This window comes from Rhinatrema bivittatum, chromosome 12 (assembly GCF_901001135.1).
Source record: "Rhinatrema bivittatum chromosome 12, aRhiBiv1.1, whole genome shotgun sequence".
NCBI lineage: Eukaryota > Metazoa > Chordata > Amphibia > Gymnophiona > Rhinatrematidae > Rhinatrema > Rhinatrema bivittatum.
The window spans coordinates 72,089,595-72,231,753 of record NC_042626.1 but is presented as its reverse complement, the minus strand read 5'-3'; the positions used below and the strand labels follow the sequence as shown (position 1 = coordinate 72,231,753).

At 51.2% G+C, this 142,159-nt stretch overlaps 2 protein-coding genes across 4 annotated transcripts in view; one reads left to right on the top strand and one right to left on the bottom strand.

Annotated features, from left to right (window-relative positions):
- The first annotated feature begins 28,018 nt into the window (after window positions 1–28,018).
- Window positions 28,019–105,348, top strand: RARA (retinoic acid receptor alpha). 3 transcript variants are annotated; one of them, XM_029572409.1, is made up of 9 exons: window positions 28,019–28,143; window positions 49,764–50,320; window positions 78,461–78,609; window positions 80,066–80,207; window positions 81,617–81,777; window positions 81,867–82,043; window positions 84,006–84,210; window positions 100,270–100,428; window positions 102,984–105,348. In XM_029572409.1, the coding sequence occupies exons 2-9, from the start codon at window positions 50,137–50,139 to the stop codon at window positions 103,169–103,171; spliced, it is 1,365 nt and encodes a 454-aa protein (XP_029428269.1). In that variant the 5' UTR covers window positions 28,019–28,143; window positions 49,764–50,136; the 3' UTR covers window positions 103,172–105,348. The 3 variants fall into 3 exon arrangements, with proteins under 3 accessions (XP_029428269.1, XP_029428270.1, XP_029428271.1); XM_029572411.1 differs by lacking the exons at window positions 28,019–28,143; window positions 49,764–50,320 and adding exons at window positions 61,886–62,024; window positions 65,907–66,140; XM_029572410.1 differs by lacking the exons at window positions 28,019–28,143; window positions 49,764–50,320 and adding an exon at window positions 61,510–62,024.
- Window positions 105,349–141,597: 36,249 nt separating this feature from the next.
- Window positions 141,598–142,159, bottom strand: part of GJD3 (gap junction protein delta 3) — a 5,017-nt gene continuing 4,455 nt past the window's right edge. Inside the window, exon 2 of the mRNA XM_029574043.1 lies at window positions 141,598–142,159. This exon is cut by the window's right edge and continues 2,887 nt beyond it. The gene's annotated coding sequence lies outside the window, so the exon portion shown is untranslated.

The window sequence follows — 142,159 nt, the reverse complement described above, 5'->3', positions numbered from 1 at the left end:
TCCAAGACACAGGAAGGTTACCCCAGGCCATGGCTTGATCCCTGCACGTTGCAGTGGCTGTGAGATCAGGAGGCAATCCGAGCACGAGGGGGCATATTGTCCGTCTATGGGTAGGGTCATTGACCTTGAACAGAGCCGAGGGGTGACTCGGGTATAGAGATCCCTGTGTGAGGCACGGGTCAGGTATTCAGGACTGTGTGTGTGTGTGTGTGAGATTTATGGGTAGGTGACTTCTGACAACGTTTGTCTAGCGGCACAGCGCTGGCTATTTGACTGTGGACAGTATAAGCCCTGCCATCATGGGCTCATTGCCACCTGTAATACCTGCACAGATTATTGTGTCCAGCAGCCGTTCTGCACAGCCACTTCCTCCAGACGCCTCCAGGGGCCAATTAGCTGCTAAATGAAATATTTGGAATTGATTTTCCTGCTGCTGCTGTTGCCTTCTCCTGGTTCTGCTTCATTACTATCTTGCATCCTCATTAATATGCATCATTTTCCCACCCTGCCCTTTGCTTCTTGATTAAGGTTTAGTTTAAAGGGGCAGCTTTTCAGACTTTCTCTCTAGGTGCTCCCCCTCAGCCCCACTCCTGCGTCTCCTTCCCTTGACTTCTCCGCTCTTTTCACAGAATTGTGGGGGTCGCACCTTTATTTGCAGGAGGCCCTCCTTCCCAGTAGCTGATGGGGCTTGTGTTTGCTCCGTAGCTCACGCTGTGGCTTATTCTTTTAATGTATAGTATTGGGAAGTGTCAGGAATGGGTTCTGACTGGACATCTTGGCGAGCTGAGGTGCAGGGGAGGCTGGCGGCCACCTGCTGACCTGTCACTTGTTGCTGCCTGACTGGCTGACTCTGTCCCTCTCTCCCTGTTTGCTGTAGACACAGCTCGAGGGCAGAACTGGAATTTTAAAAACCCTGCAAAGGCTCGGCCACCCAGGAGTGCTGTGTGTCTGGTGTACAGGGCGCCTTCAAGCCTGCTCGTCGTTGTTAAAATAAAGGTGTGGGATTTATAGTCCTCTTCCTGGGGAAGTCAGCGTGGTCCTGGCTTTCTGAGGCCAAACAGCTGATCCAGCTGTTTCTCTTTCTTTCTTTCTTTCTTTCTTTTTTGTCTCAGGGATCTTGGCCAACTTGGCTACTTAGCTGAACACCCTTAATAAAGTCTGCAGTCGCCAGCCCGGTCACTGAGGCAGCCGGCAGCACCTGGGAGCACAGGCACTCGGAAGCTTTTCCCGCCCCCCTCCCCCAGCTGTGGGGAGTGCTGCGCTCTTATGTTTCCATCCAGAATGAAATCAGAATGGCGTCCGAAACGCAGGAAGCAGTGGGATTTGCTCTCGCTTTTCCAGCTGCAGTTTTCTGGGCGTTCTCTAAGGAAGCTTTGGGGGGGAGGCTGGTTTGTGGGATGAGGCTATGGGAAGCAGCTCTGACACTGGTGGCTTCAGGTAAGTCACTCATCTCCTGTTGCCTCAGGTGGTTCTGGCAATACCAGGATTGGGAGAGTGCGCTCTGCCTTCCTCCACCTTTTCTAGGGCTGCCACCTCACTCAGGTCAACCCAAAAAAGGCTAAGGCCCAGGGCATGGAGGGGGGTGGAGCTTCTGCTCTTGTCAGGGGAAAATTGGTGCCAGCTCGGTGGCTGCTTGAGCACCCCCAATATTAAATAAACTTTCTTTGTGTCCTGGGCTGAGCTTAGCACCCCCAGTCATTTTGAAGAGTCAGCTCCTCTGCAGCTACCTCTCTGTCGTGTATTTGGTGGAGCAGGCCCACCTGGCACTGCCCCTTAGGTACCAGTGGGAGGGTCAGCACAGTTGGCAGCTGGCGGGAGGGTTCAGCCTGTATTATTAAATCCATCATCCTCACTTCCAACTGGAAACAAAAATGCACCAAAAGAAATAGTGAGGGGGGGGAGGGCTAAGACCGCAGACAGGAAGCGTCTCGGGTTTCCAGTGTCTGCGGGACAGCAGCGGGCGATGGCAGACTTATTAGGGGCGATATTTAAAAGGTGGAGGGTGGTACCGGGGGGGGGCAGTCTTAGTGCGCAGCTGGATGCTGTCTTATACCATTGGCACATCTGTGCGTGGTGGTGGGGGGTGGGGGAGATCCAGCTGCTGTGGGAACGCTGCCTAAAAGAGCCCATAAAATCTGAAACCCCCTCCCCTCCCCTTCCTCTTTCTCCCTCTCCCCCCTCTGCAACCTCAAGTCCAGAGCAGAGTTTAAAAGGAAGAAAAAATAAATGCATGAACAGGGCAAGCGTTCCCGAGTTAACCTTCTGTGTGCTGGGCTAGAGCTGAAGTCTCAGGCCTGGGATAAGTCCCCAGGGGCAGGCGAGGACAGGGATGCCATGGGACTCGTCCTGGCCCTGCCACGCGGAGAGGATGTGGGGCAGGGAGGCCCAGCTGCTGGCACTCTGTCTCCCATCTTGTGCCCCACAAGGGCGCCAGCTCTCCCAGCCCACCTCAGGGACTCTTATTCTAAGCTAAAGGCTGAGCTCCAGAACAGGGGCAGGGTTGGAGCAGAAGCTCGGTGCTTTCCCAGGTGTGGGGTGGGGAAGTTTGTGAAGTTTTCCTCTGCTGCGGAAACTGCTCCAGGTTTCTCAGTGCGAAGATCCCCAAACTTTCTAGGACAAAACTGGAAAACTACCTGCACTGTGGCCCGCGTGCCTGTGGGTAGCAGCTCTGTCAGGGCCAGATCTGCGGCTTTGCCTGACTCAAATCCAGCTCTGCTGTTCTGGCTCCCAGGCCCAAATGCAACCCAGGACTTCTCCTGCCAAGTGCAGAGAGTGCCAACCTAGGAGTTGGCAATAACCGAGAGCAGAGCTGCCACCCAAGTGACAACATTAGGCTGACAAACACTGCAGGCTCCGTCCCTCCTGTCAGGGCTGGGCAAATCTCCCCTCCCCCTGCCTCCCCCTGACGCTGAATCTGTTTTCCCCTGTTTGTACTGGGAAGTATTTTCTTTTCTTTTCTTTTTTCCGTGCCACGGTTCACATGTTCCACCTCCACACTCCTTACAAAAAAGCACAAGAATATGTGCTGCTGAACTGCCAAATAAAACTCTTCAGGGGAAACATTTTGCTGGGTTTATCACTTTGCCTGAGTTGTTGCCCTCTGTTGGTCTTATTCCTTGTTCTCCTTGTCTGGTTTTTTGTTGGCAGCATAGCTTTGCTTTCATTGCTTTCTCGTGCCTCTCTTCTGGTGTTACTGGCGAGCGCTGAGGGCTGCGTTGCTCTTCCCTTCTGTTCATTCATTTTCTTGGCCTGCTTTTTCCTCTGCCTGTCTCTTGGGAAGCGGAGGGTTGTTGGCAAAGAGAGGTCTCCCCCAGCTCTGCCTTGCGTGCCTGCTTTGCTTTTCAGGGGGAGAGGTTCTTTCTATGGACCAGTAGCGGGTTTTTTTTTTAATGCCTGCTGCCCTCTGGGCCAAGATCGGGGATGGCCCCAGCCCAAGTAAGGTGCATGGAGAAGGGATTGCATTACACTGCACGAATGCCTCAGTGGACCCGACCGAACCTTATTCCCTAAAGCAAAATAGTTGTGTCCATATTGTTCGCCGCCGGCTTTAATTGCATGGGCTCTGGCCAGAAGACTTCTGATTCTCACGTCCCGAGCTGGTGCAGGCTCTGACAGAAAGGGCATGCAGGGTCCAGCGGGCCACCCTCTGGGGGGGGGGGGGAGGTGTTAGGGTCCAGGGCTCCACGTCTGTCTGCTGGCTGCCGCACCTTTTCATGGACCAATGTAAGAATTCATCAAGAAGATGCAGAGAAACTTTCCAGAGCACTCGCTGGTTCTTTCTATGGAAGTACTGGGCGCCTCCGGGCAGGTGTGAGATGCGTCTGAGCAGGGCCGGGGCAAGGGGATTAGGCACCCTAAGCACCTTCTGCCTTGCGCCACCCCCCCCCCCCCAGTCTCGGGCCCGGCACCTACCTCGTTCTCAGTTTTCTGGGCCACGAGCAGGTTGGGCACGGCTTGTGGCCTCACGTGGCTTGCGCCCCCTAATGGTCGGCACCCTAGGCCCAGGCTTAGTTTGCCTAGTGCTTCCGCCGGCCCTGCGTGTCTGGATGCTCAGGACTGGAATAGCAGGGGGTGCCATGGCACTGTGTGTGGGGGGGGTCTCTACTGGAACAGTAGGAGGTGCTGCAGGGCAGGAGTGAGGTGCATTGGCAGAGCTGTGTGTGAGGGTCTCAGTGCTGGAATAGCAGGGAGTGTAGCAGGGCAGGAGTGAGGTGCATTGGCAGGGCTGTGTGTGAGGGTCTCAGTGCTGGAATAGCAGGGAGTGTAGCAGGGCAGGAGTGAGGTGCATTGGCAGGGCTGTGTGTGAGGGTCTCAGTGCTGGAATAGCAGAGGATGCTGCAGGGCAGGACTGAGGTGCATTGGCAGGGCTGTGTGTGAGGGTCTCAGTGCTGGAATAGCAGGGAGTGTAGCAGGGCAGGAGTGAGGTGCATTGGCAGGGCTGTGTGTGAGGGTCTCAGTGCTGGAATAGCAGAGGATGCTGCAGGGCAGGACTGAGGTGCATTGGCAGGGCTGTGTGTGAGGGTCTCAGTGCTGGAATAGCAGGGAGTGTAGCAGGGCAGGAGTGAGGTGCATTGGCAGGGCTGTGTGTGAGGGTCTCAGTGCTGGAATAGCAGAGGATGCTGCAGGGCAGGACTGAGGTGCATTGGCAGAGCTGTGTGTGAGGGTCTCAGTGCTGGAATAGCAGAGAGTGTAGCAGGGCAGGAGTGAGGTGCATTGGCAGAGCTGTGTGTGAGGGTCTCAGTGCTGGAATAGCAGAGAGTGCAGCAGGGCAGGAGTGAGGTGCATTGGAAGAGCTGTATGTGAGGGTCTCAGTACTGGAACAGTAGGAGGTGCTGCAGGGCAGGAGTGAGGTGCATTGGCAGAGCTGTGTGTGAGGGTCTCACTGCTGGAATAGCAGGGGTGCAGCAGGGCAGGAGTGAGGTGCATTGGCAGAGCTGTGTGTGTGTGGATCTCAGTACTGTGAGTGAGGTGCATTGGGACAGCTGTTGGGGAGGTAGTAAGCTCTCGGCTGAATGTCTGTCCCTGCACTGTGTGCTCTTTTGGCTATGTGAATAGAAGAGGTAAGCAGAGCGCAGCTCTAGTGGAGGGGGGGGGGGGGGGCTGTGGTGACATTGGGGATAAGCCTCGGGGGACAGAGATGAATGACTGTCTATTGCTTGGGTTATTGCTATTACATTAGAGCGCCGTGGAGACAGGAGACGGATTCGTCACATTATTTCAGGGCTCGTGTTCCGCAGTGGTATTACTTACAGGCGGCAGCAAAGAACACCTAATAAAACTTTATCTCTGGAAGAAAAAAATCTCCTCGCTGTCACATGCAGTATTTCATAGACCGTGACAAGTCTCTGATGCACTGTGGAGGGATAGGGGGGAATCTTTTGCTTTTAGATTCATTTGGGTGTATTGATGAAATTAAAATGAATGCTTAGAAAGGCTTCTCACTCACCGTAACCCTAAGACCCACCAACCCACACACGTGCACATTTGTTTCGGGATATAACTAATTCAGGCCCCTGTGTTACTGGAGCTCGTGTGCTCTGGAATTGGGGCGCCCTCTTACAAGGACCCCCTATTTTTTATTACAACAATAGGCAAGGCATCAGGAGGTTCACTCTGTGGAAACCTCAGGCCTTTGTCAGAATGTGGAAAGTGCCTTCTTTTTTTTTTTTTTTAATTGATCCTTTGTGGTGGACTCCTGGGAAAAGACCTGATCTCCGTGGAATGGGTTAAGGAGGAGCTTAGTCTGCTCTGCCCCTTCCCTCTGGCTTTGGTTTGGGTTAGGCTCTTCCTGGGCCTATGGTTAGACTCCTCCCCCTGCTCCCCTGATGTGACTGGGGCTGGACGGTTTGCATTGGTGTAGATGCAAAGCAGACGAGCCCTCTCCTTCCTTCGCTAATTTCCAAAGACAAGCTTTCTGGGGAGTTTCCCTGTAAAAGGAGCTCAGTGTAAAGCCTGCCCTTTAAATGTGCCCACGTACTTGGGGGAGGGTAAATTCGCATTGGTACACGTGAAGGAGGAATGCACGTGTAGGGTTTTACTCCTGCCACCTCAGCTTACTTCCAGGAGCGCCTCTTTCTGATCCGGCCAAGCGGGCACACACTATGCAGTCTTGCATGGACTTTAGTTTATATTTGAGGAGGGTGATTTTCAGCCAGTGCCAATTGACCTAGGTCAAGTGGGTTTGAAAATTGTCCTTGTGTGTGTTACTGCTTCTGTACACAGTTCTCATGTGTATGCGTGTGCCCGGGACATCGTGTGGGAGGAGGACGTGTGAGGTGCTTAGACAGAGATGAGAGCTGGTGATTCTTTTGGAGAAAGAAAGGCAGGAGACAGAGAGCATGTGAAAATTCAAAACCCAGAGCCTGCTTGCATGCAACAAGATGACGATCGACCGTGCAGGGCCAGAGGTGGCACCAGGAAAGAATCTGAGGCCACACAGCCAAAGACCTGCAAGTTTACTGACTGGCATGCCAAAAACACAGAAGGCTTAGCTGGTTTTTTTCCCCTGCTTCTGGTGGTCACGAGCCAGGAGGAGACTGAAGACAAGCTTCGGAGCAATGTGTAATTTCAGCACGGCAACGTGCGTTACCTGAATGCTAAATGCGAGCTCCCTGCCATTTGCGCTGATGTGTTCTGCAGGTCCTTCCTCCGTCTCATGTTCACATCTTGTCATTTACATGGCAAGGACAAATCTATCCCAGCTGGAGCCCCAAGCACACCGAGCATCTGGTCCCCACACCCGGCTGGGACCTCAGCCAGGACACTGTGGCACTGCACAGCCCCATGTCCTTAGCAGCCCACCCAGGAGAAAGGGGTTCAGTGTGATGACTGCACAGGAAGTGGTGGGGGCTAAGGTTCCCCAGTGTGATTCCAGCTTGATTGGACCTAGGGCTTGGATGAGCTGGAGGCGTGAGGCTTTCCTTACAGCCCCCCTGGGGACCCTTCCCCCTTTTTTATGTCTCCTTCCAATTCCGTTTAGGCCACTCACAGCAGCAGCAGTCTTGCCTGGGCTGGCAGGGGGGCCCCTAAATCCGGCCACTAGGTGTCGCCTTTGCACAATGAGTGCTACCCCCGCAGTATCCTCGGCCCTGGCTGATCGGGAGTGCAGGGCAGCGCACAGTACTGTCACAGAGTCACTGGGCCACCCCCAGTCTCCAGCTGAAGCAGGAACCACAAGTCCAGAGATGCAGTGGGGTAAAATCAGGAGCAGCTGAGCCTGTCATTGAGGACCTGAAGGCCTCTGGTATATCAGGCGTTTGGCTGGGATTAGGAGAAAGGCAGTTGCTGTACTTTATTAATCTGCATTGGGGTTAGACTACGCCATGGGCCCTCATAGTACTTTTGCCTCATGGCTGTGACTGAAGAAGTTTATGCACTGGTGTCCAGGTCTCAGCACTAGCGCAAGCTTCGTAGTAAACAGTGCAGGCTGCTGTGAGTGGAACAGGCTGGGCCAGTGCACACGCTATGGAGGTCCTTGCCACAGATCGGGAGGTGAAGTGTTACAGCGGGGCCTGTGGAGACCACATCTGTGAGTAATCTGAGACATTCCTGGAGGCTTACGCCATGGCTTTGTGATGGATTCAACCTGACGAATCCCTTCCACTGACAGCTCTGAGGAAAGGAGGGGGAGGGAAAAGAAAAACACATAAAGCGAAGCACATGCACTGCTGTTAGGAGCTTCTGCGCATGATGCTGGCTAAAGAGCGATGGATAGCGTTCACGTGCAGTAATGGTTGTGGTGGTTAGCGATGGTGGTATAGAGCTAGCAGAATGATGGCTAGCAATGGTGGGGGATAGCTGAGTGATCAGTGGTTAATAGTTGCATGATGGTTAGCAGTGTTGGAGTTAAAGTTGTAATACCTGGCAGTGTTGGTGTTATGATGATGGTGATGGCTGGTTAGCTGTGGTGGAGTTGATGGTGATGGTTGGTTAGCTGTGGCAGAGTTGATTGTGATGGTTGGTTAGCTGTGGTGGAATTGGTGGTGATGGTTGGTTAGCTGTGGCAGAGTTGATGGTGATGGTTGGTTAGTGGTGGCAGTTTTGATGATGGTTGGTTAGCTGTGGCAGAGTTGATGGTGATGGTTGGTTGTTGGTAACAGTTGGTTAGTTGTGGCAGAGTTGATAGTGATGGTTGGTTAGCTGTGGTGGAATTGGTGGTGATGGTTGGTTAGCTGTGGCAGAGTTGATGGTGATGGTTGGTTGTTGGTAACAGTTGGTTAGTTGTGGCAGAGTTGATAGTGATGGTTGGTTAGCTGTGGTGGAATTGGTGGTGATGGTTGGTTAGCTGTGGCAGAGTTGATGGTGATGGTTGGTTGTTGGTAACAGTTGGTTAGCTGTGGCAGAGTTGATTGTGATGGTTGGTTAGCTGTGGTGGAATTGGTGGTGATGGTTGGTTAGCTGTGGCAGAGTTGATGGTGATGGTTGGTTGTTGGTAACAGTTGGTTAGTTGTGGCAGAGTTGATAGTGATGGTTGGTTAGCCGTGGGGGACGTGAGGGTGATGCTTGGTTGATGATGATGGTTGGTTAGCAGTGGTGGTGTCAGGGTTGACACTTCCATTAGGAAAACTAGGCAGTTCTCTAGAGCACCAAAGTTTTGGGGGCAGCAAAATCCCACCAGCACAAGGCCCAGATGGGTGCTGTGTTCCAGCCACTACCACAGGTAGAAGGGAGCGTTGTGCTGGAGTTGCCACCAATAGATAAATTGGGGAAGGAGGCTGCATGACCAAATGTTCGCCTAGGGTGCCAAATACTCTTGCAACAGCCCTGGGCGGAGTTAAGGGTGATGGTTGGTTAGCTCTGTCGGTTTGTGAGTTCTGATATCCAGGATTTGTTTTCCAGCCATAGACATTGCTTTATATGTTGTAATTCATACCATAATATCGTCCCCGAAGCCTGTCCATTCAGAGACACAGTCATTATAAATTGTCTGTAGACATTTATAGGAAGAAAAGCACACAGGAGGGGAGCCCAAATTCAGGACAAGTAACCAGTGCACCACCATTTCATCACTGGGGATTAGCATATAGCATGCACAGCTAATCCCCCTTTATCAGGAGAGGGGGGGGGGATATAGCCCTTTAGTCCATATCTTAATCCCTGTCATATGACTGGCCACCACTTGTCATGCCCAGTAACCACCTTCTTTCCCACTTCCATCCCTCTTTCAGACTCTTCCCAAATTATACACCAGCGAAGTCTTCTTAAACAGGTTTATTCTGCTCTTAGAGGACTTTATCCCACCCTTCTGAGCAGAACAGGAGCAAACGTGATTCCATAGAGCCTGACGGCCTGTCCAGCTCTGCTTCTCCTCCTTTCCCTCGCAGATCCTCAGTGCTCGGCCCACGATAAGGTCCTGGTTTCCACCACAGCGTGATTATTCAACTCGCTCTGCTAAAATGGGATTGTTAGTGTTCCTATCTAATCGTGCGGGTGCAATTGCTGGTTTAGTAAATTTGGGAGTTGGATGCATTGCAGGCAGATCCTTCCTGGGGCTGCCCCCCCCCCACAGCAGGGAGAAGCTCTGGGAATGCAATAAAAGCCCTCCCCTGGATGCTATTAGCTACTAAACACTTATAGGGCAATTAAACCCCCTCGTTTAAGAAAGTGAGAGCAAAGTGGAAATTTAGCCAAAAAAGAAAGAGAACTAATTACTGTTCCTTGACCCTCCTTCCCAATAATTGTGAATTATCTTCCACGTTCTAAAAAAACAGCACTGGCAGCCACTTTTAGAGAGAGAGGAACTCTTTTCCTGGCCTTTGCAGACTCTCGTGGGCTTCCAGGGCAAGCAAAAGAACATCTTGGGGCCCTGCTTATGCAAAACCGTCTGGGGAGTTAAAGGCGGGGCCTTGGCTGTCCTCCTCCTCCTGCAGGCCCGGGCCCTTCCCCCAGTAGCTCTTTTCCGAATCCGCTCATGGCTGGCCTGCTCCACCTTTTCTTTTTGCTGGGGTGGTGGCCTGTTGGGGGAGAGGTCGTGCAGCAGTCCCATCCCTCGCACAGGGGGGAGTGGGCCTCAGCGGGGCCCCTGAGGGTTCCCGTGCTGGCTCTCCGTCCAACCTTCCTGACCCTCGCTGCGCAGGCGGCAGTGACCCGCTGTTGTACGTCCAGAAACGTCAGCGCTGTTGCGCTAAGCCCTGGCACACGCGACACCCGTGTTGCGTGTGCCGACGGTTCCCGTGCTGGCTCTCCATCCATCCTTCCTGACCCTCACTGCTCAGGCGGCAGTGACCCGCTGTTGGACGTCCAGAAACATCGGCGCTATTGCGCTAAGCCCTGGCACACGCGACACCCATGTTGCGTGTGCCGACGGTTCCCGTGCTGGCTCTCCATCCATCCTTCCTGACCCTCGCTGCGCAGGCGGCAGTGACCCGCTGTTGGACGTCCAGAAACGTCGGCGCTGTTGCGCTAAGCCCTGGCACACGCGACACCCGTGTTGCGTGTGCCGACGGTTCCCGTGCTGGCTCTCCATCCATCCTTCCTGACCCTTGCTGCGCAGGCGGCAGTGACCCGCTGTTGGATGTCCAGAAACGTCGGCGCTGTTGCGCTAAGCCCTGGCACACGCGACACCCGTGTTGCGTGTGCCGACGGTTCCCGTGCTGGCTCTCCATCCATCCTTCCTGACCCTCGCTGCGCAGGCGGCAGTGACCCGCTGTTGGACGTCCAGAAACGTCGGCGCTGTTGCGCTAAGCCCTGGCACACGCGACACCCGTGTTGCGTGTGCCGACGGTTCCCGTGCTGGCTCTCCATCCATCCTTCCTGACCCTCGCTGCGCAGGCGGCAGTGACCCGCTGTTGGACGTCCAGAAACGTCGGCGCTGTTGCGCTAAGCCCTGGCACACGCGACAACCGTGTTGCGTGTGCCGACGGTTCCCGTGCTGGCTCTCCATCCATCCTTCCTGACCCTTGCTGCGCAGGCGGCAGTGACCCGCTGTTGGATGTCCAGAAACGTCGGCGCTGTTGCGCTAAGCCCTGGCACACGTGACACCCGTGTTGCGTGTGCCGACGGTTCCCGTGCTGGCTCTCCATCCATCCTTCCTGACCCTCGCTGCGCAGGCGGCAGTGACCCGCTGTTGGACGTCCAGAAACGTCGGCGCTGTTGCGCTAAGCCCTGGCACACGGGACACCCGTGTTGCGTGTGCCGACGGTTCCTGTGCTGGCTCTCCATCCATCTTTCCTGACCCTCGCTGCGCAGGCGGCAGTGACCCGCTGTTGGACGTCCAGAAACGTCGGCGCTGTTGCGCTAAGCCCTGGCACACGCGACACCCGTGTTGCGTGTGCCGACGGTTCCTGTGCTGGCTCTCCATCCATCCTTCCTGACCCTCGCTGCGCAGGCGGCAGTGACCCACTGTTGGACGTCCAGAAACGTCGGCGCTGTTGCGTGTGCCGACGGTTCCTGTGCTGGCTCTCCATCCATCCTTCCTGACCCTCGCTGCGCAGGCGGCAGTGACCCGCTGTTGGACGTCCAGAAACGTCGGCGCTGTTGCGCTAAGCCCTGGCACACGCGACACCCGTGTTGCGTGTGCCGACGGTTCCTGTGCTGGCTCTCCATCCATCCTTCCTGACCCTCGCTGCGCAGGCGGCAGTGACCCGCTGTTGGACGTCCAGAAACGTCGGCGCTGTTGCGCTAAGCCCTGGCACACGTGACACCCGTGTTGCGTGTGCCGACGGTTCCCGTGCTGGCTCTCCATCCATCCTTCCTGACCCTCGCTGCGCAGGCGGCAGTGACCCGCTGTTGGACTTCCAGAAACATTGGCGCCGTTGCGCTAAGCCCTGGCACACACGACACCCGTGTTGCGTGTGCCGACGGTTCCCGTGCTGGCTCTCCATCCATCCTTCCTGACCCTTGCTGCGCAGGCGGCAGTGACCCGCTGTTGGACGTCCAGAAACGTTGGCGCCGTTGCGCTAAGCCCTGGCACACACGACACCCCTCTCTTTCTGGGCCCATCCCAGTGTCCCAGGGGCCACCAAGCCTTTGCTGCTCTTTGCTCTGTGTCCCAGAGGAGCAGTGACGGATTTAGGATTTTGGCGCCCCTAGGCCCTGTTGGTGCTCTCGCTCCCTCCCTGCTCCCCAAGGTTGGACAACAGGGGGCAGAAGGTCTAAGGCACAGTCCCCCCTGGTTTCCTGTGGCAGCTCAGGGGTGGATCCTGAGACAAAAATGTAAAAATTCTGAAGCAAATTGGCAAACATTTCTACATTTTATATTACATCATGAAACTAAAGTAGTTTTACACTGTATTTATTAGTATAATTTATATTATTTTTATTGGAAGGCAGCAAATCTTCAGCCAGCCTGCGGGCCCCCCAGATTTCTGCGGCCCCAGGCCAGGCCTAGTGTTCCTGCTGAGACATCCAGGCCTGCAGAAGAGCAGGAATATTGTTCCTATCGCATTTAGGGCCTGTGCCCCCGCCATATTCAAGTAGTGATGCATCCTGTATCCCTCAAAAATATCTTCTTATCTATTCCTTAGTTCTTTTTATTCTCTCCAGCTGATCTTATTCCTAAATCCACTACAATTTATTGTATTTAAAGCCCCACTGGACCTGCTCCTCTTTCCTTGATTGGGGGTTTTCTCTCCACAGATATTTATTTTGTGATGTTGGCCGGGTCCACTTGGGAGTCTGAGATGCACAGAACCATGGCCTACGGCCTGTGTCAAGCCAAAGTGTCCAGAGAGGAGCTGAAACTCAGGACTGAGTGGATTAGGGTCGACCTAAGCAGATGAGATCCTGAGCTCTAAGCCCCACTGAGCCTCTTGATCCCTTGAGGGACTCGGGGCGAGTCACTTTCCAGGGCTTTGCCTCAGGTTACTGGCCTAAAGCACTGAATGTAATCCACTTCGAGGTGGCTGAAAGGCGGAATATAGCAGGAAAGAGCTGTTGGCATCGGGCCAGGCTGTGAGACCTCAGGCTGGAGCCAGAGATGAAGTCCCCAGAGATGTACTAGGTGAACTTCGGAGACCACGCAGGGTCATGACACCAGTGCTGGCAAAGGATTCTCACGAAGTGCATTTGTGTCATGCTTACGAGAAACAAATGTTGACAAATGCAGCTCCGAAGCAACAAGCCTGGAGAAGTCAAGTGCTGGGCAAGGGTGGTCACTTCTCCGGCTCATGCCAGCCTCAGAAAGGAAGCCAAGCCAGAAGAGCTTCTATTAATTTCTCCCTAAAAAGGCTGACCTCCTGCTGTGAGCCCGCAGGCAGTGAAGTACAGCTTACTTGCTGGCAGGAGCCCAAATCAAACAACCCAAATGGAGGAGGTGATGTGAACAGAGAAGCTGCTCAGACAAGCAGGGGTTGCTGGGAAGGGCTCTGACCTTGCACAACCCCTCCTGTTGGGACACACCGAGTTGTGTTTTCAGATCTGGCTCTGGCAGGGGCCTGGGGAGTCATCGCAGACGCAACAAGGCCTCTGGCTTACGGGATGTGAGCGTCTCTGTTACCGCAAGTCCCACTCGTTTCCCCTTCTAGTGACAGGAGGGAGGAGGGTTTGTGGCCAGTCCGTGTCCTGGATGGCTGGGGAGAGGAGGTGGCATCCCCAGGTGCTGCTGTACACACTCTGATGGGTGCAGCTCCTGCCCTGATCCTTGAATGCATTTCTATGGACCGGCTGGAGGCTGCACGCCGGCTCCGGGTAAAGAACCTGTCCTGTGCCCAAATACCTGCTGGCATCTGCGCAGAGATGGAGCACCCCAGCCAAGTGGCATCCCAGCGTGGCGTTCACGTGCTGAGAGCACGCGACAGTAACTGAGGCAGTCTCTGTGCTAATCACCCCCAATCCCCCACCCATGAAGACAACACGACATCCACCTGCAGAGATAGCGGTGGCATTGCTCACTTAAATGCCAGAACTAGCCCAGTGTGGCTGTTGGAAGCCAAGCGGATGCCCGCAGTGATTGATTGGGGGGTGGTACAGTAAGTCCTGTGCTCCCTTAGTTTGAACCCTCAAGGTCCCCACACCCATCACAGCCCTCATGCTAAAATACTCATCACAGCTCCCCCTCCTGCACTCCCCTCACACAGTGAAGATCAGAGGGGGGGGGGGGGGGGCCTAACCAGCTCTGGGGGTTTGCAGCATTATTTGTTTATGCATTCAATTTTTATTTTATTTTTGTACTCACTGGGTCAGCATAAGCGATGCTTCCAGCGAGGAATAACACAATAAAACCAGCATCGCAAATGATACACAAACTCAGTGACAAAACAGAAACAAATTATTAACTTAAAACCGTATTAAACTACAAATGGGACCATCCCTTTGTGACCGCATAGACGCCTGCTCCATAATCCCGCGCCTCTGAGCAAAGCCTCCAGAGCAGCTTCTTGGATGCTATTCCCGTCATTTCCCCCACACAGAATCATCAGGTTCAGGGACCAGAAAGCCGGGTTTTAAGATTTTGACAAAAGGGCTAAATAGAATATTTTCAGTGCTCCCCAAGAGGGTCACAGGTTGATGAGGGTCACACAACTGTCCGCCCTCTTGCGTGGTGAGACAGGTGTGCTGTCTTTAAAAACAGGGCAGCTGGCGACTTGGCATACAGGAGGATATTCAACTGCTCAGGTAGACAGGAGCGAAGCCTCGCAAGCAATTTTAAAAGCGATAAGGGGGCCCACCAGCAACCAAAGTTGGGTTGTGCAAGACAGGGGCGCCAGTAAGAATATGAGGTGGCTGCATTTGGGACCTGTTCCAGATGCATCTCAGGAAGCCCCATCAACAAGCTGCAAAAGTAATCTAGTCTGGTGAGAGCGAGGGCCTGCATTGCCTTCTGTACCTGGGCCCTATCCAGAAAGGAATTAGCTTGTCCTGCCCTCGTAACTACGGTAAATAAAACTAGGCTTACGCGGAGCAGGAATATGAGGAATCCTAGAAAGGCTGTTATCTAGTGCTGCCTTCTAAAGTCTGTAGGACCCAATCCCTGGAATTGCCCTGTCCCCTCCCCATTTTGAGTTCAGTGCTCTTGTAATCTGAGGTCTCCAACTACACTGCTAAAAGCTGTAACATTTGACCCAAAGGAGACTCTTTTTGGATTGTCAGGAGCAGTAATAGTGTGTAAGGGAACGTGACTGTTCATACATCTTAAGTAAACTGAACTCAGTTTAACAGTCTGTTAGCATATGAGTCCTGGGAAGATAATGGATTGTTTTTATGACTGATTTATTTTTGTTTTAGATTTAATGTAGTATTTGAATTTACATGTATATCTGTGTTTTATGTTATGAACGTACATTTGTAAACTGCCAAGAAATGCTGCCTGGCGATCTAGAACTGTTTTAAATAAATAAATATGTCTGCCATCCTGTTCTAAGTGTGTGGCCCTGAAGCGGCACTAATCGCAGACATTTGGAGGCTGGACTGGCATGAGAGTTGAGGCACATGCTCACAGGGTAGAGGGGAGAGAGAAGAACAGAAGTGGAACGGAGAGGCTTTGGGAGCTGGAGTTGGGGCTGACCCGGAAGAAGTGGCTGGCTGGAGGTACCAGATCATGGACCATGTCAGCAATGCCAGCGCTAGGGCAAATGCTGCCCCCCCGGCTATATTTTCTATACACTTTCTCATAAACCTGTGCTTTTCCGCTCTGTCTCCCTCTTCCTGACCCTGGCACGCTTGGCTGCAGTTGTTTCTGGGCTACAAGGCAGCAATAGAAAAAAGGTGCCAGCAAAACATTTTTAGGAGCTGGGGAGCTTTTGCCTTTTAACTTTTTTTTGTTTGTTTTAAGTTGTTATTTTGTGTTTGTTCTTGTTATTTTGAGATTTTTTCAGAATTTACTCTTTTTTTTTCCATTTGTCCACATTTTAATGTTTTTTTCTTTTTTCCCATTCTTTCCTCTCTCCATGTACTAACCCCCACCTCTCTGTTTCTTGCACTCCCTTCCCCTTTCCCCACTTCTCCCCCAGGCATTATCTCCCTCCTCCCCCATCTCCCCTGCCCAATAGTATCCCCGACATCTTTATCCCCCCTCCCCCAAGTCCGGTTGACCGCAGCCAAGAATTCCTCGAAGCTTCCACCCCCTTCCATACCGGAGCTAGCTCCAGCACCAGGGGGTCTGACTGGAGATGTGCGAGCAGGTCCCAGGGCTGATTTTCTGCCAGGTTACTCACCTGGAATCTTTTAAACTTGCTTCCTTCTCCCTATTAGAAATAAGTGGAAGGTGGGGGCCACCACTGGACCTGACCCAGTACCTGGGTTTTTTTGGTTTGTTTTTTTTAATGAGCCTGGGCTGCCGCCTCCTTTCAGCTTCAGGCTGCCTGCTGCATGGACAGGTGAGGAAGGCTTTTGCAGGAGCAGAATTGGAAATGGCATCTGGATCGTGGGAGGCATTGCCCAGAAATAACAGCTCTCCAATTCTTCACTGGTGGTTGGTGCTGGAAATGTAACAGGTGCATCAGCCTGAAAGCTGGATGGGCTGGGCTCCGATTGGACTGCAGGGATGTGCTTCATGCAGTGGATGCCCCATGCAGTTGCCCTGCCTGCCCCCTATAACATTGACAGGTGCCCAGCTCGCCCTATCCAAAGGTTGGCACTGTGTATCAGCCAGACTTGCTTGAGTCAAGATAAAGCATAGGAGGTAGTGACTGCAGCAAGTGAAGCACAGACAGGCAGAGAGGAGGCGGCAGGACATAGAGTGCAGCCCTCTTCAGCAACCTATGTAAGAGAAATCATTTATTAGTGACGCAGGCCACAGGCAAAATAATTCTGTGGGCACTGAGTTCTTCATAAGAACATAAGAAATTGCCATGCTGGGTCAGACCAAGGGTCCATCAAGCCCAGCATCCTGTTTCCAACAGAGGCCAAACCAGGCCACAATAACCTGGCAATTACCCAAACACTAAGAAGATCCCATGCTACTGATGCAATTAATAGCAGTGGCTATTCCCCAAGTAAACTTGATTAATAGCCATTAATGGACTTCTCCAAGAACTTATCCAAACCTTTTTTGAACCCAGCTACACTAACTGCACTAACCACATCCTCTGGCAACAAATTCCAGAGCTTTACTGTGCGTTGAGTGAAAAAGAATTTTCTTCAATTATTCTTAAATGTGCTACTTACTAACTTCATAGAATGCCCCCTAGTCCTTCTATTATCCGAAAGTGTAAATAACCGAGTCACATCCACTCGTTCAAGACTTCTCATGATCTTAAAGACCTCTATCATATCCCCCCTCAGCCGTCTCTTCTCCAAGCTGAACAGCCCTAACCTCTTCAGCCTTTCCTCATAGGGGAGCTGTTCCATCCCCTTTATCATTTTGGTCACCCTTCTCTGTACCTTCTCCATCGCAACTATATCTTTTTTGAGATGCGGTGACCAGAATTGTACACAGTATTCAAGGTGCGGTCTCACCATGGAGCAATACAGAGGCATTATGACATTTTCCGTTTTATTAACTATTCCCTTCCTAATAATTCCTAACATTCTGTTTGCTTTTTTGACTGCTGCAGCACACTGAGCCGACGATTTTAAAGTATTATCCACTATGATGCCTAGATCTTTTTCCTGGGTGGTAGCTCCTAATATGGAACCTAACATCGTGTAACTACAGCAAGGGTTATTTTTCACTGACTGTACTGTGATCAAGTAGACATGATCACAGTACAGTCAGTGCATACTTCCCTCAGTAATCGCTGTTGTGTCTGTGGACCCTTGGGCTGAGGCAGGATTGGTTCTTCCTTCAGGGAGGAGCCTTGCATGTTCTCACCATCAGCAGACGGACCCAGGCGAGGCAAAGACTGGTCAGGACCTTCACTGCAGGTGGGGAAGATCCAAAGCCAGCTAGGGTTGCAGGCAGGTGGCAAACAGGCGTATCTGAAGTCCAGGCAGGGGTCAGAACCAGGTATCCATGCGAAGAAGAGGGATGGATCGGCTGAGGCAGGCAGGCAAGGGCTGGAATGAGCGAAAGGATGGAACAGGCTGGAACGAAGACGAAAGACAAGATGGACAAATGCTGCGAAGCAACATGCACTACTCTGGAGTAGCTGGACCTGTTTCTGAGGCTGTCCTTATATAGGGCAGCAGGAGTGATGTCATCACTAGGGGCCGCGGGCACTTTCCCACCACAGTCTTTTTAAATGCTGGCAAGAGGAGCGCGCACGCCTAGGGGAGCTGCGTCGTTTTACTGGCAGCAGTGTCCTGCTGCATGGAAAGCTGGCAGCGGTCACTGAGCCGGGAGGTGGCATGCTGTGTTGGCTGCGTTTCACCTCATCGGGATGAGGTGCGGCTGGCCCGAGCCTGGAGGTGATAGCGGCGGTTTGTGGGGTTAGCCCGTGGACCACCAAACACAAAGGTAACCCCTCTCTTGGGCCCCCTCCCTGACGCCTTGGGTTTCTTGGGGTATCACCGATGGAAGTCCTTGAGAAGTTTGGGATCCAAAATGTTTGATGATGGCTCCCATTAGTTTTATTCCTGGCTGTAGTTCTTTTCTTTTTTTTGCCCCTCCGGTGGGAATCTAGGACCTCTTGAACTTCATAAATTGTATCTCCAACAGCAACAACCTCCTGTGGTTCAGGCGGCACTGCAGAGGGCCAAGAGTGCACTTCTGGCTTGATTAGGGAAACCTGAAACACCTTATGAATGCTTGACATAGATGGCAATTTCAGCCGGTACGTGACAGCGCCCAGTTGCCGAAGCACAGAGAATGGCCCAATAAAGCATGGTGCCAGGTGCATAGAGGGGAGTCATAGGCGTAAGTGCCAGGTACTCAGCCAAACCTTCTCTCCTGCTTTGAACTGGGGAGCTGGCCTTCTTCAGGCATCTGCTGCCATCTTGGCTTGAGCAGCAGCTTTCTCAATCAACTGATTAGTCTGTTTCCATAGTTCATGCAATTCCTGGGCAGAAGGAACTGTCATGGGCAGTCTCGGAGGAGGCAGAGACCAGCTGGAAGGGGGAGACTATAGATAAATTAATATTTGTTTCTACTAAATTTGGTATGGTACCTTTGTGGCTGTGGATAAGCACTTAACATCAGGAACTGTTGGCTGCATTGACATGATTGTTATGGGAGAACTCAGCCCAAGGTAAGAGAGTGGCCTGGTTATCCTTGCTGACGTAAGAGCAGAGGAAAGTCTGGGTACGATCGGTGCGCTCCGCTTGACTGTTATCTTGCGGGTGGTAGACCGTAGTGTATCAAGCTTGATACCAAACTTTCTGCAGAGAGAGCGCCGGTACCTCTCGATGAATTGAACTCCTCTATCCAATATTATATGTTTTGGTAAGCCATGTAGGTGAAAGATGTGGAGGGTAAAGGGATGCGCTAATTCCGGAGCGGAAGGAAGACCCAGTAATGGGAAGAGAGTGCCATCTTGGAGAATTGATCAATCACCACCCAAATCATGATGGCACCATTAGAGATAGAGGTCCATGATAAAGTCCAAGGACTGGTTCCCTGGTGCCTGGCAACAGCTGTAACAGTCCCCAGGGTTGGCCATGAAGTGCTGTTTGCTCTGTGCCACCAGTACTGCCGCTGAAGCCATTTGAGAATTTCAGCCTGCTCAGGGTGTCCTTCAACATGGGAGTCATGGGCCCATTTCAACACTTTCCCATGCAATCTGGAAGTTAAGACCGTCTTTCCTGGGGGGATGGATACCGTAGTGGCTAGGAGTATCTTAGTGGGATTGATGATGTACCTGGAAGGTTCTAGAAAATTCTTGGTCTGGAAGGAGTGAGCGAGAGAGGGCATCTGCCTGTTGGTTATTGAGTGCTGTGCGATATAATTCAAAATAAAAATGAGCAAAGAATAAAAACCAATGGACCTGTCTTGCATTAAGCTGTTGAGTTTGATGTAGATGTTCGAAGTTTTCGTGGTCCGTGTATATTGTGACACGATGTTGAGCCCCTTCGAGTAGATGGCGCCATTCCTCGAGAGCTAGTTTGATGGCCAGGAGCTCTTGATCTCCAATGCTGTAGTTGCGTTTGGCCAGAGAGAACTTCTTAGAAATGAAGGAACATGGATGAAGTACCTCTTTTGAAGTGTGTGTTGGCTGAGGACATCCCCTACCCCAAGGTAGAGGCATCTAAGAGGTAGGCAAGGCTTGTCAGCAAAGGTGTTTTTTTAACTTCTGGAAAGTTTCAATAGCCTCAGGAGGTCAATCTTTGGTCTTGAGGCCCTTGTGGGTAAGGGCAGCTGCTACAGAGGAGTAATTTCGAATTAACTGGCTTTAATAATTAGCAAACCCCAGGAATCTTTGTAAGGCTTGAGCCCCTATTGCATGTGCCGGCCAAGGCAGGCCCACGGCCAGGCCCTCTTATCCCCATTTGCCTGATCCAGCTCCTGGTTCTGCTGTTCTTGTGGCTGGTGGCCACTGCCTCCAACCCCGGGCTGCTCCCCATGCTCCCAGCTCTGCAGCAGATGTCTCAGCTCCGCGGTAGTCCTCCCCACATGGTCCGCGGGGAGACGCCGCCGTCTCGCACCGAGCCCCTCCCTAGGCAAGCGCGCACATCTGTTCTCCTTTTAAAGGGGCCGAGGCGGGAATCCAACCTGCGGCCCCAGATGATGACATTACTGGGTCCCGATACTTAAGGCCGGGCCCAGCCAGTGCTTCCTTGCCTTGGCAACAGGTCTCCACGTTAGTCGTGTGCTTCATTGCTTGTTTCTGCGATTCCTCCGTGTTCCTGGTTCCTGACTCATCTGTGTTCCTGTTCCTGATTCTGGTACCCGTTCCTGCTCCTGTGTTCCATGTCTACCTTGCTTGTTGCTACTGACTGACTTCCTGGCTTGACCACTGCTTCGTCTGACTACGCTTCTACTTGTCTCCTGGCTTTGACCTCTGCTTTGCCTGACTACGATTCTGCCTGTCTCCTGGTTTGACCTTTGTCTTGCCTGACTTCTAAAGCTGACTTCTGGTTTTGACCCATGCTTGCCTTGCCACTCTTCCTTGCTTGCCACCTGCCCTGACTCCAGCCTGCTCTACGATGCTCCTCTTGTTTTCACTCTGGACTTGGCCTTTCAGGCTGCGGCCTTTTCTTACTCGGGCGCCCTCTGTCTGCCTCCTGTTCTCATTGGCACCCAGGTCTCCGGGACGCCGCCTCATCCAGATCAAACCACCTATTCCTACTACCACTGCTGGCCACTGGCTGACCTCCTTGTCGTCCCTGAGAAGACCTCAGACGAAGGTCTTCTCAGGGACGACACCTGAGCTCCGGTACCCAAGGGCTCAACCTGCGGGGAACGAGGGCTGGTATTGGCGAAGCTCCAGCCGGCCTCCGTCAGTCAGCCAGCTCCTCCTGGCGATGGTGGGGACCTATAGGGCTTACCCTGCAGGTAGCATCAACCCCACCTTGGCCCAAGAGTCCACCTCCGGCGCAACAGCCCCACTGAGTGAGGTCAATCCATGATGGTTTTTACCTTGGCAGGATCCAACTGAAAATTGTCTCATGAGACTATGTACCCGAGGAAGAGGTGCATGGTTCAAAGAGGCATTTTTCCAGTTTGGCACAGAGATTATTATCTCGCAAGCATTGCAGGATGATAAAAACATCTCTTCGGTGGGAACTCAGGGTTTGAGAAAAGATCAATATGTCATCCAAGTATACAACCATGCAGTTGTACAGCAGATCATGAAAGATCTCATTGACTGTTTTCTGGAAAACCGCCGGGGCATTGCAAAGCCTGAAGGGCATGACCAAAACTCGTAATGTCCATTGTGAATGTTAAATGCAGTTTTCCATTTGTCACCAGCCTTAATGCGGAAAAGGTTGTACGCACCCCTAAGATCCAATATTGTGAAAATCTTGGTGTCCTGGAGACGATCTAAGAGCTCTGCTATTAGTGGTAGTGGATAACTGTCCTTCTTAGTAATGGCATTCAGGCCATGGTAGACTATGCACAGCCTGAGAGATCTGTCTTTCTTCATGACGAAGAAGAATCCAGCCCCAGCCAGGGAAGAGGAAGGGTGGATAAATCCACATTCCAGATTCTCTTGAATATAGGCCAACATAGCCTGGGTTTCTGGGAGAGACAGAGGGTAAACCCAGCCCCGCGAAGGCATGGCTCCTGGGATAAGCAGTCATGCGTGCGATGAGGAGGCAAGAGTTCAGCACTCTTTGTTTGAGAAGGCATCCTTGTAATCCGCATACTGAGGGGAAGCCCATGAAGTAAAGAAGCCACAGTCACTGGATGAAGAGGTTCTACCTGCACCAATCAGGAACCTGTACACCCGTGGCACCAGCGAGTGAGTTGTAAGGTAAACCAGTAGAAGTGTGGTAGATGTTATTGGAGCCACGAGAGACCTAGTATGATGGGATGGATAGCTCTGGAGATCACGTGAAAACTGATCTTCTCTATGTGCAAGAGGCTGGTACGTAAGGCTATGGGCACCGTGGTGTGGGTAACCTGATCTGGAAGGAGGTCTTTGTAGACAGAGGAGATCACCAGAGGAGAAGTCATCTGGACCGTGGGAATTTGGAGTTGATTGACTACATTTTGCAAAATGAAGCTTGCTCTGGAGCTGGAATCTACAAAGGCCTGGGTGGAAAAACATCTGGGGCCCAGTTCCAGTGTGAATGGCAGGAGGATTTGGGGAGCCAGAATGGTAAAGCCTAGGGTCATCTCCCCAAAAGACCTTAGGTGTTTAGATTTCCTGACCTCTGTGGTCATTGGGCCAAGAGGTTGCCTCTGGTTGCTCAATAGAGACAGAAGACCTGCTGTCTGCGACGGAGCCTGTCTTCTGGGGACAGCAGCAGTGTTCCAACTACATCGTCTCTTTTGGAGGAGGGAGGTCAAAGGTCTGACAGTCTGGGGCAAGAGTGGATGTTGAAATCGGGGTGCCAACATTACATTCCTGCGTGCTGGATGGGCTTCTCAAACCCTTTGTTGCAAATGTTCAATTTTGTTGGTTAGGGAAATGAGTGCTTTTAGCGAGGTGGAAAGATCCCGGCAACGAGCTTGCTCTTGATTTTCCCAGAGAGGTCTTCTAAGAAAATGGCGACTAAGCTGTTCTCTCACCAATTTAGCTCAGAGGCTAATATCCAAAATTCCATCATATATTTGGCTATGGTTCAGGCCAGGTCAGAGGCCATCACCACTGCATGACCAGGCTCCTCAAAGACAGTGCAAAACTGCTCCATAAACTGTTGCAGTTCAAGCAAGAGAGTCCCCCTCACTCCCAGAGAGGAAAAACCCAGGCCAGTGCTGTTCCATCAAGCAAGGAGAGGATGTATGTAGTCTTTGCTTGATCGTCGGAGAATAGTGGAGCGTGTAACTGAAAGTGCATTCTGCACTGCTTGAGGAATCCCTGACATCACTTGGGTTCCCCAGCATACTGAGGTGGAGGTGGCAGCTGAGGAACTGACCGCCTGGATGCTGAGGGGCGTAGTGGTACTGGTGCTGCAGGAGTGGTCGGGGTGTCGAAGCGAGTGGTAAGCCGGTCCATCGCTTCAGCCAGGAGCTCCAAGGCACCTTGTTGGTTTTGTAGCCTTGCAGGCTATACTAGGGATGGCCTGCAATGAAGTCAAGTCTGCCATGGCCTCAGCAAACTGTTGTGTCTGTAGACCTTTGAGCCAAGGTGAGATTGGCTGTACCTGCAGGGAGGAGCCTTGCAGGTTCTCACCATCGGCAAGTGGACCCAGGTGAGGTCCAGTCAGGACCTTCACCTATACCAGCCCATGTTCCCCCTGGGTTCAGCCTTTGGATGCTGGGGCCAGCATGATGTAGGTGGGGTCTCTACTGATGAGAGAAGGGAAGATCTGAAGCCAGTTAGTGTAAGATGCAGGCAGGGGTTGGAATAGGGTATCCATCCGAAGGAGAGGAAGAGGGATGAGGTAGGCAGGCAAGGGCTGGAACAAGCGGGCAACAGAGGATGGAACAGGTTGGATGAAGACTGGAATGCTGAGAAGCAATTCACACTACTGTGGAGTAATGGACCTTCAGTGAGGCTGTCCTTATATAGGGCAGCAGGAGTGATGTCATCACTAGGGGCCACGGGCACTTTCCTGCCATGGTCCCTTTAAATGTCAGCAAGAGGCACGCGCGTGCCTAGGGAGTTGTATCATGGTACCGGCATGCTGCGTTGGCGGCGTTTCACTGCGCTGTGACATGGTGAAGCTGGCCTGGGCCTGGAGGTAAGAGCAGCAGTTCGCAGAGTTAGCCCGCAGACCGCCAAACGCAACAATTCATATACTACAGTCAGTGCACACACCCTGTAGCGAATATAACCCTCTGGCTGCCTCCCCCGCCCTTTCCGAATTTGTGGCTGGAGGAGGAGGAGGGCCCCTGCAGAATTGTGAGTGCTCAGAGGGCACAGGCAGTGTACACCTCCCACAATCATTACATACAGCACACTCAACCTTCCTCTTCCCCCACCCACTGCCTATTCCCCCTGTCTCCTTTCCCTCCCTGCTCTTCCCCTTTCAGGTCCCGGGCACTCTGGTTGCACCTTGGGCCCTATGTGTAGAGGGAATGTGAGATGTCAGAGTCCAGGGCCTGTATTATCATGGTTCCTTCCTTGCTTGGCATTTGAACCTGGGCCTTGTTCCCGAGTGACAGCAGAATTTTCCCTTTGCTTCTCTCTATACCTGTGTCCCAGGACCTGCGAGCTCCAGTGTTTTCCTGAGGGAAGGTGTGAGGTGGACGCAGTGGTGGACGCCTATTCAGGCCCCCTTCACCTTCTAAAGGCAGAGATTGAGAAGCCTGGAGTAAGTTAGTTCTCTGTTCTGAGAACTGGTAAATCTGTTTTCCTGGTTGGAAGGAAATATGGAGGAGCCAGGCTGCAGGGATTTTCTGGACAACTGCTCATCTTAGGCTGGCAGGGAGCCCTGAAACTTGAGCCCAGCAAGTCACTTGACTTGGCTTTTCTTCCCCTGGTTCCAGCACAAAGGCATTTCCACCTTGCTGTCTTTTTATTTTTTTGTTTATTTTGTAGAGTGCTTTGGGATATTCATTGAGCCCTCTGCAAGGGAGTCCTCGATCTCAAAAGCCCTGCCCTTCAAATCTCAGAGAAAGTGTGCATGGGAGCAAACACTTTCTCCTTAATATGCAAGTGATTTATTAAAAAGGTTCATATCTGATGATGTAGCCATATTTGATCTATGCTTTGAACATAAGAAGTTGCCATACTGGATCAGACCAAGGGTCCATCAAGCCCAGCATCCTGTTTCCAACAGTGGCCAATCCAGGTTCCAAGTACTTAGTGAGTACCCAAACAGTAAACAGATCCCATGCTCCTAATGCCAGTAATAGCAGTGCCTATTCCCTAAGTCAACATGATTAATAGCAGTTAATGGACTTCTCCTCCAGGAACTTATCCAAACCATTTTTTATCCCAGTTATGCTAACTGCCTTAACAACATCCTCCGGCAACAAATTCAAGAACTTAATTGTGCATTGGGTGAAAAAGAATTTTCTAAGATTTGTTTTAAATGTGCTACTTGTTACTTCGTGGAGTACTCCCTAGTTCTTGTATTATCTGAAAAAGTACTCCCTAGTTCTTGTATTATCTGATTCACATTTACCCATGCTAGTCCTCTCATAATTTTGTAGACCTCTTTCATATTCCCCTCGTCCGTCTCTTCTCCAAGCTGAACAGCCCTAACCTCTTAAGCCTTTCCTGATAGGGGAGCCATTCCATCCCCTATATCTTTTTGGTTGCCCTTCTCTGTACCTTCTCCATCGCAACTATATCTTTTTTGAGATGCGGCGACCAGAATTGTACACAGTATTCAAGGTGCGGTCTCACCATGGAGTGATACAGAGGCATTATGACATTTTCCGTTTTATTAACCATTCCCTTCCTAATAATTCCCAACATTCTGTATGCTTTTTTGACCTCTGCAGCACACTGAGCTGACGATTTCAATGTGTTATCCACTATGATGCCTAGATCTTTTTCCTGGGTGATAGCTCCTAATATGGAACCTAACATTTTGTAACTATAGCATGGGTTATTTTTCCCTTTATGTTGTGTGATTTTGTTCTTTACAATAGTTTATATGATTTTCCTGGCACTGAAGTCTGACTAACTGGTCTGTAGTTTCCTAGATCATCCCTGGAGCCCTTTTTAAATATTGGGGTTACATTAGCCACCCTCCAATCTTCAGGTACATGGACTATTTTAATGATAGGTTACAGATTTTTACGAATAGATCTGAAATTTCATTTTTTAGTTCTTTCAGAATCCTGGGGTGTATACCATCTGGTCTGGGTGATTTGCTACTTTTCTATTTGTCCAATGAGGCCTATTACATCATTCAGGTTCACCGTTAATTTGGTTCAGTCTACCTGCATCATCATCTGTGAAAACCGTCTCTGGAACTCCCCAACATCTTCATTTGTAAACAAAGCAAAGAATTAATTTAGGATTTATCATCTTGTGCAAACAGGATCAACACTTTTTAAGGGAAAAAAATGTGTACTGAAATTCAGAGAGGCTTAGTGCCAGCAGAGATCTCCCGATCGGGCCGATACAGTAAAAATCGCGGGAGAGCGGGCGATATAGTAATTTAATTTATTTAAATTAGGGCCGGCGGTAAAAAGAGGCGCTAGGGACACACTAGTGTCCCTAGCGCCTCTTTTTGGACAGGAGTGGCGGCTGTCAGTGGATTTGACAGCTGACGCTCAATTTTGCTGGAGTCGGTTCTCAAACCCGCTGACATCCACGGGTTCGGAAACCGGACGCTGGCAAAATTGAGCGTCTGGTTTTCAACTTGCGAGCCGCGGGCCCATTTTAAACTTTTTATTTTTTTTTATTTTTACTTTTTTTAACTTTTGGGGCCTCTGACTTAATATCGCCATGATATTAAGTCGGAGGGTGCACAGAAAAGCAGCTTTTACTGCTTTTCTGTGCACTTTCCCGGAGCCGGCAAAAATTAACGCCTACCTTTGGGTAGGCGCTAATTTCTTAAAATAAAATGTGTGGCTTGGCTGCACATTTTACTTATTGAATCACGGGGGAATAGCTAATAGCGCCCGCAACATGCATTTGCATGTTGCGGGCGCTATTAGGTTCGGGGGGGGGGGGGGGTGGTGGACACGTGTTTTCGACGCACTATTACCCCTTACTGAATAAGGGATAAAGCTAGCGTGTCGAAAACGCACGTCCAATCGCGGGGTAACAGTGCACTCCACCGGAGCGCACTGTACTGTATCAGCCTATATGTGATTGGTGGTGTTCATATGCTTGCTTTTTACCATATGTAGTGTAGTGCAGTGTTAAACCAAGAAAACCCCAAATCCAATGTGTTCATCTCTGCCCTGCCACAGCTGAGCAGTCTAGCTCTAGAAATACTGGGTTAGATTTGTTCTCATTTGGGGGTTTCTTTTTATCCATAGTGTTATACAGACACAGCCTACAGCTGACACAGTTGTCTAATCCATGGGCAACTGTGTATGCGGTGCTGGGAGAACAGCCATGTCTGTCCCTAATAGACAGGGTTCAGATAAAACAGTTCCACATTACATAAGAATAGCCAGGCTCAATCAGACCAAAGGACCATGGAGCCCCGCATCCTGTGACAGTGACCAGACCAGCTCGCAAGGGCCTGCACGATCCATTCCTTGTTACCCACTCCCAGGGCTAGGCTATGGCTTTCCCAAGTCTACCTGCCTAATAATGTGTTATGGACTTTTGCTCCAGGAACCTGTCCAAACCTCGTTTATACCCTACTACGCTGGTCTCTTTCACCACATCCTCTGGTTACAGATTCCGCAGCTTGATTGTGCGCCCAGTGAAAAAGCACTTTCTCCACGTTGTCTTATAGCCGTGCCCCCTTTTTTTTCCGGTAGTCTCAGGACTTATTTGAAAGGCGCACTGCTGCCAAAGAGGGCAGTGCAGGTCAGAGGAAGCCTAAGAAGGGACTTCCTGATGGGGGGGGGGTTAGCGGGCGCAATGTCAGCCGAAGCCGGGAGGGACACGGATTTAGGGGTAGAAGGACTGGAGGAGGGTAGTGGTGGGGGGGCGGATAAGGGGAAAATGTCTCACCCCCGCCCGCAGCCGTGGGTGGACAGAGAGCCAGCGCGAGGCTGAAACCTCTCTGCGGTCTCTAGCGCTGCTGCAGGTGCCCCTCTCTGGCCGCCGGCGGCGGAAGGGTTAAGGGAGCGCCCCGCCCCCCCCGGGCTGCGATTGGCGGGAGGGGCGGGGCTTGGCGCAGGCTGAGCTGCGGGGAAAGTTTCTGAGCACATGAGCGCGTGTGATCGGAGCTGGAGGCGCCGGGCCGGAGCTGCGGGTGAGTGGGGGGCGCCGGCCGGGGTGGGGGGGCGGCGTTTGGGGACTTGCTCGCCGCCTGCGGCCTCTGACGGGGATCCGGAAGCCCTGATAAGAGAGGCGTTGCCTGGGACCTGGAGGTCCCCTTCCAGCCCTGTGTGCACTGGGGAGGGAGCAGATCGCGGCCTCAGATAAGAGAGTCTTGTGAACTTCTTTCACGCCCTCCTTGCTTCCAGCACAAGGGAGCCCTTGTATCTCGTCTAACCCCTAAAACAAAACTGTTTTAGGGCTGCGGCAACAAATGTAGTAAGGATGGCAGAAAAGGAGCAAATCGTTCATCCAGTCTGCTGCCCAGCAAGCTTCTTATGGTAGTAACTGCTGCTCCCTACAGTTACCCTCAAAGCCTAATGTTAAGGGTAGTAATATTTACAATCAAAACCAAGGAACTGTCAAACCCATAAGAAAATGAATGCCGGGTGAGCAGCCTTCCTGATAATTCAGATAATGCTGCTTCATGTGCTTTGCTTCTGGACCTTGCTGTAGAAGCAGCCATGGGCTTTTGCCCTTAAGAAGGTTGAGTTGTAATATTAATTTCTACCTTTTTTTTTTTTTTACTATTGGAAGGCAGCTGAGGACTGTAAGGCCCATCCAGTCTGTTCAGATACACAGATCTTGGCAGAGCTGTTTGGTTTTTCCCTCTGTTTGTGCTCCAGTCTGCGGCGCTCTCCAGGTGGTCTTGGTGGTAAATGTCATTTGAAGGATGCTTTCACATGCACCCTGTGTGCGACCCTCCACCAGACCCCACTGGGCGCCTACAGTGGCCCCAGATGGACAATCTATCCACACACCTGGTGCTTGTCATGTAGGGGATTCCTACTCGGTATCACACACCTAACACAGTCTTCAGCTGTCCCCCAGCTCAGGCCGTGGTTGGCAAGAGCATATCCCCTGATGCTGAGAGACCCCACCTGGCATGCTCTCCGGGTTGCAGGGCTGAAACCTTGTAGCTTTGACTTGTTTCTCAGTGGCTCACCTTTCACAGGAAAGGGCAGTGATGAGGAACAGGACCTGGGGTTAAGTGGAAAGGGAGGATTTATTTATCGGAGCCCGCAGGGCAGTGCCACTGAGCTAGTGCCCTAGGCAATGACAGGTTAAGAGAATGATGGCTTAAAGTGTGACTGTTTATGGACCCTATTTATTCTATGGATTTCCCTTGCTCTTTCAGCATAGTTAGTGTTTCTGGAATTTTAAATTGTAATAATTATCTGGAAGAGAAATGTTGCACGCGTGTGTGTGTTTGGAATACAGGCAAAGAAATGTTTAGGGTAAGAACATAATTGCCCTGCTGGGTCAGTCCAAGCCCAGAATCCTATTTCCAACAGTGGTTAGTTCATCTGCCCTCCCCCGTGGGCCAGAATATCCCAGCAGGGCAGAACGCAAGGGCTGGCTGTCTCTTGGAAGGCTTTTTAATCCGGACGCTTGTAATATATTTTTCATTTCTTAGTAGCTATGCCATCTGGGGCTCTCTTTGATTATTTTATTGGTCATGTGGCTCCTAGGTCCTGAGGCCTGACAGGCTTTTATATTGACCAGAGAAAGCTGTCTCTGTCTGGAAGCTTGCACCTGACAGCTGGGCAGCTTTGGCTCTGAGCGCTAGACATCAACCCTGGGTAGCCTCTCCCCCATTTAAGGCCCTGATGCATTAAAGGGGTTTTCCCCATGCCGTGTCTTTGGGAGGGGGGTGGTGGGGCGGGGGCACAATGGTGACTAACGGAGAACACAGGTGAGAGAATAATACAGCAATCACTCTTCCCCCACCACGCAGGCGATGGCAGTATGAGCTTCTCCGGATCACATCCGCACTGCCCCTGCACAGGCTTTCTTGATTGCACTGTGGAGTCTGAGGTCCTCCTTTGATGCAGGGGAATGTGCCCTGATCCCACCAGGGACAGAAAGCGTCACACGGGGATGAGGGTAATGCATCCAGCCTGATGAGTCACTCCTTGAAGGGGGTAGCCGGGCTCAGTCTCAGTGTCCTTCCTTGGAGGAACTAAGTCATCTTTTGCACCCTGGAGAGGAGGGTACGGCTTCATCAGCCCTCTCTGTGTTTGCTGATGGCTGGTTCTGGGCCAGCACTCTGCTCTTCCACGTGTGGGAATGACCTGTTTACACGCTGCCAGTCATCCGCTGATCAATGTTTTTACTTATATCCGGGATAACTCTGTGCACTCGGCTTCCCGGACAATGCAGGAAAGTGCTTTCTTACCACGGATGAGTTTGTAAGGGGAGATTGTGGCTGGGTGTACGGGCACTTCTCATGTCCGCATGGGTTCCTGGTTACGATCTCTTTCCTTATGCACGCTGAGTGGAAACAAGGCAAGGCTCAGAAGACGTTCTTGGCTGAGCTTGTGTTGTGGAGGGCGGTTCCAGGACCAGGTGCTTTGTCCTTAATATAAAGGTATGCTGCTCAGAGATGCCATGTTTTATCTCAGAAGGGAATGAAGGGGCTTGGTGGAGGTCAGGAAGTGATTTGGTGGAAGTAGTGGGATTGGAACCTGGATCTGTAAGTTTTCACCACCAGACTGCCCTAAAGGTATGCAGTCATCAAACTCTAATCTAATGGTGAGATGGGTTGAAGTGAGTCCCAGACCTCTAGGTACACACACCCTCTTTCTCCTGGGAACATACCTGTCAGGGGCCTCTTTCACCTCAGCTGACTGTACCGTGCACCTTGTACTCCAGCAGCAGAAAGCAGGCCCTGGCCGCTGCCGCCAGCCAGCTTCCAATGAGGAGTGAGAGCCAGGAAAGCCAGGTGACATCATATGATTTGCTTATAACTGGGTCATGGAGACACAGGCAGCGAGTAACCTGCTCCAGGGTACCACATTGTCACTGGTGGAGGGGAGTTCTGTGCTCCCTGGATAACAGACGAGTGGCCTTGGGCCTCGAGCTATTTATTCCTCCTCATGCTTTGCTCTCACATTCCCGGCTTCTCATCTCCCCACAGTCCAAGGAAACTCTTCCCTTTCCTTGAAAGAGTTTCCTGCGAGTGGCTGGAGAAGGCCCTTGATGAGGACCTGCCATTCTCCCCCTGGGCTCTGAGCAGTCCCCACCTCCTGCGGTCGGGTGAGAAACGGTGCTTCAGTCCCGGGGTTTGCGTGCTTTCTCATTGCCCCTTTCTTGCTCTTCTGTTCTCTCACTGCATCCCTTTCTGTCTTTTCCCTTGTGCCTGTGTTTTGCTGGGCTCCCTCTCTCTCCCACTCTCTCTCTCTCCCTGTGCATATGTAAATACAAGAGCCTTCTTGTTCCTGCTCCTACTTCCTGTGCCTTTATTACACTAACTCCACCATTAGTACTGATGGATGGATCTGTCCTTCGCATGTTAACCACTCTGCCACTGGAAATGTGATTACCCCACTGCCCCCTGCCTAGCACAAGAGGAGATGCTGCTAATGTTCCTCTTTAAATGGAAATGAGCAACATCTCCCCACCACTGCATGCTTAACCCCTTCCTGTATGTGTGTGTGGAGTGAGAGCATGGGCTTAACCCCTTCCTGTATGTGTGTGTGGAGTGAGAGCAGGAGCTTAACCCCTTCCTGCGTGTGTGCGGAGTGAGAGCAGGAGCTTAACCCCTTCCTGCGTGTGTGCGGAGTGAGAGCAGGAGCTTATCCCCTTCCTGCATGTGTGCGGAGTGAGAGCAGGAGCTTATCCCCTTCCTGCGTGTGTGCGGAGTGAGAGCATGGGCTTAACACCTTCCTGCGTGTGTGCGGAGTGAGAGCTGGAGCTTAACACCTTCCTGCGTGTGTGCGGAGTGAGAGCTGGAGCTTAACACCTTCCTGCATGTACTCAGAGCGGGAGCTTAACACCTTCCTGCGTGTGTGCGGAGTGAGAGCTGGAGCTTAACACCTTCCTGCATGTACTCAGAGCGGGAGCTTAACACCTTCCTGCGTGTGTGCGGAGTGAGAGCAGGAGCTTAACACCTTCCTGCGTGTGTGCGGAGTGAGAGCAGGAGCTTATCCCCTTCCTGCGTGTGTGCGGAGTGAGAGCAGGAACTTAAACCCTTCCTGTATGTGTGTGTGGAGTGAGAGCATGGGCTTAACACCTTCCTGCGTGGCGGAGTGAGAGCTGGAGCTTAACACCTTCCTGCGTGTGTGCGGAGTGAGAGCAGGAGCTTAACACCTTCCTGCGTGTGTGTGGAGTGAGAGCAGGAGCTTAACACCTTCCTGCGTGTGTGTGGAGTGAGAGCAGGAGCTTATCCCCTTCCTGCGTGTGTGCGGAGTGAGAGCAGGAGCTTAACACCTTCCTGTGTGTGTGCGGAGTGAGAGTGGGAGCATAATCCCTTCCTGCATGTACTCAGTGAGAGCCGGAACTTAACACCTTCCTGTGTGTGTGCGGAGTGAGAGCAGGAGCTTAACACCTTCCTGCGTGTGTGTGGAGTGAGAGCAGGAGCTTATCCCCTTCCTGCGTGTGTGCGGAGTGAGAGCAGGAGCTTAACACCTTCCTGCGTGTGTGCGGAGTGAGAGCAGGAGCTTATCCCCTTCCTGCGTGTGTGCGGAGTGAGAGCAGGAGCTTAACACCTTCCTGCGTGTGTGCAGATTGAGTGGGAGTTTAACCCCTTCCTGCATGTGTGTGGAGTGAGAGCTTAACCCCTGCCAGCACCAGGTAGATCCTGATAGGAAAGCCCTTTTCATGCTGCTCATTCCCAGAAGTAAGAGGTGGAAGCTCCTAATTCTGTCTGGGGCCTGACCTCCAGAAACTTGTCCTAGTCTTTTTTAAACCTCAGCTACACTACGAGGCTTGACCACGTTCTCTGGCAACAAATTTCACAGTTTAATTGTGGTTTGACTGAAAAAAATACTTTTCTTAAATTTGTTTTAAATCTGCTACCAGTTTTGTGGAGTGTCCCCTTATCTTGGTACTTTTCACCCAAGCTTTCTCTGAGAGCTAAAACCTAATGAAGCGATAGACGATATATATACCACTGTACATATGTTTCCGAGTTGGTACCCAGTTACAGTTAATCGAGTTTTATGAATGTCTCCCTAAAGTTTTCTTGTCCACCTGTTTCAATGTATCCACCCCTGAGGCGACAGTTCAGTTCCATGTAAACCGGTGCGATATGTATTCTATACAGGAACATCGGTAAATAAAAATTAAAAATAAATAAATAAATACTTCTGGGGAGAGTGGGTATACAGATTTTGATTCTCAAGTATCATAAGTCTTTCCATACCATTCTGGTTGCCTCTCTCTGGACCACTTCCATCCTCTCTCTGTCCTTTTTGAGATGAGGTCTCCAGCACTGACCAGAGTGCTCCAGGTGAGGCCTCACCACAGACCTGTACAGGGGCATCATCGCCTCCTGTTTCCTGCTGGTTATGCATTGCCCTAGGCAGCCATGCATCTCTCTGGCCTTAGCCACTGCCTTCTCACATTGCTTCACAGCCTTCAGATCCTCAGACACTATCACCCCGAGATCTCTCTCCCGGGTGCGTGCACATCAGTCTCTCACACCTCGACACATACAGCTCCTTAGGGTTACCACATCCCAAACGCATGACTCTGCACCTCTTGGCATTGAATCCCAGCTGCTAAATCTTCAGCCACTCTTCAAGTTTTCTTACATCGCTTCTCATTCTCTCTAATCCTTCAGGTGTCCCCATTCTGTTGCAGATCTTAGCATCACCCACAAAAAGACAAACTTTACCTTCTAATCCCTCTACAATATTGCTCAGAAAGGTATTGAACAGGAGCAGAAGTGATCCTGAGGCACTCTTTCTCTCCTCTGTCATCTATCGGTCAACCAGTTTCTAATGCCATTTACCATTTTGGGAGGCACCCTCAGGTGGCTCAGTTTCTTCACGAACCTCCTGTGCTGGACCCTCTCAAAAAACCTTGCTGAAATCCAAAATAACCACACCTGGTGCATGCCTTTCATACAATTCTCTAGACACCCAATGGAAAAAATGCATGAAATTTGTTTGACAAGATCTTCCTTTAGTGAATCCATGCTGCCTTGGGTCCTCCAAGCCACTGGATTGTAGATAATTCAATTTCCTTTCCTTCAGCAGAGTCTCCATTCATTTCCCCACCCCTGAGGTGAGGCTAACTGGCCTGTAGTTTCCAGCCTCCTCTCTGCTCCCACTCTTGTGAAACAGGACCACAGCTGCCTTTCTTAGCTGCGTGTTTTTACCTTTTTTTTTTTCTCAATGGTTTGAGTTTATTCTGATTATGATTGTGTGTGATTTCATGTTTGTTTTTTACTATGTATTTATTGGTGTTATATAATTCTGAGTGTTTTAGTTTTGTTAGTTGCCTAGGTCCTCGGTATAGGCGACTCAGAAATACATTGTAAACATGAATTACTCCCATCTGCAGGGATGCATTGAATAGTTCCTTCAGGGGACCCCGCCAGCACCCCTCCCGAGCTCCCTTAGTATTCTGGGATGTGTCTCATCCAGCCCCGTGGCCTTAACAACTTTTAGCTTGGCTAGTTCCAGCCAAATGTCTTGCAGCCCGCAGCGGCCCTGCACCCATGCATTGTAATGGCCCTTTTTCGTGGGCTTCTCTTTCACTAACAATGACTTTTTGCGTGCGAACATTGTTCACAGAGTGAGGCTGGGGGGAGGGGGGGGGGGCTAAACTGGGACCCCAGCGGTGGGCCAGTGGTTCATTGGCGGGGAGCGGGGGTCATCAAACTGTGGGAATCTGCACTCAGAAGCACATTCTTTGACTTCCGATGCTGCGAAGTATTTCAACCCCAATGCAAAGCCTCAGGTTGGATGGGTTCGCCCTGTGTACAAGGGAATTAAGAGCCAACAAAATCCAGCGGCTTTCAACCTGTACATTTGTGAAGATCTGGAATTGGCTCCCTGTGTGGGTGCTCCCCAGGTGCCCCCTGTGTGGAGCCGCGGGCCCGAGGGTCTCAGAGCGGGACCGGTGCAGGGGTATCGGGCGCTGTAGGTGAACCCCGCAGCCTCCTGCTCTCTCCTCCTTCCTCTGGCCATTTATAACCTTTATTTACCTGAAGAGGGACTTGCAGCCTGTATGATTTCCCCTGTCTCCCTGCAGTCTTCCAGCTCCACCTCTCTCTGACCCTTTTCTCCCACTCGTGGCCTTGCCATCCTGCTCTCTCTCCTCCTCTTGAGGTCCTTTTGTACTTTTTCAATGCTGCTCTGTTTGCCTTAAGGTTTTCATGGAGAACCTCATCGCTTTACCTTTATTTGCTTTCCTTACAAAAAGATTTGTCGCTGTTTAGCACAGCTCCTCGTCCCGTAACCTGTTCTTCCTCTTCCCTCCTCCTCCAGCTGCTTCCCCGTTTTTAGCAGAGTCGGCATTTTAGAAAATCCAGGACTTTTGAGTTTCCTTGCGACCTCTCTCTCTGCCTCCTCGGCCGTGAGTTCAGATCAGACCACCACGCCTTCTCCGGGGTATAGAAGTGCCCCTGTGGGGCCGTGGCTGGCCCTCTTCAGCAGCTTATAGCCCCGTAAGGCCGTATCCCAGCCATGAGACTCATTGAGTCGGGTTTCCATGTTAGCCCCCACCACTGGGGCTTGCACCCCTGGAACTTCATTGCCCAGGCTATGGGCATTTGTCCTCTCTGCTTTCCAGCTCTTTCTCTTTGCCACTGATGTGACATCCAAACCCATTGGTTTCCATCTGTCCTCTAGTTGAAACGCCTTTCTCACGGAGGATCCTGCCACGGACTGATAAGTCATCTTTCTATGGGAAACCTTTGTCTTTACCGCAGGTTTTGTGCCACACCTTGAAGTCATCTGTATGGGACGGCCTTTTCCATGAAGGGGTAATAGCTCAGAAAAGGCTGTGGTCCAGATTCTGGAAATCTCGCTGTACCTGCCGGAGCATTGTCTGGTGCTGCAGCCTGTGATGCCGTGCGGGCTGTGTGCAGGGCTGGCTGGATGACGGGCGGGCGGGCGGCATTAAGTTTTATATCTGCAATGGGAGGCGACTTGACTTGCCCCAGGTCGCAAGGGGCAGCAGTGGGATTTGAACCCTGGCTTCCCTGGTTCTCTACATGAGGCTCGTGTACGCAGTTAGTGCCTGCGACCTTGTCCCATATTATAATTATTCTACCATCTACTGATGCAGCCCTGGGGTACATCCTGAGCCTCCCTATCTCCCCTTCCTCCCACTACAGTGTGGCCCTTTTAAACTCGTAAGGACAAAACTTGTAGGCCTCTAGCATGAAAACTAGATCCAGCTAGGTAGCAGTGCCAGGAAGTAAAAGGGAGAGAGGGTCAGAGGCAGGTGTGGGGAGACAGGCCAGCAGCCGCCATGATCTAGATTTGTTTCTAATGCATCAGCACAAGCACAAGTCCATGCCCCAAAGGGCTTACTGCCTCAGTGGGGTACCCGAGGCACTGAGTTACAGGAATGTGTCTGCTCACTGGAGGCCGCCGGTGATAGCAGAGCCCCAGGCAGGCGCGGCTCCCAGCTTCTTTCTCCTGCATCTCTTTTTTTCGGGTCTCCTGCCAGAGGCCCCAGAGGGCAGGCACTCTCTGCTCTTCTGCTTTTGTGGTGAAGCGAGGGACAGGATGTGCTGAGAGTGGTAGGGGGTGGGGCCCTCTCCCTCCCCCTCTGCCCACACTTCCTCACCAGCAGCAGCAGCAGCAGCTTCCTCTTGTCCTCATGTGACTTTACCTTAGTTCTGTGCTGCACCCATGGCAGGGAATGCCTCTTATGATGTAAGAGAGCCGTCCCTCGTGTTAAGTAAGACAGGATGGCGTGTGAAGACCATAGGGGCCTGTCCAATCTGCCCAGCGGCCTCTCCCTCAGGGAGCGCCTGTGCCTGCCCCACGCTTTCTTCAGTCCCTGTAGGAAGCCCACCACCTCTGTTGCTAGGCTGATCCATGAGCCTGCCACTCTTTAAAGAAATCTTTTCAGGTTACTTCTACCTCCTTTCTCCTCCTCCCAGAGCCTCCCGTGTATTTAAATGTCTCTCCTATCTCCTTGGCCCTCCCTTCCTCCAGGCTATCCATGCTTACATCTTTAACTCTGTCCTCATATGCTTTATGATGTAGACTGTTGACTGTTTTAGCAGCCTCCCTCTGGACTGACTCCATCCAGTTTATATCCCTTTGAAGTTGCGGTCTCCAGATTTGTGCATCGAACTCCAAATGAGATCTCGCCAGAGACTTAACCCAGAGGCAATGTCGCCTCCTTGATCCTGCTGGCTATTCCTCTCCCTATGCACCCAAGCAGCCTTCTGAGATTTATCTTCGCCTTCTCTGCCTATTTGGCCTCCTTGAGGTCATCAGATCCTGCTTTTTGTGCTTAGAATAATGTCCCCCCCCCCCCCCCCCCCAAACTGTACCGCACTCTTGGGTTTTTGCAGCAGCCCAAGTGCCGAGCCTTCGGGTTTTAGCTTCCAGACTCGATGCCGTTCCTCAAGCTCCATGAAAGTTTGTCATGGTTTCCACTCTGTTGCAGATTTTCCTATCATGCATAAAAAGGGAAACCTTTCCTGCTAGCCCTTCCACCATATCCTTATGAATATTTGAAAGCAAACTGGTCTGAGGACTGATCCCTGCGGGGCACACCAGAGGTAACCGTCTGGCCCTGGCATGATCCCTGCGGGACACACCAGAGGTAACCTTCTGGCCCTGGCATGATCCCTGCGGGACACACCAGAGGTAACCTTCTGGCCCTGGCATGATCCCTGCGGGACACACCAGAGGTAACCTTCTGGCCCTGGCATGATCCCTGCGGGACACACCAGAGGTAACCTTCTGGCCCTGGCATGATCCCTGCGGGGCACACCAGAGGTAACCTTCTGGCCCTGGCATGAATGACGTTCATCGCTGTTCTCTAGGGCCCCTTCCTAGGGTGCTCTGTTTATGTCACCTGTGTGGAACCGGGTCAAAGGCCTTGCTGAAATCCGAGTACACTACGTCTAGCGCTCTTCCTTCATCCAACTCTCGGGTCACCCAATCAAAGAATGAATCAGGTTTGTCTGAGAAGATTTACCTCTGGTAAAGCCATGCTGCCTCGGATTTTGCAATCCTCTGTTTTAGTCACGATTCCATGAGTTTGCTCACCACAGAGGTCAGACTAACTGACCTGGAGTTCCCAGCCTCCTCCTTACTTCCATTTTTATGAAGAGGAAGCACATCCGTTCTTTTCCAGTCCTCCTGAACTCCTCCAGACTCTATAGAAGCATTGAAAAGGTCACCAGCAGAGCTGCCAGGGCATCTCTAAGTTCCCTTAGTAGCCCTGGATGTATCCCGTCCAGACCATCAACTTATCTACCTTGTTTACTTAGCTCCTATGCACACACTGGTCTGAAAATCGATTGAGGTTTGCCTTGCTTCCAATCCTATTTGTGTCCATTTTCAGAGCTCCTGCTCCTGGCCCTTCCTCAGCAGACACTGAACAGGAATATTTGTTAAGCAATTCCACTTTTTCCTTGTAGTCTTTGATATATTCCTCAAGTCTGGCATTGCCACATTTTGCCCTTCCTACCATCACTAAGATATGTAAAAAAAAGGTCTTGTCCTCTCCATTTTACTCTATTTGCTATTTTTTCTTCTGTTTGACTTTTTGCATTCCTGACTGCTTTCCCAGCTTCTCTTAGCTTTTCCAGATATTGTCATTTGTCTCCCTCTTTCAGTGATCTCTTGTAGCTTATGAACGCTAACCTTTTTTTTCCTTAGCTTTTTCAGCTGCTACTTTAGAAAATCAGAGCGGTCTCTCTTTGTACTATTTGTCTTATTTATTTTTCTAATACAAAGGTTTGTTGCCCTTTCAATACTTCCTTTCAGTTTTGTCCACTGCTTTCCTACTTCCTTTAGATTCAGAGGCGTACCTAGAGTATTTGGCACCTGGGGCAGATACTTCTTTCGCACCCCTCGCAATATATTATTTAAAAATGTCCTAAACGTTGATAAAATATTTCAAAACAGCAGCCAATCAAATAACACCCAATAAAACTAATAAGGATTTTAAAAATCTCCCGCTGTCCATATCTGTCATCCTAAGATTGTTGTAGACTAGGGGATACGTGTGCACACGCACACACATGCACAGGCACACGTGCGCACACCCCCTCATACACACACATGCACGTGCACACACACATCCCCTCATACACGCGCATACACACACATACACACACACACACACGCACACACACCCTCATGCACACACACATACAGGGGCGGATTAGCCTATCAGGGGATCGGGCATCCCCGGTGGGCCGGTTGCGCTAGTCACGTGGTCTGCCGAGCGCGGCCGTGACAGAGCCGTGCTCGGCAGACCACATGGTATCTCCTGGGCCGGCCTGGGCGGCGAATCCCTGGGCCGGTCTTCATCGCTGCACACACACATATGCACACACACCCTCATGCACACACACCCTCATGCACACACACATATGCACACATGCCCACACTCCCATAGCAGCAGATTTGTAAACAAATTGCAAGATGAAGCCCCATTAGGAAAAGCAAGAGAAAAAGTAGGACCATCAGATGTGCAGGCCTGGAAAACGGGAACACCTTGTTTTTATGCTTCTGCTCTTATCCCATTTGTCTTTTGGCGGATATGTGTTTTGAAACAACCGGGCTGGCTGAATACAACGATTCACTTCCCGCTAAGCTTCAGCTTGCACATCTTTACCATGGGGTAATAAAGCAGCCCTTCCAATTCCAACACTCATTCTGCTTCTCTTCAATAACCCCAGAACAGCTCTGTACAAGGGAAAAGGGATACTCATTCCCACACCAAACTCCGCAAAATTAGAGAGCCGCTCCTAACTGTACGAGAATTCCAGTCTGCCAGAATTAGGCCTTCTTACATTACATATAGAACCAAAAGGACCTTTGTTCGAAAAAGAGATTGCTTAGGATGTTAAAAAACAAAAATAATTGAAATGAATCACAAATTATCAAGAAATCTGAGAAAACTGCCAGGTACTTATGGCCTGGATTGGCCACTGTTGGAAACAGGATGCTGGGCTTGATGGACCCTTGGTCTGACCCAGTATGACATGTTCTTACTCGTACACCCTCGTACACCCCCCCACACCCCCCTCCATACCCTGGCACTTACTCTCTCCCTTCTTCAGCCGGCGGCAGCACCACAGGACATACCTGGGAATTTACACACTTATTTTATTTATTTGTTTGTTTGTTGATTTTTATATCCTGACATTCGTCGGAACATCCTGCCGGTTTACACTGTAACAAAATAACAAGAGAGAGAAATACAATAAACAGGGAAGGGGGGAGCAGTAATGGAGGAGGAGAGAGGACAGCAGTAGGAAGGATGGAGAAGGAGAGATTTTATAGGAACATTCGAATTATAAGTTAACAATAGACACTATATGTACAGGTGGGCTGGTAGGTACCAGACCATTGATGGCAGTGAAAGGGATAGAAGGGGGGGAGGGAGGGGGAGGGAAGGATAAGCTAAGGGTGGAGGAGGGGAGCTAATAACACAGTATTTAGGAGACTTTGCTGGGGGGGGGGGAAGAGAAGGGGAGAGAAAGGAGAGGCAGATAGGAGGAGGGGATGGTGAGAGGGCTGAGGGGTTAGAGTGCAAGCTAGGTTTGGTCAGCGTCTGGATATGCTAATGTAAAGAGCCAGGTTTTGAGCCCTTTTTTAAATTTAGGCAGGTTAGGTTCTAGCCAGAGGGCCGTGGGCAGGGTGCTCCATAGGGAAGGGCCGGCAATAGAGAAAGCCCTTTCTCTGGTTGAGGTGTGGTGAGCAGTTTTTAGGGAAGGGGGTGTATAGGGTACCAGCAAGGTTGGATCTGGAGGGGCGGGTTGATGATTGGAAAAGAGGTGCATTCTCGAGCCAAGTGTGATTTTGATTGTACAATAAATTGTGGTGAGTGTTTTGTATTTTATGCGTGAGTTTATGGGTAACCAGTGGAGGTCTTTTAGGATAGGGGTAATGTGATCTGATTTTCGTGCGTTTGTTAGGATTCTGGCCATGGCATTCTGTAATAGTTGGAGGGGTTTGATAATGGAGAGAGGGAGGCCCAGCAATAAAGAATTGCAATAGTCCAGTTTAGTTAAGATAGTTGCCTGTAGGACTGTGCGGAGGTCTTGGGTATATAGCAGGGGTTTAAGTTTCTTTAGGATGTGCAATTTGAAGAAGCCTGTTTTTATGGTGTTGTGGATGTGAGATTTGAAATTTAGATGTTGGTCAAGATAGATGCCGAGATCTCTCACATTGCAGGTGAATGTATCGGGTGGAGGGTTGGTGTTGCTTAAGGCAGGGAGCAAGCGAGCTGGGGGATTGGTGGTTGTGAGGAGCTCCGTTTTAGTTACATTTAAAGCAAGATGTAGGTTTGAGAGGAGAGTGTTGATTGAAGTAAGGCAGGAATCCCAAAATTGTAATGTTTTGGGGAGGGATTCTTGAAGCGGGATGAGGATTTGAACGTCGTCAGCGGACATGAAGAACTTTAGGCCAAGATCAGAGAGGAGATAGCAGAGGGGGAGGAGATAGATATTGAAGAGCGTGGAAGAGAGGGAGGAGCCCTGCGGGACGCCCTGAGAGAGGGGAATGTGGGAAGATTCGCAGTTGGCTATTTTTACGGTGTAATTTCTATTGTTGAGATAGGACGAGAACCATTGCGGGTGAGGAGTATGGTGTGATTGACGGTGTCAAAGGCAGCAGATATGTCAAATAGGGCCAGTATGTATGATTGACCGTGGTCCAATCCCTTGAGTATAGTGTCAGAAAGGGTAAGAAGGAGGCTTTCAGTGTTACGGGCTTTACGAAAACCAAATTGAGCCGGGTGAAGGGTGTTGTGCTCTTCAAGGAATTCGGTGAGCTGGATATTGCTCCTTCGTTCACACACATACATGCTCATTCTCACTCACTTCTCTCCCTCTCTCTCTCTCACACACACACACACACACACACACACACACACACACACACACACACACACACATACATGCTCATTCTCACTCACTTCTCTCCCCCTCTCTCTCTCTCTCACACACACACATGCACACTCACTTCTCTCCCTCTCTCTCTCTCTCACGCACACTTCTCTCCCTCTCTCTCTCTCTCTCACGCACACACACATACATGCTCATTCTCACTCACTTCTCTCCCTCTCTCTCTCTCACACACACACACATGCACACTCACTTCTCTCACACACACACACACATACATGATCACGCACACTCACTTCTCCCCTTTTCACAGCCTGATACACTCTCATTCATGCTTACCCCTGCTCTCGTCCTAGGCAAAGCCTCTATCATGAGAATACCCCATAGTATCGTGGGGACAAAGAAAAGGAAAATCCTGTAGTTGGAAGTGTGAATAGTTGTTTTAAAGAGTAAATAAATAATAACAAAAATAAATTGTACCTATTGGTTTGGAAGATGCCCCTTGCAGGAGGTGATCAGGCTGGAAACTGGTGCTGGCCCCTGAGTGGCATGACCCTGGGGTTTGGGAGCTGGTGAAAGGCACACCTGCGTGGGGGTGGCAGTCCATAAAAGAAAGAAGAGGATCCCACCCCACCGGCGGGGATCAGCTCTGCCCGTCTCGAATCCCGCAGGGCTGGCACAGGAGGAGGAGCAGCAGCTGAGCGGGCTCCCCCTTGCTTCTGGTCGGACCACGCATGGGTCTCTTCCTGCCTTCACTGCCGGCGGCACTCGAGGCCTGCCTTCTTCCTGTGCAGCCAGAGTTTTCGGATGTTGACCGGGAGACCCTGCAATTCATTCAGAATTCCGGCGCCTCCGGGCCAGATCCGGAGAGTTCTAGATCCGCCGCGGGGCCTCCTCTGCTGCTGCTGGCTCCCGGTGCGCCGGCGGCAGTGCTGGGCCTGTTCTCTGCTGCTGCGCCGGCCTCTGCCACTGCAGGTCCTTACGTTTGCTGGTGGGGTTTCCCCGCCACGTCACTGCTCCGCGCTGCCGCAGGACCTTCCTGGCAGTGGCACCCCCTCCCCCCCCCACTTTAGATTATACCATCCAGTTAATGACTCCTTGAGGTAACCGCCCCCCCCCCCCTAATCTTGACAAGGTTTTCCTGGTGTTTTGAATGCACCATCTCTGCCTGTGCCTTAATACCGAACCGCACGATCCCCGGTGAGTCCCCCACTATGATCTCCGGCCGTGAGCCCGCAGACTTCCCCGAGTGACAGCACCGCTTACATTTCCGCTGCAGGGAATCTGTGGCGTCGGATGCTCTTACGAGGAAGGGGAATGTCCCTGTTACCATTCTTGCTGTCTGCCTCTGCCCCTCCCTCCAGTGACCTGCATGCATCCCTGCTCTCGGGTCTGCTTTCTTGCTGCTGTAATCATGCCCTCGTGCTCTACCAGCAGCTGCTCCAGGGACTTGCAGGGCAAACGGCAGAGCTATTTGCTGCCATGTTGCTATATTTTGGGGGGACTTGTATAAAAATGTTTTCTGCTCCTGGGATCTTGCAGCTTTGAGCTGGGAATAGTTTGCTGTCCTGAATGGGGAGGGGTCCTGGTGCAAGGACATTAAGCGAACAGTCTGCCTTGTGCTTCCCCCCCCCCCCTCCTCGGTCTAGGCCCCGGCTCTGACCTCATTCACTCAGGCAGGCCCTCTCTCTTACACACACTTAGATTCCTTGTCTCATTCACACACGCACCCTTACACAGGCTCCCTCCCTCTCTCATTTATACTATTACACACAGACACACACACACACACACACTGTGCTTCTCTGGGTGGTGAGCAGGATGGACTCCGCATGTGTCCTCCGCGGGCGCCCTAAGTGTCTGCTTAGTTTGCATATTGGGATGCCCCGGCCCTGCCTGGCAGAGGAGGGGGATTATTGTGGAACAGGCGTAAGATGTGTGCTGAGTGCTCCACGGTGCTGTGCAACAATACAAGGAGGGGGATTATTGTGAACAGGCGTAAGAGGTGTGCTGTGTGCTCCACGGTGCTGTGCAACAATACGAGGAGGGGGATTATTGTGAACAGGCGTAAGATGTGTGCTGTGTGCTCCACGGTGCTGTGCAACAATACGAGGAGGGGGATTATTGTGAACAGGCGTAAGATGTGTGCTGTGTGCTCCACGGTGCTGTGCAACAATACAAGGAGGGGGATTATTGTGAACAGGCGTAAGAGGTGTGCTGTGTGCTCCACGGTGCTGTGCAACAATACGAGGAGGGGGATTATTGTGAACAGGCGTAAGAGGTGTGCTGTGTGCTCCACGGTGCTGTGCAACAATACGAGGAGGGGGATTATTGTGAACAGGCGTAAGAGGTGTGCTGTGTGTTCCACGGTGCTGTGCAACAATACGAGGAGGGGGATTATTGTGAACAGGCGTAAGATGTGTGCTGTGTGCTCCACGGTGCTGTGCAACAATACGAGGAGGGGGATTATTGTGGAACAAGCGTAAGATGTGTGCTGTGTGCTCCAAGGTGCTGTGCAACAATACGAGGAGGGGGATTATTGTGGAACAAGCGTAAGATGTGTGCTGTGTGCTCCACGGTGCTGTGCAACAATACGAGGAGGGGGATTATTGTGGAACAAGCGTAAGATGTGTGCTGTGTGCTCCACGGTGCTGTGCAACAATACGAGGAGGGGGATTATTGTGAACAGGCGTAAGAGGTGTGCTGTGTGCTCCACGGTGCTGTGCAACAATACGAGGAGGGGGATTATTGTGGAACAAGCGTAAGATGTGTGCTGTGTGCTCCACGGTGCTGTGCAACAATACGAGGAGGGGGATTATTGTGAACAGGCGAAAGATGTGTGCTGTGTGCTCCACGGTGCTGTGGAACAATACGAGGAGGGGGATTATTGTGAACAGGCGTAAGATGTGTGTTGTGTGCTTCACGGTGCTGTGCAACAATACGAGGAGGGGGATTATTGTACACAGGATGAGGCTCACTGGTTCTGTGCACTCTCTGGCACTGATCTATAATAAGGACAAGCCGTGGTTAGGGGCCTGTTTTGAGGAATGTTGATGACATTTGCAGATGACAGAATTGTTCTGAGTCGTTCAAACGGCAGCGGAGTGTGGGGAGCTGCACAAAAACCTTGTGAGACTGGGAGACGAAGCTTGTAAGGCAGATGCAGTTTTAGTGCAGAAAAGTGCAAAGTGATGCACGTAGGGAAAAATAATCCCAACTACAGGTGCACGATGCTGGGTTCTGTACTGGAGTCACCTCCCAGGAAAAGGACCTCGGCGTCCTTGTGAATAATACATTTAGGATCTTCAGTTCAGGGGTCAAATAGAATGTTGGGAATAATTTGGGAAGGAATAGAGAGCAGAACTGAGAATCTCCCAATGCCTTTGGATAGATCCACGGTGCGACTGCACCTTGAGTAATGGGGGCAGTTCTGTCACCAAATCTCAAAGACAGAGAAATGAGACAGAGAAGGGGGTGGAAGGTTCCCTAATGGAGAAAGAGTAAACAGATTAGGGCTCTTTAGCTTGGAAGAAAGATGATTGCGAGGGGATAGGATTGAGATTTATAAAATCAGGAGTGGGGTGGAACGGGTAAATAGGAAGTGGTTAGTTAAGCTTTCAAACAACACAAAGACTAGGGGACACCCATGAAACTAGCAACCGGCAGATTTAAAGTGTAGGAAGTATTTTTTCACTCGGCGCAGAATCAGAGGGTCAAAAGAGGGCTGGACAAGTTCCTGAAGGAAAAATCCACAAACAAGACTTGGGAAAGCCAACGCTTATCCCTGGGAGGGAGATACAAGAAGCAGATCAGCTTTGGGGATCTGCTGGATACTTGTGACCCAGCAAGGCAGCTCTTGTGTATGGTGACTTGGATGGAGGCGAGGAAGTTCAGAGAGGAGCTGAGGGGGCTTTCCCCCCATGTGGGGCACTGAGGGCATGGATTTGTAGTGCTGCATTCTAGCGCAGGAGGCAGGGACTGCTCTCCAGCACCTTGCTGTCATCTCAGGCTGGTTGCAGGGCGTGTATGCTGAAACCCCTTCTTCACCCTGTGAAGGACAGGCTGGCAACTCTTTGGTCAGACCATGGGGGTAGTGCTGAGCCCCTGCTTCTAACATCTGAGCTATTTTAACTTGTAAAGTGCTTGGAGGGTCTTGGAGATGAACACCAGACTATTATTAACCGCCCTGCCTCGGCTGCGTTTTCTGTAGCTTGTGTTCGGGGGGTGGGGGGTGCAGGTATGGTCCAGGGAGCTGGGCATGGCAGGGAGGGTACGGGCTGACGCTTGGATGGGGCCTGGGATGGATGTTGCAGGGGCTGGCCCTGCTGGAAGAGGAGCGGGAGTGCTGATCTGCCGTCCCCGGGGATGCTGCTAACCTCGGACTCAGCCCCCCAGAAGGCCAGAGAAGGCCCCCGCATGGATCGGTTCTGATGCCGCCACTGCCACCCATGGCAGCAGGAGGGTAGAGCTGCCTCATGTGGTGTCTTCGGCTCGCTCTGTGATGATCTTGTGAGGGCTTTTTTTTTTTTTTTTTAGTAAAAATTTCCAGGAAGTTTTCATTGCTTTCCAAGAGCGTCTGCCGGGCCTGATGGAAAGGCTGGGAGCAGCCCTGCCCTTGGAAATCATTGAAATCAGGAATAAAGCGGCGCCCGGTCCCAAACTCACTGGGATATTGGCGTTCCTTGCCAAAGACATGGGCAGAGTTTCTCTTCCTGTGTGAAGGAGCCATGGTTACTTCTCTCTGCATTCCCAGTGCACCTCAGTCCTACCCTGTAACACTGCTGTTCAGTGCTGAGACCCTCCCAGTGCTGCCTCGGTACCTGCAGCACCTCCTGCTGTTCCAGTGCTGACCCCCCTCCCCCCAGCTCTTATCAGTGCACCTCAGTCCTACCCTGTAACACTGCTGTTCCAGTGCTGACCCCCCTCCCCCCAGCTCTTATCAGTGCACCTCAGTCCTACCCTGTAACACTGCTGTTCAGTGCTGAGACCCTCCCAGTGCTGCCTCGGTACCTGCAGCACCTCCTGCTGTTCCAGTACTGACCCCCCCCCCCCCCAGCTCTTATCAGTGCACCTCAGTCCTACCCTGTAACACTGCTGTTCCAGTGCTGACCCCCCTCCCCCCAGCTCTTATCAGTGCACCTCAGTCCTACCCTGTAACACTGCTGTTCCAGTGCTGACCCCCCTCCCCCCAGCTCTTATCAGTGCACCTCGGTGCTGTCTCTCCAGTGCAACCTGCACTCAGATGTTGTAACTTTCCCTTCTCCTCCTGTGAGTTTGGTCCGTGGTCCTGCTGCGGTGGTTACCTCTGTAAGAGGAAGTGACGTGCACAAGCCCCATTGGGATGCCACCATCACCCTGGCAGGCTAGGCCACGCGCCACCTCATTCCTCCCTGGGATGGGCTGCCTTCCTGCTCATTTAAGCTTTGGGGGGAGCTCTGAGGGCACAGGGACAGGAGTGAGGGTCTCAGTACAGGAATTGTGATAGACTCCCCCGTCCCTAAAATTAAGCAGAGAGAGGAGTAGAAAGCCAAGTCTCTGCCTTTAGAAGCTTCTTCCCGGGCAGGGTGGGGTTGGGTTTTTTTTTTTTTTTACTGCCGACAGTGAAAGGACTGTATCCCTGGTCCCACAGGTCCCCCCCCCCCCCCCAGTGAGGAGACCATCCAAGAGGTGCACCCGCCGGAGGAAACGGTGGGGCCAGAGACGCAGTCAGCCCTGCCCACCCCCGGGACCTCCTCCACTCCCTCCCCGGCTGGTGCCAAGCTGATGCTGGCACACAGAGATATTAAAATAACCTCAGGATATCCTGTCAGACACCGCCCCAGCAGAAGCCAGGCAGCAAGGTAGGGGCTTCTGCCGAGACCCCAGTGCACCTCAGCCCTCCCTGCTGTTCCTGGGCCGAGGGGGCTCGCCCTCCGCTGCCTCTTGGATTGAATACTGCCCCGCGCACCGTGCTCTGTTCTGCCCTCCCCCCCCCCACCACCTTATCTTGAGACAGGGCCATTGATTTTCTGGGGTGGCGCAGATCTTCCCGGGGTCATTAGTGGGGGTGTAATGGAAGTGCGCAGACGATCGTTGTCTGATGCTGGCGGGGAGATTTACGGCACTGTAAGCCACGCATCAAATCAAATAAAAAAAAGAAAAAACCCCAGGCAAAGGGCAGAGTAATCAGGGAGATGAATGAATGCTCTGACGCGCCATGTAATGAAATCTCTTTTTCTCTGCTCTGGTGTTGAGGGGGTGGGGAGGGATGGAAAGCTGCAGATGACGGAGTGGGGAATCACGAGGGTGACAGCTCAGCACCACTCTAGGCCGGGCGCGGGTGCTGGAGCGTTGGGAGAGACTTAAAAGCCCTGCCAGCGAGAAGGAGAGCATGCAAGGAGCAGATACCCCAGGCTAATTAAAATCCCTCTCTAGTCTTGCAGCAGGCGACCCGTGGAAGGGCCAGAGCTCATGTGGGTATGGGAGTCTGCCCTCGTGGGATGAGTTAGGTGTTGGGCAGCAGAGCTTGGATCATGACCAGGTCCTTTCTCACTGATATGTGGGATAGACACCAAGATCATCATCAAAGTGTGTGTGTGTGTGTGATTACCCTTGGCTCTGTGTCTCTACACACACAACAGCAATCTCATTACCTCTGCTACGCATGCTGCAGACCTGATTCACTCAGCTCGTCCCATATGCACTGCAAGGAGGCTGTAAATGCCTCCCCAGCAGACCAGCGCACACTCCTGCTCCCCTTCCCTTACCAAGGGACAGTAAGGGCCCTACAGTGCTGTTTCTATTGAGCAGGCTACAGCTGTGCAGTCAGAAATGGCCCCATTACTTCCCCAGCAAGACTGGCCTGGGACCTGTGTGTGAATGTGTGTGTGTGTGTGAATGTGTGTGTGAATGTGTGTGTGTGTGAGTGTGTGAGCCTAGCTCTGACCCTGGCGATGTCCCGTGTGAGTATTCGTCTTCTCTCTTCTCCTTTGCGTGTGTGACTCGTTTCCTCCTCCTGCATCTTCATAGCTGAGATAAATCTCCCTAACCCTAGATGGATGTTTGCTTGTGCGCCTTGCTGGAGGCGGAGGAGCCGGGTGCAGGAAGGCCCGTCCCTGGGCTAGCTGGACTGCACGGCGCTGCACAGGTGACAGGGGGCCTGCTGGTGCAGAGCTCAGGTCATGCAGTCAGCAGGGTGAGCTCCCCACCCGCCCATCTCTTATTCTGATGCCGGTTTCTCTGTGCCAGCCAAGGCGGATGTGACTTTATCTCCTGGCCTGTGTTATCTGAATTTGTGAGATGATTGTCAGGGAAGGGGGGTGGAGCTGGCAGGAAGTGGGGGAGAGGCCAGGATCCCCCCACACTGCTTAGTCTTAGGACCCCCTTTCCCCTCTGCTGGCTTTCTGCGTTAGAAAATGCCTGTTTGAAGACTGCTTAATGAGGAGACCACTGCGAGCCTCTCTCGTTTGCACACCGGGCAGCGGGGACAGGTGCGCAGCCACCTCTGGGGGGGAAACAGGAGGCTGCAGGGCTTCACGACCCTGTCTGAGAGCGGGAGGGGCGTATGATGGCAAAGATGCATGTTCTCCCCTGCCCCCCCAGCAGCAGATGGCTAATTCTGCCATTGCTTTTGCCCTGCTGTTTGTAGTTCCTTGCGATTGGGGCTGTAATTGGCACCCAGTTGGGACGGGGAGGATGATGGAGGTGCTTTGTCGTGAGCTGGATCTTAATGGCTCGTCCCCGCGCCTGGCCGCTGGCTCTAATTCTCTTTTTTTCCCTCTCTCTTGCAGGAAAGGAGAAGCCCTGAGAAGCTTGGGAAGCGACGCCGGAGGCTGTGGCTTGCAGGCTGGGATCGGGAGCCAGGGCTCTTCGTAAGGTGGATCCCGGGCACCCGTGGAAGGATGCGAGGAGGAGGAGCGCCTGTAATGCTGGCATAAGCGGGGCGGCTCGGCTGCCCGGGGAGCTCTCTCTGAGCTGGATTAAGAGTTTTTTTGTGGCAAGCTGGGGATGCCTCGCAGCTGACAAGGGTGGGGGGACGGGGACCCATGGATGCCCAGAAATGACCTTCCTGGAACTCTGACTTCTTTTATTCCTTCTCCGCTTCACATGTGAACTCTTCCCGCCCCCCCTCCCCCGCTCCTGGGCCCGGTCAGCAGCCGGGCGATGGCAAGTAACAATGGCTCTTGCCCCGCAGCGGCGGGGGGTGGTCACCTCAGCGGCTATCCCGTTCCTCACTACGCCTTCTTCTTCCCGCACATGCTGGGCGGGCTCTCTCCCCCGGGGCCGCTGGCAGGCGTGCCCACGCACCAGATGCCCGTCAGCGGCTACAGCACCCCGTCGCCAGCAAGTAAGTGCTTTTTCATTTCTGGGGACCCCAGGGGAGGTCGCGGGTGGCGTACAAAGGTGAAAGCGGTTACGGCTGCCCTGGGGTTGCACCTCTGCCAGGTTCACTCTCGCCGCTGGGGGATATTTTGGCGGGATTTCTGTGATGCCCCCTGCTGGGCTGACGTGTGGGGTTGGCGTGAGGTCGGGGGAGCGGCGTGCCGGCTCTCCTCCTCCTCGTCACACCTCCCTGGGCCCTGCTAGGTCATCGTTTTGGATTGGATGTGCCATTCTTGTAATGTGTACCTGAGTGGCTGCCGGCACCGGGGCTGGAAATAGCACAGCCCAGCCTGGTTTAGAAGTGGCAGGGTCCGGTCTTCGGCGCTGGTTTACTTTTCATGGGCGGAGAGAGGCAGCAGGGGGGAGGGAAGGGGGGAGCCTGTGCAGGATGTGGTGTAAGGAGGGCTCTTGCTGGCTATAGCATGAAGGGGGGACCCCAGTGGTTGGAGCGGGTTCTCCTATCTCTCACCAGTGAGGCCCCCGGCGGGTAGGGAGGGGGGTCTTAGACTGCCAGGGGAGGCATGGCTGGGGCCCCCCCCCCCCGGGCTCTGGGGAGAGGAGCTGGGATCCAGCCCTTTTTTATGAAGATCCTCTCCTGCTCACTCTCCTCCCTATAGGGCACCTGCCAAAAATGGCACGAAAATTGCCCACCGATGGTGCACCTGGGCACGCGGCTCTCTCTCTCTGCAGAGGTGGCCTGTCTGACCACGGGTTACGCGCTCCCTTTGGGCTATTACCGAGTGGAGCTGGCCGGCCACAAAGCACAGTGGAGCCCTGCAGCCCCCGGAGCTGTTCTGACCTCCTTGTTTGATGGGATTGTTGTTCTTTTCCTGCCTGCCGATTCCCCGGTGCGTGAGCTGTAAAAATAGCGGCGCAGGGGGACAAAGGCTCAGCCTGGGAAAAACAGAGCACTTGAGAGCAGGGACAGGAGGAACTGGCTGACCTGCTCGCAGCTGCAGGAAGAGAGTGCGGTGCTGCGGGGGGGACCAGGCCTGGCGCTCACAGCTCGGGAGAAGCGTTGTCGCCTGCTCTGCTGCTCTTCAGCTCCATGCGTGATGGGTTGGAAACCCAGCATGCAGCCACCTCCGGGGTGAGGGGGCCTGGTACCGCACTGAATGTGAACTTGCGAGGATGATGTTGTGCTATTGCAGTCCAGTTCTTGTATTTGGGGTCCCTGAGGGCTCAGGGAGGTCACACGCCCAGGGGGCCGATGCAATATCAAGCGCGAAAAAAAAACGTGCGTCCACACTGTTTTTCCAACGCGCACACATCCCCCCCCCCCCTCTCCTGGGCACCCGATGCAATAGGCAAATGAGGGTGCTGCGCTGAAAGGGACGCGCTAGGGATGTCCGTGGCATCGGGCGAGCAGGAGATGTGGCCGTGGGCCGGTTAGGAAAACCGACGCTCGTTAACCTGGCTGCCTTCAAGATTTTTGGTTTTTTTTTTCATGCTGCGTCCTGTGATTCCTCCTTCTTAATATCGGGACGATACTAAGGAGGAGGAACCACAGAAAAGCAGTATTTTTGACGTTTTTGTGATGGCTCGGAGCACGTGAAGACTTCATGCCAGCTCCGGGGCTGCTGTTAATTTTTGCCTGTTAAAATGTGCGTTTCAGGTGCACGGGGATTTGTTTTGCATTGGGGTAATAGCTTCATCTACGTGGCACTCGCATGTGATGAGCGCTATCGGCTACGCACTAATCCCATTACTGCATCAGGAGTTATTCTAGCATGGCGAGCTGAGCGCCAGGCGCGCGTGCGGTACTGCATTGACTCCCCTCCCCCCCAGTCAGTGACAGAGCCGCAGGTTACAGCCCAGGCACAGGAAGGTCTTTAACTCCAGTCTTGCCGCTTCCCCTGACCTCTGCTTACTCTCTCCCTTGCCCCCGCCTCTGTTTTCCTTAATGTTTCTTTTCCTTGATTCAGAGGTGGGTTATTGGCCTCACCTGGGATGTGATCTCCTCAGCCTTCCTATGCCGGGGCTCATCTGAGGCAATGATCCAAGGCTGGGACCCCCTCAGGGCTGCATGGAGGGATTCAGATTTCCACCCCAGCTCCAGGGACTGGGCCCATCTCTACTGCAGCCCAAGATGGTAATCTGCTCTTCGGAGAGCCATCACTGTACACAGCACTGACCCATCCCCATAGAGCTTACAAACACTTTTGTCTCCCCAAGATGACAGTCGAGTAGTAGATAGCAGAATAAAGCGTGTGTGTGCGCGTGCGTGTGTGCGTGTGTGTGTGTGTGTTACACCCCCCTGTAGGGGGAACCACAGTCTCGGGGTGCATTTGTGTCTTACATGCATGCTTCCTCCTGTTGGGCCGATACAATAAAGGTTGCGGGAGAGCGGGTGAATGTCCAGGCCACTCTCCTGTGCGCACGATTTAGTATTCAAATGAGGGCCCGCGGTAAAAGGAGGCGCTAGGGACACTAGCGCGTCCCTAGCGCCTCTTTTTTTGACAGGAGCGGCGGCTGTCAGCGGGTTTGACAGCCGACGCTCAATTTTGCCGGCGTCGGTTCTCAAGCCCACTGACAGCCACGGGTTCAGAAACCGGACGCCAGCAAATTTGAGCGTCCGGTTTTCAAGCCGCGGGCTGATTTAAATTTTTTTTTTTTAAATTTTTAATTATTTTTTACTTTTGGGACCTCCGACTTAATATCGCCATGATATTAAGTCGGAGGCAGGCGCTAATTTCTGAAAGTAAAATGTGCAGCTTGGCTGCACATTTTACTTTCTGAATCGCACAGGAATGACTAATAGCGCCCGCAACATGCATTTGCATGTTGCGGGCGCTATTAGTTTCGGGGGGGTTGGACGTGCGTTTTCGATGCACTATTACCCCTTACTGAATAAGGGGTAAAGCTAGCGCATCGAAAACGCTCATCCAAACTCAGGTTAACAGTGCGCTCTGCTGGCCCGTGTGTGTCTCTCTCCCCCACGTATAAAGGGGTGTGTGTGTGTGTGTGTGTGTGTGTGTTACACCCCCCTGTAGGGGGAACCACAGTCTGTGTGTGTGTGTGTGTTACACCCCCCCTGTAGGGGGAACCACAGTCTCTGTGTGTGTGTGTGGGTGGGTGGTTTTTTTGAAGGGTTGTGGTGTTCCCTGTTCTCATGGCTGTTTATGGGGCCAGCCTGCTGTGAGAAGCAGTGACACCCTGGTTTGGGGTCCCTCTCGTATGCTTCCCTGGGATCGCTGGATTGATTGCATAATTGTGCTGTTTATGCCCCCTGAACATTTCCAGACCCAGCCGGTTTAGTTTAAAAAGCGAACGATTTGGCTGTCATTGCTGGCTTCCAGAGGGGGGCTGCGGGCCGGGATTGGTATCCCCTCCCTTTCTCTGCTGGCAGGGGCTTTGGGGGGTGGAGGGCTGAACACCAACAGAACCAGCGTGGGGCACGGGTAGGAGCTGGTTCTGGTTCCCAGGGTGCAGGGACACTGAGGCGGCAGAGGCTCTGCTCGCTCAGGTTGTATTTTCTCTCTGCCTGCTCCCTGCATGAAGCATTCTTTGCACCACTCTGCCCCCAGTGTCTTGCTCTGGTACCAGTTGGGGAATGAGTGATGACGTTTTTTTTTTCTTTTTTTTGGTTTGGTGGGGGAGCTGCTAAGGGAGTGAGGAAGGCAGGGATCCCACTTGATCCACAGAGGGATTCAGGTGGCCCGTGGCAGATAAAGGTGATGAGTTCTGGCCACCACCCAGATCTGTGCCAGGCCATGGGGTAAGGATGTAGTTAAGAATTGGGGTGATAGTTGCTAAGTATTAGGAGCTGCTGCTGGTCAGTATCATGTTTCTTTCTTAAATGTAGTTGACAACTAAAATGAGCAAAAGCATTAAAATTCACTTTTCCAAGGAGATATTTGTGCTTGAAGCTCGCTCCATCTGCTTTGCCCCCAGCCTCCACTATGGTGAATCCTAAGTGAACTGTGGGTGCTGCCGCATGGATCTTCATCGGAGCCCCATGCAGGCCTCCTGCTGATTTATAAATAAAGCTGGAAAACAGCAGCAGAGCAGATCCTCATCACATCTTACAGTCGCATTTATTAAAGGCTTTTCTCCCATTCTGTGTCTATGGGAAAAATGCTTAGTAAATGAGTTCTTTAAGTTTATGCCTGAAGTAATGGAGGGCAAAGTGCTTACCCAAGGTCACAAGGGGCAGCAGTGGGATTTGAACCCTGGTTTGCCTGCTCTAACTATTAGGCTACTACGCCCTTCCCCTCCAAATCCAAGACACGGTGACTGGAAATCAAAAGACCCCCCCCCAGGTATGAAGAGCTGGGGATTTTTATCCTCATGAGTGTTAATTATTGGGTGATGGTTGTTAGCTGTTTTGAAATATTTTTTTGGTGTTTGCCAAATTTGTATCCATTTGTAATTATTGAATGTTCTCTTCATCAGCTGTTTTGAAACATATTCTTTTTATTAGTATGTTTTACTGTTATGATTGATATTTTATTGTTTGTTTTATGCAGAATGGTGATGTTTCTGTTTTTCCATTGTTGCGCTGCATACAAAGTCTGGCTCCTTCTGGTTTCCAGTTCAGTTTTTGCCTCCACATTTCTGTTTATACTTTATGGTCTTTCTGTTCTGTATGTGGCTAGGGTCTGTCTATGTTCTGCTTGAGGAATTGAGGTGAGGTATTCTGCAAGCTTGTAGTTTCTGTGTAGGAATTTATAGTAGCTTAGTTTGTTCTGTTTTCCTAATAGGAGGTGTATTGGTGTTTCAGGGCCCGGTCTAATATTTGCAGTGTGTTGCCTTTTCATAGTTATGGTTGTTACTGTTTGCGTATGGCAGTTAGGGTGTCATGGTATGGTAGATTTCTTGGAGGTTATGAGTACATTTTTTGTGGGATTTGGTAGTATATGTTCCAGGTAGTGAATGGAGCTTATGTTGCTGTTACTGAAGTGATACCAGAATTTGAATATTATTTTTCTGTGGTGAGTGGTTAGGAGAAACATCCTTGTTCTGCCTTGCACCCTTTGTTGGGGGAGGATATTGGTAGAACTTGAAGTGCAGGGTTTATATTGGGATAATCTCCTACCCTGTATAGAGTCCCGACCATTCCCATAGGGAAGAATGTTATTGACGGATGCTCGCGAATATTTTTAGTGGTATTTTACTAGATGGTTGAAAGCAGCCAGGGTATCTTTGTTTCTTGGAAGGTGGTTCGATAGCCTCATGTTACTTACTTGTTAAGGGGTAGCATCTGCTGTTCCGTACAGTTATCCCCAAGCCTTATGATAATCCATAAAAATTTACTACTAGCACCCTTTTTACTGGGTAGTAAACGGTAACATGGGGGCAACTGCACGGAGTGGCAATTAATACCATAAGACGTTTGCTGGGCAGACTGGATGGGCCGTTTGGTCCTTTTCTGCCGTCCTTACTGTGCTACTTTCTGATGTGTTTTATAGAATTGTTCTTGGTGGTGGGATGGAAAGTTTCTTACGGCCTGTGCCCTGGCACGCCGGGTCCTTGTGACCTGGATGAGCCCTGCGGGAGGCAGGATGCTGGGCTTGGTGGACCTTAGGGCACTTTGTATGCTGCTAAGGTGCCTCTGGTGACTGGGGCATCACAGGGCGCTCCCCAAACCAGCCAACCCAGTCCTGCTGAAAGAGCACCAGCTCTCGCCCTCTGTGTGCGGGAAGGTGGGGCAGTGCTGGGCTCTGTGTGTGTGTCTACATGCTGGGTACTTACTGGCCATAAACTCCTGGCGCTGGGTCCCCTGTCTGTCTGTCTGTCTGCCTGCCTGCCTGCCATCCCCTCCGCAGGGCACAGGAGAGAGGGGAGCTGGCAGTTACAGATTAATCAGGAGCTGGGAAAGACCGGTTAGGGCTGGGCAGCCCTCCATCATCCTGTCAGGGAGTTTGGGGGGGGAGTGAGTGGGGCGGGGGTGCAGGTTTCAGGGGACAGAGATCTGGCTGGAATTCGCCTCTTTAGAAGCCGCGCTGATCGGGATAAATGATCCGCTTTTGAAGTGAGCAGACGGGAGGAGGGGGAGACAAAAGCAGGAATATTTTGATCTGGGGCCTTCCTAAAAAAAAAAAACAAAACAAGGAAGAAAAAGAAGCGGGGGTGGGGGTTGTATTGTACTTCACAATGGGACAGAAGATGCATGAGGGGAGCCTGGGGAACAGGGGGTGGGGAGGCTGTGGCTACTGATGGGTTAAACATTACCCAGAGAGGAGGGACTCGCAGAAAGGCCCTGCTGAGCTTTCACATTTTTTTTTTGAAGGGGGGAGATGAGAAGATGATCTCCCCCCAACCCCGGGTGCTTTAAAGGTTTGATGACATCAGCGGGTCACCCCAGCGCGCGGGTGCGCGCCTTCCTGAGAGCAGCGAGGGGGGGGGGGGGGGACCAGCAGCAGCAGCAGCACAGGTACTGCCAGGGAGGGGAAGCAGCAGGTGATGTAAAGGTGAGGGCTCCCGGGATGAGGACTGACTAACCCGTGCTGCACCTCGGAGCCCGGCCTCAGCTGACTTTATCTTACCGGGCCAGCTCCCACATGCTGCGGCCGATTAACTCCTGCCAGGCCTGCTCTCCCCCCTCTCCCCTCCGGGGTTGCCTCTGCGGCGCTTCTGGCTGTGTGGAGAGGAGGAGGCGGCAGTAATGTCACTTTGCGGGTGAGAAGGGATCGTTGCACGGTGTAGCCCATTGTTTTGTCCGTCTGTGTGTATTCGGATCGTTGCATCTGTTTGATTTTATCACACCCTGCTCCCAGCAGCAAAGAATAAATGGAAGCAGTGATTCGTTTTTGTTCGGCAGGTAGTGAAGAGGAACATCCTGGTTCTGCTCTGTCCCGCAGGGGAAGTTTGTAGGGACAGAGGGTGGGTGTTTGCTGAGCTGGAGGTGCAGCAGGGGGTTCTTAGCAGCCTTCCTTGGGTGCGGATGTTTGTGAATGAACCTCCATTCAATTCTTCACCAAAACGACCAAGGCTCACCTTTCTAGTACTGAGCATTGCACTGCATTAAGCAAACACTGAGCAGCAGTCCAAGCCCTCTCTAGATAGGGTAGTAATCACCAGCTTTCTGAAGGCTGGTAAGTAACCTGCTCGCATTCTCTCCCCAATTTGTTCCATAAATGTGAAGCAACAGACTTAAAGGCCAGTTGTCTTTCTTCAAGCCACTTCCATGACTAGCCAGAAGTGCACATGCGATACAGACATAATAGGGACCAACCAGTGGTACTAAAATATTTATTCTAACCCTGCTGTATAAACCAGGCTTCAGCAAGCCAGCTGCCCTCAGACATGTCTTTCCAAGCCTAGCTACCTTCAGAAACAGATGTTATCTCTCAGCCCAGCCAGCCCATTCCCATTTTGGCCCAAAGGAAAGGAACCGGGCATGCAATGTCCAGGCAGTAGCTGGTTGCTGTTGGTGCTGTGGCTGCACTCTGGTGCTGCTGTGCTGTGTGTCACACACATTCTTATAGCCCTTTGTTTCAGTTTTTCTCCTATCTAGCTTGTGACCACCACTCTGGCTTCTGGCAAAGGTGGTTCAACTAAGGGTAAGGCCCGTGAAGATCTGGGCCCTAGTTTGCAAAATACCAGCTGATTTTATTGGAAAGATATCCAGCACCTTCTCCTCTTAAGAACATAAGAAAATGCCATGCTGGGTCAGACCAAGGGTCCATCAAGCCCAGCATCCTGTTTCCAACAGTGGCCAATCCAGGCCATAAGAACCTGGCAAGTACCCAAAAACTAAGTCTATTCCATGTTACCATTGCTAGTAATAGCGGTGGTTATTATCTAAGTCAACTTAATTAATAGCAGGTAATGAACTTCTCCTCCAAGAACTTATCCAATCCTTTTTTAAACACAGCTATACTAACTGCACTAACCACATCCTCTGGCAACAAATTCCAGAGTTTAATTATGCGTTGAGTAAAAAAGAACTTTCTCCGATTAGTTTTAAATGTGCCCCATACTAACTTCATGGAATGCCCCCTAGTCCTTTTATTATCTGAAAGAGAAAATAACCGATTCACATCTACCCGTTCTAGACCTCTCATGATTTTAAACATCTCTATCATATCCCCCTCAGCCTTACATGTCAGACAGAATTTTGAATTGGATCCTGTAGCTAATGGATAATCAGTGTAGCAAGCCTAAACCAGGGGTTAACCCTTTCCCTGCTGCCAGATTACTCACATTCTGGTGCACACTGAGTCTCGGGGACATTGACTCCTTGCTGCCAGGCATTTTGATGAATAAACACTGGGTACCAATATCTTAAATGTGCTACACCATAACAGCACGAACTCTCCAGACCAATGGCAACATGACACACAAACTCTGCCTCTAGAATCCCAGTACATCACGTATTGGGAAAATGGTACAAGCCACACCACGAAAGCGCCCCTATACAAATCTGCAGGCCAGGGGACTGTTGCACCTCAGTCAGACACCCAGAACACAGCCAGACCCTCACCAAACTCAGAATAAGGGATCACAAATTAGGAACTGAAATATCCAGACAAAAACTGAGCTGCAACCCCCAGCAGCCGACCCTGGAGGCAGTGCAGCAGTGGAGAAATAGAAACTGAATTGCATTTGCTTCTGTACTGTGCAAAAATACAAAAAGATATCAGAGATGCCCATTCCCAAATCTGAGTGAGAATACAAAAGACTTCTTGCAAAAGAACGAGCAGGAAAAACTATAACCCTGGGGTAACAGCAGTAAGATCTGTTGTGCACGACTACCAGGCCAGAAATGTAATCTGATCTGACACGATACGGACCAGCACCAGCACCCAGAGCTTGCGTTTTGTTGTTGTCTTTTCTGATTTTGTATTTTATATTATTATCACTAATATATATTTTTGTCTTGTAGTTTTTAACCACTTTCAGGCTGATGCAGTAGTGGCATGCTTTAAATATCTTCTCATGATTGTGCGCCGATCCACCTCTCCAGGGCGCCTGACGCAATATGCAAATGGGCTGCCATGATAAAAAGGAGGTGTTAGGGGAAACTGTGCGTCCCTAGCGCCTCTGTGGCAGCGGGTGCCCAGGAGAGGTGGCTGTCAGCGGTTCAGTTTATGAGCGTCCATTTTCCTAACCTAATCGCCAGCACCTTTTTTTTGGGGGGGGGGGGGGGGCATTTTGAAATTTTTTTGGTTCCTCTGACTTAATATCGCCACAATATTAAGTCTGAGGAAGTACAGCAATGCACTATTTTCTGTTTTTCTGGTTCCTCTGTACTTCCTCTGACTTAATATTCCTCTGTACTTCCTCTGTACTTCCTCTGACTTAATATCGCCACAATATTCCTGCTGTACTTCCTCTGACTTAATATCGCCACAATATTAAGTATCGCCACAATATTAAGTCTGAGGAAGTACAGCAATGCACTGAGGAAGTACAGCAATGCACTATTTTCTGTTTTTCTGTAACCATTTTGGGCTCCTCCAGCGATAATTTTGGTGAGTAAAAATGTGTGCGTCGGGTGCACTTTTTTTGCATCTGGGGGAATAGATAATAACCTCATCACCATTTATTTATTTAAAGTTTTTATATACCGGTATTCATAGGTACATCATATTGGTTTACATATAACTTGATACAATACATGGAACATAGAGCGATTAAAGAGAAGGGATTAGGAATATTATGAACAAGATAATATAAAAAGAAGATTTTGTGGGGTATAACAGCATAGGTATTACATTAATGTAACATGCAATGATAAATAATAAACATAACATAAATGTAACAGTGTAGGTATTAAATTAATGTAACATTCACTGATACATCTATGTTATGTTTACTTATTTTTTCATTGAATTTTAAATAAATAAAGTGGCTTACTGGTAGCCACTGCTGTTATCATTTGATTCTGGATGGAAGCAAGGTTAAAAATGTGTTTAGCAAGGGGGGGGGAATTGCATTTACATGTGCTGAGTGCTATTACCGCCATGTGCGATTGGACGGGGTGTTTTGGAGACTCTAACTAACCCCTGTTTTGCATGGGAGGTTATGGACGTGCTTCCAGTTGTGCTCTGTGGCCAGCGCATGGTACTGCATCGGGCTGCATGTGGATTAGCTTGGCAACCCATAGACAAAGCATCAGCCCAGGAAACATTCCTGCATCTGAGAGCAAAGAACTGTCGGGCTGTGAGAATCTGCAGCCAAGTCTGACAGGAAGAGTTTTCCCAGGGCAGGGAAATTGTAGCAGATGTAATTTGGGACGGTGGGAGGTGACTGACCCCCACTGCTGTCTGTTGATGAGCCCTGTTTTATAGCACCCTGCCAGAGCCCGCTCTCCCTCCCTGGTTACTAAGGGCTGCCTGGGAACTATTTGCTGCTGTAAACCTGGAGGGAGGTTTCCAGCCCCTATCATAAAATTTTCCTGGGATTGTTCGGCTGGGCCCCAGTTTGAATGGAAAAGGGGAGGGATGGAATACATATATATATTTTTTTGCTCGGACTCTGAGCACTACAGGGGAGGGGAAAGGGCTGTAAAAATGCTTTCAGGGAGTGGGGATCCACTAGAAGCCCCCCACCCCCCTTCCAAGACTGCCGAGTAACATGGGCCTTGCTCTTATTGCCTTAACTCTCCCCCTAGCCCTGATTACCGATCTGTCATGTCAGTGTGAACCCGCACCTTACCCGCTTTGAGCTGAGCTGCTCCCCGGCTGATCTAGTAGGGCAGGGGGGGGGGGGGTCGTCGCCAGTCTTCAAGAGCCACAAACAGGCCTGGTTTTCAGGAAACCCATAATAAATATGCATGAGAGAGCTTTGCATCAATTACAGGCCTCTCTCGTGCATAATCAGTCTGGCTATCGGGAAGAGCAGAGTAGCTGGGGGGGGGGGGGGCCCAAAAGGCTGCGATAGACTTTCCTGCCTGAGGCAGTGAGAGTCCCCATTCGTTTGGGCTGCTGCAGGAGCAGGACTACAGCTCCCAGCATGCACTGGGCAGCAACATAAGGGGGGGGGGGCGGCTTTGCCAGACTCGAGCGGCCGCGCGGGCAGGACGTGCCGCCAGGGCCCCATGCTTCCCCCCCCCCCCGGCGGCGGAGGCGGCGAGCGTCTGACGTCACAGGCAGGGAGTGGGTCATTTGTAGGTGAGGCTGGATGCGAAGGGGAGGGGGGAGAGGTCAGCGCGAGTTCAGCCGCATATAATTAGGCAAATGAGGCGGGGGCGCCGGCTGCCGGCAGGGAAGGGGTTACGGGGAGGGGCGTGGCCTCCTGCAGCTGCTTTCATCCATCAGAGAGGCTCGGCCGAGAGCGGCGAGGAGCCCGGGAGGGACGCTCAGCCGCCGGTGCAGCAGGCGTCCTCCGTCCGGGGGCTCCTTGGACCCGCCCCGGATCGTGGCCGTGCACGCGGCGGGCCGGAGGCGGCTCGGGTGCAGCCGGGACTTTTCCTGAGCGGGCAGATGGATGCGGGGGTGCCCTTGTTGTGTCTCTGCCTCGGTCGGTGGGTTGCTGGGGTCGGGGCTTGATGTGACAGCCACGTGTGAGCGGGCGTCTGGCAGGGGCAGCGCGGAAACTTTCCTCCCGGCGCAGGACCATGTACGAGAGCGTGGAGGTGAGCGGACTCAGCCCCAGCCCCTTCCTCATGATGGATTTTTACTCTCAGAACCGGAGCTGCCTGATGCAGGAGAAGGGCCTGGGCCCCGCCACCCCCTACGGGACCGCCATCCGGAGCCAGCACTGGAGCAGCTCCACTCACTGTAGGTATCCCGAGCCGCCATACCCGCCCCTTCCACCCTCCCGGCTCTCCCCCTGCTCTGCTGCTCTCGCCCGCTGCCTGCCTTTTGCCAAACACAAAGCTTCATCTGTTTGTGTTTCTCCTTTTCTTTCGGCTCCTTTTTACTTGTCCTTTGTGTTTGACCACAGGACACCCTCCGACCTATGAATCCTTGCGTGTGTGTTTATGTAGCTTAATCACATCTGGCTGGAAGTGTGGGTTAACAATTGCGTTGCCTGTGTTTGGTAATCCTGCCACTATCTCTGCAGTGTAAGAGCTGCGTTACAGAGCTGGTAGAAAGAGGATTGTGTGTGTGAGATGCACAGTTTCTCATGTGTATTGTGTGGATCCGTGCTCTCATGTACCTGTGATCTATCTTTCTTGCTGGAGGTTAGGGAGGGGTTCATTACCACCCAATGCTGCTTCCAAGGGGTTTCCCATTCTGTGGCTGAAGGCTCAGTCCCTCCAGCCTGAGAGGCATTGATTTTCCAGGCCATTTGCTACTGATGGGCGATGTTTCTTAAATAAAAGATGGGTACTTTCCATGAGGACCACATCTCCTTCCTGTCGCTTTTAGACAGAATCAGCTGCAATGGGAGCAGCTTTAAATACCCAAGAACTCACAAAACTTGTATACCTCCAGGAAATTCAGGCCAAGAAGCTGGATTTCAAATATCTTTTGTTTTAGCTATCACCTGACATGATTAACTTTCCCTTTGATCCCGGCACTGCTGTTTGTTGGTTGGAGGTGTGTATGTAGATATATAGATATATAGTATATTGGATCTATCTATGCTTTAAATGAAATAAAAATGGTATGTGACTATGTGAAATGGTCTGTCCACCAGAAAACCCTAAAATAGGGTAAGTAATACCACTAATGTTTTAAATGATTTTAAAGATGATTAATATTGCAAGTTCTATTACACAATGGCAAAAAATAAAATTGCTACAATAACCAACACATTTATCAGTTTCAGTAGTCTATCATTCCTCATTTACATGCTTCTAAATTCCGTATTGTTATGCATTTATAACATGTATAGACAGCAACATAAAACATTTGTCAAAATTATATAGAAAGTGCTTGAAATGAAATGACACACTTGCAATAGAGCTGGACTTCAAGAAAGATACTTTTGGGCCAATACAGTACAGTGCACTACGACGGAGCGCACTGTTAACCCGCCATTGGACGTGCATTTTCGATGCACTAGCGTTACCCCTTATTCAGTAAGGGGCCGAAAACGCGCGTCTAACCCGCCGCATTTGCATGTTGCTGGCCCTATTAGGTATTCCCGTGTGATTCAGAAAACAAAATGTGCAGCCAAGCCGCACATTTTGCTTTCAGAAATTAGCGCCCTCCCAAAGGTAGGCGCTAGTTTCTGCCATTCTGTGCACCCTCCGACTTAATATCATAGCGATATTAAGTCTGAGGCCCCAAAATATCATAATAATATCACTTAATATCACTTAATATCATAGCGATATTAAGTCTGAGGCCCCAAAAAATAAAAATTTTTAAATGTGCCCGCGGGTCGGAAGATGGACGCTCAATTATGCCGGCATCCGTTTTCTGAACCTGTGGCTGTCAGTGGGCTTGAGAACCAACGCTGGAAAATTGAGCGTCGGCTGTTAAACCCGCTGACAGCCGCCGCTCCAGTCCAAAAGGAGGCGCTAGGGACGCGCTAGTGTCCCTAGCACTTCCTTTTGCCTGTTTTTTTACCGCCGGGCCTCATTTGAATGGAGAATCGCGCGCACAGGCCACTCTCTCCCGCGGACTTTACTGTATCGGCCCGTTTGTGAATTGCAAAGGTTTCCAACATGCTAAGAAGACAGTGGCAATTCACAGATGATTATGCTGCATTTAGCAAGCTGCTAATTAACAGTTTGAAGTCTTGAGACACTGAATTGACAAAGCAATATAAAGAATCAACAATAAGAGAATCCTTTTCACTAAATAGAGTCCATGGTATCAATGCAAGAATAGTTATGAACAATATTTTCCCTTGAGGAAGCCTGGACGGCAAAAGAGAGGCCTTTGTAGGGAGAGAGAGAATACAGGACATAGCAGAAGTAGAAGAGAGACTACAGAAACATCACTGGAACAGCAGTCCTGTGAAACAATTACAAAGTAGCCTTTCTTGTGCACTGAGATTCAACTGTATCCCCTTTTTAATGAAGGTTATCGTCCATGTGACTCATTTGCAATTCCCAAAGTATCTTTCTTGAAGTCCAGCTCTCTTGCAAGTGTGTTATTGTTTCATTACTGGCAATGTTTTATGTTGATATAACATGCATAGGATTACAGAGAGTATAGGAGCTGTGCGAATGAGGAATGACTGACTAGGGCAACTGATAATAGGTGGTGGTGTGCCAAGTTTTATTTTTTTTAATATTTTTTAATAGTTTTGATATTCTTTGCTGTTGTGTAATAAAACTTGTAACATTAATAATCTTTCACATCATTTAAACCATTAGTGTATGTGTATATATAAATATATATATACATACTGGGCACTAAAGGTTCGGGTGCCTTAAGGAATACTTTTGCCTGCAGGCTCAGACCTAAAAGAGGAGTGTGTGACACGTTCAGGTGTATGAAGATCCAGGATCTATACCTGGGCTGGGGGGGGATGGCCCTCCATCCTCGCTGCTACTCTCCAGCTCCCCTCATCCCTCCCTTCTGGGATTGCAGGGATCTATCATCTCCTGCTCCACAAACACCTCTGAGGGCAGATCAGGGTAGCGGGTCTCTGTCCAGTCCACCCCCACTCCTGTAAGGTGCACTCCCTTCCGGCTGCATGCCAGATTTGGGTGGAAAAATGCAGTTTCCCAGTCTGGGCCTCCTCTCCTTGTTTGCCTTTTGGTCAGGCGCTGTAACTCTATTACCAGGCCTTTTGCCCCTGAAGTGGCTGCATGAGAGTAGGCAGTGAGGCATTGTTGACTGGTAGGTTCATGTTCTGTCTGTAATGTTTTATTCTATGATGTACTGAATGTTTTGCATTGCATTTTAGATATTTGCTTTCTCTTCATGCATTGTTTTTGTTTGAAAGCTGCTTTGGGTAACCCTGGATTGGTAGACGGTGGCATGGGAAAAAACACGCAGACATTCATGTGCGTTATTCTTAAACCAGCTTAGTTCTGTTTTGTTAAGAGGAAGTTTAAAGTGATTTGACCGTTGGAGTTTTCTGGGCCTCGCCCTTTAAAACCGAGCTAGGGAGGTGCCACGAGAAGCATTTCACAAGGAGCCCTCCCATGTCAGACGCAGACACGTTGAAAGTGAATGAGTGGATGGGACCGGACTGGTTTTTAATTCAGAGAGGTCGGACTCCAGCTGAACTCCAGACTTTTCTTCCGACAGTGGCCATTCAAGGGGCAGTATTCCAGCACTGTACAGCCTCCCCTCCTCCCCTCTAGTCTTTCACACCCCGCCACTGTCCCCCCATAATCAGCCACTTTATAAATTGGCCACTGTCAGCTTGTGCAGAGAAATGTGAGCGAGTGCCAATTAGCGGAGACTCCACACTGTCCTGAGTGGGCGGTGAGAGCCTGGGGCCCCCCGCCCCCTACCATGTGCACATCTGGTTTGTCTCTGCTGGAAAGGGGGGTGGGGAGAGCTGAGACTATAAAGGCAACCATGACAGGAAATTAAAGGTTTTTGCTTTTGTTTTTTTACCCCGTGCAAAGAAGTTCGCTAAAAACTGGGATCTCCCTTAAGCTCAGATTCTGCCTTCATTGCTGAGGGGACGGCCTGTGATTGGTGCTTTTGAAAGTCTCCCCCTGCATGGCTTTGCTTACAGTTTGGAATTTGAATAAATGGAGGCCCAGGGAAGGTGGCGCTTATTATTCTGATCTTCCACAGAGCCCTTTGCAGGCGTCTCACACTGATACATGTGAAGCATGGATACAGCACGGATAGATGAGCAGATCTTCCACAGAGCCCTTGCAGGCGTCTCCACTGATACGTGTGAAGCATGAATACAGCACGGATAGATGAGCAGATCTTCCACAGAGCCCCATGCAGGCGTCTCACTGATATATACAAAGTATGAGTACAGCACAGACAGCGAAGAGCAGATATTTATCAGAGCCCCAGGTGGGTGTCTCACTGAGACATGTAAAGTGTGAGTACAGCATGACAGATGAAAGAGCAGACCTTCAATCCGAGCCCCATGCGGTGTTTCAACTGATACATGAATACAGCATGGACAGATGAAAAGATGTTGTTCATCAAAGTGGGAGAAATATGTCCCTGAAAAGTACCAGGAACAATACAGGCACAAAATTGCTGTGCCTGTACTGGAAAGCTGCCGCTGCCTGCACCCTAGAGGTGGCTGTCCAACTTTCTAAATACCTGCATAGCAGCGCTCTTGGGGACTGTTAGTGGCTAATAGTGCTGGTTTCCTCCTCAGACAGCCCTTCTCACCTGGTTCATTCTTCTGCCCTTTGACCTGCCTGCATTTTCTTATCTGACAGAATGCTCTCTGATGATAACCGGTCCTTGGCTGTATTGTCTTGGGGCATCTTGACCTTTTGCTCTTTGGGAGTCAATAAAAGATTTGGACAGTGTTTTGTTTATTCCAGGGACAGGAAGAGTTTTCAGGGCTGGGGGCGGGGTGTTTGATTTCGCAGGGGAGGCGCAGACGTTAGGGGGCACGGGATAGCTGTAACCATGCTGAGGAAGTAGCTGGGCAGGAGCGAGGTGCACGGCTGCAGCTCTGCCAGGTCCATGCAGCATCGACGCGTGTTGAATGGCGCTCTCTTACCGTGCGCTGATTCACCTCTCCCGGGTGCCCGTCTTATATTAAAATTAGGTGCCAGGGGTAAAAAGGAGGCCCTGGGGGAAATTATGCGTCCCCAGCGCCTCCTCTGCATCGGGGGCCCGGGAGCGGTGGCTGTCGGTGCGGGTTAGGGACCCGACATACAGTACCAGTGTCTGTTTTCTCCTGCTAACCAGCACGATATACAAAGGCCTGCACCCTGTAATTGGGTGCCCAGAACTTTGTTTTTTTTTCCCCCGTGAACCGTTTTATTTATTTATTTTATGATTCCGCTTTTTTGTGGTCCCTCCTACTTAGTATTGTGGCAGTACTGATAGGAGAGATCACAGAAAGCAGGGATTTTGGGTTGTTTACAATGTCTCCCCTGAGTGCGGCAGACTTTTTTACGCCAGCCCTGGGCGTTGCATTGACTGGGTGGGAGATTTTTTGCATCATGGGGATTAGCTAATAGCCTCATCTGCATGTACTTTGCATGTGATGAGCACGATTAAGTTGCGTGCTTTATTTGACGTGCTAACCCCGTTTTGCATCGGGGGTTATGGATGTGCGTCCAGTCGCGTGGTAGAGCCGTGCGCTGGCCTGTGTGTGTGTGGGGGGGAGGGGGTCCTCAGTATTGGAATAGCAGGGGGGCTGCAGGGCAGGAATGAGGTGCCAGTTACAGATGTCGGGGGTGGAGAGGAGAACTGATAGAGCAGGGGGCTAATGCAAGGAAGGTGGGCAGTGAGTGTGTGGGGCAGTGTGTGTATATTAGAGAGATAGCTGGTATCAGCTGGGCACTAAAGGTTTCGGTGCCTTAAGGAATACTTTTGGCCTGTAGTCTCAGCCCTGAAAGAGGAGTGTGTGACAGGTCCACGTGTGGGCGCGCCGTGAGAGCGTGGGGGATCCAGGATCTATACCTGGCTGGGGGGGGGGGGGGGGGATTAGTCCTTGCTGCTGTTTGCCAGCACCTTCCCCTCCCCCCTTTCTACTGGAGGAGTGCACTGTTAACCCCCGTTTGGACATGCGTTTTCGACGCGCTAGCTTTACCCTTACACAGTAAGGGGTAATAGCGCGTCGAAAATGTGTGTGGCCAACCCCCCTCTCGAAACTAATAGCGCCCGCAACATGCAAATGCACATTGATGGCCGTATTAGTTATTCCCGCACGATACAGAAAGTAAAATGTGCAGCCAAGCCACACATTTTACTTTCAGAAATTAGCGCCTACCCAAAGGTAGGCGCTAATTTCTGCCAGCACCGGGGAAGTGCGCAAGAAAAGCCGTAAAAACTGCTTTTTCTGTGCACTCTCCGACTTAATATCATGGCAATATTAAGTCAGGCCCCAAAACTAATAAAAAAAAATATTTTAAATGTTGCCCCTGCGAGTCAGAACGATGGATCACTCAATTTTGCCGGCGTCCGTTTTCCGAACCCGTGGCTGTCAGTGGGCTCGAGAAACAGACGCCGGAAAAAATTGAGCGTGGCTGTCAAACCCGCTGACAGCCGCCGCTCCTGTCAAAAAGGAGGCCGCCAGGGACGCGGGTAGTGTCCCTGGCGCCTCTTTTTTACTGTGGGCCCTTGTTTAAGTACTTGATCGCGTGGCCTGAGCGCCGGCTCTTCCGTGGGTTTTACTGTATGGGCCCTGTATGATAGCGGGATGGGATCTGCTCCTGCTCACACAACACCTCTGAGGGGCAGATAAGGGAAGGGAGAAACGCCAAACGACCATAAAAGCTTTGCATTATCTCTGCCACCCTGGCCTCAAGCTTAAACTACTGCAAAACGTGATTAGCGGGTGGGAGGCAAAAAAAAGAGCTGAGCTGCTTTCCGTGTCTTTGCCCGGATGGTTCAGTTTGGGGGGTCTAGAGCTGCAGCCCTCAGCAGTTGCCACGAGACACGTGGAGGCAATGTTTGAAAAGAAATTAGTGCTGCCGTGGCCCGCCCTTCCTTTAGGCCATGTGTGTGGGGGCAGAGGCCGACTTCCCCCCAGGAAGAGGGAGCAGTCCCTGGCCTCAGGTGAACTCCAACCTCGCTGGAGTCCCACCCGCCCGGTTTAATTCTTCACTCTTTCCAGCGGCTTTCGCTTTCTGTTTTGTCTCTCTGTCCTGAGCAGGACTAAAGCATCGGGGTCCGCCCCGGCTGTGGTCCCTGTACAAGTGCCCCCTGGCAATGAGTATTTCTTTCTGCCCTAGGAGGTGTGCGGGCCTGTGAAGCAGGCCTGCCCCTTTCCTGCCATGGCCCTGGGCAGGGAGCTGCAGGAAGTCTGCACATCTTTAACTCTCTGTGTGTGTGTTTTTTTCCCCTCTTGCTGCCCTGCCAAGTTATTTGAAGCCGCTGTTACTGAAGGAGTCTATGGGTCCTGGGCGCAGGAATGTGAGCCATGTGGGGAGGCTGGAAGGGAGCTGATCTTTATCAGAAGGAGCTTTCAGACTCTGCCCTCTTCCCCTCCCTGCTGACCGGGAGAGAGGTTCAGATGAAGCCTCTCCCTCCCCTCCCCCAGTGCAGGCTCCTTGCTTCCAAGCCCCACTCTGCCACTCCTGGGCTCACAGCAAGTTTCAGAGCCTGGGACCCCCGGGGAACCGAACTTTTGGGGGGTTAAATATCATGTAGTCCTCCTCTGGTGCCCCCCAGAAGACAAGAAAGGGAGGTCCTTCTGTTCTCTCCCTGACTCTCCCCCTCGTGTGTGTCTCGCTGGCTCGCCCTCTTCTCCGCCCTCCTGCCCTGGGACTCTTGCCTGCCAGTTATGAGTTTAACCTCAAATAAACTCTCCAATACTGACAGTAAAAAAAAAAAAAAAAAAAGCAAAACATGTTTATATTTTAAAAGAGCCAGTTGCAGTACCTGCCAAGCTGCAGCAGCAGGAGTGGAGGGAGCAGCTGCACCTCGAGACGGCCCCCAAGAATGAACCCCAGGACAGGAGGCAGCAGCACCCCCTCTGAATCCAGGCCAGAGAGGCCTGGCGACCCGCAGGCAACAGCACCCCAAGACCCCCGCGGAGCTCGGGGGAGGGGCCCCTGAGACCCCCGCAGAGCTCGGGGGAGGGGCCCTGAGACCCCCAGCAGAGCTCGGGGGAGGGGCCTTGAGACACCCCACGGAGCTCGGGGGAGGGGGGCAGCACCCCCAGACACCCTGCAAAGCTCGGGGGAGGGGCCCTGAGACCCCCGCAGAGCTCGGGGGAGAGGGGTGGCAGTGGCAGCGGCACAGCAGGGACAGTATTGTAGTAGTTTGGTTCTCTCAGGTCATGGAACAGATCCGGTTCCAGACCCCCTCGTTCCTTTGACTGCTTCCTTGTAAATTATAAATGACCTGCCACTTTTCTCATCTGTGTTGTTTGTGTTTTTTAAGGTTTGCCCTACTGACTATGCACGATCATTTCAGTAGTTTGCGGGGGGGTGGCTGAGACCACGTGACTTTTGGGAGAGGGGTAAAGATGTCAAACTTTCTGCCCCTCCTGCTTCTGTATTGCCCTACCCTGCACGTTTAGCGCTGAAGGGTGGGGGAGGGGTGCTGTACAGGCCTGGGTACAGGAGTGGGGTGGAGGAAAGATGAGCATAGCCCTTCCGCGTCTCAGCCTCCCTGCCAAGGATAGTCTTTTAAATTATAGAGAGGAAGGTGATCCATCATGGAGGCAGGCTCTGTGGCTTTAATGGCTCTCCGTCTCCTCCAGCGGCAATCGCTAATTTATTCCCTATTGCTGCCCAGGGGGACCATTACAGTCTGCGTTGGCTTCTGTGTGTCACTTGTTAAAATGTGCTCACCGGTGCCCCTCCGCAGGAAGCAGGGCGGGCTGTGGGGTGGCCCCTGTGCCCGCTCATCGCGTAGCCTTAATCCCCTGGCCCTGTGCCCTCGGGAGAGCTGACGTGCAGAGGGGGTGGGTGGAGTGATTCCCATGGAGACAGAGCCGGGGATTGGCGCTAGGGACTCGCCTGAGATGGTGGAGTTGTTGGCAGCGGGAGGCCAGCCTCAGGTGGGCCACGCTCCACCCACTTTGGCATTGAGCCCACTAGGTTGGGCATCTCACGAGCCCTGAGGCCCCCAAAGAGTGAAAGGCCGGATCCAGGGGGCTGGGACTGGTGGAGGAGCCGCCTGGCACTCAGTCCTGATAGCCCCCCAGTGCTGGCAGACCTGCTCCGAGTGCCACAGGTGCGAGCTCTGGGAGGCTGGGGGGAAGGAAGGGGAAGCCGGGTAGGGAGGTGTGCAGGGACTGGCTGTGAATTGGGAGATTGGATATTAATTAGTGGAGGGGGGGGGGACTATGAATGAGGGATGTAAGAGGAGGAGGTTTAAGGTGGGGACAGGGCTAGAGGTGACCTGAATGACTTGGAGGCTGAAGGAGGGGAGGATGAATGATGGGGAAATGCCAGACAGGAAGGCCAATTTCTATACTGCAGGTTGCAGTTTATGTGCAGAGTGAACTTTGAAAGGTTGCCTTTGTGTGCATGAATTTCTGGGGTATTTACGGTAGGCCGGGGTTTGCTGGGTTTAGGTATTTGATTGCAGGTTGCTTGGAGCTGTATGAAGTGTGGTGATAAGAAGGCAGTGCACAAGCTCTGCTGGGGGGAGAGGTGGTGGGGAGAGGAGAGGGCTGCAAGGCAGAGGAGGAGCTGGGGGTGGGGAATGGAGGCTTTGGGAAGTAGGGGAGGGTTCATAGGGAGGTAGAAAAGTGAAGAACTAGGCAGGAAAGGGAAAGATAGATGTAAGGAAGAGAAGTGGGAGGCAGCCTGGGACCCGCAGAGTTAGAAGAAAGCGTTTGGCCTTTCAGTTTGGTGACTGGACGACCTCACTTTGGGAAGTTGAACCTTGGATGTCTGTCTGTCTGTCCTGCACAGCACAGGAGGAAATGCCTTTCTCTTTCTCTGATACTGCATTGCTTCTTGGGGTTTGGGGTTGCATTAAGTGACCGGGGGAGAGGAAGTTGCCTGCATGGAGGGATGTCTCGTTACTCCAGCTTGTTCTGTTTTCCTGGTAGGAGGTGTATTAGGGTTCTAGACCCGATGCAGTATTTGGGGTAGTTTGGCCTGGCAGGGAAGGGATTTGTGACACCAGAATCTGGATATTCATTGAAATGTTACATTTAAGAGCAGAATGTCCAATTGGATGTGTTTATAGGCTCATTCTCGGGAAAGGAGGGTCATGATTTTGGTAGAGGCCTTTAGGCCTGAGCACCACATCTTCTTCTTCTTTTATTTAAGTACTTGGTGAAATCTCTGGAGGACTTGGCAGCATCTTCGGTAGGAGAGAGTTGGGAAGAAGAACGCCGGGTACAGGGGTGCAGTGTTGGGGATGAGCAGACCTGTGCCGAGGGTGACGACCATTTTACAGGACAGGAGACAAACCTTCTCCCATCCTACAAGTGCCCTCCCGCTGCCACTGCCGTGGCCTCATTCCCCCCCCCCCCCCCCCCGCACACACCAGCTCCAGTGGTGATCAGGGTTGCCAAATAGCTCCAGGTTTCGCCTGACAGGGTTGATCCATTCCTGGGTTTACCGCCTGCATGTAGGGGCTTGTAGTCTTACCTTTCTCAGGGTAATGCAGGAGGGAAACTGAAGTTACCTGTGTGTAGTTGGGGCGAACCAGGACTGGATCAACTCTGTTGGGTGAAACTGGAGCCAGTTGCAATCCTGATGTACGATTCTCTAAGCACGGTGAGTGAGGAGAGTAAACCTGCATTGCATGGAGAGCTAAATTTGCTGCTTTCTTAGAGAGAAGTCTGAGGTTTGATGGGAGGCTGGAGTCCTGCTGTCAGCGTCTTGTGTTGAAAATCCCCGCGGCTGGGAGAAGATTGTTTGGTTCTGCAGCCTCCTCTGTTCCTCCCACCCCCCAGCATTACTGAGGAAACTGCTTCTCCCGGAGTCCACCGGCATCCCTGAACCGCTCTGTGCCATCAGCAGCTGGGAGGCTTTCATTTCCCCCCCGGCTATAGAAAGGTCTACACCCCCTTTGGTAAATGGAAGTGCGCTGCATTAAAGCAGGTGTTTGTACCGTGCATATCCTCACAATCCTACCCACAGCTGCCAAGGGAGAAATATATGTCAAGGATTCCTGAGACAGCTAACTATTCCCTCTTTTGAGGCGGCCCTCCCTTGTACTTCTGCAGCAATCCTAAATACTTAAAGCACAAACCCACGTGTTAAATTGTACTGAAGTCACGTGACGCCCGGATGCTTCAGCCGTTCTCCCTGAGGGGCAGCCCTGTCCAAGCAAAGACCCCAACCATGACCTCCAAGGAGCTGTCAGCAGAGCTCTGGGAATGGCCCAGTCCAGGTGGCTATTAAGAAGCAGAAGGTGTATGATCGAGCAAGGAGGATCCTGATCAGGGAGACGAGCAAGAGGCCAGAGGTGACGACGAAAGAGTTACAGACTTCTATGGCACTTCCCAAATCTGCCCCGTGCTAGAAGAAAGCCCACCTTGAATCCCATTTGAAGTAAGGCCGAGGACCTCTCGGGGGCAAGCTGTCACCAGCTGCCAGCAAGACTTTTGTGCTCTGAGTGCAAACCCAACGCATCGCTGGAGGAGAACACCACCCCCACTGTGAAACCTGGGCTGAGGCCTAGCACGATACGGGGCCTCTTCTCAAGCTAGCAGGGACAGTCCTGGAGGAAACGATGCTTCCCGCGGGGAGAAAGCTGAAACTGGGATGGACGTTCACCTTTCAGCAAGATGACGGCACGAAGCTCATAGCCAGAGCTTTGCTGGAGTAGCGCGGGCCGAGCTGTGGCCTGCCTTGAAGATTGCGCTCCATCACCGCTCCCCGAGCAACCTGCCGGAGCTTGAACAGTTTTGTAAAGACCAATGGTCCTAATATTGACAAATCTAGGTGTACAAAGGTGGTGGAGACCTCTCTCAAATGGCCTTATACAGCTGTAATTGCTGGCAAAGGAGCTTCCACTGAGAATTGAACTCGGGGGGGGATGGACACTTATGCGATTGCATTTCACTTCTCTCTGTACATATACGGGATGCTCTGTACCCAGTAAATCATTTTAGACCCTGAAGGTTGGGGAGTATGGTGCGCTGGTGAGTGGAAGAGCTTCACTTTCTGACGACTGCCACAACGAAACATGGGAAACGTTGGATCGCTGCCGTACATGATTGGCCTTAGGGCGCTGGATGGTGTCTTTTGGTGGCTTCTGGGGTAACGCAATGCGCGCTTCACCGAGGAGCTTGGAGCCCACGTGCCTGCGGCTCAGAGTGTGGGCAGGAGCTGCGGGCACTGGGCGGGAACCACAGACTGGAAAAAAGGGCCAGACAGACGGGCACGAGTGGCAGGCCAGACAGACGGGCACGAGTGGCAGGCCAGCAAGATGGTTCAGGTCGGTTGGGATCGAGGTGGGAGGGTGATGGGGGAGACGGCGTGTGCTGGGCGGTGAATAAGAACTACTGGGCAGTTTGACCAGGCATTAGCTAATTTAATTTCAGATTTGCTATGGGGATGAGGAGAGAGGGCTCCTAGGAGCTGGGGTGCACGTTCTGGGGCGTTGCTGGTGGATTGCAAGTCCACAAGCGTCTTAGACAGAAGTCTCTTAAGTTTGCAGTGACGGGGGGCAGACTATGGCCCCCACGTCCTCGCTGCACGAACCTTCGGACCGTCCCCGCCGGACACGAGCAGGGGTCTTGGGGCTGCCGCTGGCCTCAGGCTGGGGAGAGCGTGGCCCGTCTGGTAAATGCTACCCTGGGTGGAGTGAGTCGGGGCTCGTCGCTCTGCGGAGAATCAGTCTCAGGGTTACGGTCCAACACGAGGCGCCTTGTTTAACCTCCAAGCCAAGGCTCCTACCTTGAGTGGCCCCTGAGAGTCCCACAGAGGAGCTCCAGGCTGGGAAGAGTTGCTGAATGCAAGTAAAACCCATCTTTGGCGCTCCAGCCCAGCTCCTGCACATATACCAGAGTTAAATGTTTAGTGCTTTTAATTTTTTTGCTGTTTCTGGCTCTGTCTTAAGACTGAAAGCTGTTCCTGATGGACCTCCAGCAGCGCCTGCCTGCCTGCTTTTAGGGGTCTCTCCCCCTTCTTCAGGGCCGCACGGCTCTGTCTGTTTCTCTGGGGTCTCTTAGCCCTCACAACTTAGTCGGGTGGCAGCGAGACAAGGACTGAGATCAGAGTGGGAGGAAGGGAGAGAGATCTGGGGGGGTGGTGGGGGTAGAAGGGGCTCCCCCTCAGGATTAGGGTTTCTCTGGCAGCGGCTGTGCCCCTCTCCCTGCTGAATCCACCCCTGTGTGTGGCGCTGCTCCCCTCCTTTGTGCTTGCTCTTATCGCTCCGAGCTTCGGTGGCCCCTGCACGCTTTGGAGCTCATTCGGATCTTGACCTTGGACTTCCTGAAATCGGGGAGGCAGAGTTTGAAGTTCTTTCCTCTGCAACCAGGCCAGCACCGTATGCTGTTCTGTGATGAGGGAAGACCACAAAGGGGGGGGGGGGTGTGAAAAAGAAAGCAAGATGAAGTCCAGGCCGCATATCAACTGAGTGCTCTTTGTCTCGTACAATCCTGGCAGAGAGAGGAAATCTTCAGAGCGTGTTGCCCCGATGAAACGGGCTGGTCTGTCCTCGCAGCAGCTGGAAAACCCACACAGGGATTCCCTGGGGCGGGCTCTGGCCCCGGTCGGAGAATAATGCACACAGAGCCTGGGTTTTCAAGCTTGCGCGCTTTCGTTTTCCATAGAAAGCTTTGACCTTTGTGAAAAAGCAGGCGCACGCATCTACTGGAAGTTTGGACCGGGGCAGAAAGTCCGGGCATGCGTTCCCTCCGAACATTTGGTACGAGTACCCCGTGCACTTCGTACCTAGGCGGACAGTTTGCAGTTTGGCCCCTATACTCATTACAAGCCCTGCGCCGTGGTGTATTTATAGATAAAATCTGCTCTAAACTTAGGTGGATGGAGAGGAGTTAACTGTGGCTGGCAGCTTTCATGTGAATTAACTCGGCCTCCATCCCAGCAGGAGAGACCATTCCTGCGTATTCAGCGGCAAAACTGAGGATGGCATACGATGAGACAGGTAGCTGGTGGCAGAGGCGTGGGATTGGGGTGGTGTGGCCACTCTTCCTGCCCTTGACGGTGTTAAGATGGAGTCGGGTGCGTTCCGAGTTCTCTGCCTTGATTTCATGGCTTCCTGTACCTCAGGTGTATGCGGGCACTCAGGTGAAGTCCTGGCCCGCAGGACACTCGGGATTTCACTGTGAGGAGCTGCAGCTCGGCTGCAGAAGGATTCATTCATTCACACCGCCTGGGCTGAAATCCGTGGGCTTGCGAGACAGTTTGGCCCATTGAGTGGGGAACAGAGTGGTCATTGTCCAGGGGGGCCGGCCGCCTTGCCTCTTTGTTCTGTGCCGTGCCGAAGGTCTGGGTGACGGGTCACGCCGGCAGTGGGCTTCCGTGACGCGGCTGGGGAGTGCGCGGTGGTGCAGTTTTTCTCCAAGGTCTTGAACTTGACTCCCGGGATTTCCGACTGAACGCTGTAAGCACCGGGACCCCTCCCCAGGACACTGCTTGCTGCTGGCACTGTAAGAAGCGCTCAGGGTACCCAGAGATGTTACAGTTTGTGCTGCGCTGAGCTTTTTTGACGCATTAAGTTTTATGATGTGAAGACCGGCGGATCTGAGAAATGAATAAATGCCTGGGGCCCCCGTGGTCCGTCTGCTGCAGGGCGTTGGCCCGACACTTCCGGCCCTTATGGGAGCAGCGCCTCGCGCCTTTTGATGTGGGGGAGAGGGGGGAAGGAGACAGGGCAGAGGTTTGATATCCTGCTGGGCTGGTTCACTTTTCCACTCAAAAATCTCTTGAAAGAAAAACATCCCTGAGCCCTGCACAGGAAGGGGGGGGGGGGGGGGGGGGGGGAGGGAGCGGCCACTAGTCACAGGAACCTGGCTATGGCAGTGCTGCGCGGTCCTTTAACTCTTTCCCTTCCCTTGTGCCAGTGTGGGAGGGCTGTGCTTCCCAGAGGGGGCTGTTTCTCCCCGATTCATGATGCCTCCAGGCGCAGAAGGGGTAAAGCCTGAGCCCGGAGACTGCAGATGTCCCACTGTCTGGGGCTGCAACGTTTCCTGCAGACGGAAGGAGTCCCCGTGGTGCGCCAGAGGTGCTGAGGGCTGCCCTGGGGACCTCGTGCCCCGTCAGTGGGGGGGTGGGGGTTGGGTTAGTCAATCTCCTCTTTCCTGGGAGTCCTGCAGGGCCTCAGACGAGAGAGGGTTGTCCTGAATATGCAGGAGATGGCTTTGCACGCAGGGGCTCACACTTTGAGATTAATCTTCAGTCCCTGCCTGTTTGCAGGGGTGGGGACAGGGTGTGTAAACCTCCCCCCCAGTGGCATCCTTGGTCCTTAAGCTCTGCCTTGTGGACGTTGGGCCAGTTGCCCATATGAACTAGTGGCATGGAGGAGCAGGGAAGTCGGGGTTCACCTCCTGCTGCTGCTTGTGACCTTCACCCTCCATTGCCCGCAGGCTGTTACAGTATAAGCGGGCGCTAAAAACGTTCCCTAATGTGTGCCCATCCACCTCTTCTGGGCACGCAATGCACTATGCTAATGACCTGCGTTAAGAAGGATGCGCTACGGGAAATGGTGTCGTCCTCCCCAGTGCGTCCTTGGCATCTGGCGCCCAGGAGACGCGGTGGTGTGAGGGATACAGAAACGGAGGCTCAATACGAGCGCCAGCTGCCGTGGGATAAAAAGAAGTGACTGGCACAATATTCACAGCCTAGAGCCGGGATACTATGGGCGTACATTGTGCACGCAGAATGGTTTTGTTGTTTTTTTTTTTCCAGGCAAGACATTTTAATCTGGCATGGCGCTGCTTTTATGGTTTTCTCCTACTTAGTATCGTTGTTTTAAGTTGAGCCCTTGCATAAAAGTTTCCGTGTTAAAAAGTGCAAGTTGGACGCATGACTCTTTTTTTTTTTTTTTTAATTGGGGGTAATAGCTAATAGCCTCATGGCATTTACATGTGGTGAGCACTGCCAGCTGCGCACTTGTGTGGACGCGCTAATCCCATTACTCCATCAGGAGTTAGTCTAGCGCTTCCAAAATGTGGGTCCAAGCATGCACTAGGCTGAGCGCACTATATTGCACTGTGAGCCCCCTGGGGACAGGGGAATACCTGCAGTACCTGAATGGACACAGGTTGTTGGCTTGCCATGCTGAAGGCTTGCAATCCCGCACGGTCCTCGCACTCCGCTCAGTGCGGCCTCCTGGAGACGCCATCACTGAGGCAAGGGCGCTGTCGCCTTCTGCACTGCTCCAGAGCTTTCACACGATGCCTTCTACAAAGTCATTTAAACGCCGCTGAAGACCTTCCCTTTTAAACAAGCTTTTGCATCCCGCAGACGCTGCAGGTGCTGGCGTTTTCTTCTCTTGTTTTGTCTTTGAAGTTATCTATTTTATTACGATTGTGTACTTGTGCGTCGCCCAGGGCATATATATATATATATATTACTCCATGCATATATATATATATATATATATATAAACAAAGCAAGCTTTTGTGGGGAGGGCAAGGTGCCCCCTCCCAGTGCATATATGTGTGTGTGTGGGAGATGGGGCATCACCCCCAACTCTTCTGTCCTTGGGCAGATGGGTGGGGGTGGGGGGGGACTTCCACTTCCCAGCCGACCTTGTCCTGCCAGGTGGTCACGATTGATGGAGTAACCCCAGGCTCCCCTCTCTCTCCCCAGCCATCGAGACCCAGAGCACCAGCTCGGAGGAAATCGTGCCCAGCCCCCCATCTCCGCCGCCACTTCCCCGAATCTACAAGCCCTGCTTCGTCTGCCAGGACAAGTCCTCAGGCTATCACTATGGGGTCAGTGCCTGCGAGGGGTGTAAGGTAGGTGATGTCCTCATGCCACAATACCAGTAGCCCCTGCACTTTGAACTTAAGAACATAAGGTACGCCATACTGGGTCAGACCAAGAGTCCATCAAGCCCAGCATCCTGTCTCCAACAGTGGCCAATCCAGGCTACAAGTACCTGGCACATACCCAAACAGTAAATAGATCCCAAGCTACTAATGCTGGCAACAAGCAGTGACTATTCCCTATTGATTAATAGTAGCTTATGGCCTTCTCCTCCAGGAACTTATCCAAATCTTTTTTTTAAAACCAACTAGATCATGAGAGGTCTTGAACGAGTAGATGTGACTCTGTTATTTACACTTTCGAATAATAGAAGGACTAGGGGGCATTCCATGAAGTTAGCAAGTAGCACATTTAAGACTAATTGGAGAAAATTCTTTTTCACTCAACGCACAATAAAGCTCTGGAATTTGTTGCCAGAGGATGTGGTTAGTGCAGTTAGTGTAGCTGGGTTCAAAAAAGGTTTGGATAAGTTCTTGGAGGAGAAGTCCATTAATGGCTATTAATCAATTATACTTAGGGAATAGCCACTGCTATTAATTGCATCAGTAGCATGGGATCTTCTTAGTGTTTGGGTACTTGCCAGGTTCTTGTGGCCTGGTTTTTGGCCTCTGTTGGAAACAGGATGCTGGGCTTGATGGACCCTTGGTCTGTCCCAGCATGGCAATTTCTTATGTTCTTATGTTCTTAACTATACCAACTGCCTTAACCACATCCTCTGGCAATGAATTCCAGAGCTGAATTGTGTGTTGAGTGAAAAGAATTTTCTCCGATTTTGTTTTAAATGTGCTACTTTCTAACTTTATGGAATGTCCCCCTAGTCCTTGTGTGGTCACAAGTGGCCAGCCCTTGTATAATTTGACCTTGGATTAACTTAGCAATAAGGACCAGTGAGGAAGGGCATCTATCTATCACGTAATGGCTGGCTGGAGAGGTCACGAGGTGCCTCTGTCACAGACCGAAAATGCATCCTTTGGAAAAGCCGCTGTTGAAACTTTCTCCTACCTCTGAGGGGTGGCCGAAAATAGCACAGCACTGCCCGGCTTTTCTATGCCTGCTCCACTGACCTTCACATTGTGTTAGGGAAGTGGCAGGTCGGGTTTCACGCTCCCTGCTATCCCTTTTCAGTCCAGCAAATGGCAGCAGAGCAGTGAGAAGAGGGGGGAAGGAGACTGCCCGGGATAAGCCTCTCCCTCCCCACCTCCGAGATCCTGGAAGGGGATCCCTAACAGATGGAGAGGTGGCAGCTCAGCGTGAAATGTTATTACCTCAACCCCAAGGCCCTTGGCTAGCTGCAAAGCCAGCGCTCCACGTGCGAGCAGTGCCCTCTGGCTGCCAGCACGTTCAGCAATTCTGTCTGCGTCCGCACTCACACTGGCACTGTCTCTCTCTCTCCCTCTCCCTCCGTGTCTGCTTTTTTCTGGGTAGGGTTTCTTCCGGCGCAGTATTCAGAAGAACATGATGTACACATGTCACCGGGACAAGAAGTGCATCGTGAACAAGGTGACCCGGAACCGCTGTCAGTACTGCAGGCTGCAGAAGTGCTTTGAGGTCGGCATGTCCAAGGAGTGTGAGTATTGCTGAGCCAAGCCACTGGGAAAGCCGCTCCAGGCTGGGACCTGCACGCACAATTGTTACCTTCTTGACTGGCAGGGAAATTGAACTTAATAAAAGACTCGGTCATTAGGCTGAGGGTTTTCCAATTTTGAAGATGGTGGAGGGGGGGGGGGGGGGAGAGTAGCTGGGTGTATTGAATGGGGACAGGTTGGCCTGGCAACGCGTGATTGATGATGTCAGAGATAAATGGCATGGCCGGACCGCTCCCGGCGTCTCTGTGCTTTCTGTCCCGCAGTCAGACTGTGAAATTTAGATTCTAATGTGCTCTGTGGGCTTGGGGAGACGGTGGTGGGGGAGGAGAGGGCACTGTCTGAGCAGAGAGAAGACAGCATATGTCCAGAAGGATGAGTGCACCTACCTCCAATATCATTAAACAGGGCCTGCGCCTCCCCCGGATTAATGTGCTGACCTCCTAGCGTGATAACATGCTCTCAGATTGATGGAGGTCTGTGCACGGGGGGGGGGGGGGGGGGAGTGGAGACAGAGTGAATCTCGTGCTCTGTGTGTCTTTCTCCCCCCCCATACAGGTAACGGCACCGCGGGGAGGCAGCTCTGGCTCCGAGGGGTTAGAGATGGGGCAGTAGCCACCACTCTTCAGAGAAGGCACCCTCCCGCCCCCCCACACATCCAGCACTAGTACCGGCACTAGCTTTCAAGGTTGGGCATCTGGGCTTTGAGACTGCAGCCTGCTGCACAGAGACCCCTCCCTACCTCCCTACTCCTGACCTAGAGCGGGGAGAAAATGGATTCGCTGAAACAGCGAATGGAGCCGATTGCTCACGCAGCGCTTCCCGAGCCCCCGCTGTCTCAGCTGCAGATTTCTCTTCCCAAATTATCCCTCCATTTTTTAAACTGTAATTATATGTATTTTGCCTCTCTGCACTTTATTGGATTTGCAGAAAGCGACATGAGTGATGAGCGGATTATTCCAGCCCTCCTCACCTCCCCCCTCTGCTGCGCTGTTATTAAATTTACCCGCCCGGCCCTGAGTGATTACGTGTCTGGGGGTAATCGCTTACCAATGACTCCTTCCTGATTCCTTGTTCGTTTGTAGCAGAGCTGTGTGGCTGGGAATATCTCAAGGTGGATGACAGGAGGTGCAGACTCACCCCCGCTGAGCTGTTTTTCAGGGTTGGCCCCCCTCGCCGTCCCCCTGAGAGGGGAAGCTGTCTCCATATTGGGGGGGGGATCAACTTTCTAGCCTCTCTTTTGCGAGAGAGAGAGCACTCCAATTTCACACCCCTGCCGCCCCCTGCCTCCCTCCCCATGGCCCTCGTATTGGCTCCAGATAGGGCTCGGCCATGCTGCTGGCATATCTCGGGTGCACCTTACCTTCGACCTCTCTCTCTGACCTTTCTCCAGCCGTACGGAATGACAGGAACAAGAAGAAGAAGGACTCCCCGAAGCAGGAGTGCCCGGAGAGTGCCGTGCTGACGCCGGAGGTGGAGGAGCTGATCGAGAAAGTGCGCAAGGCGCACCAGGAGACCTTCCCTGCGCTCTGCCAGCTGGGCAAATACACTACAGTGAGTGCTGCCTCCAGACCTTCGGTCTCCTCTCGCTGCTGAATTAAAACGTTTTTGTTTTTACAGCGGGTCTGATGCTCTCTTTTCAGAACAACAGCTCGGAACAGCGGGTGTCGCTGGACATCGACCTCTGGGACAAGTTCAGCGAACTTTCTACCAAGTGCATCATCAAGACTGTGGAGTTTGCCAAGCAGCTGCCCGGCTTCACCACTCTCACCATTGCCGACCAAATCACCCTCCTCAAAGCAGCCTGTCTGGACATCCTGGTGCGTGGCCCAGCTCTCAGACCTGAACCTGAACCTGCAGGCAGGGAGGGGGGGGGGGAGTGTGATGGAAGCTTGCACTGCCGCTGACCGTGCTGCACCTCTTCTGGGGGGGGGGGGGGGGAGGGGGCAGAGTGTGTGTGTGATGGAAGCTTGCACTGCCGCTGACCGTGCTGCACCTCTTCTGGGGGGGGGGGGGGGGGGGCAGAGTGTGTGTGTGAGGGAAGCTTGCACTGCCCCTGCTAGTGCTGCGCACCTCTTCTGGGGGGGGGGGGGGGGGGGGGCAGAGTGTGTGTGTGAGGGAGGCTTGCACTGCCCCTGCTAGTGCTGCACCTCTTCTGTGGGGGGGGGGAGGGGGCAGAGGTGTGTGTGAGGGAGGCTTGCACTGCCCCTGCTAGTGCTGCACCTCTTCTGGGGGGGGGGGGGGGGGGGGGGAGGGGGCAGAGTGTGTGTGTGAGGGAGGCTTGCACTGCCCCTGCTAATGCTGCACCTCTTCTGGGGGGGGGGGGCAGAGTGTGTGTGTGAGAGAAGCTTGCACTGCCCCTGCTAGTGCTGCACCTCTTCTGGGGGGGGGGGGGGGGGGGGCAGAGTGTGTGTGTGATGGAAGCTTGCACTGCCCCTGCTAGTGCTGCACCTCTTCTGGGGGGGGGGGAAAGGGGGCAGAGTGTGTATATGAGGGAAGCTTGCACTGCCCCTGCTAGTGCTGCACCTCTTCTGGGGGGGGGGAGGGGGCAGAGTGTGTGTGTGAGGGAGGCTTGCACTGCCCCTGCTAGTGCTGCACCTCTTCTGGGGGGGGGGGGGGAGGGGGCAGAGTGTGTGTATGAGGGAAGCTTGCACTGCCCCTGCTAGTGCTGCACCTCTTCTGGGGGGGGGGGGAGGGGGCAGAGTGTGTGTGTGTGAGGGAGGCTTGCACTGCCCCTGCTAGTGCTGCACCTCTTCTTGGGGGGGGGGGGGCAGAGTGTGGGTGTGTGAGGGAGGCTTGCACTGCCCCTGCTAGTGCTGCACCTCTTCTTGGGGGGGGGGGGGGCAGAGTGTGTGTGTGAGGGAAGCTTGCACTACCCCTGCTAGTGCTGCACCTCTTCTTGGGGGGGGGGGGGCAGAGTGTGTGTGTGAGAGGGAGGCTTGCACTGCCCCTGCTAGTGCTGCACCTCTTCTTGGGGGGGGGGCAGAGTGTGTGTGTGAGGGAAGCTTGCACTGCCCCTGCTAGTGCTGCACCTCTTCTGGGAGGGGGAGGGGGCAGAGTGTGTGTGTGAGGGAGGCTTGCACTACCCCTGCTAGTGCTGCACCTCTTCTTGGGGGGGGGCAGAGTGTGTGTGTGTGAGGGAGGCTTGCACTGCCCCTGCTAGTGCTGCACCTCTTCTTGGGGGGGGGGGGCAGAGTGTGTGTGTGTGAGGGAGGCTTGCACTGCCCCTGCTAGTGCTGCACCTCTTCTTGGGGGGGGGGGGGCAGAGTGTGTGTGTGAGGGAAGCTTGCACGGCCCCTGCTAGTGCTGCACCTCTTCTGGGGGGGGGGGAGGGGGAGGGGGCAGAGTGTGTGTGTGAGGGAGGCTTGCACTACCCCTGCTAGTGCTGCACCTCTTCTGGGGGGGGGAGGGGGAGGGGGCAGAGTGTGTGTGTGAGGGAGGCTTGCACTACCCCTGCTAGTGCTGCACCTCTTCTTGGGGGGGGGGGGCAGAGTGTGTGTGTGTGAGGGAAGCTTGCACTGCTGCAGCCTCTGTGTGGCCGCGCGATTATTAATTGAAAGCCATGTGATGATGATGATGATTGCAGAGGGACACTTCCTCCCCCATTCCTCAGGCCAGCAGCAGCCCCAGGAGCGACCTCCACTCTCCCCTCCCTGGCTGTGACGTCAGAGGGGTTTGCCCCACCGTTCGGCTGCTTTAAACGCTGGCGGGGGGGGGATTAGCTGTACCTGCCTCTGCCGCACCTGCTTTCCCCTGCGTGACTCTGTCTGTGCTCTCTGCAGATTTTGCGGATCTGTACGCGGTACACACCGGACCAGGACACGATGACCTTCTCTGACGGGCTGACGCTGAACCGCACCCAGATGCACAATGCTGGCTTCGGGCCCCTCACTGACCTTGTCTTTGCCTTTGCCAATCAGCTGCTGCCCCTGGAAATGGACGACGCAGAGACCGGGCTTCTGAGCGCCATCTGCCTGATATGTGGAGGTGAGGGGCCATGCACAGCAGAGCAGCTGCCGCCTCCTGGGCGAAAGCTCCTTTATTTACATTCATTCAGAAGTCTCCATCTCCATCAAGGTTTAGGAAACTTTCTTGGCCTGAAACTGTCCATGTGCTGCCAAAGTAAGACATAAGAGCATCACAAAGCCCAGGGAGGGCAATAACAAAACGCAACCTCTGGGTACTGGTGCTGGTCCGTATCGTGTCAGATCAGATTACATTTCTGGCCTGGTAGTCGTGCACAACAGATCTTACTGCTGTTACCCCAGGGTTATAGTTTTTTCCTGCTCGTTCTTTTGCAAGAAGTCTTTTGTATTCTCACTCAGATTTGGGAATGGGCATCTCTGATATCTTTTTGTATTTTTACACAGTACAGAAGCAAATGCAATTCAGTTTCTATTTCTTCACTGCTGCACCGCCTCCAGGGTCGGCTGCTGGGGGTTGCAGCTCAGTTTTTGTCTGGATATTTCAATTCCTAATTTGTGATCCCTTATTCTGAGTTTGGTGAGGGTCTGGCTGTGTTCTGGGTGTCTGACTGAGGTGCAATAGTCTGTTGGCGTGCAGGTTCTGTGAAGGGATCTAGCGTGCTGTGGCTTGTTTTCCAGTAGGAGATGTTTTGGGGTTCTAGGGTAAGGTAGAATATTTGCAGTGCTGCCTTTTTCCTAGATCAGGCTATTGCTTTTGGTCCAGGGAGTTAATGCTATTTTGAAATGGCAGCTTTGCTACATAGCAGCAGAGTGAGGTTTTTTGCATCACAAAGTACCTGGTACCAGTGGGAGTTTGTATTACCAGAATGTGATTTTTTTTTATTTTTTTTTTTTTGTATGGTGAGTATAAGGGGAAGAGCACTAGTTCTGCTCTGCATCTGTTACTGGAGGAATTTCTGTGAATGTAGAGGCCCCAGTATTCAAGGCTGAATGGCTATGTAAGTTAGCCAGACAAGTTATCTTCCCTGTACGTACCAGATCAGTCCAGACTCCTGGGTTATGCCTCCGCACCAGCAGGTGGAAATAGAGCAAAACTTGACAAGCTCCGCTATATACACCAGGGGTGCCACCCACAGCCTGTCAGTATTGCTCTGTTTCCAGCAGGTGGTTCGGGTGCATAGCTCACAGCCTGGATAGAAAATTTAGAAAGAGTGAAAGGTTTGAGGATTTGGGAGGTTAGATAGGCAGGATACTTGTCCTTGCTGTTCCTCTTGCTCTTTTTCAATTAAGTTTAAAAAAAAAAAAAAAGTCAGGTTTTTGTTTCTCAGGTTGTTGACGTGCCGGTTAGTGCTCCCAGGAGGCTGTCAGGCCCTGAGAGGGCCATCCCTCCTGGTAGAGCGGATTGCTGGTGCTAGAGGTTGAGGATCCCACTTTCCACAGCCCAGCCAGGGTGATACCGGGGAGCCCGGCTCACTCACCCCAGCCGGGACCGATTCAGGACTCTTTGGGGGACAGTGCCGGCGAGTTCCTTTCAAAAAAAAAAAAAAAAAAAAAAGAACCTTTTCTCCTTCGCGGCGGCTCCCCGACTCGACTGTGTTTTTTATTCCTCTCCCCTTCCTCCCTCGCGCCGAGCGTTTCACGGGTTTTTTTCGCATTTTGTTTTCAGGCTAGCAGGGGCAGGCATGCCACGTGGCGCGGCCTGCACAGCCTGCGGTTCCGGCAGCGCACGCCTCTCCCGGGATGGGCTGTGTTCGGCCTGCATCCTGGGGGGGGTGAAGGATCGTCTGGGACGATCCGGGGGTGTTGCTGCGGCAGACGTCTATCGCGGTGGGGACGCGCTCCTCGGTGGCTCATAATGCAGCTCGGGGGAACGCGGGCACCGCCGCCATTTTGCCAACGGCCCCCGCGGTGTCCGGGCACGCCGGGGAGGGATCCAGGGACTCTCCCCCCTCCCTTTCGCCGCAGCGGCCCGCGCCTAGGCCAGATTCTCTAGCGGGGACCGCGACACGGACTCTAAGGGGTCAGGCATCTCGTTTTCCTCGGATTTTATCCTGGCCGTGCACCGGGCCTTTAAGGCCTGCAAGGCCCTTAAAAGGCGCCCACCTCAGCAGGAGCCCTAGGGGACACTCCCAGCGGCACCCACCGAACACCCACGGACAGAGGTCATCCTGGGCCCTTCTAAAGCTAAACGTCCACTGCGGGCCGTCCTACCCAGGGATGTCACAGACACGTCTGACACTTCCGAGGACCTGGAGGATCAGGAGTCCCCGTCCCCGCCCCCGAGGGGGGCAGAGGGTGATGGTACTCCCACGCAGGGGAAGGCGCGGCAGGGTCAGACTTCGGAGGGCGATGACCCGGGGGTGATTCGCCTCTTCCACCGGGACAAGTTAGCCCCCCTCATTCCTGCCATTTTGGGGGAATTGGGGATACTGGATCCACCTGAGGAGTCTCGAGGTGGCTCTATGGATCCAGTGTTGTTGGGCCTGAGTGGCCCTCCCACTACCTTCCCGTTTCATTTCTCCTCCACTGATCTGCTCTATAGAGAGTGGGATACTCCGGATATGGGCTTGAAGGTCAAGAAGGCCATGGATAACTGTATCCCTTACCGGAGGAAGCGTTAGAGGTGCTGAGAGTGCCGAAGGTGGATGTGTCTGTCTTGGCGGTGACTAAGCAGATGACCATTCCAGTCACGGGTACCACGAAGGATCTTCAGGATTGGAAGTTGGAGATCCAGTTGAAGACATTTGAAGTCTCAGCGCTGGGGGCCCGAGCAGCAATCTGCAGTAACTTCGCTTTGAGGGCCGGACTCCGTTGGGTCCAACAGCTCCTAGCCAATGAGGGCCTCTCTGAGGAAGAAGCCAGACAGGCCGGGCGGCTTGAGGCGATCGTCGCTTATAGTGCGGACGCCCTGCATGATCTCCTCAGAACCTTGGCTTGGTCTATGGTGTCTGCTGTCTCGGCCAAACATCTCTTGTGGTTGAGGAACTGGGCAGCGGACGGAGCCTCCAAGTCTAGTCTGGGCTCTCTCCCCTTCAAGGGCAGGCTGCTGTTCTGTAAGGAACTGGACGACATAATTCAGCTATTGGGCGAGAAAAGGGGGTACCGACTGCCGGAGGACAGGGCGCGCTCCAAGGGAGCTTACTCTTCTCGCTCCCGGTACCGGAGCAGCCGGAAACCCCGGCCCTCTCGTTCTGGTCCTTCGTCTTCTCCTTCCTTTCGTTCTGGCAGCAGTAGGCAGCAGCCTCAGTCCTTTCGCGGGAGACGTTTTGGCAGGCCTGCTTCCTCCTCTTCTGCGCCGAGCGGCAAGTCGGCCCAATGATGTCCGGCCGGTCCATCCCTCGCTTCCAAAGGTAGGGGGCAGGCTGTCCCTCTTTTACGAGGCTTGGACCACAATCACAACAGACCAGTGGGTTCTTTCTGTGATAAAACACGGCTACGCTTTAGATTTTGCTTGCCTTCCCCGCCCAAGATTTTTTCCCTCCTCTTGCGGTCACCCGGACAAGAGGCAAGCGGTCCTTCAGACGTTGCTCTGTTTGGAAGAGTTGGGGGCTATCGTTCTAGTCCCAGTCTCAGAACAACGAAGAGGACACTACTCCATATATTTCGTCGCGCCAAAGAAAGAAGGCTCCTCCCGTCCCATTCTCGATCTCAAGGAGGTCAATCGTTCTCTGGAACCCACGGTTTCGCATGAGACTGGAAAATTGAGCATCCAAATGGCAGATGAAATTTAATGTGGATAAGTGCAAGGTGATGCATATAGGGAAAAATAACCCATGCTATAATTACACAATGTTGGGTTCCATATTAGGTGCTACAACCCAAGAAAGAGATCTAGGTGTCATAGTGGATAACACATTGAAATTGTCGGTTCAGTGTGCTGCGGCAGTCAAAAAAGCAAACAATGTTGGGAATTATTAGAAAGGGAATGGTGAATAAAACGAAAAATGTCATAATGCCTCTATATCGCTCCATGGTGAGACCGCACCTTGAATACTGTGTACAATTCTGGTCGCCACATCTCAAAAAAGATATAATTGCGATGGAGAAGGTACAGAGAAGGGCTATCAAAATGATAAGGAGAATGGAACAACTCCCCTATGAGGAAAGACTAAAGAGGTTAGGACTTTTCAGCTTGGAGAAGAGACGACTGAGGGGGGATATAATAGAGGTGTTTAAAATCATGAGAGGTCTAGAACGGGTAGATGTGAATCGGTTATTTACTCTTTCGGATAGTAGAAAGACTAGGGGGCACTCCATGAAGTTAGCATGGGGCACATTTAAAACTAATCGGAGAAAGTTCTTTTTTACTCAACGCACAATTAAACTCTGGAATTTGTTGCCAGAGGATTTGATTAGTGCAGTTAGTATAGCTGTGTTTAAAAAAGGATTGGATAAGTTCTTGGAGGAGAAGTCCATTACCTGCTATTAAGTTCACTTAGAGAATAGCCACTGCCATTAGCAATGGTAACATGGACTAGACTTTGTTTTTTGGGTACTTGCCAGGTTCTTATGGCCTGGATTGGCCACTGTTGGAAACAAGATGCTGGGCTTGATGGACCCTTGGTCTGACCCAGTATGGCATTTTCTTATGTTCTTATGAGATCCGTGATCTCGTCCGTCCGGGGGAGTTCTTGGCGTCCCTGGACCTCACAGAGGCATACCTGCACATCGGGATCAGGAAGGATCATCAGGAATATCTCCGCTTCTGCGTGCTGGGGAAGCACTATCAGTTCCAAGCGTTGCCTTTCGGCCTCGTGACAGCCCCCAGGACTTTCACCAAGATTCTGGTGGTGGTAGCGGCCCACCTACGTCAGGAGGGCCTCTTAGTCCACCCATACCTGGACGATTGGTTGATTCGTGCCAAGTCAGAGGAGCTCTGTCGGGCCGCCGTTCAAAGAGTCCTGCCTCTTCTGCACTCCCTCGGCTGGGTGGTCAACACGGCCAAGAGTCATCTCCAACCCTCACAATCTCTGGAGTTTTTGGGAGCGTTATTCGACACATGCCAGGGCAGGGTTTTTTTCTCCCTGGACTGCTGCCGCAAGGTCAGGTCAAGGCTCTTCTACAGATGCGGCCGCCAACGGTCTGAGACTACTTACAGTTGATTGCTCCATGACCTCGACGTTGGAATTGGTTCCGTGGGCTTTTGCACACATGCGTCCCTTGCAGTCGGCGTTACTCTCCCACTGGAGCCCAGTCTCCGAACAGTTCCAGCTGCCGTTACCCCTGACAGCGGTAGCTCGCTCCAGCCTGCAGTGGTGGTTGCGGAAGGACAAGCTTCTTCAAGGGGTCTCTCTCATGGCCCCAGAATGGACAGTGGTCACTACAGACGCGAGTCTCTCCGGTTGGGGAGCGGTCTGTTTACGGCATTCGGTGCAGGGATGCTGGTCCGTGACAGTCGCGCTGGTCGATCAATCGCCTGGAGACCAGGGCGGTGCGTCTGGCATTACGGGCGTTTCTTCCCCTGGTCTCGGGGAAGTCGGTCAGAATTTTGTCGGACAATGCAACCACGGTGGCCTATATCAATTGGCAGGGGGGGAACCCGGAGCCGCCCAGTGGCCTTAGAAGCTCGCCTACTACTCCAGTGGGCAGAGAGGCATCTTCTCCACATTGCCGCATCCCACATCGCAGGGGTAGACAACATTCAGGCGGATTTCCTGAGCCGTCACCAACTCGACCCGGGCGAGTGGGAACTGGCGGACGTCGCATTTCAGCTCATCTGCGCCAGATGGGGGTGACCGGCCATGGATCTGATGGCGATGTTTTGGAATGCCAAGGCGCCGCACTTCTTCGCCCACTGCAGGGAACCAGGGGCAGAGGGGGTGGACGCCCTGGCGCTTCCCTGGCCAACGTAAATCCTCCTTTACGTCTTCCCTCCGTGACCCCTCATAGGCAAGGTTCTGCGCCGCATAGAGAATCATCCCACAGAAGTTGTTCTGGTGGCCCCGGAGTGGCCACGAAGGCCATGGTTTGCCGACCTAGTCAACCTGTCATTGGAAGCGCCGCTCGGGCTCCTGCCGTTGCCAAATCTTCTACATCAGGGACCCGTCTGTTTTGATCAGGCGGATCGCTTTTGTCTAACGGCATGGCTTTTGAAAGGTGCCGGCTGAGAGGGAAAGGTTACTCTGACGCGGTGGTGGCCACCCTTCTTTGATCCCGCAAGGTGTCGACGTCTCTGTCATATATGCGAGTCTGGAAGGTTTTTGAATCCTGGTATGTTGCTAGGGCGGTCGTCCTACCCGGGCTACCATCCCCGATATCTTGTCTTTCCTGCAGGATGGTCTGGCAAAGGGGCTCTCCTGTAGTTCGTTGCGGGTCCAGGTCGCAGCCCTGGGTTGTCTTCGAGGTCCCGTGGAAGGGAGGGCATTAGCTTCCCATCCTGATTTGATTCGTTTCCTAAAGGGAGCCACATGTCTGCGTCCTCCCATCGTGTCTCCTTGTCCTTCTTGGAATTTAAATTTGGTTCTCAGGGCCCTGTGTAAGCCCCCCTTTGAACCATTGAAGAGGGCCACCTTGAAGGATCTCACGTTGAAAGCGGTTTTCCTGGTAGCGATCACCTCCGCCAGGAGGGTCTCAGAACTGCAGGCCCTCTTGTGTAGGGAACCCTTCCTACGGATTTCTGAGTCTGGAATCTCCCTCCGGACCGTTCCTTCTTTCCTTCCCAAGGTGGTTTCGGCGTTTCATTTGAATCAGTCAGTAGATCTCCTGGCTCTTCCCCCATCTCAATTCCTCGGATGCGTCCTCCCAGGAGCTGAAGAAGTTGGACGTGCGTAGGGTCCTCTTGCGCTACCTTGAGGTTACAAATGCCTTCAGGGTGTCGGATCATCTTTTCGTTCTTTGGAATGGTCCTAAGAAGGGTAATATGGCGTCTAAGACGTCCATATCGCGCTGGGTGAAGGAGACAATTAATTCTGCTTACCTACTGGCGGGTCGCCCTCTACCCTTGGGGCTAAAAGCACACTCTACTCGGGCTTAGGCGGTGTCCTGGGCGGAGCGTCAACAGATTTCACCGGTGGAGATCTGCCGCGCAGTTATGGCAGCAAATCTTCGTCTGGATCTCGGAGATGGGCTCCTCTAATGTATCCTTCTCTGCTAGTCAAGTCCTGCTTAATGTATCTGAATCCTTAACGGTTCTCCCTAGGACGAGTATTGAATATTATATTTTTGTGGCCGCCCGTTGCACTATAGCTAAATATTGGGGATCCTCCACTATTCCTAAGTTGTCTGAGGTACAAGCCAAAGTCTCTTTAATACATAGATTGAGCAAAATTACTGCATGTAAAAACAAAAAGGTCTGTGCCTTTCACACAGTGTGGGAACCATATGATACCTGGAAAACACGCGGGGGATTGGGAGTATCAGCGCCATGTTAGTTAAAAGTCATCTGCTGGCAAATGATACAGAAGATTATGCCTGACATGTGATACTTGTATATAGCGAGAATAACCTTTGTAGCCTAGTTATTGCTGAAATATTTTACCATTTTTGCCATGTGATTATTGTCTATCTGAGCTGGGGAAGGGGTTTGGGGAGGTTTTGGGGATTATTATTTAAAGGTGATGCATTTCCCTATATATAATAGACGATTATCATGTTTATAGTTATGTATGTTGTAATGGGGACATAGGCTTGTCTTTGACAGTGGTAATTAGTTTGGTTGCTTATTATATGCGTTTTTCGTTTATACAATAATGGTACCACTCAGTTTATGTTTTCTCTGTATTGTTTTATTGCATCACAATAAAAACATTCAATTGCAAAAAAAAAGAAGTCGCTGCACACATTTGCGCATCATTATAGATTAGACATGCAGGATTCCGGAGCGGGAAATTTTGGAGCAGGCGTCTTGAGAGCGGGCCTCTCCGTTTCCCACCCTAGATAGAGAGCTCTGGTACATCCCAGGAGTCTGGACTGATCCGGTACGTACAGGGAAAAGAAAATGAGGTCTTACCTTCGTTAATTTTCGTTCCTGTAGTACCAAGGATCAGTCCAGAGTCCCGCCCGTTTTATTGCAGTATGTTCGGAGAGTCCGCTGTGTTGGACGAAAGGTTTTTGCTGTTGCAAGTCACTGTCAATTCGGTCATTTTCCGGGTCTGGTTCTTCTTGGGGGAAGTGACCCGAGGGTTCCCCGGTTGATCTTCGTGTATATAGTTTAGTTACATGGGGAATATCCACTGCTTTGACATTGAGTAATACTGACAGGCTGTGGGCGGCACCCCTGGTATATATAGTGGAGCTTGTCAAGTTTTGCTCTGTTTCCACCTGCTGGTGCGGAGGCATAACCCAGGAGTCTGGACTGATCCTTGGTACTACAGGAACGAAAATTAACGGAGGTAAGACCTAATTTTCTTTTCCTAACTTACAAGGGGTATTCAGCAGAGTGGCTGTGCTGCTGAATATCCCCGTAAAAATCACCACTTAGCCAGATAACTCGTATCCGGCTGCTATTAAGCAGATCTAAGTTATCCAAATATCAGCTCTCATCCAGCTACATTAGATGGCTAAGTAGCTCCTCTCCGATCTGCTCATTAGATATCCGGCTATCTACTTAGACAGATAAGTGGCGCTGAATATCAGCCTCCCCCTGTCTGTCTGCAGAATTGGAAGTTCAGAGTTTCTCATGGGGTTCTGTCCTATTCTGTATAGTTTGGGGTTAATGATGATTCCAGACTTCACTTCTATATGAGAGGATTGATTGAATGTTCTGTAAATTGTATTTATAATTTTGAACTCTAAACGTAAATGAACTTGTCCATAACCCAACAAAACAGTGGCGGTGCAGAAAGATGAAAGCAGAGGAAGTATTAACCCTTTATCACCTAAGCATCCGCGTCTCACATCATTGTAATAGTGCTGGTACTGGCCAGGGCTTTCACTATGTCTCAGGTGCAGTTCCAGTCAGGCCAAGGGCTGGAAGGAGAATTAGAAAATGCAGGGGCCACTTCAGCCTTTTAAAGGGACTTTTTTTGTTTTGTTTCATGTGCAGCTTTATTTTACTTAATTCTATACACATATTTTTACCTGAATTTTAGGCCTGGCCCCTGCTATCTTCTCCTCCCCGATTCAGGATGTGACTATTTTTTGGGAGATGTTTTGGGCGTTATCCGGAATACCATAATCTTTGTCTTGTTCAAGCCTGCCTGCGGGGCCTAGGATTTGCAGCAGGGCTTTTACCAACTTTCCCAAGTAGGCAATGCAATGAGCAGATTCTTTGTATGCAGCAGGCGTTTTACCTTTGAGGCCTTTTGTTTCCGTCCTTGGGCTGAGAATCCCTCCGGTCTTTACTGTACGGCTGGCTGATGGCTGAATACATGGATTCATTTTAGCATTCCCCCTTGCTACCAGGGGTGGTTCGCTGTTCAGGGAGGACTTCAGTCTGACTTCTCTTGTTTCTGGAGAATGATGGGACAGCAACCATGGCACCAGGGCTGCCCTTAACCCCTCTGACGAAGTCTTAGGCACGCAACCAGAATCAGGTTAAATAGTTTTACTAGCACTGCTGTATCTGAGCATTTTGTGTGAGATCCTATCGGGGGTCCCATAAGTGCCTGAGGCCTTCCTGCATATTTTGTATCATCAAAGGGTGTGCAGTAATGTTTGATTACACTCAGAATTTTACACCAAAAAATTAAGAATTCTGAATGCTGTCAAAATAATAATATTTAGATTGAATTATATTCTAAGGAAAGTGCAGTACACAAGCCATCTCTTACTCCCCCAGGAGTGCTGTAGCAGTGCAGCACAGTCAGCGCCTCTGGGCCTTGGGGATCCTTGGAGCCTGAGAGGAGCTCCACGCTGCAGGGGCTGCTGCTGACCTCTTCCAGCTGACAATACCTGTGGTATCACAGCAGTACCAGTGGTTGTTGCCATGAATCCCAGCAGGGGCACAAAGTCGATGGCTTGCCAAATTTAAAATCCCCAGGGATCAGAAACCCCAGAGCTAAGGCAGTAGGACCGCTTCCCCTGGGTTTTGATCACGTGGGAGATTGTCAGGTTGCATATCTGGAAGAGCCCAGTCTAGATTTAACTATTTGGAAGTAGTAAGTCAGTTTTAGTTGAAGACCCTTCGACGTGTTGCTCCATGTTCTCCTAGGATAGCAGGATGGTAGTCCTCACATGTGGGTGACATCATCCAATGGAGTCCGGCACGGAAAACTTCTGTCAAACTTTCTAGAAACTCTGACTGGCACACTGAGCATGCCCGGCCTGCCATATCCCCGCACCCATGCGAGGTCCTCCTTCAGTCTCTTTTTTTTTTTTTTTTTTTTCTTTTCCCGCAGTGCATTAGCCTTGCGATGGTGGAGATCTAACGCCTTGAAATTGTGTTCACCTTTTTCACCTCTTTTCTGCGTCTGGTCCCCCTTCGCGATCAGTATCCCTCTGTTCTGGTAGGGACCCTTGTTTTCGACCCTTTTTTTGTCATTCTTCATAGTCTATTCCCAACCCTTGCACCGTGGTGCCCGTTGACCATCAACCACGCACAGACTACTTTTTTTCGACTGTGTCCCCAGTGCACATGGACCATGTCCATCACAGATCCACACGAGGTCTGTATCTTCTACCTGGGGGCCTCGTGTGATGTCCACGGGTGCCGTTTGTGTGACCAAATGACACTCAAAGGGCATTGAGCGCGCCTAGATAAAATGGAGTAGCTCTTCGGGACTCTGAAACCTTCCACTCCTGCTTTGGTGTCCTCAACACCCAAGGATCACAGGAAACTGTCTCCATCTCTTCCTCTGGCGGTCCCACTATCCAGCAACCCTAAGGATCGAGAAGAGGGAGATCGATCCTCTGTGGCCTCTTCCCCTCTCGCAGACCTCGGGGTCATCATCATCCTCTGCACCAGGGAAAGACCGGGCCGAGCACCGGAAGTCCAGGAAGTAACGACACCAGTCACTTTCTCAATACAGTTCTGGAGTGGCAGCTGCCGAGCCGCCATCGAAGCAGCACCAGCCACAGGAGGCCCCATCCTCCGGTGCCCCTGATATCCCACAGCGTTCCCCACCATCTACAGAGCAGGGTGCCATGCCAACTCGAGAACCCGAGGATGTGCCGGCGACACCTCATCCCCCTCCATCAGTCCTGACCATTCAGGACTTCCAGGAGGAGCTGGACCGTAGGGTGCAGTCGGCAGTGCTCAAAGCGCTCCAGAGCATTGAGCTTCCGGCTCCACCAGCCCCCATATCAGTGCCCAAGCCTCCACCGTCTACGCTTGCACCCCAGCTAGAGTGTCTGGATGTCCTTCTAGGCGCTCTGACACAACCGGGGCCCTCGATGCCTCCTCTGCCACAGACTCCATCCACCAGAATGATCCTGGGTCCTCTGAGGAGGATGAGGCCTCGGGGACCGGGCACCCTTACCCGCAGTTCCCTGGGCCAAGGCCAGTTCCCTCCGGCTTACTGCGGCTGATGTCCCTCTTGATGCCGGGGGTTCCATTGAATCCGTCAGTGCCCGGGCCCCAGTGAGGAGGAGGGTCCTTATGACCCATGGGGCGCTGACTCTTCTGACTCATCCTCTGAGTTCTCCAGTGACCACCCCCCCCCCCCCCCCCCCCTCAGAGCCTTCCCTGCTGGAGGAGCGGCATCGAGCTCTGCTCGAAGACCTGTCGGTGGCGAGCTTTGTAAGGGCAATGGCAGAGGCCATCCCCTTCCAGCTCCTGTCGGAGGGGGATGCCCATCATAAGATGCTGGAGGTCCTTCAGTTCGTCGATGCTCCCAAGGAAATCGTGGCAATGCCTAACCACCACATCTTTTAAGGAGCTCCTCCTCCATATGTGGAAACACCCGGTGTTGGTGTCCCCGGTCAACAGGAAGGCCGATGCCACCTATTTGGTGCAGCAGGCCGAGGGCTTTGATTGGTGGCATCTCCCCTACCAGATGGCGGTTGTAGAGTCTGCCCTGAAGAAAGCTAAATGTTGCTGGACGCACGCTTCTGCCCCTCCAGGGTGCAAACACAGGGAACTCGATGACATAGGGAGGAAAATGTTTTAGGGAGCCTTGCTGGTGGCCCGCATTGCAGCCTACCAGCTATATATGACCCAATACAACCACAATCTGTGGAAACAAGTCCAGGACTTTGCGGAGGGCCTTCCCCAGCAGCAGCAGGAATCTCTTGCAGCCATTGCCGTGCTGGGCTTTGAAGTGGATAAGCACGAGGTGAGGTCCGCCTATGACGTGTTCGAAACTGCAGCCCTCCTGGCCGCCGAAGGCATCTGCATCAGATGACTGGCATTGCTCCGAGCCTCAGGACTCTAGGTTCAAGAGAGGCTCGCAGATCTCCCCTGTACAGGCGAGAACCTGTTTGGGGACAAGGTGAAGGAGGCCATGGCGCAGCTGAAATATCAGCATGATGCTCTCTGCTAGCCCCTCAGCAGGCCCTTCCTCCACCAGGAGCAGCTCCAGGCTGGGCTCTCGCAAGCCTTCTTACTGGTCAAGGAAATACTATCCTCCAGCCTCCCGTACTCGCCCGCCTCTGACTAGTTCCAGGGGTCGCAGCCGGCATCAGCGGACTCCGAGAGCTCCAGCAGGCCCCATGTAAGGCTTTTGACTGGCGGCAAGGGGGCACAAGCCAGACGCCAGTTCCCCTGGTGGTCAATCCCCCGGTCGCGGCAGGCTCCTTTGCTTTGCCCGCCGTTGGGAAGCGATCACTTCAGACCGTTGGGTCCTCTCTATTGTCCGCCAGGGCTACCGCCTGAACTTCAGCAGGTTCCCAGAGACCGCTCCCCCATGTCCATCTTGGGGTTCGCCTGCCCATCAGGTCGTCCTTCAATCAGAACTTTCCGCCCTTCTAGCAGCGGGTGCGGTAGAACCGGTCTCCCACTAACAGCGGGGGCCACGGCTTCTACTCGCGGTGCTTGCACCCCATTCTTGACCTCAGGGCATTAAACAGGTTTCTCATAAGAGAAAAATTCAAAATGGTCTCTCTGGGCACGCTGATCCCACTCTTCCGAAGAGGAGACTGGCTTTGCTCCCTCAAGCTAAAGGAGGCTTACGCCCGTATTGCAGTTGTCCCCAACCACAGGAAGTACCTCCGCTTTCTGGTGGGGAGGGCACATTGTCAGTACAAAGTTCTGCCCTTTGGGTTGGCATCAGCCCCACGAATCTTCACCAAATGCTTGGCGGTGGTGGCTGCCTACTTCAGGCGTTGCTCGGTCCATGTCTTTCCATATCTGGACAATTGGCTCATCCAGAGTGACACCTGCTCCGGGGCCTTGCAAGCACTAGCTCTGATGGTTCAGACCCTGCAGATGTTGGGTTTCGTCATCAACTTCCCCAAGTCTGTCCGTCTCCACAGCTAGACTTCATAGGCTCCAGATTGGACACGGCACAAGCAAAGGCTTTCCTGCCCAAGGACTAGGCGGCCGCCCTGGTTTGCAACAGCAAGAGGGTGCCAGCCTGCCTACTGCTCTGCCTGCTGGGCCACATGGCGGCCTCCGTCCTCATGACCCTCTTTGCCTGCCTTGCGGTCCCACTGGCAGCAGGCATCGCAGGATCTGGAGGCTCCGGTCACGGTCACAGACCACCTCCGTCTCTCTCTGGTGGGAAGCCCTCCCTAATTTGGAAACTGGGATCCCGTTTCAGCCTGTGCCGCCCCAGATGACCCTCACCACGATGCCTCCCCTCAGGGGTAAGGGGCCCACACGGACAACCTGCATACTTGGGGCCTCTGGACTGCAGCCGAAGCTCATTGCCAGATAAACTTTCTGGAGCTTCAGGCGATCCGGGACACCTTGTTGGGCCTTCCAGGACATTGCGTCCTGGCAGAGGAGGAACGAGCCTGTGCCGCCCTGCTTGATGTACCACATCACCACCTGGTTGTCCGCTCTGGTGAGGATGACCTTGGAGGACAGAGCGGACAACCAGGTGGCGATGTGGTACATCAAGCAGGGCGGCACAGGCTCGTTCCTCCTCTGCCAGGACGCAATGCAGGTCTGGGACTGGGCCCTTTCCAGAGGGATGTATCTACGGGCCACCTACCTGCCGAGTCACCTAAACATACTGGCAGACCGCCTCAGTCGGTCCTTCCAGCCACATGAGTGGTCCCTGAACCTTGTGGTGGCAGCTGCTTTGTTCTGCGCTGGGGTACGCCGGACATGGGACTTGTTCGCTTCCCCCTGCAATCACAAGGTGAGTAGATTCTGATTCCAGGGAAGGACCATCCGGGCTGTGATGCCTTCTATCTTCACTGGGTGCAATGTCTCCTGTGTGCATACCCCACTATCCTGCTCCTCTCGAGAACTCTGAAGAAACCGCAGGAGGACGAGGGGATCGAGATTCTAGTGGCGCACCCTATGGTCAAGGCAGGTGGGGTTCCTCCTTCTCCAGGACCTACCACAGTGAGCGCGCCTGTCCTGCTGAGGATGGCTCCCGACCTCCTATCGCAGAACCAGGGCACCCTGCGCCACCTGAACCTCTGGGCCCTGGTCCTCACAGCGTGGATGTTGAGCGCATGATCTTTCAGCCTTTGCAGCTCTCGGATGGTGTGTCCAGGGTCGATTGAGTCCCGGAAACCTTCCACCTGGAAGACTTACAGCTCAAAGTGGAAGCTGTGGTTACGGACTGGACCCTTTCTCCTGTCCGCCTGCTGGATTACCTCTGGCACCTCTCCAAACCAGCTTGGTCTGCATGCACCTCAGCACGCTCGACACCAATCACCAGGGTGTCGCTGGGGCACCCATCTTTGTCCAGCCTCTTGTCAGATGCTTCTTGTGGGGCCTCCTTAAACTAAAGCCCCTGCTTTGACCTCCGGCTACCCCGTCTGATCTCATCGTTGTCCTGGCAAGGCTAATGCGGCATCCGTTCGAGCCTCTTAAGTCCTGTGACCTGAGGTTCCTCAGCTGGAAAGTCACGTTCCTGGTGGTGATCACTTGCACTCACAGGATCGGTGAGATCCAGGGCCCGGTCATGTAAGATCTTCCATGATCGTGTGGTGCTGCGCATGCATCCCACATTTCCACCTAAGGTGGTGACTGCTTTCCGTATCAATCAGTCCATCATTCTACCCACCTTCTTTCCAAGGCCTCATTCGGATTATGTTATTTTTCTCGCTCGTATTTTTTGCAATGTTACGAGACTGAAGGGGGACCTCGCATGGACGCGCGGAGAGCAGCAGTCTGGGCACGCTCAGTCTGCCAGTCAAAGCTTCTAGAAACTTTGACAGAAGTTTTCTGTGCCGGGCTCCATCGGATGATGGTCACCCACATGTGAGGACTACCATCCTGCTGTCCTAGGAGAGCACCTGTTACAGGTAAGCACTGAGCTATCCCGCAACATGTGCTGTGTAGCTGTAGATCTTCTTGGGTTGGGGTTGTCTGTGCTTCAGCGTAGAGAATTTTCTTACCGGTTTCTTAGATAAGGAACCTAAAAAAAACCCCCAGACTACCATGGCTGAGTTTCATTTGTCAGCTCTCTTATTCCTGCTCAGCGATTCCCTTGAGAGACTGTGAAATGGTTTACTGCTTGGTTGGTGTCCTAGAAGCATTCAGTCAGTCTCTCTCTCCCTCGCATCTTTACCTCATTCCCGGCTTGGCTGTGTTGTGGGGCCAGGGCCGCCTGCCTTACAAGCCCTCCCTAAATGTGTTCTTCAGAAAAAACCAGAACATTCAGCTGCCTCTGCGCCAGGTTCAGCTTAAGAGCAACTGGCAGAGGAGAGGAAAAAATACACAAGGCACACATCTGTGTCCATTTTCCCAAAGTTACCTAAGGATATTGACCCCAGCAGAAAGGCTGGAGGCCATGTGCTGGCTAACAGTGACCCCTGCAGGAGACTGAAGCATCTTTAAAGCAATGGCAATTACTGCTCACAAGAATTTCTGCCTAAAGCAGTTTAGTTTCAGGGGAGAAAATGTTTTCACATTTAATTGGGGAAGCCTTCACATTTAGTCAACTGAAACTGCAGCTATGAATGTAGCTGACTTTAAAAAAAGAGGTCTGGGCTTGTAAGCTGAGAGCCCCTGCTCCTGTTCTGTAATGCCCAGGAGCACACAAGAAGCAAAAAAGTCTTCCCAAGCAGAGCACTGCAGGTTACAGAACACATTTCCGATGGCGATGGCAGCAGCCTCACAGATATGAATGTGGCGGGAACTGGCAGTGAGTGACCCGTGCCCCTCTCTTCCCCTCCTCAGACCGCCAGGACCTGGAGCAGGCCGACAGGGTGGACAAGCTGCAGGAACCACTGCTGGAGGCCCTGAAGATCTACGTGAGGAAGAGGAGGCCCAGCAAGCCTCACATGTTCCCCAAGATGCTGATGAAGATCACAGACCTGCGCAGCATCAGTGCCAAAGGTGAGGGTTGGTGGGAGCTGGGGGGGGGACGGGACAGAGGCCATCCTCTGTGGGGCATGTTTAGGCCTTCTCTAACCCTTGTGATGGCTGTAGCAGGCCCAGCGTCTCCATGCAGCATCCGGCTAATTCCCATCCATCAACAGCCCCAGTCCCTATCCCCAAGCTAGGGTCCAAATCCCCACCAGGCTGGTTTTTATCTGGTCAGACAAAGTCTCTTCTTGCCTGTGAGGGAAGGAACGAGTGTAGTTTAATCAGGGTGAGATGATTTCTGATTAATACATTACAGCAAAGAGTAGAAGAATGCATTCTGTACTTACTAAAAGCCATGTCTGCAGGTTAAACAGTGCCTGGCCCATGAAAAATGGCCTTTTACAAATCTCCAGGCAGCATGGGTGTAATTTTATCACAGTGTAAAGGGGGGGGGGGGGCTTGCACTTACTTACACTGTTTTGCATTTTCAACACTAACGTGTGTGTGTGTGTGTCTTGCACAGATTACCCAGTGTACAATGTGTGTAGGTCATTATTCCGAGGGAAGGCCTACGGGTAATTGACTTTGCAGCAGTAGGGGGAGGCAGTTAACGCCCACTGTCTGAGGGAGGGGGGGGGGGGAGAATGCCACTTCCATTTTGCCGACATTTTAAATCCCAGGTGTGATCAGAGAATAGAGAGAATACGATAGCCCGAGAATCCGTGGCAAGCTAAAAGCGGGAGATGAGGCCTATGGGCCATTGCTGTTAGAGGAGGAGAAATGAATGGCCGGTGTGACCACCAGAGCAAGGAAAGCAGCGGGGGATGGGGGAGCTGCGCCTTGCACCAGCATGGAGGTATTACTGGGGGGGTGGAGTTTTAAAGTGGGAAAGCATCTGGGTCCAGACAATTGTCCTGTGGTAATTTTACAGCCCTGGCGGTGAGATAGTAAGGGAGCTCCTTCAGAGGGCGAGCAGATGGCAGGGGGAGGAGGGCGAGCTTGGACTCCAGACAAAACCCAGAGGCAGTGAGATTAGAGACGGTGCTGGAGCAGGCAGGGCGCGCCCCACTTTGGGTCAGGGTTGGGAGCTTCCAGGGGATATAATAGGGTGTGCACTGGATTTAATATAACGGGAACCCACTAGGCAAAAGGAGAGAGAATTGATGACCTGGGGGCTGGCGGATTGGAGCATTAATAGGGTGGGGGGGCCGGCATAGGCCATGTGACCCGACTACAGAAATCAGAGGACGAGAGCATCCCTGGCTCTCCGATACTGAGAAATTAATCCAAGCTGGCTGCTGCTTCTGTTTTTCAAGCAATTTTAATCTTGCTACCAGGAAAAAGCTGGTGCGGAGCGTTGCAGAGGGCGGCAGGGAAATGCACCAGGCGTGTAAACAGCAGCATGGAGTCGGCTTTACCTCCTTTAAAACTTCTAATGCTAACGTGGCCTCTGCTGAAATGCCAACTGCATGCACCAGGGAGGCAGAGAAATCCCATTTATATATAATTTCATTTGATGCTCTCGCCATCTGTACAATGCATAAACGTCTCCTATAAAGCATGCACCCCAGCTCCTGGTGTTATAAGGCCACACCGTGTGCTGGTTTTGGTGGGGGCAGGGCAGGTGCTGCGTAGAGAGCCGGAGGGACCGGGTGTGACGCGGAGGAGCAGCCGTGAAATAGAAACATTAGCACAGCTGTGGGAGTTTCAAGACACAGCGCAGACAGTAAGAGGAGAACGTTAACACGGGGGGGCTGGTTACTAAAATCTCATTTCTTTGATATTTCAAAAGCAAATCCTGGTTAGAACTGGCATGGGGAGAGCAGCAAATTCTCCACTGCTGGGAACTCAGGTTCTCGTAGCAGAGATGCGATTTAAAACCCGGCACCTGCTTCCCCGGAGTGGAGTCCCCGCAGCAACGACGTAGCGGGGAGCAGGTTGCTGTGATTCGGGGCAGGAGAAACGTGTGTGATTTATGCCTGCGGGCGGGTCGCTGGCACAGGCGCTTCTCTTGCTTCGAAGCTCGGTGCAGGTACAAAATGCTCCGTGGCTGGATTTTTGCTAGAAAAGTCTGCAGGAAGGTCTGAAACTGTAATTTTATGCACGCACTTTTTCACGCCCGCGGGAACGCCGCTTCTCAGTGCATCGTGGATTTTCAGCTGAAGCGAAGGGAGGATAATCTGCGGCTTTTTAGCCAGAGAACGCGCCTGGAAAAATGTGTTTGTTTTTCTTCCGTAGCTTAGGCCCTTCACGGCCACGCTCTGTCCTTAGACAGGATGGAAAGGGAGAACTGTGCAAGCCACCGCCAGAGTTTTAAACAAGACTGCGGGAACGAGGCAGACACCAGTTTATACCCTCAGAGAGGACTTTAGAGAGCTGGGGGCCACTTAGTTTTCTGGGAATATCTCCTTTCCAGGAGGAAGATCAGAGAACAGGCACAGGTTGAGGTTTGCGTACTGTATGGATGTAAAATTGTCCGCTTATCCCCCAGGTTTCCTTACAACCGTGAGCGCCGCCCTCCTGGAGGAAAGGAGGAGCTGCCCTGCTCTGCACTAACTCTCTCTCTCTCCATGCCCCCCCCCCAGGTGCTGAGCGAGTGATCACACTTAAGATGGAAATCCCCGGCTCCATGCCCCCCCTCATCCAGGAGATGCTGGAGAACTCTGAGGGTCTGGACAATGTGAGCGCCCAGCCCAGCGGGGCCCCCCGCAGCTGCAGCCCCAGCCTCTCCACCAGCTCCAGCAGAAGCAGCCCAGCTGCTCACTCCCCATGACCCCCCGACCACCCTGCTACCCTCGCACAGCTGGGACAAAGGAGCTGGATCCAGTTTCAAAGACAGCATTAAAGATTGCTATCCTGGGAGGGGTGCGAGCCCCTCCGCCTTCAGACTATTTTGAAATCCTCGATGGTGACACAGGGTTGCGCTCCAGAGCTAGTGAGAGACTGCCAAGCAGAACTGAATGCAGACATCACCCCTCGGAGCAGGGGACAGGGGCGTACGGTTCTCTTACGAGAATGAGGCGCACGTCCCCCCTTGTGGAGGGGGACCAGGCTAGGGGCGAACCTGAAATCTCAAAACGGGAAGTTACCAGGATGAGTTCTACCCGCCCCCCCCGGGCTGCTTTACAGGACAGCGCCAAACTCGCTGGCCCCACCATCACTCCCTGGCACCTCCACACCACAGAACTGTGAATAAACAAACATTTTAAAAATTATGAAGTGTTCTGTTCACTTACAAATTTATTTTGTTTTGAGGTTCATTTCTTTTTTAAACATATGCATACAAAGTTTATCATGTGTGCACTTTGTCATAAGCAGATTTAATTAGCATATTGAAACTTGAACACAGGGACAGCCTATGCTACCCACCCTAATAATTTATAAAAGCAGCTCACCAGCAAAGCTCCTCCATTTCAGGTAAGAATTCATTTGAGATATGGAAAACGCTTTCCAACCTTAAAGCGTGTTTACAAAGCTAGCAGTGGATTCATTTCAGGAGGTCGATCTGCACGAGCAGGGGTTCCACAGGCCAGAGCTGCAGCCGTTCTAGAAGTTCCGGCCGGGCAGCTGCGTCCTGCCCAATAATAACTTCTACAGCATGCTGGCCATCACGGGTTCCCAAAAGGGAGGCCCGGTGCCCTCTCAATCCTTTCCCCCAGGAGGTGGTTCAGCTTTCTCCAAGCCATGCAGAAACTGGGTGAGAGGAGGGGATGTTGACAGGGGAAAACTTGACCCACACCCCAGCAATTCCCATCGGCTGGAATTTAGGAAGTGCAAGAGTAACTTGTATGTGGTCGTTAGAAGCAGGGCGGGTGCTGTGGAAACAGAGGGCGGGACCTCCTGCCTGCTTCTCGTACGTCTGTGGCACTTTGAGATGCCTCTTCTTTAGATGAAATTTATTTTGTAAGAGTTGCTGGCTCTGTGGCCCCCTTGCCTACTTACCTCTGACTAAGGGTGGGGAGCATAAAAGGATAAACAGAGCCGAGGAGCAGGGACCACATTTAGACGGAAGATGCTCAGTTTAGTGAGGGGATGGGTGCCTGAAGCAGTCACTTCTCCTATTGCAATGCTAGTCAAGTCGTGTGTCCCCCTCCCCATGGCAGCAGGAGCTGAGGCCACATGGAGCGGGGGGGGGGGGGGTTTCCATGCACAGCTGCCCCTCCCCTGGCTCTCTCCTCAGCCTGAGGTGGAGGTAGGTGCAGAGCAGCCCTGTTTCAGAGAGTGAAGCCACTGGGCTTGGGCCTGAAAACAAAACACATGTAAGAGAGGAGGAGTCCCGTAAACAAGAGCAAACAACTGGGGAGAGGGCTAGCGCGGGCTCCTCAGGAATGTTCTGGAGGGGAAGCAGAGCCCAGGTGAGGCGTTCAGGGCAGGGGCCGAGGGAGATGCTGTATCTCCTGCCTGAGAAGAGGCGCTACCCTCTGCAGCCAGCGGTGGTACAGGAGGGGGCTCCAGCTGGAGCTGGCAGCCCACAAAGAGTGTCCACCACTGGACGCACAGCTCGATACTTAAAGGCTGGTCACTGAGTTAAAGCGGACAAAACCCAAAGCTTTGACTCTTTCTCCCCAGCTGTCTGGCTGACTTTTGTCCAGATTTAACTTATTGCCTACCCAAAACGTAGCTGGGGACAGTGCGCACTGCTATCGGGTACTGAAGCAGGGTCAAACCAGTAGCACAGCCGCCCGGGTCTGTGCCGCTCCGTATCCGCGTCACTCCTTCGGTGGCTCTCACAGACGGGACACAAACCTTTTTTTTGCTATCTTCCCACTGCTTGCCGCACCCACGCCCTGGCTTTCCCACTGTCCGCTAATCTCCTTAACACTACAGACCAGATGTACTAAAGGGTCACCCCCGTGTTCTGTCTCTACAGGTAAAGCAGGTGAACTCTGTTAGTGGTGAATTCGCTGCCCAGCAAAGGGGCCCTTAAAGCATTTACAAACCTAAAGCCAAGGGCATGAGCTGTATCCAGCGGCCTCTGCAAACTCCTGGCAGAATACGTGGCAAAGCCAAGCCTCCGGTTTAAGATTGCACGCGGGGGTGTCTGAGGCTCCCTCTTAGGGGGCAGAGCTGAACCCGCAGAATGCAGGCCCTTCCCCCCCCCCCCCCCCCCCCCCACCCTGCTAGTAACACTGGGCCACCATCCCAGGGCTTACAAACTGCCCAGTTTTGGTCGGTTGCTGCTTCCCAGGCCCGGTTACCGGCAGGATTCCGGTTCTGGTTCTGATCCTCCCATGCTGGGTTTGCGCGGGTCCAAAATATGAACAAAAGCAGCTCTAAAAGGAACCTTGTTTCAAATGAGACCTTGTATGTGCAGAAGTTACTGTTGGTGTTTTCATGAAATCTAGCTAAAGAATAAAGTTATATTTATTCTAGAGGTGTGGGCTGGTTTGTTTTTGTCTTTCTTCCACCTGGTTCTGTCCTTTGTCAGGGGGGAATGGGACCCTGCATCTGTGAGAGGTGCCTTGTGGAGGGGCGCATGACCTGTGTGGTGCATGCATGGAATAACTGAAGGGGGCCGCAGGGCTTGCCCCTACTGCAGTGCAGAGGCCGAAGTGGTGAAAGGAACACAATTTTCCTGCTACATTTGCTCCAGCATTCTGGCAGCCAACCTAGTCCCAAGCAGAGAAAATAAAAATATCAAGAAGAAAGAAAGTGTCAGGAAGCAGTGCAAGCTGCCAGCTCGCTACAGTCGCCTGGGCAAGGCCCGCCCACCTCCATGTAACGTGGTACGCACGAGGCGGGGAGAGGCAGTCAAAGTGCAGAATTGGAAGGAGAGCAGGAAATGAGCAGCCTCCCCTGAACTAATCCATCCTTCTTTCTGGGACATCCACACATTTCAATGTGATGGAGAAAAAAAATACCCTGGTCAGAGTCCTCCTCCCCCTACACAATTCGTGTCAATCGGGCAGCAAACAGATTATTAGGGGATGCACATGCAGTTTCCTCCATTTGGAAAATAGGTCAAGAATCCCAAATTTCCTAGCATGTAGCCAGATGGATTCAGGACCAATGGGTTATGCTCCCCTGCCAGCAGATGGAGGCTGAGTCAGATTTTAAAGCTGAGTCACCCTAGATACACCCCTGCAGTGACCTCAGCCATTCATATCTCTCCGTCTCCTAGCAGATGTGGATTGCATCTCCTATAAGGAACACAATACTCTTTAGATGAGGAAAATTTACCTTCAAATTTCTACTTTTAAATTGGAGAAGATCAATCCCCGCTCTCCTAAGGGTCCCTCCCCCAGTTGAGAATTCCTGAGGTGATTTCCCAGATCCCTCAGAGGTTTGCCTTGGTCCGGCAGCCGACTCACGGCATGGACTTTGCAGCTGAAAGGCAGCAGGTGCAGGAAGCCGAGCACGGCGGTGACAGCCTAAGCCCCCCCTGCAGCTGGAGACAGTTTCTGTACCCAGCCAGTAAGCGCTGAGCCCAGGTAAGTAGAGAAGAACTCCTCTTATCCAGAGACGTGGAAGGGCTTCAGTAAGTCTTTCCTCCGGTCTCCTTGCTTGGCGCACTGTACAGACATCGTTCTCAACCCCGATAGGGCAAAGGAAGGGGGTTTCCGAATGGTCTGGGCCCCGCTTCAGGCTTGGTGGGCACTCCACGTGGCGGGCCACAGTGGCACAATCTTGTGCACGGTTTTGTTGCGGTGCCATTTTCCCCCATTGTCCGTCGGTACACACAGTGCGGGCCGGCCCTTGTGCACCTAACACGCGCACTCCTGGGCGCATAACTACACGCACAACCGGCCGCTCAGATTTACGTGTGCTGAGGTGGGCCTGTGTGTGCTCAAGAGGCACTATCAGGCTGAACGCACAAGCTACAGAGTATTATGGCCCTAGCAGCAAAGAAGCTCAAGCAACACTCCCTTTGTGTTACCTGCAATATTAGAGCTGCACAGCCTGACCTGGAATCCTTCCTATCAGCACTGTGAGGAAGCCCAGGGAGGGCTGGACTCTCAGAACTTTTCCAAGTCCAGCAACCTCCCAGTGGGAGGATGGGTCAGCCACGACCTTATCTGGCAGCACCCTGCATCTGTGCAATTCCGAGGCAGCCCCCCCCCCCCAAGAGAGGGCAGTTCAGTGGCACCTACCCCAGTTCCTCCTGGGCTAAATATGGACCTGGTAACCTTCTTGGAGGAGAAGTCCATTACCTGCTATTAAGTTCACTTAGAGAATAGCCACTGCCATTAGCAATGGTTACATGGAATAGACTTAGTTTTTGGGTACTTGCCAGGTTCTTATGGCCTGGATTGGCCACTGTTGGAGACAGGATGCTGGGCTTGATGGACCCTTGGTCTGACCCAATATGGCAGGTTCTTATGTTCTCTTGGTTGGATTTCTTTCAGAGCCTACAAGCCTTTGTTCAGGCGCAGTCGGCTACTGCCCCTGGCCGGCCAGAGCCCCAGCTGGGAAGGTCTCGCTGTCTGGACATGCCTCTCCTCACCAAGGGTATCCCCTGACAGGGACCTGGACACCACGGATGCCAAAAGGGATGCAGATTCTTTAGAGGATGGGGAAATCCCTCCAGGCCTGGAGTCATACCGGACCATGCTTTGATTTTCCAAAGAGATTAATTACTGGCCCTGGTCTCTCAGACCCTGAAGACCCTGGGAGTTCCTTGCACAGACCCGATGTTGGAACCAAGGAAGAATCCCATCCTGGTGTCTCTACAGAAAGCCTCTTGCTATTTCCCAATGCTAGAAGCCATCCAGGAGTTGATTGACCTGGAATGGGAGACCCTGGAAGCCAGCTCTAAAGGAGGTCGGGCCCCAGCGGCCAAAGAACACCTGCGTTTCCCGAAAGCGGACACCCTGGTCTGCGCCATCTCAAAGTGAACAACTATCCCAGTAGAGGGGGGTGCGGCCTTGAAGGATGCTCATGATAGGTGGTTGGAATTCCTCCTTAAGCAGGCCTTCGACGCAATAGTAATGGCACTGCAGATCGCTTCCTGTTGTGCACTGGGGGCTTGTTCGTGTTTGCTTCTCTCCAGCAAGGCAGATAGATCAGGGGCACATACCAGAGAGATGATGGAGCCCACCGCCCCCTTCCTAGCAGATGTATGCTTGGACCTAGTATGCACCTTGGCCAGAGGAGTAGCCTCCATGGTGGCGGCCAGAAGACAGCTATGGTTATATAAGAACATAAGAAAATGCCATACTGGGTCAGACCAAGGGTCCATCAAGCCCAGCATCCTGTTTCCAACAGAGGCCAAACCAGGCCACAAGAACCTGGCAATTACCCAAACACTAAGTCTATTCCATGTAACCATTGCTAATGGCAGTGGCTATTCTCTAAGGGGTAGATTTTAAAAATTTGCGCGATCGCGTACTTTTGTTCGCGTACCAGGCGCGAACATCCGGGGTTGGCGCGCGCAAGGGGGTGCACATTTGTGCAACCTGTGCGCAGGTTCCCTCCGAGGCCGCTCCGATTTTGGAGCGGCCTCGGAGGGAACTTTCCTTCGCCCTCCCCCCACCTCCCCCCCCCCCCTTACCTTTGTTGGCAGATTTACGCCTGCTAAAAGCAGACGTAAATCTGCACGCACCAACGGGCTGCTGGCGCGCCATCACCCGACCCGGGGGCTGGTCCGGAGGCCTCGACCACACCCCCGGGCCGGCGCCACACCCCCGGGCCCGCCCCCGAAAAACACCGCGTCACACCCCCGAAACACCATGTCATTTCGGGAACGCCCCTCCACGCCCCTTTTACGAAGCCCCGGGACTTATGCGCGTCCCGGGGCTCTGCGCGCTGGCGGCCTATGCAAAATAGGCGCGCCGGCACACAAGGGCCCTGCGCGCGTAAATCCGGCCAGATTTACACGCGCAGGGCATTTAAAATCCACCCCTTAGTGAACTTAATAGCAGGTAATGGACTTCTCCAAGAACTTATCCAATCCTTTTTTAAACCCAGCTATACTAACTGCACTAACCACATCCTCTGGCAACAAATTCCAGAGTTTAATTGTGCGTTGAGTAAAAAAGAACTTTCTATGATTAGTTTTAAATGTGCCCCATGCTAACTTCATGGAGTGCCCCCTACTCTTTCTATTATCCGAAAGAGTAAATAACCGATTCACATCTACCCGTTCTAGACCTCTCATAATTTTAAACATCTCTATCATATCCCCCCTGAGTCGTCTCTTCGCCAAGCTGAAAAGTCCTAATCTCTAGTCTTTCCTCATAGGGGAGCTGTTCCATTCCCCTTATCATTTTGGTAGCCCTTCTCTGTACCTTCTCCATCGCAATTATATCTTTTTTGAGATGCGGCAACCAGAACTGTACACAGTATTCAAGGTGCGGTCTCACCATTACAAAATTGCGGTCTCACCATTACAAAATTGGTCAGCGGATGCGACCTATAAGGTGAACCTCACAAAGATGCCCTTTAAGGGATTCCTCCTGTTCGATAGCGAATTGGAAAATCTATCCAATAAGTGGGGTGAATCTCCAGTGGCTCGGCTACTGGAAGATAAGAAAAAGAGGTCACAGCACCCCTTTCCCATGAGGGTTGGACCAGGGGCCCTCAGGGCTTTTGACCCTACAGAAACTTGTCATTTCAGACATCTCGGCCCTTGGGAAAGTCTCAATCCTTTCGGAACAGACAACCAAAAAGAGGAATAGGTTTGGGCTCAGTCGACCCAAAATTCCCAATGATGTTTGGCCGATCCATCCACAGGACGAGGAGATTGGCCCCCTATTATCCCTCTTCTTTCAGTGGTGGGTTGAGATCACGTCAGACAAATGGGTACTGGACATCATACGAGAAGGATACGCCCTGGAATTTTGCAGCATCCCTTGGGATATGTTCATGATGTCACCTTGCCATTCCCAGCACAAAGAACTGGCAGTGGAATCTACGTTGATAAGGCTCTTCAGTCTGAGGGCTATAACGCAGGATACCCTCACCCCAAATAACTATGGGGCGTTATTCCTTCTATTTCATAGTACCCAAGGAGGAGGGGTCATTCCGACCCATCTTTGATCTCAAGAGCATCAATCATCATCTGCAGATAATTCACTTCCGCATGGAAACTCTTTGCTCCGTCATAATGGCCATAGAAGCGGGAGAGTTCTTAACCTCCCTGGACCTCTTGGAGGCCTACCTTCATATCCCAATCCATCAAGATCACCAGCCATTACCAGTTCCGGGCACTGCCCTTCAGCCTGGCAACCGCCCCCAGAACATTCTCCAAAATTATGGTGGTTGTGGCGGTAGCACTGAGGAAAGAAGGGATCCTGGTGCACCCTTACTTAGACTGGCTGATCTGGGCAAAGTCATTGGAAGAGAGCCTTCAGGTGACCAGCAGGGTCAGGTCCCTCCCACAGGAACTCGGTTGGGTTGTGAACTTAGACCAGAGCAGCCTCGATCCCTCCCAATCCTTGGAGTACCTGGGAGTCTGGTTCTACACCAAGCAGAACAAGGTCTTCCTCCTTCCCTTGAGGATAAGGAAACTGATGGACCAAGTACGGCGGTTGATGAGCACAATGCGCCCCAGGGTGTGGAGCTATCTCCAGGTCCTCAACCTCATGGCGTCAACCCTGGAAGTAGAACCATGGGCAAGGGCACACTTGCAGCCACTCCAACGCTCCCTGCTGTCACGTTGGAACCCACTGTCTCAAGATTACTCTATCTGCCTCCACCTACCAATGGAAGTATATGTTCTTGGCTCCAGTGGTGGCTACAGGAAGATCTAAGCAAGGGTGTAAGCCTATCCCCACCAAATTGGATCGCCCTCACTATGGATGTGAGCCTCCAAGGGCAGGGAGCTCATTGTCAAGAACTGACAACGCAGGGGTGAAGGACCGAGGAAGAGGTGCACTGGAACATAAATCACCTGGAAGCACAGGCAGTCAGATTAGCATGCCTGCAGTTCAGCAACAGGCTCCAGGGACAGGTAGTCCATGTGATGTTAGACTACATAACAACGTTAGCCTACATCAACAACCAGGGAGGCACCAAAAGCCATCAAGTGTCTCTGGAAATAGACCTCCTTATGGAATGGGTGGAGTTAAATCTACAAGGGATCTCGGCTGCCCACATTGTGGGAAAAGACAATGTCAGAGCAGACTTTCTCAGGAGGGAGAGTCTGGATCCAGGGGAATGGGCATTGTCGACCAGAGCCTTCCAGCTCCTAGTAGAGCGCTGGGGCCTCCCGTCCATCGACCTACTGGCCACATCTCACAATGCAAAGGTCCCCTGCTTCTTCAGTTGCAGAAGAGATCAGTGCTCCTAAGGGATCGACGCACTTGTCCAGACCTGGCCAGAGGAGGACTTATTGTATGCCTTCTCCCTGTGGCCCCTGCTAGGCAAGATCATCTGCAAGATCGAACACCACAGAGGATTGGTCCTTCTGGTGGCTCCAGATTGGCCCAAACATCCATGGTCATAGACATGTGGAGACTTCTCGTAGAGAGTCCCCTTCGTGTCCCCTCACACAGGGACCTTCTCCAAAAAGGTCCTGTCCTTCATAAGGACCCAACCCAATTCTATCTTAAGATCTGGCCCTTGAGAGGGCTCACCTGCCGAAGTGGGAATATTCGGCAGCCGTAATCGCCACCTTGCTCCGTGTGCAGAAGTTCTCAATGTCCCTAGTATACGTAGGGATCTGGAGAATATTTGATGATTCTGGAATTTTTACAGGAGGGCCTGTAACTCCTTGAAGGTCCAGATGACAGCTCTCTCCTGTTTCTGGGGAGAGGTGAACAGAACCCGCCTGTTGACACATCCGGACTTGGCCCAATTCCTAAAAGGGGTTAAACACCTTCGACCACCCTTAAAGTGACCGGTCCCCCTATGGAACCTCAATCTAGTATTGGACTTTTTAGCAGGGCCTTCCTTTAGGCCACTGCATAGTCTGTCTCTACGCCTATTAACACTGAAGATTGTATTCGTGGTGGCGATATGCTTGGCTTGTCGCATCTCCGAACTACAGGCACTGTCATGACGGGAACCGTTCCTCCGGTTCACTCCATGAACGCTGCAGCTTTGCACCGTCCCTTCCTTCTTACCAAAGGTGTTCTCTGAGTTTCACCTGAACCAGGCCATCTCCTTACCAGCCCTGGATAGATGCAAGGACATGGAAGACTACCACCTAGTATGACACTTAAACGTCAGTAGGCTTCTAGTACAGTATCTGGAATGCTCAGAGCCGGTGCGCAAGACAGACCACTTGTTTGTCCTTCATGGGGGAAGAAAACAAGGCGAAGTGGCTTCACGAACTACCATAACTTGCTGGATCAAGGAGGCAGGGAAGCCTTTACCCTTTCGGGTCAAATCTCATTCCACTAGGGCCCAGGCCGTAGCCTGGGCAAAATTAAGCTACTGTCTCCTATTAACATCTGTCAAGCAATGATGTGGTCTTCCTTGCACACCTTCTCCAGGTTCTATCACCTGGATATCCAGGCCCGGGAGGACGCAACCTTTGCAAGGGTGGTGCTAACCAGACTGCGGGCAGCCTCCCACTCCCTTTTGGGACTAGCTTTTGTACATCCCATTGGTCCTGTGTACATCTGGCTACACGCTAGGAAATGGAGATATTACGTATCTGATCATTTTGTTTTCCTTAGTGTAGACAGATGGACTCAGCATCCCACCCATGGCTGCCCAGAAGAGGCACCAAGGAATCACCCATGAGATGAATCTCGATTTCATGTGGTTATGGGTAAGCTTTACCCTATCCCTAGTCCAGGGCATCTATAGTATTACTGGGATTCAGTGCTTCTTTTGGTTGAGTATAGTTGTGGTCTTCAGTTTTTAATCAAGTTCTTCAATAGTAGTCTACAATGGCTTTGGAAGAGAATACTGAATGGCTGAGGGCACTGCAGGGGTGTATCTAGGGTGATGTCAGCTTTGAAACCTGACTCCGTCTCCATCTGCTGGCAGGGGAGCATAACCCATTGGTCCTGAGTCCATCTGTCTAAACTAAGGAAAACAAAATTATCAGGTAAGTAATTTCTCCATTACTTTTCTTTCCAGTTAAAATACTTCTTGGTTGCTAATGCTAAATAGAGGATTAAAGCCTATCCAGGTGATTGTGGCCACTGTCAGACAGGATGCCGGGCTCAATGGAACTTGGTCTGACCCAGCAAGGCGCTTCTTATGTTCTTGCAGTGGTTGCGGTGCTGGGTTACTGACGCAGAACCTTTTCAAACGCTGACAAATTGCTTCCTTTTCTCTACCGGAGAGATGGGATGGAAGGTGGAGGCCGTGGCAGCAGCCAAGGCCTGTCTGTTGCCATTCACTGCTGTGGCCATTCTTCAGGGTCTCGATGGGTGGGTGACAGAAACTGCCACCGTCCCGCAGTTCCTGGACACGCGTCCTTCGGGCGAGATGAGGTAACCTGGAATGAGACAGCTATAGCTGGGTCCTCATTAGCGCAGCGTTTCTGGCCCAGCAGACGGCCAGCTCAGCCCAGAGCAAGCTTTACTTTTGTCTGTGGCTCACAGGCAAGGAGGGCAGCAGTGCCGGCTGCGGACGCGGGAGGCCTGCGAGATGAGGGGAGGGCGGATGGCAAAGGGGAGGGAAGTAGAAGGAGCAAAAGTGTATGGGAGGGCTTGCAACGTTCGCCCAGTCTCCACTCCCCGAGGAGGCAGATGCTAGGGCAGCGGAGGCAGCGGGTAGGATTCCTGGGGGTGTTCCTAGAAATATTATGTCTGCCTCCTCCCCCAGCATTTCAAGGCACTGAAAGAGCCAGGCTGCAAGAGGGACCTTAGTGCTCTCACTAATTTGAGTTGCTGTTCATACCCAGGTCAGTCCAGTCAAGTGGGTTTATGCCACCCTACCAGCAGATGGAGGCAGAGAACAAAGCTTTGAGGCGCTGCTACATATCTGAGAGTGGCACCTGCAGTCCCTCAGTATTTCTCTGCCTCCAGCAGATGGTAGAAGTGCAAACCTGCAGTCTGGTGGTAAAAAAACCCCTGGCTAGAGTTCATCCTCGACTGGCCGGAGGTCCTGAGAACCAAGGGATTGACTCTCTCTCAGGGCTTCTAAGGTCTCCTCCTGAGTGTTCACTGATCTGTCAGCGAAGTACCCTGTTTCTTTTCTTTTTTTTTACTATTAAGCTGTTAAAAAACAAAACAAAAAAGTTACTGATGAGTGCACCTGGGACAGTGGGGGCTGTTGGTGCTTTCAGGAGGGGAAGTTTGAGAGGATTTTCCCTTGCCCCTTCACCCCGGGGGGGCCTGGGGGTTCCAGAGAGGCTGTGGACGATTTGTTGATCTTGCTGGGGTGCCTGTTGGGGAGCCACGGGTGCAGCTTAAGTTGTGCCAGCCACTGCTGCCCTCCTTGCCTGTGAGCCACAAACAAAAAAATTCCAGTGGGAACACTGAGAGGAGAGGAACACCTTGCTGATGACTGAAAGAAATCAGTAAGTTTTTGCTTGGGGCATTGTCTTTTTTTAAAAGTATTGGGGCAAAGTTAACTATTTGGGAATATTATTTAGTGTGTTTGTGCTTTTAATAGTCAGTAAGGCAGTGAATAAACAAGTTAGACTGTATTTTTAAATAGTCAATAAGGCAGCTAGTAAGCAGTAGGTAGTGTGTTTATTTTTAAAAAGTTTGTAAGGCAGCTAGAAAGCAGAATTGAGTGTTTGCATTTTAAAAAAAAGTAGCCAGAAGCTAGAAATAAGCTAGGAGCAGTGTATATCTAAGTAAAAAGGCTGAAAAGTTCAATTCAGTTACTCACCTTGGAAAGGTGTTGAGGTAGTGTAATTTGGTTTAAATAGGGACCAACATTTGTTAATCAAGAGAGCAGTGAGTCACTCTGGCTGACTAACTGAAGTTAGACTGTTTGGATTTCCCACCACTCACCCATCCTTTAATTTATAGGCAGGTGCCACTTTCACACACACACACAAAAAAAAACCCAACAACAACAAAAACTTTATTGAGAGTTTGAGCAGACCCCTGTAGGCCACTAACAGACATATAGCAAATTCACTAATATATTTAAAGGATGTTAATTAGACTCATTCCTACTCCCATAACAACCTAAAACTTAACTAGGAACTGATCAAAACTGAGATAAAGGCAGCAGTCCAGCAGCAAGAGGGGTGCTTCCCAGTCTATTGCATAGAGTGTCACATGTATGATTTTTTACCCACCCGTGAGAAGTTGTACATGTGCATGTGATGCAAAGAGCTCCTGGCTCTCAGAGAATGAATCCGATCTCTAGAGGCTAGAGTGGCAGACCTGGAGGAGCTGAGACAGACAGAGAGGTATATAGATGAGACCTTAAGAAGAAAATGCCATACTGGGTCAGACCAAGGGTCCATCAAGCCCAGCATCCTGTTTCCAACAGTGGCCAATCCAGGCCATAAGAACCTGGCAAGTACCCAAAAACTAAGTCTATTCCATGTAACCATTGCTAATGGCAGTGACTATTCTCTAAGTGAACTTAATAGCAGGTAATGGACTTCTTCTCCAAGAACTTATCCAATCCTTTTTTAAACACAGCTATACTAACTGCACGAACCACATTCTCTGGCAACAAATTCCAGAGTTTAATTGTGCGTTGAGTAAAAAAGAACTTTCTCCGATTAGTTTTAAATGTGCCCCATGCTAACTTCATGGAGTGTCCCCTAGTCTTTCTACTATCCGAAAGAGTAAATAACCGATTCACATCTACCCGTTCTAGACCTCTCATGATTTTAAACACCTCTATCATATCCCCCCTCAGTCGTCTCTTCTCCAAGCTGAAAAGTCCTAACCTCTTTAGTCTTTCCTCATAGGGGAGTTGTTCCATTCCCCTTATCATTTTGGTAGCCCTTCTCTGTACCTTCTCCATCGCAATTATATCTTTTTTGAGATGCGGCGACCAGAATTGTACACAGTATTCAAGTTGCGGTCTCACCATGGAGCGATACAGAGGCATTATGACATTTTCCGTTTTATTCATCATTCCTTTTCTAATAATTCCCAACATTCTGTTTGCTTTTTTGACTGCCGCAGCACACTGAACCGACGATTTCAATGTGTTATCCACTATGACACCTAGATCTCCTTCTTGGGTTGTAGCACCTAATATGGAACCCAACATCGTGTAATTATAGCATGGGTTATTTTTCCCTATATGCATCACCTTGCACTTATCCACATTAAATTTCATCTGCCATTTGGATGCCCAATTTTCCAGTCTCACAAGATCTTCCTGCAATTTATCACAATCTGCTTGTGATTTAACTACTCTGAACAATTTTGTGTCATCTGCAAATTTGATTATCTCACTCGTCGTATTTCTTTCCAGATCATTTATAAATATATTGAACAGTAAGGGTCCCAATACAGATCCCTGAGGCACTCCACTGTCCACTCCCTTCCACTGGGAAAATTGCCCATTTAATCCTTCTCTCTGTTTCCTGTCTTTTAGCCAGTTTGCAATCCACGAAAGGACATCGCCACCTATCCCATGACTTTTTACTTTTCCTAGAAGCCTCTCATGAGGAACTTTGTCAAACGCCTTCTGAAAATCCAAGTATACTATATCTACCGGTTCACCTTTATCCACATGTTTATTAACTCCTTCAAAAAAGTGAAGCAGATTTGTGAGGCAAGACTTGCCCTGGGTAAAGCCATGCTGACTTTGTTCCATTAAACCATGTCTTTCTATATGTTCTTCTTATGTTCTTCAGGGACATAGTAGCCAAGTTCCAACTTCAGACTGGCAGCCCTGGTGCTGCCTTGGAGGAAGAAGGTCTCATGATGGGAGAGCACCAACCAGGTGCAGCAGGAAAGGATCCTGTAGCAAGGACCTGCTCTCCAGGTGGTGCATTGTCCTTTCGCACCGAGGATATCTCCCTAAGGCCTACTGCCCAGGAGGGAAGGATTAGGTCGGCTGTCATAGTTGGTGATTCGATTATTAGGAATGTAGATAGCTGGGTGGCTGGTGGGCGTGAGGATCGCCTGGTAACTTGCCTACCTGGTGTGAGGGTGGCAGACCTCACGCGTCACCTAGATAGGATTTTAGACAGTGCTGGGGAGGAGCCGGCTGTCGTGGTACATGTGGGCACCAACGACATAGGAAAATGTGGGAGGGAGGTTCTGGAAGCCAAATTTAGGCTCTTAGGTAGAAAGCTGAAATCCAGAACCTCCAGGGTAGCATTCTCTGAAATGCTCCCTGTTCCACGTGCAGGTCACCAGAAGCAGGCAGAGCTCCGGAGTCTCAATACGTGGATGAGATGATGGTGCAAGGAAGAGGGATTCAGGTTTGTTAGAAACTGGGGAACCTTTTGGGGAAGGGGGAGTCTCTTCTGAAACAATGGGCTCCACCTTAACCAGGGTGGAACCAGACTGCTGGTGCTAACCTTTAAAAAGAAGATTGTTCTAGTTTAAAAGCTGCTCTAAGGGGAAAGCCGACAGTCACTCAGCAGTGCATGGTTCGGAGAGAGGTATCTTCAAAGGATACTAATGATGCATTAGCATTAGGGCATCCCAACAGTGAGGTTCCAATAATAAGAAAAGTAGTCCAAGTGTCTGTAACTAAAAACTTACCTGAGCTAAAAAAATTCTAATTTATCTCTATCAATTAAAAAGCATAATGAAAATACAAACAAAAAGCAAACTTTGAAATGTTTGTATGCTAATGCCAGAAGTTTAAGAAGTAAGATGAGAGAATTAGAATGTAGAGCAGTGAATGATGACATAGACTTCATTGGCATCTCAGAGACATGGTGGAAAGAGGATAACCAATGGGACAGTGCTATACCGGGGTACAAATTATATCGCAATGACAGAGAGGAGCACCCGGGAGGCGCTGTGGTGCTTTATGTCCAGGATGGTATAGAGTCCAACAGGATAAACATCCTGCATGAGACTAAATGCACAACTGAATCTTTATGGGTAGAAATCCTTATGTGTCAGGGAAGACTATAGAGATAGGAGTATACTACCGTCCACCTGGTCAAGATGGTGAGACTGACAGTGAAATGCTAAGAGAAATTAGGGAAGCTAACCAAATTGGTAGTGCAGTAATAATGGGAGACTTCAATTACCAAATCCAAAATCTCTCTTACTATATAACCCCACGATTAAGGTAATCTATAAATAGAAGACATGGTGCAGAAAAATTTATCAATTTATAATGCTGTATGTAACAATACTTATGTATGCTAAGATATAAATTTAAGGACCATCATACCACCCACTGTGCTCACAAGTTAAAACTTGTATCTTCCGCACTTCATTGGGTCACTTTTAATCATTGGTCCAAAATGAACTTTGGATGCTAGCTCATTTTGGACCAATGATTAAAAGTGACCCAATGACGTTGGCCTGACTTCAGTGCCAGGAAAAATATTTATTTATTTATTTATTTATTTATTTATTTATTTTTAATTTTTATATACCGAAGTTCTTGTATGGACTACAAATCAATCCGGTTTACATAAAAACGAAGAACTGCTCAACAGAGAGCGGAGCTTTACATGGAACCGAGGAACATATGGAACAGTATAACTGACAATTTAACATAGTGCTAAATAAAGTAATAATAGTTTAACTGGAAATAAATAAAGCAATATAATATTTTATAAAGACAGTTTAACTGTTTAACGTATCAATAAATATAAATATAAGCAATGCCAAATATATATATAAAATATAGTAAATTTTTGAGCTCAACGGTAATTGTCCAGTAGCAGATTCTAAAATTAGTACTTGATGCAGTGTCCATAATTAGGGTAATTAGGATACTTAGGAATTGGGAAGTCTGTTCGTCACCGTAAAATTAATCATCTGGGAAAGCTTGTTGGAAGAGAAATGTCTTCAATCTTTTTTTGAATTCTTGATGACTGGGTTCTAGTCTAAGATCTGGGGGAAGCATATTCCACTGGTGAGGGCCTGCTGAAGATAGCGCTCGTTTGCTCAATGATGATTTAATTTGTGGAGCCTGCAGTGTTCCTCTGTATGCGCTTCTGATTGGTCTGGAGGAGGTGTGTGGTTGTAGTTGAGAGCTTAATGAGATGGGAGCTAGTTTATTTGTCGCTTTGTGGATGATAGTGAGTACCTTATAGAGTATCCTTTGTTTAATGGGGAGCCAATGTAAGTTCCGGAGGATTGGGGTGATATGATCTTTTTTGTTGGTGCTAGTTAGAATTCTAGCCGCTGAATTCTGAACCATCTGTAATGGTTTGATAGTGTTGGCGGGTATACCTAGTAGCAAGGAGTTGCAATAGTCGAGTTTAGAAAGAATGATGGATTGTAGTACTAGCCTGAAGTCGGAGAAGTGAAGGAGGGGTTTACGTTTTTTGAGGACTTGCAGTTTGTAAAAGCAGTCCTTTGTGGTATTGTTTACGAACTTTTTTAGGTTTAGATGATTATCAAGCCATGCTCCAAGGTCTCTGACGTCAGATGAGAATGAGTTGTTTGTGTTTGGTAGAGAAAGGCTAGAAGAGATTGTGCGTGGATCCTGGGAGACAATGAGCATTTCGGTTTTATTAGCATTCAATACTAAGTTGAGGCTTGAGAGTAGGTTTTTGATGGGCTGTAGGCATTCGTTCCAGTACGTGATGGTTTTTTGAAGGGATTCTGTAATCGGAAGGAGGATTTGTATGTCGTCTGCGTAGAGGTAATGGGTGAGCTTAAGGTTTGAGAGTAGATGGCAGAGAGGGAGGAGGTAGATATTGAATAAGGTAGGTGAAAGTGATGATCCTTGTGGGACTCCTTGCTCTGTTAAGATTGGATGCGATTCTTTGTTGTTTATTCTTACTTTGTAGAATATAGCGGAAAGTGTTCTAAACATCAAAATCACAGAACATATAGAAAGACATGGTTTAATGGAACAAAGTCAGCATGGCATTACCCAGGGCAAGTCTTGCCTCACAAATCTGCTTCACTTTTTTGAAGGGGTTAATAAACATGTGGATAAAAGTGAACCTGTAGATGTAGTGTACTTGGATTTTCAGAAGGCATTTGACAAAGTTCCTCATGAGAGGCTTCTAGGAAAAATAAAAAGTCATGGGATAGGTGGCGATGTCCTTTCGTGGATTGCAAACTGGCTAAAAGACAGGAACAGAGAGTAGGATTAAATGGACAGTTTTCTCAGTGGAAGGGAGTGGGCAGTGGAGTGCCTCAGGGATCTGTATTGGGACCCTTACTTTTCAATATATCTATAAATGATCTGGAAAGAAATACAACAAGTGAGGTAATCAAATTTGCAGATGATACAAAATTGTTCAGAGCAGTTAAATCACAAGCAGATTGTGATAAATTGCAGGAAGACCTTGTGAGGCTGGAAAATTGGGCATCCAAACAGCAGATGAATAACCCATGCTATAGTTACATGATGTTAGGTTCCATATTAGGAGCTACAACCCAAGAAAGAGATCTAGGCATCATAGTGGATAACACATTGAAATCGTCGGTTCAGTGTGCTGCAGCAGTCAAAAAAGCAAATAGAATGTTAGGAATTATTAGAAAGGGAAAGGTGAATAAAACGGAAAACGTCATAATGCCTCTGTATCGCTCCATGGTGAGACCGCACCTTGAAAAATTGCGATGGAGAAAGTACAGAGAAGAGCTACCAAAATGATAAGGGGAATGGAACAGCTCCCCTATGAGGAAAGACTAAAGAGGTTAGGACTGTTCAGCTTGGAGAAGAGACGGCTGAGGGGGGATATGATAGAGATCTACAAAATCATGACAGGTCTAGAACGGGTAGATGTGAATCGGTTTTTTACTCTTTCGGATAATAGAAAGACTAGGGGGCACTCCATGAAGTTAGCATGTGGCACATTTAAAACTAATCAGAGAAAGTTCTTTTTCACTCAATGCACAATTAAACTCTGGAATTTGTTGCCAGAGGATGTGGTTAGTGCAGTTAGTGTAGCTGTGTTTAAAAAAGGATTGGATAAGTTCTTGGAGGAGAAGTCCATTACCTGCTATTAATTAAGTTGACTTAGCTTTTGGGTATTTGCCAGGTTCTTATGCCCTGGTTTGGCCTCTGTTGGAAACAGGATGCTGGGCTTGATGGACCCTTGGTCTGACCCAGTATTGGCAACATCTTATGTTCTTATGTGCCTTCTGTGCCGTTCGGGCCGGCGACGCTGTGGAGCTCCATTGTTCGCACACCGGCAGCCTCGCACCTTTTACCGCATACCGTCCGGGCTGATTTTTTTTGTTCAGCAGCGTGTGGCATTGCAGCTGCTCATGCGACCTAGTGGGCATTTTTTGCATGCTACGTGTGCAGCCTGCTGGGCGTTTTGAGCGTGTTGAGTGAGGAATGGCACCAAAGCCACATGTTGCGGCCTCAGGGCCTGTGAGGTCTGGTCCATGCAGCTCAGCAGTTAAGTCCCTGGGCTCTGGCTGCACAGCAGGAGATGAAGGACCTCGATTGGGGGGGAGGCCTTGGAAAAGAGGGGCTGCGGCTACCATCCGAGGGGATCCCGGGGTCAGCCGTGCCCACAGGGGATCATGGGCAGGGGCCCACGGCTGTTAGAGACTCCAGGGATTCTTCTCCTCTTCCTCTGTTGCCTGTGGTGCAGGAAGGATAGGATGGGGGAGAGGATTCGGACGGCAACCTTCCTGAACAGGGAGCTGAGGATCCCAAAGATTTCTCACCAGAGTTTTTTCTGCTTCTCCATAAGGCCTTCCTGATGAAGATGGGGATGGGGAATAAGCATCCAAAGGGGAGACTTCTCAGTCGTGTTTCCAAGAGTCCTAAGGTTGTTCCTTCCAGAGGGTCCGTGGACCTGCTGCAAACCTAGGTCTGGGTTGTGCAGGTTCGGAGGCTGATCCCAGGGATGGGGAAGATTCTGATGATATGCCAGAGGACCCTTTGGATTTGCAGGGAGGCCATCCAGATGTGGATGCAGACACGGTCCCAGATGCGAATAAGGATGATCCTGATCTGGCTGAGTTTCCAGTGTCAGAAGGACATGACCCTAGGGTAGCCCGCCTGTTTAAGAAAGACAAATTGTGTCCCCTTATTCCTCAGGTGTTGCAGGAATTGGGGGTTAAGGTGACTCAGGCAGAGTCTGATAATGAGGGATGGGCTCTGGGGCCCTCCTAGTGGTTTTCCCTTGCCCAGGAAGATTCGCAAGTTGGTGAACCAGAAGTGGGACTTTCCGGAATGGGTCTAAAGGTTGGCAGGGCCATAGTTAAGCTTTACCCCCTGAAGGAGGAGACCTTGGAGCTCCTGCGGGTGCTGAAAGTGGATGCGGCAGTTTTGGCGGTGACCAAGAAGACGACAATCCCTGTGGTGGAGGCTGCTGCTCTGAAGGATGTTCAGGACCACAAGTTGGAGATTCATTTGAAGCGGATGTTCGAGGTTTTCGCTTTCTCTGAGCTGTGATGTGTGGCAGCAGGAGGCAGAAGGTACGAGCACAAGCCTCATCGGGGATGCCAGTTTTCGGCAGTCAGCGCGCTTGGAGGCAGGCGTGGCTTATGTCGCGGATGCCCTGTATGACTTGGGGCGCACTTCGGCTAGGAGCATGGTCTTGGCAGTAGCAGTTCACAGGTTTTTGCGTTTGTGAAATTGGTCGGCTGATGTGGTCTAAGGCACAGCTGTGTAACCTTCCCTTTAAGGGGAAACGCCTTTTTGGAAAGGATTTGGATCAGCTGATGAAGACTTTGGGGGAGTCCAAAGGGAACAGGTTGCCTGAAGACAGGAAAACCAGCAAGAAGCTTTTTCTCTCTCTGTCCCTGTTTGGAATTGCGTAGGTTCCAGTCAGGCAAGCCCTTCTCTGGTGCGGGAGCAAAGCAGTCGGAGGGACAGCCTCAGTCCTTTCAAGGTGCCCACAGGTCTTCCAGGAATGTTGCCAGCCAAGGGACCAGTGGTAGAAAATCATTGCAATGAAGCCAGTGTCACCCATTCCTCCATGGAAGCAGATTGTCCTGCTTTTATGAGGAGTGAGCTGAGATTACCTCGGACCGTTGGGTTCTGGAAGTAGTGAGAGATAGCTTCGCTCTAGAATTTTCGCTGCCTGTCAGGGAGGCCTTTCTGGAGTCTCACGTTGCTTCTCAAAGCAGGTGAGAGGTGGTGTGGGGGACTCTGCAGAAGCTGTAAAGTTTAAACGCGATAGTCCTCGTCCCATGGCAGGAGCAGGGGCAGGGGATGTATTCCATTTATTTTGTATGGGTCCAAGAAGGAAGGAACCTTTCAGCCCATTCTCGACTTGCAGAAAATGAACAGGCCTGAGGGTTCCACGTTTTTAAATGGAGATGTTGCGAACTGTGATTGCGGCAGTCCGCAAAGGAGCGAGCTTGGCGTCATTGGACCTGATGGAGTCGTATCTCCATATTCCCATTCGAAAGGACCATCAGAAGTTTCTTCGATTCACTTCCAGTTTTGAGCTCTCCCCTTGGGCCTGGTGATGGTGGTAGTGGCAGCAGCCCATCAATAGGAAGGGATTTTGGTACATCTGTATCTGGATGATTGGCTCATTCAGGCAAAGACTGAAGAAGAGTGCCTGTGGTCGCTCCAGCGAGTCATGGACACCTGTGTGGTTGCTGGGTTGGGTGATTAAATGTGGCAAAGAGTCACCTAGTTCCGACTCAGTCATTGGAGAATCTGGGTGCGGTTTTCGACACCCAGAAGGGCAGGGTATTTCTGACCCTGGACAGGTTGGCAAAGTTACAGGCGCAGGTGATGCGTCTGCTTCGGCTGTTGGTGCCAACGGCCTGGGATTTTTTGCAGGTTCTGGGCTCCATGGATTTGGTTCTATGGGCCTTCACACATATGAGACCGTTGCAGAATGCACTCTTGTCCAGGTGGTATCTATTGTCTGAGGAGTATCATCTGCCTTTTGCCTCTTCTATAAGAATCCAGGTCCAGTCTATCGTGGTGACTGTCACATCACAACCTGGAAAAGGGAATGGATCTGGAAACTCTGGACTGGGTTGTGGTGACCACGGATGCCAACCTCAACCGTTGGGGAGCAGTCTGCCTGGGGCGAACTGCCGAAGGGCTGTGGTCAGCGGAGAAGTCCTGATCCAGCAATCGCCTGGAAACAAAGGCGGTCCGCTGGGCCCTGGAGGCTTTCCTTGCCTGGATCAGAGACAGGATGGTCTGAGTATTTTTGGACAATGCCACGACAGGGGCAGACGTCAACCACCAAGGAGGTACGAAGAGTCATATGTGGCTCTGGAAGCTCATCACTTGTTTGTTTGGGCGGAGCTCCATCTCAAGGGAATGGTGGCTTCTTATATCATGGGTGCGGGCAACGAGTAGGTGGATTTCCTCAGCAGGCAGCAGTTGGATCCGGGGGAGTGGGAGTTGTCCCTGTAAGCTTGAGATCACATCTGTGCCAGATGGGGCACCCCCAGTTGGATCTCATGGTGACACGGGCCAACGAGAAGACGGCAAGGTTTTTCAGTCGCAGAAGAGAGATTGGGGGGTGGGGCCGGATGCTCTGGTGTGTACTTGGCAGATGGAGATACTTCTATGCATGTTTCCCCCATGGCCACTAGTTGGGAGAGTCCTGCAGCGCTTAGAGTCGCATGTGGGGTTGGTGGTGCTGGTGGCGCCAGAGTGGCCATGGTTCACAGATCTCATGCATCTCGTGGTAAAGGGACCCTTCAGGTCAGCCCATCTGCCACACTTGCTACAGCAGGGGCCCATATTTTCAGATTGGGAGGATCACTTTTGTCTCGCGGCTTGGCATTTGAGAGGCGGCAGTTGCATCTGAAAGACTATTTGGAGCAGGTTATTTCTACCCTCCTCTGGGCTCAGAGACCTGCTATGTCTTGCTTGTTACGGTGGCTAATACCCCAAACCAAATAAGACTGATACTTCACTTTCAATGCATATCCAGCATAGCTCTCTGCTTCAACGGCAGGGGGAATGAAGAAAGGTGGATCTATATACAGACCACCAACCAACAAGGACTGAATTATTTAGTCTGGGTGGGCAGGTGCGCATGGGTGTGGCTTGCTTATTGCGGCGGTTGCTACCCTAACTAATTGGGCTAGATATTTCACTTAGATGCAGTTCCAACATTGATCTCTCATTAATGGTGAGGGTGGAAGGGTGGTGGTGGAAGGGAAATAGAACCAAAAGGTACTAAGAGACAAGAGTAACATAAGTATGAGGAAAAAAAAGTGCAAAACTTGCTGGGCAGACTGGATGGACCGTTTGGTCTTCTTCTGCTGTCATTTCTATGTTTCTATAGTTTCTGGCCTATGTCAGGGTCTGAGGGTGTTTGAGTCCTGGTGCCTACAGTGGTGATCCTGTGTGTGGGATGAGATGGTCAACGTGTATACCTTGGCCAACTTCAAGTTGAAACCTAACCCCCTCAGCCACAGGGCTTCCTCAGCACCATTGCTGCATTTCCTGAAAACGATATTCAGGCCCTGCTGTGGACCCTGAACAACAGCACCATCCATAGTAGCTGTGGCCTCAGTCCCAACTGTTACGGTCTGAGTGCCACCACCAGGGGGAGCTGGAAGGTAAGATTATCATGGACAAGTTGGACTAGGGAGTCATCAGCAGGAGCAGAACTGCTGAGCCTTCCCAGTGCACCTCGCTGGCCACAGGTGCTATTTGTGGGATACACTGGTAATTTGATGCGCAAGTGCCAGATCACCATCAGTGCACAATGACCTACAAGCTGGGAAAAAAGATGCCGAAAGATGTGTGGAAAGGAGCCTGAGCCGCTACCTTTTAAGGCCCAGATTTAGGAGCTGCTGAGGCCAAGCTCTACAGTCCCAGGTTCTTCAAGAAGAGGGGGACAGCAACTGCTTCTGGAGCCAAAAGTATCACTTTCACAGTCACTTAAATCAAATATCTTCCTGCCTTCAATAAAGTTTTAACTGAAGCAGGTAGTAAAATGGTAGGAAACAAAACCTCTTTAGCATTACAATCGATGCGCGCAAAAGTAATGAGTTCCAGGTGTCCCCACACCACTGGGGGCTTCCTGCCTCACTCTTGCTGATCCTCCTCCCTGTGCGGGTGGCTCTCCTGCCTCCACCTGCGGCAGACCAACAGGGCTGATGGTAAATGCTTCTTCCTCACAGAAACGGGAGCTGATAAATAGCTGCAGAGGTCCTGTGCCCTGCTAGATATCCTTCGTTGCCAAAGGCTAGTCCTTGGGAAAAAGAGGGGACTCTCCTACTCACCAATAAAAAAATAGATAGGTTCATAAGTGAGGAAAGGCAAGCAGCCTTCCCTACGCAAAGAGGAACTCGGAGAAGGCCGGCACCTCCTAGAATTTCTCCTCCCCAGGCTCCTACTCCCTCCTCTGTAACTAATATGGGCTTAGATATGTAAATTAATGATGTAGAGGAGCATGGGTGCTCATAGAAAGAAGTCAGCCCAGGCTGGCTGCAGGGCTTGAAGACCTTCTCTGTCTTCTGGAATTTACTATCAGACTCCAGATTCATAATATATTCATTGTAAATCCACTTAGGTAATCTACACCATGCTCCGCAAATGCAGTTTAGATGCAGGACATGAACTTTCTGCCATACTGGGTCAGACCAAGGGTCCATCAAGCCCAGCATCCTGTTTCCAACAGTGGCCAATCCAGGCCACAAGTATCTGGCAAGTACCTAAACATTAGATAAATCACACAAGCTACTATTGCTTATTAATTACCATCATAGCAGTTTATGGATTTTTCCTCTAGGAACTTATCCAAACCTTTTTTAAACCCAGTTACACTAACTGCTGTGACCACATTCTCTGGCAATGAATTCCAGCGCTTAACTATGCGCTCAGTGAAAAAGAATTTGTTTTGATTTGTTTTAAATGAGCTACTTGCTAATTTCATGGAGTGCCCCCTGGTCCTTCTATTATCTGAGAGAGTAAATAACCGTTTTACATTAACTTGTTAGTTCTTTCATGATTTTGTAGACTTCTATTATATCACCCCTCAGTCTCCAAACTGAACAGCCTTAACTTCTTTAGCCTTTCCTCATAGGGTAGCCACTTATTTTGATTGCCCTTCTCTACAATGTCTCCAGTGCAGCTATATATCCTTTTTGAGATGTGGTGACCAGAATTGTACACAGTATTCAAGGTGCGGTCTCACCATGGAGCGATATAGAGGCATTATGATATTTTCCGTTTTATTCACCATTCCCTTCCTAATAATTCTTAACATTGTTTGCTTTTTTGACTGCTGCAGCACACTGAGCTGACGATTTTAAAGTATTATCCACTATGACGCCTAGATCTCTTTCTTGGGTTGTAGCTCCTAATATGGAACCCAACATCGTGTAACTACAGCAAGGATTATTTTTCCCTATATACATCTCCTTGCACTTATCCACATTAAATTTCATCTGTCATTTGGATGCCCAATCTTCCAGTCTTGCAAGGTCCTCCTGTAATGTATCACAGTCTGCTTGTGATTTAACTACTTTGAATAATTTTATATCATCTGCAAATTTGATAACCTCAGTCGTCATATTCCTTTCCAGATCATTTATATATATATATATATTTAAAATCTTTTCTTTACCGTCACAACGGTTTACATAGGGGCACATATAGAAAATTGTACATGTATCTGTTGCTATTGTTGTTAATGGAGGTGCCTGATAAGCTCGGTTACATAGTTTCATAATAATGGCTATATGTTCAGTGATGTCTAATCTGACCTGTGATTACAATACAGACTAATAGATTATATGTTCAATTAAGAGGTGTAGTAAACAGAACCATGACATACATATACAGTGCTAGTGCTGTGAAAAGCACCGGTCCAAGTACAGATCCCTGAGACACTCCACTGTTTACCTTTTTCCACTGGAAAACTGAACATTTAATCCTACTCTCTGTTTCCTGTCTATTAACCAACTTGCAATCCACAAAAGAACATCGCCTCCTATCCCATCATTTCTATAAGCTAAAATTGCCTTGGAGAGATTTTTCTTGATGCAAGTATTCCAAGAGTGTTAGAAAAAAACAAGAACACAGTATGGCACATGAAGTCTTTTCACTAAAAAATATCTATACAGTTAGATATATTATTTTGGGATAAATCTGAATAGGTATAGCTTATTTGAAAAAAGATTGCAACTGGTTCCATTTAATAAAAGTGGTTTGTTTTTTCCATGTGCTAAGAACAGAAGTGAGCATTCCTCTTTTGCCTCTGTGAAATGCTCCCTCCTTTTTGTGCTAGGAAACATTTTAATCTCCAGCTCTCTGTTGTCTTCTTGAATGTCTGATGTTGCCTTGTTTGGACAGGTGCCCTATGGTCTAGAGGAACACCAGACATCCTGCAGTCTCGCTGCTCTCCAACTCCTATACCCAGCAGCTAAGTATTCACAGTGATGGGCCCACTCAGCTCTGGAGTTAAGGGGATAAGATATTGGGCCTTTTGGGAGGCATGGCACAGTCAGAGGGGAAAGACAGGCATCCACTCATATTTTCAAATAAATGCCCAGAATTTTCAGCACATAGAGTTGCTGTAAGGGGTCCGTGCAAGCTTCAGAACATTTTCAATGAGAAAGTACTCAAGTATTGTGCCCCCGGCCAAGTTAATGAACGTGCCCTGATGACTGAAAGGAGATCCAGGCAGGTCACCACTGCCTTCCTAGCATGATTTACAATTTAGAAAATAAACATTGATGCCAAAATCCCAGCTATAATTTACTGCAATCACCAACCGAAGGGTACAGAGCTCTGGAGAGCCCTTCACAAATAAAAAAAATAAAATAAAAAAAGAGGCCTCGCCATCCAATGACCTTTCGTGAGCTCACCATACACGTGCCATGCTGGCAGTATGGATCAGCTCCCTCCTCACCCCAAGCACCAGCCCAGTGCAGTAATGGATTGTGGGCACTAGATGGCAGCAAAGTTACTTCAAAGCTTTATAGCACAGGCCATGTCGCACATCGGTTCACAACACAAATAGCTCTGCAGCCAGAGGCTGTGCTACTGGAGCACCTTAAAAATATCTATACCTGTTTATGGAATTATTTAACCTTTACTTTTGTGGATTAATAATAACATCTGTCTACAGATCATGGGCACCAGGAGGGCACTATAGTATGCCAACCTTTTCATAATGTAACTAGAAGAGACATTTTTTAATAGATCCCTCAGATATTACCAGTATATTGATGACATTTTTATGATTTGCACCAAGGGAAAGAGACTCTCAATTTAAAGCTCACCATCCTTCAATCGGATTCAAAGTGGACTCCTCCACAGAAAGAGTTTATGGCAATCTACAAACATCTGTAAACAGGACACCAATTGACAGACACAGGTACCTTCATAGTTCCAGCTTTCCTGCTTTGCATACAAAAAGTTCATTATTCACAGCCAAGCCACATGCTGTCACCAAGAGACAGAGGGGAACACCTCAGAGCCCTGACTGAATCCTTCAGATAAAAAGGCTACAACATCAAATGCCCGTCCACGTAAAACACCCAGGACACAAAGAACCAGAGAGTGAGAACCCGTTGTGGTTGCATACAACCCAGAGTTGGAAAAATTAAGAAAAAAATCACTAAAGACCGACAGCAACTATTCCTGGAGGATGAAGCACTAAAAGAAAGCTTCCCTGGAAATATTAATAAAAAGCAAGCTTCCAAGAGAAACTCAGAAAGCAGAAAATGGCCCACACCCTGCAATGTGCCACACTGCGCGCTTTGCCAGCATGTATCACCCACATGGGAAAAACATTCACTGTAAGGGATCCTACTCATGCAATGTAAATCATTCAGTGCAGGAAATGTGAAGCAGCAGGCTACAGTGGTGAGACAGGACTGACCTTAAAGGCAAGAGTCAATTCCCACCAACACAAGATCAGGAGTTCATAACTAGAATCTGAAGACAGAAATGATATTTAGTCTTAATGGTTTGGAATGGACATCAAACATCTTTCCCCTCCAGAGTTTAGGTGTGGGGAGGGGGAGGCATCGTTTTGGTTGATCTGGAGGGAGATCACATCCCATTCCCAGGCTTCCTGACAGCTGCTGAGCAGGGCTGAGATCAGAGGGGGAGAGAATAACTCAGTAGCCTAACAGGTGATAACCATTCTCTAGAGAGAATTTACTGTGGATGGCAGGTACAGCCCAAGATGTTTAGCAGAGGGTAATCTAAACACCTCTGATTGCCAGTAAAATTCCTGGAAATCCTCTGCAGGGCTCCAACAGCCCTTGGCGAAAAAGGACCCAAGCAAGACTACAACTCCCAGACTGCACCTGTGGCAGATAAAAAGCATCCCCTTATCTGGGCAGCCTTCTGGCCATGGCTCTCAGCCAGACCTGAATTCCGGAAGGAGGGACGAGCCACACCTGTGCAAGTCAGAGAGAGACAGCGGCCCGCCTGGAAAAGACAACAGAGGCTGCTGGCCTTCCTCGTGCCCTGCAGCCAAACCTTTCCAAGTCCCGGGTTAGCCCACTTTAATGTGCTGGACACAGCCTTGGGTGAATCTTTTTCAGAAAAAAGGCAGTTCATCCATTTCAGATTCTGTACATACAAATATCCCACCTCTTCTTGCCTGGGATGGGGACTAAGGAGGAAAACCCAGCTGTGCTGGCCCTGCAGTGTCATAAACCACTCAGAACACACTGCAGTGGCGGGAGATGGATACAGGCCCCAGGCCCAGCAGCACCAGCACCAGCACCTTTACTGGGCCTGGCTGTTTCCTCCTGCTGCTGCGGCCTTACAGCTTAACTGGAATCAGGGCTGGGATCCGGTGGCACCCATGAGCTCTCAGTCACAGCTGCCCTGGGGAGTCCCAGACCCTGGATCACATGGAGCCGTGAGTGCTACCTCTGCAGTATCCTCTGCGAAACCTGACCCTAGAAGCAAACCCAAGTCTTCCGCAGGTCAGAGGGCAGCGGGCAGTGGTGCCAATCCTGCTTCACTGTTTATTCTTAATTTTCCAGGGAATGCATCAGTATTTTGTTTAAATTGGAGAGAAAATATGACAAATACCGCGCCATGCCCTGTCAAACCCCCCAAACTCATAGAGAGAGAGAGCAGGTCAGTCTGCTTAACTTCCCCTAAATTCAGTTATAGCCAGTGAAACGGGGGAGGACGAAGAGCGCAGGGGAAGGCATTAGCTGTCCACCTCCACTCTCTGGCATTCTGTTGTGTTTTCCAGATACTGGCAGAAACAAACTTTCAGAAAAGGAAAAAAAACACCCCAGCAGCAGTAAGAATACAACCAAGAGAGGAAAAAATACATAAATTACATCTCCCACCCATCCAAACAAGGTCACAGGATCTGCAGGGGGAGGATGAACGCCCTGCCCCTCCCCCACCCAGTAGCCTGGTGCTTAGAGCAGCGGCGCCGGCTACGAAGCAGGGAAACCAGGGCTAAACTTGCACTGGCACTCCTGGTGACCTCGGGAAAACCACTTCACCCTCCATTGTGAGCCCTCTGAGGACAGAGGGGGGGTCTCTACAGTACCTGCAAGTAATCCGCATGGAAGTGCCTGAAAAGCAGAATCTAAATCAATCAGGCAATCTCTCCAAACTCATCCCTGCACCCCATCCTTCTCCTACCATCACCCCTGCACCCCACTGCTCTCTCAACACTCACCCACTCCATCCTAAGCCTTGTCTCACGCCTGCTCCCCACCACTCTCTCCATCCCTGAGCCTCATCCAGCATCATGCACGTCACTCCTGCACCCCACCCCACCCCCTCTCTCTCTATCATCCCTCCTGCACCCCACCCCACCCCCTCTCTCTCTATCATCCCTCCTGCACCTCACCCCACCCCCTCTCTCTCTATCATCACTCCTGCACCCCACCCCACCCCCTCCCTATCATCCCTCCTGCACCCCACCCCACCCCCTCTCTCTCTCTCATCACTCCTGCACCCCACCCCACCCCCTCTCTATCATCACTCCTGCACCTCACCCCACCCCCTCTCTCTCTATCATCCCTCCTGCACCTCACCCCACCCCCTCTCTCTCTATCATCCCTCCTGCACCCCACCCCCCTCTCTCTATCATCCCTTCTGCACCCCATCCACCCCCTCTCTATCATCCCTCCTGCACCCCACCCCCACCCCCTCTCTATCATCACTCCTGCACCCCACCCCACCCCCTCCCTCTCTATCATCCCTCCTGCACCCCACCCCACCCCCTCTCTCTCTATCATCCCTCCTGCACCTCACCCCCACTCCCTCTCTCTCAATCATCCCTCCTGCACCTCACCCCCACTCCCTCCCCCTCCCTCTATCATCCCTCCTGCACCCCACCCCCACTCCCTCTCTCTCAATCATCCCTCCTGCACCTCACCCCCACTCCCTCCCTCTATCATCCCTCCTGCACCCCACCCCTCCTCCATCCCAACCCCTGTGCCTCTTCCAGCATCATGCACCCAGACCCTCTCTCATCACCCCTACACTCTATCCTGCCTCTCTCTCTCTCATCACTCCTGCACCTCACCCCACTCCCGCTCTCTCTCTCAATTCTCCTGCACCCCACTCCCTCTCTCATCACTCCTGCACCCCCTCTCTCTCTATCATCCCTCCTGCACCCTACCCCACCCCCTCCCTCTCTATCATCCCTCCTGCACCCCACCCCACCCCCCTCTCTCTATCATCCCTCCTGCACTCCACCCCACCCCCTCTCTCTCTATCATCCTCCTGCACCCCACCCCACCCCCTCTCTCTCTATCATCCCTCCTGCACCCCACCCCACTCCCTCTCTATCATCCCTCCTGCACCCCACCCCACCTCCTCCCTCCCTCTCTATCATCCCTCCTGCACCCCACCCCACCCCCTCTCTATCATCCCTCCTGCACCCCACCCCACCCCTCCCTCTCTATCATCCCTCCTGCACCCCACCCCACCCCTCCCTCTCTATCATCACTCCTGCACCCCACCCCCTCTCTCTCTCTATCATCACTCCTGCACCCCACCCCACCCCTTCTCTCTCTATCATCCCTCCTGCACCCCACCCCACTCCCTCTCTATCATCACTCCTGCACCCCACCCCACCCCCTCTCTCTCTATCATCCCTCCTGCACCCTCACCCCTCCTCCATCCCAACCCCTGTGCCTCATCCAGCATCATGCACCCAGACCCTCTCTCATCACCGCTACACTCTATCCTGCCTCTCTCTCTCTCATCACTCCTGCACCTCACCCCACTCCCGCTCTCTCTCTCAATTCTCCTGCACCCCACCACTCTCTCCATCCCAATCCCTGTGCCTCATCCAGCATCATGCTCCCAGACCCTCTCTCATCACTCCTACACTCTATCCTGCCTTCCTCTCTATCATCACTCCTGCACCCCACTCCCTCTCTATCATCACTCCTGCACCCATCCCTCTCCCGCTCTCTCTGTCATCACTCCTGCACCCCACCCCACTCCCGCTCTCTCTATCAATTCTCCTGCACCCCACCCCACTCCCGCTCTCTCTATCAATTCTCCTGCACTCCACCCCACTCCCGCTCTCTCTATCATCACTCCTGCACCCCACTCCCTCTCTATCATCACTCCTGCACCCATCCCTCTCCCGCTCTCTCTGTCATCACTCCTGCACCCCACCCCACTCCCGCTCTCTCTATCAATTCTCCTGCACCCCACCCCACTCCCGCTCTCTCTATCAATTCTCCTGCACTCCACCCCACTCCCGCTCTCTCTATCATCACTCTTGCACCCCTCCCGACTCCCGCTCTCTCTATCAATTCTCCTGCACTCCACCCCACTCCCGCTCTCTCTATCATCACTCTTGCACCCTACCCGACTCCCGCTCTATCACTCCTGCACCTTACCCCACTCCCTCTCTCTCTATCACTCCTGCACCCCACCCCACTCCCTCTCTCTCTATCATCACTCCTGCATCTCTCCCCACTCCCTCTCTATCAATACTCCTGCACTCCACCCCACTCCCGCTCTATCACTCCTGCACCTTACCCCCACTCCCTCTCTCTCTATCACTCCTGCACCCCACCCCACTCCCTCTCTCTATCATCACTCCTGCATCTCTCCCCACTCCCTCTCTATCATCACTCCTGCACTCCACCCCACTCCCTCTCTATCATCCCTCCTGCACCCCACCCCACTCCCTCTCTCTCTATCATCACTCCTGCACCCCACCCCACCCCCTCTCTCTATCACTCCTGCACCCCACCCCACCCCCTCTCTCTCTATCATCACTCCTGCACCCCACCCCACCCCCTCTCTATCATCCCTCCTGCACCTCACCCCTCCTCCATCCCAACCCCTGTGCCTCATCCAGCATCATGCACCCAGACCCTCTCTCATCACCGCTACACTCTATCCTGCCTCTCTCTCTCTCATCACTCCTGCACCTCACCCCACTCCCACTCTCTCTCTCAATTCTCCTGCACCCCACCACTCTCTCCATCCCAATCCCTGTGCCTCATCCAGCATCATGCTCCCAGACCCTCTCTCATCACTCCTACACTCTATCCTGCCTTCCTCTCTATCATCACTCCTGCACCCCACTCCCTCTCTATCATCACTCCTGCACCCATCCCTCTCCCGCTCTCTCTGTCATCACTCCTGCACCCCACCCCACTCCCGCTCTCTCTATCAATTCTCCTGCACCCCACCCCACTCCCGCTCTCTCTATCAATTCTCCTGCACTCCACCCCACTCCCGCTCTCTCTATCATCACTCTTGCACCCCTCCCGACTCCCGCTCTCTCTATCAATTCTCCTGCACTCCACCCCACTCCCGCTCTCTCTATCATCACTCTTGCACCCTACCCGACTCCCGCTCTATCACTCCTGCACCTTACCCCACTCCCTCTCTCTCTATCACTCCTGCACCCCACCCCACTCCCTCTCTCTCTATCATCACTCCTGCATCTCTCCCCACTCCCTCTCTATCAATACTCCTGCACTCCACCCCACTCCCGCTCTATCACTCCTGCACCTTACCCCACTCCCTCTCTCTCTATCACTCCTGCACCCCACCCCACTCCCTCTCTCTATCATCACTCCTGCATCTCTCTCCACTCCCTCTCTATCATCACTCCTGCACCCCACCCCACTCCCTCTCTATCATCACTCCTGCACCCCACCCCACTCCCTCTCTCTCTATCATCACTCCTGCATCTCTCCCCACTCCCTCTCTATCATCAATCCTGCACCCATCCCACTCCCTCTATCAACACTCCTGCATCTCTCCCCACTCCCTCTATCATCACTCCTGCACCCACCCCACTCCGTCTCTATCATCACTCCTGCACCCCACCCCACTCCCTCTCTATCATCACTCCTGCACCCCACCCCACTCCCTCTCTATCATCACTCCTGCACCCCACCCCACCCCACTCCCTCTCTATCATCACTCCTGCACCCCACCCCACTCCCTCTCTATCATCACTCCTGCACCCCACCCCACTCCCTCTCTATCATCACTCCTGCACCCCACCCCACTCCCTCTCTATCATCACTCCCGCACAGCCCAAGAAGAGATCTGACCGTCTTAGTGCCATCAAGAGGTCAACACGCACAGCCACAGAAGAGGCCTTGCAGGAAGGAGACCTGGAAGATAGGGAAAAGCCCTGATAGAGTGAGTGTATGTGTGTGTATATAAGAGAGAGAGAGAGCGAGAGCATTGGAGTGTGTGTGTGTGTGTGTGTATATATAAGAGAGAGAGAGCATGGGGGTGTGTGTGTGTGTGTATATAAGAGAGAGAGAGAGCGAGAGCATTGGAGTGTGTGTGTGTGTGTGTGTGTGTGTGTGTATATATAAGAGAGAGAGAGCATGGGTGTGTGTGTGTGTGTGTATATAAGAGAGAGCGAGCATGTGTGTGTGTGTGTGTGTGTGTGTGTATAAGAGAGAGAGAGCATGGGTGTGTGTGTATATAAGAGAGAGAGAGCATGGGTGTGTGTGTGTGTGTGTGAATAAGAGAGAGGGAGCGTGTGTGTGTATAAGAGAGAGGGAGTGTGTGTGTGTATATAAGAGAGAGAGAGCATGTGTGTGTGTGTGTGTGTATATAAGAGAGAGCAAGCATGTGTGTGTGTATATATATATAAGAGAGAGAGCATGTGTGTGTGTGTGTGTGTGTATGTATATATATATATATATATATATATATATATAGTCATATATATATATGAGAGAGAGAGCATGGTAGAGTGTGTGTGTATATATGAGAGAGAGAGAGCGAGCGAGCATGGTAGTGTGTGTGTGTGTATATAACAGAGAGAGAGAGAGAGAACATAAGAAAATGCCATACTGGGTCAGACCAAGGGTCCATCAAGCCCAGCATCCTGTTTCCAACAGTGGCCAATCCAGGCCATAAGAACATAAGAAATTGCCAAGCTGGGTCAGACCAAGGGTCCATCAAGCCCAGCATCCCGTTTCCAACAGAGGCCAAAACCAGGCCACAAGAACCTGGCAATTACCCAAACACTAAGAAGATCCCATGCTACTGATGCAATTAATAGCAGTGGCTATTCCCTAAGTAAAATTGATTAATAGCCATTAATGGACTTCTCCTCCAAGAACTTATCCAAACCTATTTTGAACCCAGCTACACTAACTGCACTAACCACATCCTCTGGCAACAATTTCCAGAGCTTTATTGTGCGTTTTTCTCCGATTAGTCTTAAATGTGCTACTTGCTAACTTCATGGAATGCCCCCTAGTCCTTCTATTATTCGAAAGTGAAAATAACCAAGTCACATCTACTCGTTCAAGACCTCTCATGATCTTAAAGACCTCTATCATATCCCCCCTCAGCCGTCTCTTCTCCACGTGTGTATGAGAGAGAGAGCATGGGAATGTGTGTGCACGTGTGTCTAAGAGAGAGAGCATGGGAATGTGTGTGCACGTGTGTATAAGAGAGAAAGCATGGGAGTGTGTGTGTATGTGATTGAGAGAGAGAGCATGGGAGTGTCTGTATGTGATTGAGAGAGAGAGCATGGGAGTGTTTGTGTATGAGAGAGAAAGCATGGAGGGGTGTGTGTGTGTATGAGAGAGAAAGCATGGGTGTGTGTGTGTGTGTATGAGAGAGAAAGCATGGGTGTGTGTGTATGAGAGACAGCATGGGAGTGAGAAGCATGTGTGTGAGAGAGCATGGGAGTGAGAAGCATGTGTGTGTGAGAGAAAGCATGGGAGAAGCATGTGTGTATGAGAGAAAGCATGGGAGTGAGAAGCATGTGTGTTTGTATGAAAGAGAGAATGGGAGTGAGAAGCCTGTGTGTGTGTATATGAGAGAGAGCATGGGAGTGAGAAGCGTGTGTGTGTATGAGAGAGAGCATGGGAGTGAGAAGCATGTGTGTTTGTATGAAAGAGAGCATGGGAGTGAGAAACCTGTGTGTGTGTATGAGAGAGAGCATGGGAGTGAGAAGCGTGTGTGTGTGTGTGTGTGTGTGTGTGTGTGTGTATGAGAGAGAGCATGGGAGTGAGAAGCGTGTGTGTGTGTGTGTGTGTGTATGAGAGAGAGCATGGGAGTGAGAAGCATGTGTGTTTGTATGAAAGAGAGAATGGGAGTGAGAAGCCTGTGTGTGTATATGAGAGAGCGCATGGGAGTGAAAAGCGTGTGTGTGTGTGTGTGTGTGTTTGTATGAAAGACAGAATGGGATTGAGAAGCCTGTGTGTGTGTGTGTGTGTGTGTGTATGACAGAGAACATGGGAGTGAGAAGCGTGTGTATATGAGAGAGAGCTTGGGAGTGAGAAGCGTGTGTGTGGGAGTGGAAGCCGGCATGTAGGAGAGAGCATGTAAGAGATCCTGTGTGTGTGGGGGGAGTAGAAACCTTTGTGTGAGAGTGGGAACCTGTGTGCAAGTGGGAGCCTGGGTAAAAGAGTGTGTGGGAGTGGGAACCTGTGAGTGAGATCCTGCATGTGAGATATAGCATATGAGAGTGGGAACATGAGTGGGAGCCTGTACGTATATGACAGAAAGCATGCAAGAGTGGGAGTCTGTGTGAGAGAAAGCATATGTTTGAGAAATGCAAGTGACAGAGAATCTGTGTGTGTGTATGAAGGAGGAAGGAAAGAAGACAAGAGGAGAGAGAAGAAACAGAAAGAATAAAAAATACCCTGAAAAAGGAATTAGGAAAAGACAGACAAGGGGAACAAAGAGACTGGGACCAACCGATTAAAAAAAATAAGATCAGACAACAAAGGTAAAACAAAATTATTTTGACTTTCAGCAATTGGAATATGTCATCTTTGGGATCGGAAGTTGGCGAAGCAATGTGACAAGGTGATAGCTGAAGCTTGGCTATATAGAGGAATAACCAGTAAGAAAAAGGAGGTGCTAATCCCCTTGTACTGGTCCTTGGTGAGGCCTCACCTGAAGAATTGTGTTTAGTTCTGGAGACTGTATCTCCGAAGGGACAGAGACAAGATGGAGGCGGTCCAGAGAAGGGCGACCAAAATTGTGTGGGGTCTCAATCAAATAGCTTATGAGGAGAGGCTGACGGATGTGAATATGTACACCCTGGAGGAGAGGAGGAGCAGAGGAGATATGATACAGACCTTCAGATACCTGAGAGGTTTTAAGGATGAACATTTGACAAACTTCTCCACTGGAAAGAAATCAGGGGTCACGAAATGAAACTCCAGGGAGGATGAATTAGAACCAACATCAGAAAATAATTCTTCATGGAGAGGGTGGTGGATGCCTGGATTGCCCTTCCGGAGGAGGTGATGAAGACAAAAATGGTGAAAGATTTAAAAGGGGCATTGGATAAGCACTGTTGATCCCTAAAGGCAAGGGGGAGGGGAATGAGGAACAGAGTGCACGGTGGTAACTTGCTGGTGTGGCGGTTACTACCCTTAACCAATAAGCCTTGATGCTGTTGATGCAACTCCACATTGCTCTCTGCTTCAATGGCAGGAAAAAAGGGGAGTTGGATTTAGACAGCAACCAATGAGGGCACTGACTTTTATGGTCTGCAGAACTGATGATCATGGGGGTAATCAGCACAGAGCAGCAGTTACCACCCTGAACAGAAGGCATGGGATTACTACCCTTAACCAATAGGCCTTGATGCTGTTGATGCAACTCCACATTGCTCTCTGCTTCAATGGCAGGGGGAAAAGAGGAAAAGGGGAATTAGTTTTGGACAGTAATCAACAAGGACATTGAATATATTAAGGTCTGGGAAACAAATAAGCATGGGGGTAACTTGCTGATGTGACTGTTACTACCATTAACCAATTAGCCTTAAACTTTTGATGCAACTCCACATTGCTCTCTGCTTCAATGGCAAGAGATAAGACATAATGGGGAATTGGACTCAGACAGTAACCAACAAGGGCCCTGACTTTAATGGTTTGAGACACTAAGTATGGGGGTAACTTGTATGCCACGGCAGATGCCACCCCTGATGCTACCATTATAGAGGAGACCTGTATGGCACATCTGATGCTACCATAAGTTTGCTGGGCAGACTAGCTGGACCATTTGGTCCTTTTCTGCCGTCATTTGTATGTTTCTATATTTGTATTTTGCTGTTTCTTCAGTATTCCAGAGACTGAGGCTGGTTTCTCAGGCTTTCCATTTCAGTTTTGTCTGCATGTTTGTTTCTAATTTGTAGTCCCTTGCTCTGTATTAGGTAAGGCTCTGTCTGTGTCGCGCTTGAGTGACAGAAGTGCAGTACTTTGGCTAGTGTGCAGTTTCTCAGTAGGGATGTGTAGCAGTTTGGCTTGTTCTGTTTGCCCACTACGTAGTGTATTAGTGTTCTAGGGCTTGGTGTAATGTTTGCCTTTGCTGCCTTTTTTTGGATAAGGTTGCTGTGGTTTGAGTCCTGAGAGTTACTGCTGTTGTGGTATGGCATGGGAAGCTTCTAGGTGTTGTTTTTTTGATTGATTGTTTTTGTAGGGATTTGTCTTACTTCACAAAGTGTTTGGCATTGGAGGGAGTTTGTTTTGCTGTCACTGAGGTGGAACCAGAATTTGAATATATATTTTTTTGCATATCCTAGTTCTGTTCTGCACCAGTTGCAAATCTTAAGTTATTATGATGATTATTATGATTATTGCTGTTTTATTGTAGTTATGATATTCTCTGCATTTTTTGAAAGATGATTCATAAAATACATTTATATTGCTTGATTACATAATTGGATCTAATGTTTGTTAAACTTCTGTTATTTTTTACATGATGTGTATTTCTAAACTGCAATAAATATAAAATAAATGAATATAGATTAATAAGGTATTTTTTAATGCTGGTAAGTGCTTGAAATAATAGAATTAACATATTTTAAAGCATCACTCACGATGAAACTACTTAGAAATCCATGGTCAGATGCACTCTAAGGCATTATTTGTTGACAGGAATACAAATAGTAGGGCCTAGACTTGTATGTCAACTGCCCACCCATGTTAACCTTGGGGCCCCACAAAAATTAAATTCTGGCTACACCACTGGTTCAGTACAGGGCAAACTGAGAATTCAAGTTGCATTTAATGTTCTGGACTTTTTATTACATAACAAAGATGCAATGGAAGACACTTTCTTTTGCTTTTATTTTGCACAAATTGTACTAAAATGTAATAAATGTCTGCAAAGCAAACATTCAGATTTGTTTCTCCTGCTTTCCTGGTACAGCTCATTCAGTAAAAGTTATGTACGCCATGTTTTCTTTCTTCCTGAGTCAGTGGAGAGTTAGAAGCTTATCAAATGAAGGCAGATTATAAACCAGTATCTACACTGCAGGTTATTAACATTAGCAGCTTTCCAGGGTGAAATCTCGGGGAGAGTTGAGGGTTATATAGTCCGAGACAGATACAGGTGACAAGCCCCAGCTGCTTTCTCTCTGAGGCAGAAAATGTTCCATGCCCATCCCAGAAAGGAAAGGACAGGACAAAGCACAGGCCTGCAACTGGAAATGATTCTTTTAGGAAAACAATTCCCAGAGTTTATGTTCCAAGTTCCCATCTCAGAAGAGATGTTTCATTCACGCACACTGACTGATCAGACGGGAAAGCAGCAGGCAGACACCTTTCAGCCCTCGGCAATAACTGCAGCTGTGGGACTGAGGACAAAAGGAGAAACCCAGAAAATGCACCAAGAATCAACATCAGGCCAGAAACTACAGTGCAAAAAGTGGACAAATCCCATAGAGGGAGAAATGTTGGAGGAGTCTCTCTTTCTGCCAGGAAGGAGAAAGGGAGCAGAAACACAGCTGAGGGTTCTATCTTTTTTTTTGCACAAGGAGTTGACTTGCATGATCTTTTACCCCTTCCTGGAGTTTCAGGAAATTGCCTCCTTGGGTAAAAGATGCAGCAGCCAAACCGTGCCAAGCAATGTGACTCGCCAGCTTCCGCATGCGTTTGCCTGGAATGCAAATCGGACCCACTGACTTCTTACTTTAGTGGAAAGCACCAATGATCCAGCCCCAGAACAATATTTAGCAGATCCTGCTCCTTATTCACAAATCCTGTGCTGTCCCTATAGCTCTTTTTTTTTTTTTTTAGTATTCCCTTGGTCACACATTATCAGACTTTTTCACAGTGTCAAATCCAAAATGTATTTCAGAAACATGGAAGACGTTAGCAGAAAAGGACCATCAGGTCCCCCCAGCCTGCCCATTTCTAGCTGCCCACCACTGAGGTGGTGTCTGGCCCCAGCCTGTTTGAATCCTGCCACTGTCTGAGTTAACGCCTTCGCTGAATCTGGTGCAGGAGTCATCCCCTCAATGAAAAAGTGTTCTCTCATATTCTTTCCAGCTTCTCTCCCTTCAGCTTCATGTGATGACTGCTTGTCCTTTTCACTCCACAGAAACTGCTTTCTTCTGGAGCTTTATTGAGGCCTGTTTGATATCCAAAAGTTTGTATTGCATCTTCGTCTTTACCTCCCTCAGTCTGTGTAAGGCTTACAGTGCAGGCCCTGCTCCATTTTGGTGGCCCTCCTCTAACTTCCTGCCACTTTGTCTGTCCTTTTGTAGATGAGGCCTCCAGAAGTGCACACAGTCCTC

Coding starts and splice junctions, on each gene's coding strand:
- RARA (XM_029572409.1), top strand. CDS start 50,137: ATGGCAAGTAACAATGGCTCTTGCCCCGCAGCGGCGGGGGGTGGTCAC. Junction 50,321..78,460: donor CAGCACCCCGTCGCCAGCAA/GTAAGTGCTTTT, acceptor CTCTCTCCCCAG/CCATCGAGACCCAGAGCACC. Junction 84,211..100,269: donor CATCTGCCTGATATGTGGAG/GTGAGGGGCCAT, acceptor TCCCCTCCTCAG/ACCGCCAGGACCTGGAGCAG.